Source organism: Lytechinus pictus, chromosome 5, assembly GCF_037042905.1.
Source record: "Lytechinus pictus isolate F3 Inbred chromosome 5, Lp3.0, whole genome shotgun sequence".
NCBI classification, from domain to species: Eukaryota; Metazoa; Echinodermata; class Echinoidea; order Temnopleuroida; family Toxopneustidae; genus Lytechinus; species Lytechinus pictus.
The window spans coordinates 44606048-44750226 of record NC_087249.1 but is presented as its reverse complement, the minus strand read 5'-3'; the positions used below and the strand labels follow the sequence as shown (position 1 = coordinate 44750226).

General features: G+C 36.7%; 6 protein-coding genes across 11 annotated transcripts; 4 read left to right on the top strand and 2 right to left on the bottom strand.

The window, feature by feature from the left end:
- Positions 1-13563: 13563 nt before the first annotated feature.
- On the top strand, positions 13564-39537 carry LOC129261374 (mucin-2-like). Of its 2 annotated transcripts, none has more exons than XM_064099071.1 (7): positions 13564-13877; positions 16757-17045; positions 21699-23150; positions 24604-24852; positions 26463-26583; positions 31621-31774; positions 35059-39537. In XM_064099071.1, the coding sequence occupies exons 2-7, from the start codon at positions 16988-16990 to the stop codon at positions 35326-35328; spliced, it is 2304 nt and encodes a 767-aa protein (XP_063955141.1). In that variant the 5' UTR covers positions 13564-13877; positions 16757-16987; the 3' UTR covers positions 35329-39537. The 2 variants fall into 2 exon arrangements, with proteins under 2 accessions (XP_063955141.1, XP_063955140.1); XM_064099070.1 differs by having other exon boundaries at positions 13700-13877; positions 35044-39101.
- A 7844-nt stretch (positions 39538-47381) lies between these two features.
- Positions 47382-64581, top strand: LOC129261555 (uncharacterized). 4 transcript variants are annotated; one of them, XM_064099066.1, is made up of 6 exons: positions 47382-47761; positions 56726-56858; positions 58637-58969; positions 59601-61372; positions 62210-62390; positions 62810-64581. In XM_064099066.1, the coding sequence occupies exons 2-6, from the start codon at positions 56792-56794 to the stop codon at positions 63202-63204; spliced, it is 2748 nt and encodes a 915-aa protein (XP_063955136.1). In that variant the 5' UTR covers positions 47382-47761; positions 56726-56791; the 3' UTR covers positions 63205-64581. The 4 variants fall into 4 exon arrangements, with proteins under 4 accessions (XP_063955136.1, XP_054755589.2, XP_063955137.1 ...); XM_054899614.2 differs by having other exon boundaries at positions 47432-47761; positions 56729-56858; XM_064099067.1 differs by lacking the exon at positions 47382-47761 and adding an exon at positions 53539-53901.
- LOC129261556 (acid-sensing ion channel 2-like) lies at positions 64218-84088 on the bottom strand. 2 transcript variants are annotated; one of them, XM_054899615.2, is made up of 11 exons: positions 83741-84088; positions 80142-80559; positions 79533-79700; positions 76305-76466; positions 74988-75112; positions 73481-73665; positions 71365-71509; positions 69993-70049; positions 68833-68998; positions 68001-68092; positions 64218-66676 (listed from the first exon to the last, which is right to left on the bottom strand). In XM_054899615.2, exons 2-11 carry the CDS (start codon positions 80513-80515, stop codon positions 66564-66566), a joined length of 1587 nt encoding a protein of 528 aa, XP_054755590.2. In that variant the 5' UTR covers positions 80516-80559; positions 83741-84088; the 3' UTR covers positions 64218-66563. The 2 variants fall into 2 exon arrangements, with proteins under 2 accessions (XP_054755590.2, XP_063955139.1); XM_064099069.1 differs by having other exon boundaries at positions 80142-80547; positions 83741-84015.
- Positions 84089-106271: 22183 nt separating this feature from the next.
- Positions 106272-108664, top strand: LOC129260184 (allatostatin-A receptor-like). The gene has a single exon (XM_054898212.2). It carries the CDS (start codon positions 107030-107032, stop codon positions 108272-108274), a length of 1245 nt encoding a protein of 414 aa, XP_054754187.1. The 5' UTR covers positions 106272-107029; the 3' UTR covers positions 108275-108664.
- Positions 108665-112727: 4063 nt separating this feature from the next.
- Positions 112728-114539, bottom strand: LOC135154199 (uncharacterized). Its single transcript, XM_064099521.1, has 2 exons — positions 114521-114539; positions 112728-113104 (listed from the first exon to the last, which is right to left on the bottom strand). The coding sequence occupies exons 1-2, from the start codon at positions 114537-114539 to the stop codon at positions 112728-112730; spliced, it is 396 nt and encodes a 131-aa protein (XP_063955591.1).
- A 20749-nt stretch (positions 114540-135288) lies between these two features.
- LOC135154198 (carbohydrate sulfotransferase 13-like) lies at positions 135289-142452 on the top strand. Its single transcript, XM_064099520.1, has 3 exons — positions 135289-135292; positions 136910-137559; positions 139983-142452. Exons 1-3 carry the CDS (start codon positions 135289-135291, stop codon positions 140868-140870), a joined length of 1542 nt encoding a protein of 513 aa, XP_063955590.1. The 3' UTR covers positions 140871-142452.
- Positions 142453-144179: the final 1727 nt, after the last annotated feature.

Here is a 144179-nt window from a genome sequence, read left to right as displayed (position 1 = left end):
AATTGAGACTTATGATAACATAAAGTACATTTAGTGTTAAGCTCTACATAAAGCAATATAAAAAAAATTATAAATTACTATTATTATTATGAAGAATTTTAGAACATGAAACAGCTTCTGTTTTTACAGAATGACTTGTTATGCCACTATTATGGAGAATTACTGAAAGTTGCAAACAAAGGACATTTTTTAGGTTCCTGGTTGTATTCTTGGAAAGGGGCTGAATTGGAAATTGCTGTAACAACTGAAGGTGGTAATGGTATCCCTGGACTTCCAAAGTTCCAAGGGTTCTCATATTATATTTACTAGGGCTGTTATCTGTTGTCTTTATCGCTAGTCCTTTCGATAATCGCTCGTTTTTTGCCACTCAGCGATATCAATAACCTTCCGCTTGTTGTCGATAATACCCGCTATTATGTAGGGACACAGTGATTTTCCGCGATTTCACAGAAACGGCCCTTTGAAAGTGGCTTTTCAAATGGAAAATCACGGAAAACATATTTTTCCTCAAACTGCACAGAACAGCAACAGAAATTACTCCAAAATCACAACAAAAAATGAATACAAAATACTAGCAACAAAACACGATCTCACCCCCACTTCGCTATTATTATAGCGAAGTGGGAGTGAGATTGTGATAATCCAAACATCGTGACTGCACTCGACTCCATTTGATCGAATCGAAAACATCACAAGCGCAAGCTCAATTTTAGCAAAGTACCAACTAACATAGAAGGCAGAGCTCTAGCACACAGCCTAGCCCTCTACATTCGAAGATGTACAGCACGATATCAAAATGGCGGATAGGCGAAAGAGGTTGACTGCTCCGAACGGATGTCCACAAAGCCCCAAAATTAATGATAAAACTTTATCCAACCCTAAAATAATGCTAATAACATGAAAGGTGAGGATGTATTTATGCTAAATATGTTTGTTGATAAAAGATGTTATGTAGTCATTTACATCCGATGAACGTGGATTTTAAATGTTCTTGGTACAGTGGCAGATAAAAATTTTGACCAACGCGAGTATGTGACATCGCTATAATGCATAAAAAAATGCGTATTGATTATGTTCTTTTGTCGATAGTTATCGATATCGGTAAGATATTTTTAGCATGATATTGACAGAGAATTTTCTCAACGATCACAGCCCTAATAATCACTGGAACTCCTCTTTTGGGCAAGATGAAAAAAAAGGAAGTGTGAAAATAGAACAAATAAAAACAAATACTTTTTTTAAAGATAAATAGAATAAAGAACAAAGCAAAAGATAATATATGTAGGTAGAATAGATAAAATGAAGTAATATAAATTGGGAATTTCCACTCCCCCGGGCTTGCCGCTGTCCGAGTGCCCCACCCCCCCAAAAAAAAGACTCAAGAACTTGGGATGGAGAGGTGAGAGGAGTAGCCAACATGTTTTTTATGGGATTTCAAATTGTAATGCGCATTTAGTTTTGAGTGATTAAATGCATTCAATAAAACCACTTATCTGGCTTGGATCTTGATTTAGAGTCGTTCGATTTTTATTCTGGAGTGGAAATAAAATCATCATCTTGAGTAGTAATTAACTTTCAGAAGAGATGATGTTTGTCAGGGGATGAGGCATTCACACAATCGGCTACAATCGTTCAAAGCCTACATGTACGTATCTTAGTTTTTATAAATCTCCCAATTTCCAAAAGTAAGTGCCACTATTCTTTTCCATTTACTAGTTTATGCAAGTGCCCCAAAACAGATGTGGTATACTTTATTGGATAGATCCACCAATTTTACATCTATATCAGATTTTGATTTGATTGGATGCCAAATCAAAATAGAATATTTGTATTTTTTTTTGTTTCCACAAAACCCCTTGTTGATGAAAATAGTTTCTAAAATGCTTTCCTCTATTTCATTTCAAACATTGAAATAAATCATAATTTTGCATTAAAAATATAAAATGATAGAATTTCTGCTTTCAATCCAGTATAAATGATTGCTTTGGCTTCTTTAAAAGTGCGAAGTTATGTGTGTCTGAAGAACATCCAAACTTTGTCCAGGCCATATGCACTACTTCAAAAGCTTCTTTTAGAGATTGGCTAAGGCTTGAACTGTAGGACGTTTTGTAAAATTACTGACAATTTTATAGGAAAGTGGAATCTGTTATAATAAGTCTACTAAAATTGCTCAGACTCTCACAGACTTTTATCCACTTCTGTTTCAACAAAAAATTGAAAGGATTTCCTTTTGAAACTCTACTTCTGACTATGGGATTGAGATTACTCATTGAGAAAGTGCATTTTAAAGTTGATATGACCGTCATTAGCCCCATATATATATAAATAGGTGTATATTCATGGATTGATCTTTAGAAAAGGAAATATAAAATCCTATTTTTGCTCATACGTGTACATGCAGATACTGCTTTAGTGTACATACATGAATGCTGAAATCAGGGAATTGTAGCACTTGACAAGTTAGAATTCCTTGTTGCACTAATGATTTTTCTTTGTACTGAAAAATGAGAAGAATACTGATCATTTCATGCAAAATACTGATTTTTGTCTCACCTGCAAAGCAGAGTGAGACTATACTCTAGGCGCCGCTTTTCCGACGGCGGAGGCGGCGGCGTCAACACCAAATCTTAACCGAAGTTTAAGTTTTTGAAATGACAGCAAAACTTAAAAAGTATATGGACTTAGTTCATGAAACTTGGCCATAAGGTTAATCAAGTATTACTGAACATCCTGCCTGAGTTTCAAGTCACATGACCAAGGTCAAAGGTCATTTAGGGTCAATGAACTTTGGCCAAGTTGGGGGTATCTGTTGAATTACCATCATAACTTTTAAAGTTTATGGATCTTATTCATGAAACTTGGACATAAGAGTAATCAAGTATCACTGAACATCCTGTGCGAGTTTCAAGTCAAATGACCAAGGTCATTTAGGGTCAATGAACTTTGGCCAAGTTGGGGGTATCTGTTGAATTACCTTCATAACTTTGATAGTTTATGGATCTGATTCATGAAACTTGGACATACATGTATGAGTGATCAAGTACACTGAACATCCTGTGCGAGTTTCAGGTCACATGACTAAGGTCAAAGGTCATTTAAGGTCATTGAACTTTGGCCATGTTAGGGGTACATGTATTTGTTGAATTACCATCATAACTCTGTAACTAAGTATATTGGTCTAGTTCATAAAACTTGGACATATAGTGTAATCAAGAATCACTGAACATCCTGTGCGAGTTTCAGGTCACATGACCAAGGTCAATGGACTTTGGCCATGTTGGGGATATTTGTTGAATAACCATCATAACTTTGAAATTGTATGGATCTAGTTCATAAAACTTGGACACAAGAGTAATCAAGTATTACTGAACATCTCATGCAAGTTTCAGGTCACATGACCAAAGTCAAAGGTCATTTCAGGTCATTGAACTTTGGTAATTTTGGAGGTAATTTTTAGATTGCTGTCATAACTTTCAAAGTTTATAGATACAGTTTATAAAATGTGGATATAGAGGTAATCAAGTATCACTGACAAGTCTTAGGCCGTGCATGATCAAGGTCAAATGTCATTTATTGTCAATGAACGTAGTACTTATTGTATCATTATATGAATGGTGTTTTTTGTGAATAATTATTTTATACAGGTAGTTTTCAAAGTCAGCACTGCTGCTATATTGAATCGCGCGATGCAGGTGAGACTGTCAGAGGCGCTCCACTTGTTTAAGTTTTAGTTTACCGGTATGTTTTCCTATGGAATTTCTTTGAAAATACAGATTTTCTTACCAATATACTGATTTTCAGCCTTTAAAATACTAAAATGCTCTTGTTCAGATATATGGTAAAATTCTAGATAATTGCATGTAATTCAAGTGAGAATCTTCTGATAAATCTATTCCTGCTGTACATCTACTGTATGTAACATTGGAATGTAGTGAATTTCTGCATATTGAATATTATTCCTTCTGCATTTTATCTCAGATTTTCAAGTGAGTTTGTATTTCTGTTGTCTTGGCATCACAAACTTGTGTAATATTCATTTGTACACATGGGCCAAGCGGGAATTGTGCACATACTACTGTATACCGTAATTAAAAACAAAGTATGATGGGCTTTCAGGTTTGCATTGCGTGCACTAAAAAACCTCTGATAACTGGGATACAGTTGTGCTAAAAAAGTTGGTTAACCCCACCACAAAATGCAGTCCTTGATGCTGAGTGTTGAATGTACAGACAACAGCACTAGTCCATGTCCGGCAAGCCCAGAGAAGCAAAGTTTATCACCTGACTTCACAAATTAAATATCTAAAACATGGCAGAACTTGATATGAACACTTTAAATATGTTCATTTTCTGATGGGGTTCACTAAAAAAAATTAAATGGGTTTTGGGGTTCCAGTTTAAATCACCCCCAAAATGCCCCAAGATCAATGGAAAACTACATGCAAAACAGAGCCCCTGAAATTTGTGTAGGGTCCAATACAACTGCAATACAATGCAGCAAATTTTGTCTGGAGAGCTCAAAAAGAAACACTGGAAAGTTTTTTTTTTTATTGTAGGCTTAAAGGGGGGGGGGAACAGTGGTATTGAAGCAAGGTTAATCAAATGCCCCCCCCTCGCGTAAACCAAGTTCTGTATGTATCTTTGGTTTACAATTGATATGTGATTCATGTAGATGAATGCTCCTTAGATGTATTTTGATCCTGACTGAATTGAGGCTTCCTGTTATTTTTTAACAGAAAGGTCATCAAAGTCATTACAGCTTGTCAGGTTTTGGCACAATATTAAACTTTCTGAATGAAAATGAATCATTGGCCTGTGTCTGGCATTGTTAGTCTAGCCTGCTGTGCACACACTCCACTCGATTTTAGAGGTCTGAATACTCAGCCCACTTTTGTACACTCTCTCAAACACCAAGTTTTATATACATGTATGCTAGTCTTGAGTAAAGACCCACTTGTTGATTAAAGTTTCGATCAGGGTCTGTACCTGTAGACTAGTTTTTAATAGACCTTCTGCACAGAAAAATGTGTGACTGCAATTTAAAGTCATGTGTGAACACATTCAAAATGTACATGAGACACTTCAGGAAAATAGACAAGGGCGTCGGATGTCTTACCCCTGCTTCCTCACCCCCATGTTAAAAATGAGAACCCCCCCCCCCCGATAATCTTTCAGGTGTTTTATTACATGTAGGTTCATTACAATACATGTATGTATACCGTATAGGCCTACATGAGTATATGTACATGTAATTTGGAATGAACAGAAGTGGGGGGAAAAGAACTTTCTATGAGAAAATCTTGATTTCATCCTAATGACGTGAAAAAGGTCTTTAAGGGTCTCATGCCCAGAAGAGATCAATGTCAAGTGCCAAGTGTGAACGCGCCCACCCTGACTCCATCCCTCCTAATGCAATCTCTAATCATGGACCTACTACTCTAATGAACTCTTGAGAGCTTGAGAGTTTTAATGTATATATCCAGTCCCCCCCCCCCTCCCCCCTTGATGCATGCGTTCATTACAGATGGGCGAGTCGTTAATGCAAGTGGCTCTGTGAGAGGATGACTTGATTGTCGTCTTTGAGAAAGTGGATGTGAAAGGCGGATGTTGTGCGGCCTGTATCAAGTCCCAGATCTGAATCCTCCTTCAGCAGGTTGTCCTTTTGGACGTGAGTAAGCAGAAAGTGCTGCTTGTTTGTTGAAGTCAACGCAGAGGAGCCTGCCAACGTCAAAGAATGACTCGGACCTAGCCGCTGTGAATCCCCAGTTGTCCAGTAAACTATCTTCTTGGTTTCCAAACTCGAAGCAAATTCTATTTTTGTCGGTGGAAAGGTCTATTCTAGAACCTACCTGGATGCGAGGAGAGGAAAGAGTTTATTTTTGTTGCATTGCAGGATTAATAACTGATGTGATCTTGGAGCAGGATGTACCTTTGAAGGACGTCTTGACATGCAAACTTGAGGCACTTGAGCAAGTGGGGAGTGTTTGCTGTATTTATTTGGGTATGAGAGCCTACATGTACAATCTTCATTTCAGTGCAGTTTTAATTTCATCAAATATTAAGCTGTCTTTATTTGGTGATGTGTCTGCATTTTTGATGAATGGACTATAAAAGCAACATTTTTCTCTTTTGGTGTGTGACTAAATGATTAAAAAGACTTATAATTCCTGAAGTTTATTGGTAAGTATAATGATTTTGGTAGCATTTGTTCCACAGTCCACACTAACTTTCATGATATAATTTTTTTGTATTTTGTGTTTACAATTTATGTTTTGATTTTTAGAAATATAATTGTTAGGTGTGATGATTCTTTGAAAAGTGGACATTATTATATTTTATGTTAATGCACAACATGAACATTGCTTATTTGTTAATAATTAACATTTGGTTCAAAATTTTAATTACAGAAGCAATGGCAATTGTGTCTTTTTTCCCAAAGTTCCAGTTAAAACAAGTTTTTCGAGATGTAGTTTTTTTTCTTCAAATTTCTTTTGATAAGGTTCTATACATGTATTCAGATTAAAAAAAATTATATTACAGTCCAGTCAATTACTAAGAATATTTTGTAGCACTTTATACTGAATGCACATAAATGACAAAATTTACATGTAGCCTTCATACCAAGAAACTCTTTATTAGCTTCATGAATAATGCATGGTAGGATAGCCTTTTTAATGGGCTGATGTATTTAAATGATGGAAGGATTTTCATCAAGAATAATTTTTTTGTAAAAGAAGATGTTATAAAAGATTTTACGGATCTTCCTACTGTATAAGAGACTTCAAATACAGACTGAGTGTGATGAGATGATGACAGCTCAGAGCCTCAGACCCCGTTCTCATTGACTTTCTTAAACCGGGAATAGTGGAAGTTTAGTAGAATAAATCATTTTGATGTAAAGGGGCTTTCACAATCGCTCTTGCGATCATTTGGTCACAATATTATGTTGCACACGATCGCAATGGTTGTAAGTACACTGTGGTTGCACCACCAATTGTGAAAGGGGCTTAAAAAGTACACAGTAAAAATGCTGTTTAAGATTTTTATACAATTCTGTTTACTATATGAACCTTACAGTGGTTGCTTAAACAATTTGAACAAGTCTTTAAAATCTTAAAGGACAAGTCCACCCCAACAAAAAGTTTATTTGAATAGAAAGAAAAAAATCCAACAAACATAATGTCACTGAAAATTTCATCAAAATCGGATGTAATTATAAAATAAGAAAGTTATGACATTTTAAAGTTTTGCTTAATTTCACGAAACAGTTATATGCACATCCTGGTTGGTATGCAAATGAGGGGACTAATGATGTCATCCACTCACTATTTCTTTTGTATTTTATCATGTGAAATATTCTAATTTTCTCCTCATTGTCAAGTGAAACAATGATTAATCATTAATTCCTCCCTGAACATGTGGAATAACATGTAGCATCCTTTAATACTATATGCTATATGGTTCAGTCAACTTGGTCCTTATTGTCAAATCTGTAAAAAATGAAATATTATGTAATTCAAACAAAAAAACAAAAGAAATAGTTAGTGATGGACATCATCGACTGGCTCATTTGCATGACACTGAATTGTGCATATCACCATTTTGTGAAAAATAAGCGAAACTTTAAAATGCCAGAACTGTCTTATTTTACATCCGATTTTGATGAAATTTTCAGCGTTATGCTAGTTTGATTTTTCTCTATTTATTCAAATCAACATTTTTCTGGGGTGGACTTGACCTTTGATTCTCAATTAATGCATGGTTGTTTATTTAACTACTGTATTAAAGGTTTTTATAGTAAACACTGGGCGTTGTATAAAATTTTAAACAGCGTGTTTACTGTGTTGAAAAGGGGATATTAAAATCAATCATTCTTGCCTGGTAAGACAGGTACACATGTAGATGAATCATTGTCCATAATGTGGTATTAAACAAAAGGTCATTGCATGCATAATAGATATATATAGTAGTGTCCAATCAATTTTGATGCACGTTCTCTGTCCATAATGATCAATCAACTGTTAACGCAAGCGAGAGGGGTCGGTACGCATACAAACTGAAGAAACGACCCGTCTAGGTTTGAATGATTCAGCTTTAGATCATAATATTGGAGGGGATGAAGGGGGGGGGGATTGGGTGACAATAAATGTGTCTGTCATTGACTTGTGAATCATCTTTTAATGATATTGGTACTAATTAAAGGCCAGTTGATAATATGATATGTGTTTACATCATATAGCTGAATTTGAATTGCTATGATTGTGTTATTTTTCTCTTTTTGTTCATTTTAACCTGCTATCAGAATGGAGTTGTCCTATCTTGAATTAATTTTGTATTACCACTTCTGCCTCAGTACTCTTCTGGATAAGTAATCTCGTTCTTTGTATATTTAAAAAAGAAATTGCTTTGAAGTTTTGAACTCCGTGCCATTGATACTGATTTGTAGATTGTGTTTAATGAAGAGCTATTGCTTGATACTAATAAAGCTTCACTGGTATACATGTAAATATGAAGGAGAAAACTAATATAACAATAGTTGAATTTAAAGTTTGTGTCGGTGTAAAAAGGAAGTTTCTATTTCACATGTTCTGAAAACATTGTCACAAATGACCAATTTCTTTTCAACATATCAAGAGGAGAAAAGGAGAGATTAAGAGAAAGAAAAATGAAAGAGAGAGAGAGAAATTAAAGGAAATAATAGATGAATCGATACATGTATACTTGGAAAATGAAATTCTCTAGTGGTTTCCGATTATTATTTTAAGACCTATTAAACGTTTGTTATAGAAACGCACTTAGCAATAGCATGTTGCAGCCAGTGACGACTTCCTTCTTTGCTTCTCAATAACACACCTAGGCTGTATCCTGTTTTTCCTCTGTGCCATTGCCAACCAATTGTACATGTGCAGTTTGATCATTTTTGTATTTATACATGTATGTATCTGTATGTCTGCTATGGATTTAAACCATCTTTCCAGCTGTTCAATATCGCAGCCATGATACTTAATGCCGAAACCCAGTATAGGAAATTTAATTGAGGTATCGTAAATGCTATATGCAGGGCTACCTGAGAACTTTGTAGGGTTGAACAGTTTCAAACTTGATATAAGGATTATTGCTAGAATGTAAATATGAAGGGTTGCAGCTTGGAAATTACTTGGAATCAGATTACAAACGTGAATTTCATATTTCATTGCGCAAGATAACATATTGAGATAAAAGGTATTTTGAAAATTCTCTTATCTTTGCGTAGGCCCCTTTTGACTCTCTAATTTACTCCATTGGCTCTCTTTTATTAGATAAGCAGTTTTCAGCAGCTTCTTTCTGCCATTCATCTTTGCGTTCTGTTAACTTCCTTGCAAAATACAAGAAAATTTACAAGAGGTAGGGGGCTATTGTAACTTTTTGTTGCATGCGATATTTGTCAGTCTGCAATAATTATTTCTTGCTGCATCCCGCAAGAACATCATGTTTTACAAAAGGAGACATTCCACAGACATAACGACTGAAAGACTTTTCAGCAATTTAATATTGGTGTTCAAGACGATGTATCTTTTCAGAGAAAATATGTTTTTGAGACGAGCCACATGTATTTTTAGCACAGAAGCGCACAAGCATAAGCGTCGGGGGCGCAAGGAAATTACGCCTCAAAGTCATATCAACAATGCGCTTCATCATTTCTCAGAAGAGATGCTTCTATTGGTTGACCTAAGCATTTAACAACCTTAATGATTGGTTGATGATGAGATATTGGGCATGTCAGAGATAAAATAGGGGACGTCCTAATATAGAGATAAGACAATTTTCAGAATACCAATTTAAGAGAATTTTAGCGAGCGGTTATCTTGCTGACTTACAAGAAAAGTTACAAGAAAAGTTAAGACAATTTTCAGAATACCGCCCCTGGTTTTCCTGGGATTACACTTGTACACAGAAACAACTTCTTGGGAAATTTAAGCATGTCGGACGGAAAATTATGAGTTACCTAAAAAATTGCAGGAAATATTGAATTCTCCTTTCCAGCCTATGCCTAAAAGCAATAGATGATATCTATGTTTATATATTTTTTGTCAACATATAATTTCACAACAAAGATATTAAGTGGTATATTAGACCATTTCATTTCAAAGGAGGAATTCCTCCCGACATGCCCTGTACATTTGTATTTAAAAAATTGATTGGAAACTAATATTTCACGAAACAGTAGATAGGAATCTTCTAGAAAATATAAATAAATATCTTTCAAAGCCAAGTTTAAAAATTGAGCTTGATGGTTACCAATTTTGAAACAGGCCAAGGTCTACTGATTTGTGTGCTTGGGAATATTTCTGTAATTTTCAACTTTCATTTGCAGTATGTGCTATAGAGGCCTGTAGGGATAAGTTGATGTCAGTCAGTCTTCCCACAAGACCTCAAATTAGTCTGCAGGCCTGCACAGACCCTGATTGACACTATGATCAACAAGAAGGTGTCCACGCAAAGACTAGCACATTACAGAGGGCCTTCAGTACACTTGTAGGGCATTACACATGTAGGCTGCACATTCAGAACCTTAAACTCAAGTGAAGGGTTTGCACAGAAGACTATAATTAAACCTCAAGTGATAATCAACATTGGTGACACATGTGTCATGAAACACAGTAAACTGCAATCGATTACAAGTTTCTTGTAACACTGGACCTTCGATACACTTCATATCCAACATATTATTCACGTTGTGTCAGTTGAAGCTTCATGTAAGGAGTACAATGACAGGAAGTGACATCAGCAAAAGGTTCCTGGCAGGTGACCTCTGGATACTTTCTCTCGTCTTGTCCAACTCCACTTTCTAAAATTCAGATGGTTCTTGGGGAATTTCTCTGGCAATTTATTCATCAATTTTATGCTATATATGTATCCCATTCTTTTGAGATTTCTTCGTATTTTAAAGTCGGGTGGACTTCCCAATAATAGACACGAAAGAATTACAGTTAATCTCACAGGTCAATTTGAAGAAAAAAAAGAAGAATATTGTGGAAGAATGAACTTGAAGCTTTAGTCCTCCTTGTGAGTTTAAATGGGTTTGGAAAGGGGGGGATTCACGTCAAGGGTCAATATCGTTCCATCGATATGTCATCTCTGTGATTCGCGCAGGCGAGATAAAAGCACATAACATGTACGTGTATTGTAGATGCAGATAAAGTTGTCTAAAATTATTAGTAATTAAAATCATGCTGATATTATTGTATCTGCACTTTCACACGCAAACAAATGGGGTTCTCATGTCTCAGCAAAATTTAATGATGCCTGTTGGCGTTGCTATGGAGGGCAACCAGGGGGCAAACTGCCCTGTGCCCTTGGTAATCGCCTTCGTTTGTTTTGCAGGCATGTTGAAATCATGGAGCTACTAAGGAATGGAGATCCATCTTCCAATTCCTCTATTAATCATCTGTTATCGCTCCCTTTGATGCACCACCGTTAATTACATGTACATTCTCCAACATAACTTCCCTTCGAGCTCTAGTTTTTTTCAAATGATGATGTATGGTGAACTTTGCAAACATACCAAATACGTTACAATCTGATTCGACCCAGCCACAGTATGTACAGAGAAATTTGAAGATTGGTTTATGTCTTGTCTTTCTTGCTTAAGTTAAACCTTTTCCTGTCTTAAAAATTATACTGAGGCGAAAAGCATACTTCGAACTTGATTTTGATGCCAAGATTGTTTGTTCGGTTTTATTCGCCTTGATAATATAACAATGAATCTACAGGGCATTTCTACGGCGATAGTCGCATCGTGGAGTATCCTCCGGTGCCCCACCTACTCATATTTGTGTAAGTTGAAGGTGAATGTGATGACAGGAACTCTGATTAACGAGCGGCCTTTGCAATGTGCCATGATGGACCCTGCTGTAAGGGGATTAGCGGTGCCGCTCATGGGGCAAAGTGTTTGAGAGAGCCAAATCTCCATTCCTTAGTAGCCCCCCCCCCCCCGGGGGGGAGGGGGCACTCACATTGGTACGGGGACATGCCGCTTTGATGACCCCTTTTTCGGACCTAACATTCAGTTCTCTTGAAACTCCGAATGACCCAAATTCTGTTCAGAAGCCGCCCCGCTCGCAAGACCCCCGTTACGAAACATAATAGTTCCCTTGCCCTGCCAAAATTGTCCAGCGCGAGCACTGCATGTAGGAACTCCACACATGGCTTCACAATTCCCTCTGCTAGCAGCTCCATGCACCGCTAGCGCCCAAATACCATGATCCTGTTCCGTAGACCCTGTTTTTATACTGCCCAGTATATATTTCATTCCCAAGACCCTGTATTTTACCCTTATGTTCAGTTCCTTTAGACCACCATTTCAGGATTTTGTGAGGCACACCCCCATCAAACAATAATTTGAGTGCCCCCTCGGGGTAGCTCCATGGTCAAATACAAGTTCCATTTTTTACCAATCATAGGAAATGATTACTTGACATTTTTAAAGACGTTTATAATTGAAAGAACTTCCCATGGCTGGATATATATTGTTATGAATTCATTTTGAATTGATATTTTGTAATCAAAGTACTTCATTGACCTCCCACAAGACAGTTCTACATGTAGATGTATGCAGTGGGTGATTCCAAGTTCAGTGTGCGATGTTGGCGTTGGTGTTGAGAGCGTGAAAAGGCTGCTGAACCGAGCTCAACACCCAGCTGGGTTCAGAGGCATGATACCGATCGGGTAATATCGACGTCACGCCTCTGTGCTCAACCTTACGCAAGAACTTCTTGACGAAAGTGAAATCAGGGAGATATTACAGTAAAATCTTATCATACAGAATGCAAAGGCTAAAATCTCTTTAAGAATCTGAAAGAGTAAAACATTATTGTCCATTAAATTGTTTAAGGCTTTAATGATTTGCACTCATCTTAACTGTAAATATCTAATTTTACAGGGATGTTTCATCCTGTTCACTGCCTGTTGGTGGGCTTCAAATCACCAACACCAACACCAAACTTGAAATCAGGAAGTTTTCCAATTTTTGGGGTTTGGTGTTGGTGAATGGGGAAATTACACGTGGATCGCCAACACCAGCTGTGAATCTGATGCTCGGTTCGGCAGAGAACATTCAACGCCAGCGCCCAACAGGAACTGCCGGAATTATGTCATATTTTCCGAGGTCAATCCTAACACCAGCATCATTTCAAGTACAGTGTTATTATTGCTGGTGTTGGAGTTGTCACAACACAACACCAGATTTCAACACCGTAGTTGAAATCACCCAGTGTGAATGGCCATATTAAGACCAAAACTATTATACATAGAATGCATAATGTTGGCCTCCCTTGTACTTTACAATCAGTCTACTTCATTCAAGTTCATTCAGGTTCTACATGTATGAAAAAAAAAACGTGGTTATGAATAACAGCAATGTTTTATTGGTCGTTTGGGAAGATGTCAAAGGGACAAACACTTCCCAAAACTAGACAGATCTGTCACGCAATATTTAGTCTAACAAAATCCTCTCTGAAGTTTCCTATGGAGTCCCTGAAATTTTTTTTTTCATTTGTTATCGTAGATAAGTTATGTCATGCTTGTACTTGATTGTTTTGACAGTAAGTGTTTTGATGGTGGTACTGTTGTTTTGGTCGGGGATTTCATTTTTTTTTTTCAAAGGACCTTTCTCGGAGGTGTTTTTTCCTGTCAAGCCTGGTAAAACCCAGTTAGATATCATATCGCTTTGCCGTTTTGAAATAGAAACAACCACTTTGGAAGGCTCTGTGCACTTTATTCCAAGCAGGATTTTAGAAGTTTGTTATGTTACATGTACATGTAGGTGGTTGCAACTGATTTGCAAACTGGAGAAATGTTGTCCAGATATGGCATTTTAACAGAGGTGTACACGTACATGTAAGTACAGTTTATCCATCATAGTACCATTTAGATTTCAGTTTGGGAAGCTGACTTGCAATTTACCGGAGTGTACAGTACATGTAGATTTCTAATTGAATACCAGTTTCATATTTCTCCTTTGAATAATATGTATTCATGAAGTATATTCCGATGATCTTGGGATTCATTTAAACTATGTTGTTAAGTTGTGTTTTAACCCTTGATCGGAAGTTGTGACACTAATCTCTATATTCTGTAGAGGTTAAATATGTCAGCACATTTGGTGATCAATAGTAAATAAGTTTTCTTTAGCAATTGAAAGAGGTTGCAGGAAACCAGCGCTGATTTCAAGAGAAAGTCTGTAAATTCAAGGTTAATATACACTATATTTCATTGTAAAGTGTACAGTGTAGATCTATAGAACTTTACATTAAACTGAACTTTGTTTAAATCATGCAGCTGAAAGACCACCATCACAGATAAGCACATGATTTGGGACAGTATTTTTTTTTTTTTTTTGGGGGGGGGGGATTGACCGAACATGCTAAAATTTCATGCTTGTTTTTGCTTATTTCTTAGCAATTACACAACTATTTCCAGGATCCTTTGGCTCCCTTTTTAATTTTTTTTAAATAGGCCGTACATACAGACACCTACAGGTCGTCATTTGATAGGATTATGTACAAACTTATTTTGAAATCGCTACCATCCACAACTGGCATTCACATTTCGGAAAAGCACACACAAAAGAAAGATTGTGAATATTAAAGGACAAGTCACCCCCAACAAAAAGTTGATTTGAATAAAAAGAGAAAAATCCAACAAGCATAACACTGAAAATTTCGTCAAAATCGGATGTAAAATAAGAAAGTTATGACATTTTAAAGTTTCGCTTAATTTCACAAAACAGTTATATGCACATCCTGGTCGGTATGCAAATGAGGAGATTGATGACGTCATCCACTCACTATTTCTTTTGTATTTTATTACATGAAATAGCGAATATTCTATTTTTCTCCTCATTGTCAAGTGATACAACGATTAATTCCTCCCTGAACGTGTGGAATTAGCATTGTTTAAAACTATATGGTTCAGTCAAGTTAGTCCTTATTGTCAAATCTATGAAAAGTGAAATATTGTATAATTCAAACAATAAAAAACAAAAGAAATAGTGAGTGATGGACATCATCGACTGACTCACCTAGTTGTGCATATCACTGTTTTGTGAAAAATAAGCAAAACTTTAAAATGTCAGAACTTTCTTATTTAACATCCGATTTTGATGAAATTTTCAGCACTATGCTTGTTTGATTTTCTCTATTTATTCAAGTCAGCATTTTCCTGGGGTGGACTTGACCTTAAACATTTTCGTCTTCCCATCATTTTTGCACAGAGTTGGACCATCGCAACTTGGACTTGAGGAGAATTCAGGCCTTTAATATTGTATCGTCAAAATTTTGTAATCACTCTCTTTACTCTAGGGGATTGCTTTCTGCTGCGTAATGCCTGCTTTATATCAAAATGTAGTGCAAGATCTAATGTTGCAGGTACATGCACATGTACGAGTGTGAATCCATCCAGGCCTTGCCAGTTATTTTGCAGGATGCCATGACGTTGGCATATCGCTGATTCTCGCTCTCAAATCAAGATTTTACATGGGCCAACTCTTTATTTTGTACAAATTAGGGAAGTGAGACATTAGTTTTCAAAGGCTTGTGGTTGTAACACCGACTGGTACGAGTGGGTACACGGAATTACTATTTCGGATATGGATGTGAATGCAATGTTTTTGTATGTTTTGGTAATTGAATACCAGGAAAAGATTGTGTATCTGTGTTTCTCTAAATAAATAATTCTCTTGCTTCCATGTTTGCCATTTGCTGATAAGCTCAAGATGTACATACATGTACACCTGTAGGCCGACAGTATGAAGAAAAGTTCTGAGAATTATAAAGGACATAGAAGGGCTTGCTAGTTGTTCTTCTTTGTCTGTTTTTCTACTGTATAAAAAAAAAATCTACACAGCATTATAGGATCTACATTAGTTTTGCTGTGTTGCTGACTACTGACCATAAATACAAGAATTCATCTGTACATGTACATAGATAATGAACCATGTTTTATATATTTCCAGAAATAGATTTGGGCTTCATCTCTTACTTCAGATAGTTAAACTGAATGGAATATAACATCAATCACATGCAACAGAACTGACAAGCATACTTTTAACAGATAACAAAAAAGCTACTGAAACTACATGTAGCTACATAGAATCATTTCTTCACCAATAAATCATCCACAGTGAAGATTGAACCAGTGGTGGTGGTGGTGGTGGTGATGATCATCATCATCAACATCGTCATCATGAAGATGTTGGTGATGGTCATGATGATGATGATGGTGGTGGTGGTGATGAAGGTGATGATGGTAATGATTTGGATCAATGATCATCATCATTTTGATGATGGTGATGATGATGATGATGATGGTGATGATGATGATGATCGTCATCATTATCATGATGATGAAGATGTTGGTGATGGTCATGATGATGATGATGGTCTTGATAATGATGATGATCGTCATTATCATCATAATGATGAAGATGTTGGTGATGGTCATGATGATGATGATGATGGTGGTGATGATGATGATGATGTTAATGATTTTGATCAATTATGATAATGATGATTGTGATGATGATCGTCATCATTTTGACATGAAGGTGGTGGTGATGATGATGCTGATGATGATGATGGTGATAATGATGATGATGATGGTGATGTCGACATCGAGGCTCTCTAGCTGAAGAAGTCCTAATACATATAAAGTCTAACTGTCCTCACTGTAGAATAATACATAACGTTTTCATGAAACCCTCTCTTCTCCTCGTGCAGAGATGGTGCAAACGTTTCTTCCAGCTGTGCGACACCGAAGGTGAAATCTTCCTCCAGTACTTCAAAGACAATACCTGCACCAAGCTGAAGGGCACCATCAACCTCCGGGAGTGTGAACAGGTGGACCAGGGCCTGTCCTTTGAGACCAAGAGCAAACTCAAAGATGCCCACATCTTTGACATCGTGACCCAGCGTCGCAAGTACTTCCTGGTGACAGAGACGGAGGAGGAGATGTTGCGGTGGGTCCACAGTATCTGCTCTGCGTGTGGCTTCCAGTCTGAGGACTCTAGTGAGTACTTTTTGATGATCCTTTTAAAGGAGAAATATATTGATTATGAATACGGTCTTATTATATATCATTGGAAAGGTAATGATGTGGGGATTAGCATTAGGTCATTTGAAAATAACGAAAATAATACATAAGGTCGAAATCGCCAGTTAAAAAGCGCTAAAATGCCTTTCCGAAATATCCCTCGCATCTGTCTCTGAATTGACGTGTATGATGGTACCAGAGACGTGACTGGCTCTCCTACATCAAGCTCCACTCGCGTGCAAAACCTATTGCGAATGCTAGTGAACATGCGATTTCTCCACACTGCCACTGAATGGTTCATGAAATGGAAGAAAACCCAGAAGTTCTAGATTTGGATTTTGAATAGATGTTGTTGGAGAAGAAGATATTGATGATGAAGATTCTAGCTCTAGTGAACAACAAAGCAACATGGAAGAAGGAAAATTAGGGGAATTGCGCCGGTACGGGGATTGTGAATGGAACGAACCCCTGTCGTATCATTACTCAACTCACATTCATTTGCACCTGCACGGTGCACCACCCAAAGGCCAAACAATTCGAAAATATATAGTGTATATATATTTCATACACTTGAGACTTCTAGGATCTGCATTTACTTGCTGATCTCCGAGAAGTCTTTTAATTTGTGATTTCCACCTTATATATTATTTTCAAATGACCTAATGATAATCTCCAAATCATTACCTTTCCATTGTTATATAATAAGACCATATATTCATAATCAATATATTTCCCCTTTAACACTTTGCTCTGTTCATCATGAAAGCTAGGGCTGCTGGATCTATTTTCAGAGATGATGTGGCCAACCATAAAAGGCCCTATCACTGCGGGCAACCCGTGGGTAGCAAAAATATTCACTCGCAAGTTACAGGCAAGGCTTGCTTGGAGTGATGTGACAGGGCCTTTAAACAATTATCTTTTAATACTCTAATACTGAATAATGTAGGAGCGCCTTGAGCACCTAGCAATGTGGATACGCGCTCTATACAAATCCTATATTATTATTATTATTAATTAAAAAAAATCAAAATAAAAAATCTGTGTGAATCAAAATGCTCATTAAATCATACATTAAAATATGTTTACACCACTAATAACTGTATGTGCACAAAATGCAGACAGGAGGACTTGCATCAAAATTTTGGACACCGTTCTCATTACGCTTTCTAAAGCTAGTTTACTGGAAACCGGTTCAGGAAACCAGTTTGGAAGATCGCTTTGCTAGCGTTCCCATTTGATCACACGAAAGTGGTTATCAAAATCACTTCACATAAAGCGATCTTGTTGCTATGGAAACTCTCTTTAATAGTCAGTGGGGTGACACGTTTCGTGCGAAATTCGAAACTGAGCGCCTGCAGCGTAGGCATTCTACACTTGTTGTGTGGAGTAGCACGCTCAAAATGTGCGGAGATCGCTTCCCGAAGAACGGTTGTGTCTTCACTTATGCTAAAACCAGTTTAATGAGGCAAAGCGATCTTGAAAACTACATCGGGAGGTGGTTTTATGAATCGGTTTGGAAGATCGCTTCCAAGATCGCTTTGACCGTTCTCATTACACGTTAAAATAGTTTCCAGTAAACTAGTTTTAGGAAGGTAGTGAGAACGGTGTCTGAGATTCACTAGGGTTTTTTGCACTTTCCTTTTCACCTCACTGTCTAGTCTCCTTGCAGCCACTGCAATGAACCAAGTCAAAGTTTCAAAGCCTTGTCAGTAGGCTATCAACATAACATTGGACCTGAACCTTAGATAAGGTCACTAATAAAAAGATAAATATTTAAATTACATGTAGAGTCTTTACCTTGAACTTGATCTTTTGATGATCAGCAAAGCTGGTCAGTCCCAAGTCCTAACAAAATCATTTTAAGTTCAATACACTTTGTCTTTGGTATATATATTGGATGATTATTGATAAGAACCCAAAAGTGAAATCCACCTCTGGGAGGTTACCACCACCCACCCCCTCCCCGCCCCATAGAAATAGGAGATCGAGGCGAAAAAGGGAATAATGTAGGAAAGGGCGGAGGGGATCGAATTATTAATTATAATGTACAGTAACTTGGTTCTCTCCCCAATCTGGCCATTTATCACTGATTGGTTAATCTGCATAAATTTGTCAACATTGAAACAAGTCTGTAAAGACACTCATTCATGATTTGGTGACCTTTATTTGACTGAATTGATTATTTTAACTCAACATGTTTTGAGTGTAGACTTGGGCCTTTAACCTTAACTTTAATAGCCAAGGTATTTCTACATGTAGTAGTTGTGCTGTAAAATTTAGAAGGAAGTCTTGTAACTTGACAAGGAAGTTTAGCTATCATGAATGCTCCTTATCTATTCTTGCCGGTTATAAAATAAACGTGACTATCTATGCATGCTTGAAATCCCACTATTGCTGTTCTACAAATCTAAATGTGCATGAATAAATTGTATTATCATTATTGATTGGTGGTGATTTGCGGTAGTTTCCTTGTACTTCTCTGTCTTTTGTATGACTTGTTTGCTGGATAATGTAGGTTTCATACTTTTATGTTGTCAACAAATTTAAGTGAATCAAGTATCCCAAATTAGAATAAAACCTCCATGTACATGAAATTGAAATTGAAACTTTATTTACCACAATCTTCATAAAAACCATACAAATCAAGAAATGTAAATATTTCAATAAAATACATTATAACAAAAGTGAGTATATTCAAGAATAGTGGAAGGATCACTGAAAAGTTAAAAGGAACTTATAAATTAGCGATCCTGAAATTAACACAAAAAACACAATTAAATAACAAATGCAGTTAGGAAATACAGAACAAACAAACATAACAAGAGTATACAATTGTATCTATATCAGTATTACTATTAGTATTAGACTTTCTGCATGAAATGTATTTTTCAATGTCTTTTAAAGCTCTGAAGGGTTTTGCACTGCTTAATATTTTGAGGGATCTTATTCCAAATAATGGGACCCCTACATAAAAATATGTTGTTTGAGAAAGAATAATGGCCATATAGTGCACGAGTATCAGCTGAGTTTCTAGTATTATATGTATGTATATCTCTATTGGTTTGAAAAATGTTGTCAAAATTATTAGGCAAAAGGTTGTTATAATAGGAATACATAAAAACAGATAATTGAAAATCATGTAGTAAAGAAATTGGGAGTATATTTGATTAAAAAAAGAGGTTTACTATGACAATAATAGAAAGGTTTTATGGCATAATATATGAACTGCTCTCTTTGAAGAAGGAAGATGCAGTTCAGTAAGTGTTGCTTGCAGGATCCCCAAACAATATTGCAATAAGATATGTAAGGTAAAATCAATGAATTATACAATGTAAGAAGAATATTTTGTGGTAAAATGTCTTTAAGTTTACTCATTATTCCTATTGTTTTGGAAACTTTCCTTAAAACCTCATAAACGTGTGTCTTCTATTTTAAATCCTTGTCTATACTAATTCCTAAAAATTGTGTAGTATTTACATGTTGAATTAAGTTGCCATTAATATACTTCTTTTGCACTATTTTTCGGAGAATTGAACAGCATTACATGGGTCTTTTCATAATTAAGTTGTAATTTATTCGCTTCAACCCATTTGCTAACCTTTGAAAGTTCAGAGTTATGGTTTTGAGTAAGACATTCCACATCACTGTGTTTATAAAATATAATATATAATAACATGCATGTTCATCTTTTCCCCTACATCTTTTTTTCAACAAATTGATGTGAATCAAGTATCCCATATAAGAATAAAAACTGTATAAAGTATTTTAATCCCCTCTATGGTTTGTCAATGCCACTAGTTCTGTCTCGACTCTTTCAGTGCTGGTGGGTATTTCAGCTGTTTGTTATAAAGTTAGGAATGAATTTACACTCGAGTTTGTGACCATTTCTTGTGCTACATGTACATGTATGATCCCTGTGTAGCTGACATAGCTTCTAAGACCATATTCCTGTTGTGCGTAAAGTCGTTCATAACTTCATATACAGCTTTATGGCAAACCCAGGGGGGGGGGTGTTTCATAAAGATTTAAGTATGACTTAAGTTGCACTTAAATGCCGACGCGTAAATGAAATGCAACTGGCAGTCTTATTGATCAATATGCAGTAGTGCGCGTCCTTTTGGCATGGTCAGACCAATATGGTCATGTCTTTTATACTGCGTGCAACTAGGCATTTACATGTTAGTGCGACTCTAAGGCATACTCAAACCTTTGTGAAACACCCCCCTGGTAACACTATTACAAATGATACAGCTTTCATACCATTCATCATGTAAATCATGGAGATATCATATCATATGCAGTTTGCATATTTTGTTTTCTTGTTGTCTACATTAGATTCTTTTAGTAAATTACTGATAGGTTAAATAGCCAAACCAACTTTTGAAAATTATTCATCAGCCCTACATGTGGGTACACACAGCAAAGAGTTGATACACACAGTTTTTCTTAATTTGTTCAGAGTAAAGGCATATAGGGTGAGGGGGCGTGTACTTTTATATTCAATTAAATCCTTTTTTATAGATTAACCAGGTAGAATATTGTGAGCCAGTTCTTTTCTGTTTTGTGTGATGCCTGTTGTTATCTTTTTTGAAAGAGCTAATTTTTTCCTATTATATTGTTATTTTGCAGTTTCTACAGTCTCGGACCAAACAGATGGCCCAGGCTCTCCTGCAAGGTTTGCCGAAACACCCCTGAATGTGGGGTCTCCTCCTATAACTACCACCAGACCTCCCACTACAAATGGCAATGAATCGTACATCGATATTGCCGAGTGTGAGACCGGTAACCCTCTTGCTTCAAGCAACGGTTTGCCACCAAAGCTGAACGCCAAGGAATCCCTTCCGCAGCATGTTCCACAAGCCAGACAACCAAAGACTTATAATGACACCATGAGCAGCACATCCAGCAGTGCTCCTAGTGACTCCGCGCCTTCCCCACCTAACTCCAGACCGACGTCACAGGTTGAAGGAGCAGTCACTGATGATATCTACGATGTTCCTCCGGTTAGGCAATCTGATGATGCTCCTCCGGTTCCATTACGGCCTGCAGCAACGCTTGAAGAATCTATTTATAAGGTAGTGCCACCGAGCAAGGATCCAACTAGCTATCGCTGTGAGAGTCAGCTGTCGTCAGCATCCAGCAACAGGGGATCGTTTTCGAACTCCGATGACTTGGGATCAGGACAGACTTATGACTTAGTACCCAGTTTTAATGATAGAAGATCCAGCGGATTTGAGTCGGCGGAGAGCAACGGTCCTCAGTCAAACTATGAGACACCTCCACCAAGGCCACCTCCACCTGTCACCGAGGACATCTATCAGGTTCCCCCTTCCAGACAAAGTTTGGACGCTGAAACAGACTGTTTGTATGATGTTCCTCCTATGTCACCACAAATTGACAATACATATGATATGTTACCTAGTCCCATGCAGAAGACACCTCTGCAGAACATACCCTCACATCTAAAATCTCCTTCACAAATCAGTACATCCACCGACAACTTGGCTAGGTCCTTTGAGGAGATATCCCAACAAAATGCCAATCAGTCCCTCTTAAACGGGGATCTAGAACACTCGACATATGATCCAGTACCGGCAATGGACCTGAATGCATCCATTGGGTCGAACTGTTCTTTCGGTAGTGTCTTCAAGGACGTGGGTCCTTCCTCCACGGCTATGGAAGCACCTCCTCGTCCTGCAAAGCCTCAGAGTATGTGCCCCTCCACGCCGCCACCCAGTATCGATGAAAAGTATGTTGCGCCCGCCCAACCCAACCATCGCTTCTCACCCAGTGAAATGAGAAGGCGGTTGACAAGCATCGAGACCAAGAGTCCTCCCAGCATGGCCAACCATCATCAACATAAATGGATGGATCAGGTGATACAGCCACCTGGGTATATCAATACCAAACGCTCCGGTACAGCGAATCCTGGAATGGCAAGACCGAACTCTTCTTTCAATCCCAGAGGCTATATTCCCATGAGGTCAAATACTGTGTCTGGCGGCTCCAGGTCAACCTTCCCAGCCAATGGTTTCCAGAATGGCCAGCAGCCGCTACCGGGGAGTTATATGGCTATGCAAGGTAAATTTATAAACATGCAATCCTATAATCCTTGTTTAACTCATTATCTTTCTGTCTGTCTGAATATTTAAAGATCTGGGTTGATTTCTGGGGGGGGGGGGGGGAGGCATGAAGACTCCACTGTAATATCAAATAGAATGCTCTCTTTATAATGCATGTGCTGAAATTGAATACAGTCCAATTATCATTTCGTTTCAATTTTAATTTTATTGTCACAAACAGAATTGTAGTAATCATAAAAGGTTTCTTTCACTTTCACTGCTTAGTGTTTGTAATAAAGTAAGCCAGCGAAACTGATCATCTGCCTGTCTATCTGTAATATCTTTATTTGTCCTTATGGAGAGTAAATCTCATATGGCATGGAATCTTCCAGAATTTTCAAAAGCCTAGGTGTTGACTTGTACAATATGATCTGTCCATCATGCGAGCCTGTCGGGCTAATGTGATAACATTTCGGACAGTACGAAATCGACTGAACTTAGGGTTGTCATTTACTTTGGGGTCTCAAAGGTTTCAATAACTCCTATAGACTTTAATACCAGAGCTCCGTAACACAAAGATAAGTGATCAATCGCTTAATGAACTGAACAATCAAGACCAATTGCGCATCTGGTGCAAAATACTGATAAATTGTCAATTCATCTATTGCAAACTTGCCCACTCATCACATGGTCCAATTTCATTAAGTCTAATGCCATTACATCCATCAACATTTCGTCAAACAACCATTTGGTCCAGTCGTCAATTTGTCTAATCACCAGTTCGTCTATGACCATTTCGTCTCGTAACCAGTTGGTCTAAGATCCATTTTATTTTCATTCATTTCACCCAATTAACACTTAGTTCAATTAGATGAAATGGTATATGGACTAAACGGCTATTGGACCAACTGGTTATTAGACAAAATGATGAGTGGACGAAATGGCAATTAGACCATGTGGATAGTGGACGAACTGACAGACTAAAATGATAGTAGACGAGTTGTTAATTGGACGAATTGGCAATGGAACAAATGAAAATGAACCAAAATACTGACCAGGAACCAATCAGAAGTGTTCTTTCATATTTGCTATTCATTACTAAACTTTGTGTTATGGGGCCCAGGTCTGATAATTGTTCTCCCAAAATGACACCCTCTATCATTATGATATATTTCAAAGTAAATCCTGGTATATCAGTCTACACCAATTTCCCTCACTATTCTTCTGTGGCAGCGATTACGTTACGGGCTCCAGTCCTGGTCTGCTATCGTCCCTCATAATTATAGATTTTCCATATGATTAGCTGCTCGATCGATTTCGGAACATGCAAACAGTATTAGATTAGGCAATAAATCATGGCAATTTGCGTAGTTTATCAAACCTTAGCCAAGAAAGTTCTGAAATATGCCTATTTTGCCCCATTGACTACTCAGTTTAATACTTCTTTAATTCTCTCCTGATAAAATCTTCAGGAAGCAGCGAGAGTCCCAAAAGTGGACTTGGGGCACCTATATCGGAGGAGAGCTACATGCACATGCAGAGCCAGAATGAAGGAAACCTGGACATGTATACCCTGATGATGAATAACTCGGCCCCAGCGGTACCCCGAAGGCCACCCCGTCCAAGTACCAGCTCCATCATCAGTGTCTCGTCTACAGCCAGTGGAGATAGTCTGCCGCCCCCTATTGACAGGAGGAATAAGCCGAGAAGTACCGACTCAGGTAAGATTTCTGCCCTCCACCTCTATGCCTATAAAATAAGATATTCCCTTGTTTTAAATGATGTTGGAAGAATTCTATGTGTCAGGTAGAGCATGTTGTACCGAATCATGCCAGAAGGTTGTCAAGTAACGTGTGAATCCCCTTCAAAGTGTGGTGCGTTGTGGCCCAGTGGATTAGTCTCCAGACTTGGAAACAGAGGGCCGTGGATTCAAATCCCAGCCATGGCCTGATGTCTTAGTTTCAGCATGGACCTATAAGAAATGGATGATTAACGCGAGCATTCTTTTGATGCAATCATAGTCGCCTTATCCTGATTATGTGCATATTAATGAGAACATACAGGTGTTTTGACAATAGCGGCTACCGAGGCGAATCTGATCTTTACAAAGGAATCTTTTTCCTCTTCTTGGCGTTTGTTGGCTGATGTCCTGTAACAGATTATACCTTTCAATTAAGATGGTTCAGTTTTGGAGCAGCAAATTGAGAAGCAGACGATTTTTGTGATATCAAATATATTATTATCGATTTGCACACTTCTGCACACTCATAATGACCTTACTAACAACGAGAGGGGGACGACCTCTACAAGAAACGCACCATGTTTCTCTGGAATGTCATGAGGAAATCTTTAAAATGTGATTATAAATTACAATCAATCAATTTCATTTCAGCCTCTATCTCGAAATATTCATACATTTTCCCAAATAAAAACAACGGAACTAAGATATTTATTTATAAACCAGAACTGCACATTAATTTCAGATAATTTAGGTAATTTATTACCTTCTGCGCGTACAATTTGTCTAATGTTAAATGTCTAATCACCGAAAGCTTCTGTAACTCATGGTTTAGTTGACGGCGACCATGATGGTATCACAGTAGATAAAATATGAAGAGAATGTTATTCACATGACAATAACAGTCAGATGTTAGTGAATTCATTAACTAACCGATGAATGTCCAGCTTTCATAGGTCCATGGTTTCAGCAAGAAATTTACCCACGTCATGCTGCACTCAACCCTGGTGATGTGAATGGTCACCTGGTAGAATTAGTTCCTTGAATGCACAGTGGTAGAACAGCAGCTCAAGCTAATGCTTGGGTAATTAATGATAATGGGTCTCAGGATGGATTATTTCCAGATAAATGGCGATGTATGTTTAGTGACTCACTGTTATTACCATTACTGCTGCTACTCCTACTACTACTAATGGGCAATTCCATAAAATGATCAACCTTTTTGCACGTCCGAACCCCATTCTTCTCAAGTCTTACTTCACTTCATAAACTGACAAAGTCACGGTCCTTTGAGAACATTACAGACTGTCATAAGAAGCAGAAATCAGAGACAGAAAGTTTCATAAAGGTCCCACACAAAGGGGGTCGGACGTACATATTTTATGGAATTGCCCTACTACTGCTGATGATAATGTTTCTTCTTGTTAACTTCTTTTCTTCTCCTATTCCTCCTCTCCCACCCCATCTCCTCTTCCTTTCCCATTTCCTTTCTTCTTGTCCTTCTTCTTTCATTACCACCTCCACTACGAATGCTGCTATGTTATAATGAATTGTCATGATTGCCATGTTTGCCGATGTCTTTATATTCTCTAGCTATTCTTAACCCTGAGATGCTTGGCATGGAAGGATCATTCTACGCCACAGGTACAGAGCTTCCTGCTGACTTCCCGGTCCAGAATCCCAGGACGAAGAGCTTCAGTAAAAGACCATCAAGGTATTTATTTATCCATCTCTTTATTCTATGACATATACTCCAGTCAAATTTCATGTCTCATAATACGTTGGTCTTCAATGCATGGGGGGGGGGACTGTATTAGAAGGTGGACACTATGCTCATACACATACTATCAAAATGGCCCTAACAAGTAATCACCCTCCCCCCGAAATATCACATTTATGTAAATGAACAAGATTTTTAAATAATTTTTCATGAAATCATTGTGATATGATATTTTAAATGTCGCACATTTTGAAGATGATCAGACTTTAGGTTGATTGAATTGAAAATGAAAATGATTAAGCTACCCATAGACCAGAGATAGATGCCAGCTATAGTTTTGAGTTGCAAGGAGTAGAGTTATTTTGCTTTATTAAAACCCTGCTACATGTATAAGTTGTATTAGTAATATCTATGAGTTAGGTTATGTTTTCAATGTGTATTGATACTTGGCACTAATCCCAATCGAGATCCCCGACACTGAAATCTGGTATTCTTCTCAAATGTAAACACGGCCTCTCTATCGGATTTGTTTGAGGTCAAAGGCTTCACAATAACTGGTACAAGCCAGTCTAAAGAGACTGAATGTTTGCTCAGTTTGCCTTTTAAAGAGAAGGATTTTATAGTTTTAAGTATCTAATTCAGGGCAAATTAGAAGTGATATTGTACATACAATGAGCTATGTATACACACTTCTTACCAGTTGAGAATTGTTTCTTTCACTGTCCCAATAAAATTGATTCCTTTCTGGCCATTGTCTGATTTTATGCTTCTTACAACCCCAATTTATTTATATTTGATGCATAATGAGTGGTTTTGCTCATTTAAGTACTCTTTGTGTCTGTTTGTTGTATTTTGTGGTTTTTGTGTGCTGGAGTTTTTGTTTCAGATATATATATCAAAGCTGTTGTTTTGTATAAATTCTGAAATTAAGTAGGTAGTAGTGTATGAAATATTGATTTATATATATTTATTTATTCATATATTTATTTGTTTATTGATTGATTGATTTTTTATTTATTTATTTATATATTCATTCATTCATTGTTTTGTATATTGTTGTGGGGGGTTAATGGCTAAATTATATGCCCTAATCGTGTCCTGCTTTTGTTCATCCTAAACAACACTTGTATAGAAATCAGTATATAGGGTATTAACTGGGCCTCTCTTTCTTGTCAAAAGACGTGTGTATTCAGACCAACTCGAAGTTCAAGGTATTTTTTTATCAGAAATACCGGTTATTTTTTCTAGTGTGAAATCAAATTACTCATTTTCCCAAAAGAAAATGCCTGCTAAATGGTAGGTAGTTGTTAAATTTACAAGAAATTTCGCAGTGATTTATACAGGTCGTGGGTTTTCTCAGTGTGGGACAGCAAATTACAAGACAACTTTCTCAATTCAGCGAGTTGTAGGGCATGGGTGCCAAGGGCCGCTTAGCTAGCGATTTTGAATCACAAACTTCTCCTGCTATTAAATCAGATCTTACTGCACATGCTTTTAACTTCAAGTTCCTACCCCCAAAGTATCATGTTCGGGTTGATGTGAATGCATGAAATAATTATTGAGTGTTTTGAGGTTTGAACAAGTTCTCATAAATTTATGGGTATTCTGGAGACAGAGTCAATCTGGATACACACCCAAGGGCCATACTAATATCAGATTTTTTGTTGAAGATATACATGTACACCCCTTGTACTATTTTCTGGCCTGTTACCAATCCTGTACTCGGATCTCGTGCACAGTTTTTTAGTACAATTTTTTTTTAAATCTTGTTTTGCTGAGTGCTTGTAATTAAGAAGTGAAAGTATCATGTTTGAAGGTCTTCCGTACTATACGTTTCTATTCAAAAGAAATGATCAGACAATCCTTGCAAAGAAAGACTCTCAGTTTCAAATATGGAGCCTGGAGGATCCCGGATATTGCATCCACTATATTGTTTCATACATAGCAAGCTGTCCAGTTAGTTGTGATAGAAATGCTTGTTTTACCACTCTTTATAATTATAATAGTTTTCATATCAAGTCCCTTATTGCTTTCCTTATTTTATGTATTGTTTTATGATTAATTCTCATGTTCTTTGATTGATATTAATCAGGGTTGTTTGATTTAAATCATGTCGATTTAAATCATGATTTAAATCGCGATTTAAATCACTTGATTTTTTTCAAAAAAATCACTGATTTAAATCAACTTTTATGAAAAAAATTAGTTTTCTCTATTTTCTCTTCTTCTTAACAGATACTTTCAATGTAATCATTTCAATTTCTGTTCCACATGCTTTAGAGATACTTTAAAAGAATGATACACCCTCATGGAGTCTGATTTAACACCACTGTTTTATTTTCAAATTGTAAAACAAGCAAAACTGATGAAAACAACAAGTTTCTAACGAAGTAATGATAAGTAACTCTCTGTATGTACACCAAACTGTTAAATCTTCAATAAAATAATATATAAAATCTACAAAGGTGCTCAAAGTCCACAACTTGGATACTTTTACAAAACAGCTGAACTACTTGTATGTACCTCCTTCTTGTTACTACTGTATTAATACCCATTCTTTCAATTACTTAAGTTGAAGGCATATGTGTACATTTGATAAGAATTACATGTATATTTGCATGCTTGTGTATTTTCTTATCAATACCCATACATTCAATTACACAATTTTAAAGTACACATGTATACTTAATAAGTAAGAATTTAAAAATAGGAAAGTTGCTGGGCAAGTGTTACTGTATGCAGCAATACAACTGCTGTGCTTGCTTGTTCATGTAATAGTTTGAAAAAAAAAACAGCACATCAATGATGTGGTGGACAGTGGTGCTTATCCTGCATCTTGCAACGAAATTTATTTGAAGTTTTATTTGGAACTGAGGTTACACTGTAATGAAAACATAAAATGTGTATTTTGTTACAAGCATATCAGGAAGTGCCTATTGCAAATCTGGTTAAATATTACATTCAAATTAGATGTTAACGTACAGTTGTGACTTGCGAATGCTTTGTATACCAGATGTAGCTCTAGAGTTTGCAAACCCTATTTCTGTGGAAACAAGTCTTAATATGATAAAGCTTTACAATGGCTTAAAGGCATTGGTTAACATTGTGTTCAGTTTAAAAAATCTGAGTTGCATGTTCTCACGTGTATGCTAACATGTCTATGGGAATATAGAAATGAAACAGAGCAAAAAATGCTTTAAAGTGTTATCATTTAGAGAAGCACTCCAAAAAAGTAAAAAATAAATAAAAAAAATTACCTGTATATAAGTGGATTATTGTGTCAAATAGTACAATACACAATGTTCAAAAGACTACTTGACCACTATTATTGGTGTAAAACAGTTTTAATATAGTTTAAAACTTGTTAAGTGTGACCATTATTTTTCGTTGGAAAAAAAAAAAAAAAATCTGATTTAAATCATAAAAATCTGATTTAAATAAAAAAAATCTGATTTTTTTTATTTTAAAAAAAAAATCAAAAAAATCAACAATTGGTCAGTGGCAAAATCCAAGTGAAAAAAAAAATGATAAGAGAAGTGAAATGAACCAGAAAAGCTGATTTTAGACAAATGAAAATGAGAGGAAACTTCCTCTTTGAGGGATTAATTCAAGGCCCTTGAAATGACAAATTATAGCATGCACGATTTCAATATTATGTTCTCAGTTTTTCTTCTTATTTATCAGGGTTAGAACAGTAGATAACCCAACTAATGCCTTCTAATTCCTGTAGAACATGTCTTCTAGATTTATTTTGACAGTGACGTTCTTGACAAGGTGATGTGCTGTCCCAGCAGTGGGGATTTCCCTCAGAGTCAAAGTGCTTCCCAAAGCAAAACTTGACAATTTGGAATAACCCTGTATAATCATGAATGTTAAAAAGAGGAAGTAATATATAGAAAAGCAAACCATTTACCATGGGAAATTGATATACAAATATATATACTGTACACACTGCATTTGTCAAATTATTTTTTCTTATTTAATTTGAAAATGTTTCACGTGGAAATAAGTCAAGCATTGCTGCCATTGTGTTTCTCTATTCACGCATCTGATTTTCTATTGATGTTTATAGTAACCAGCGTGAATATAAATGAGGCATAATAATGCCATGAAATATATCAAACTTTTGACACAATAGTACCTGGGACACAGCAATTCAAGCATGCTCTCAACTCTCAAGCAGAACTGGTTAACCGCAAACCAGAAAAATATATTAGCTCTGAGCCCTGTCTTACAAAGAGTTGCGATTGATCCGATCAACCACAACTATGGAAAGCCAGCAGTGTCAACATATAAAATGCATGTTCATTCCATTTATTTTCTAGATATGATGTATTATTCTACATTCATCGTTTTCTTGGAAACTCATGTGCTACTCGTTGTTTACAAAGGACATGGTGCAGATTTCCTGGATAAAAAATTATGACATTTTTGGATTTCCATAGAGTTAAAGTTGATTGGACCAATTGTAACTCTTTATTAGATTGGTCCCTGATCAGGGGTCCTACATATCCTGCCAGCAATGTCATCAAACCTGAAAGGCCTAGTACATATACATGTTTGTATATGCTTAAAAGTGTATTATGCACTTGTTAACCCCCCCTCACTAGTTCAGAATGCTCAGAGTTCATAACAATTTTTGGTTCTCTATACAAACAGTAAAATCATACATTAACTTGCCTTTTTGTTTCTTTCTCAGATAATTTAATTTGTGATGAAATAATCTTTCCAAAGTTTTCTTCAATGTGGTTTTACACTGTCATTGTCATTTCTTATTAAAATTTTCCATTGTTACAATGCTTTCTTTCTCATAAAAAAAACAACAACAAAAGTTGAATAAAATATGAACTGACCAACTGTTGGCTAAAAAAAACCCTCCCCATTCATTTTGCATGCAATTTTGTTTTTAACACACAGTTCTTCGGTCCATATTTGAACCAGTTTAAATATATAGGTTGGTTAAAAAATTTCTGATAGTGTACTATCCTCTCTCTCACTGATTCTGTTTGAAACCACCATTGTCTCCCTCAGGCACAGAGAGTCCGGAGGTTTCCCGAGCACCCCGCCCCGCCCTCACAGGAGCGTGCACTCTTCTAGTAGCTCTCACACAGACTCCATCGCACCACCGATGGACGAATCCTATGTCTTCTCCGAACCCACCCCTATTACTAAACCAAGGATAGAGGTGAGTAAGGGATGAAGATACCGATGACGATGGCGATGACATTGACGATGACATCGACTACATATGACAGAGATAATGTCGATGACAATGACAATGCCATTGTATTTGAAGGGCAGTGGGGACGATGATGATGACAATGTTGATGACGATGACTTTGTATTTGAAGGGGAAGGGGCGACGACGATGTCTATTACAATGACGACTATGTTGATGACAATGATTATTATGATAATGGCATTGTTTTGGGGGTTTTTTGAGGGGAGGTGGATGGCTTGTAAACAAGAAATTTCTTCCTCAATCATTGAGATTTTTTACCCAGATTTCATCTCAGATACATCTCTTTACATCAAGGCGATGATGATGACAGTGATAAAAACCAGGCGAATTAAAAAATATATACTTTTGTAAAGGGGCTATTGTCATATTTTATAACATTCCTAATATCCTTTATATGTAAATGATTAGTAATCTCCATGAGGATGGGCAATTGTTTAATTAAATAACTTAATTTCAACAAAAGGTTTTTAATGCATTTAAACAGTATTAAGAATCTAGATATACATTCAATCATTCAATAATAAATGGCGATTCATTTACAAAAAAAAAGAATACACTTTACTTAGAGTTTAGAATTTGGGAATCATATTTAGCATACAATGAAATGATTGAATAATAAAGCATTTTTTTTTTTTGGGGGGGGGGATTAAATCTCAGTACTGAGTCTTTGAGCAGTAGCATTGAAAAGTTGAATAGAGTTTGGTTTAAAGATTGTCTTGTTCTCACGTTGCCAAATTGTAATGGATGTAATTATAAAGATTTTGACTACTTATCATGATGTGCTGTACACATATAAACCTTCACTGTTTAAAGGATTCCTTCACTTTTGGTTCAATTGGCATCGCTTAGCACCAAAGCACTGAGTACAACAAAACATGTACTATTCACTGCTAGAGTATAAAGTTTATCACATTTTCCTTATTTCTACATTGAATTATGAAACTTCCTGATTTTATTGTAATGATTAAATCAGGTGGAAAATTCAGATTTTATTGATTTTTTTTCATAGGGGCAGTGGGGGAGTTCTATAAATGTCTGAATAGTTATTGTATCAAAAGCCATTGATGTAGGGAAATGGGGTGAAAGAGCAGCACTTGTCTGTTTTGCAGAAGCTGCCATGAAACGCAAAATGGTTATCAGTTTCTTTGGATCAGATTGCAGTACAAATCTGTTTAGTGATGATTAGTTATGAAGATATTTACTTGTAAATCACTTCCTTATTACAAAGTGATTCCTTGTCTGGTCTGCTTTATTTTACAATAGTTCAATATTATAGCTTACATGTATACATACAGTGTAAATTTAAATGCACTTGTGTCCTAATTTGCATTTTGTTTAATTTTATAAAGTTTAATCACTAGTTTCTCCCTTTGTACAAGTATTTGAGTTTTTATATACATACAGTGCATGTAAGGTACCTTGTAGGAAGTCAGTGCTGCTTTTTTGTGTGCGGCCTTTCATTTCCAATTCTCCCACGTCGTCATTGACCAAACAATTTGGAATGCAGAAAGCCGCTATGAACAGACGCATAGAGACTTTATAGTGGAATTCCTGCTAAAAAAAACATGGCAAAGACTTTTTGACAAGTTACCTAAAATTTTATGTGTGATATTGTTTTGCCCTGTGAACCTTTCGCCACCTTGCACTTTCCATTTCATCTATTTTTTTCTTTTCATTCTCGTTGTTGTTTTTGTTTGAGTTGTACCACTGCTAGATTCACTGCCTAGCCCTGCCCACCTTCGTTGTAAGTATCGAGTCTATCTTGTTGATCATGTTTACTATTTGGCCAAACCCTAGAGTATAGTTACATCCCCTTTCTCAGATTTTGTAGAAAGATTTGTTTGCCCCATCCCTTTAAAAAAGAATTTTTGCACTTCACTCACTCACTCACTCATATGATTTGCAAAAATGAAATTTGTCAGTGGAATTTGCCATTTTAGCCCTTTCAGTTTAGATCATTAGAAATCACCAAAATCTTAAAAATTACAATGATTTGATGGCTACAATTGGGCTGTGGGATGTGCCAAGACATTGCCCAATGTTTAATGTAGCAGTTTAGAGGTCAGACACGAAAAAAGAAGTACAGTGATTGGAATAAAAAATTACAAGAACAAATGTGAAAAAAAACACTGCATTTTTAGTTAAGATTGCACATTACTTGATTTTGAGCTATTTTTGTTGCAGACAAAAAGAATACAAGCTAATAAGATGCTATCTGATATGAAGCATTGTAAGAATTTTTTACTTGTGCCTGCAAAAGGAATTGCAATATGACACAGCTGTCTTCTGGTCATTTGAAGACCATGTCCTTGAACCTTTGAGAAGATAGGCCCTTGCAATTCTTCAAGAATGAAGTAGCAGGTGGATTAGGCACCTTGATAAAAAGGTTACACTTCGTAATTCCGAAGGTTCTTTATTCCAAAGGTTCGTAATTCCGAAACACGTAAATTGCCTATACCTCGATGTTTGTTAATCCGAAAATGTAAAAGGGTTCGTTAATCCGAACATTTGTGGCGTTATTCCGAAGGTTTGATAATCCGAAAACGAAATAAGGTTCGATGTTCCGAAGGTTCGTTAATCCAAAAACGAAATAAGGTTCATTGTTCCGAAGGTTTGTTAATCCGAAAATGATATAAGGTTCGTTGTTCCGAAGGTTTGTTAGTCCGAAAACGAAATAAGGTTTGTTAATCATTTCGTTTTCGGACTAACGAACCTTCGGAATTACGAACCTCATTTCGTTTTCGGATTAACGAACCTTCGGAATTATGAATTTTTCGGACTAACGAACCTTCGGGATTACGACCCTCATTTCATTTTCGGACTAACGAACCTTCGGAAATACGAACCTTCGAATAACGAAGTTTCGGAATTACGAATGTATGCGGATAAAAATTGAGTAAATCAGATTTGCTACATGCACGATTTTGCAACACCTTAGCTGTACCTTATATTTTTTGTCTGTGCACAAACAGGAAAAAAAAAAAAACTTGTACATGTATGAAGATGGTAAATTTTCAGATAAAAGCCATGGTTAAAACATGGCTTTGGGTACCTACTGTTCCTAAAGGGTGATGCGGCAGCTACAGTGGCTCTCATATTGCATTGGTACACTCAAACTGACAATATCTCCATCTTCTCTTTCTTTCCTCCTCCTCCTTCCTCATCCCCCAATAACAACCTAATCGCCGCTTGGCCACAATATGACATACCAGTCTCATCAATTTCAGACCCGTCATGCCAGCATCGACTCGGCCATCCACCCGCACCCCTCGCCGACCCTCCCGCCGCAGAGCCACACGGTGGAGTACCTGGAGCTGGCCCACGACAGCGACAGCCCCTCCACGTTGCCCCGCCCGCCCAAGCCGACCTCGCCCAAAGACCAGGTGGAGTATATCCACCTGGACATGGAGAAGACAAAGGCGTTGCAGGAGGTGACCCAGAACAGGGAGGAGAGCTACAGGCCGAAGAACAATGATGGCGGAACCCTCAAGAGATGAGATGGTCTACCCCCCTCTATAGTTGAAAAGCAAGACAGGCATTACTAGTCATACCTTGTCTATCCATAAAGGAGGGCTGCTATGTTGAGGAAAATCTGACCAGCATTGACCATGCTTTGATGATTGAGGTGCTCCATAGCTGTCAGCATCGCTCGACTTTGTCAAGAGCCTTGGGACAGCTAAAACTGTGGACCTTTGTGGAAAGCTGTTCTTTTCTATGGGCATCTCACAATGGATTTATTACATTTTTATTACATTTTATATTAAAGCAGTGAGTGAGTCATATTGCAACACAGATGTACACTGTATACATTAATATTACAACTCTTTCAGATCTTAAGTACACATGGATATTATATTGAGATGATATTGGAAGATCAACTTTAAAATTCACCGTGATGACATTTGTAGATTAATTGCTTCATTTCGTGTTCCTCGTGTGGTTGTATTTATTGAATTGGCTTGCAGTTGAATTGCACTTGACAGAATGATGCAGTATGGAAGTGAATATGCATTTTTTTTCTTCAAACTAAAGTGATCGTGGATATGTAACTGCTCCTGTGTTTGTGTTGTTTTGTGTACTTCCAAAGTACAGTTTGAATTTTTAGCTCAAAGTTACGCTTGAGGAACTGCTATGAGCATCTTGTTTGGATCATGAAATCACATTCAAATGCTACACAATTTTTATAAAGATGATCAGATTACAATTAATGCCCCAATTATACTTCACTGGAAGGATGTATATTTCAATTTCATATGAATATAAATGATTAGAAAACCCATTATATAGCTTCCGTATTCCAGTTGTAAAGATATTTTATACTCAACAGTTTTGTGAAAAACCACCCCCCACCTCACCCCTGATGTGAATGTACACTGTACATGTAATGCAGACCAAACAGTACCTCACAACACCAAAATGGCAACAGTATTAGCATACACATCCATGTAATCATGAATCATGAAAACGAGTCTTCCCTTTTGCACAATAGTGTACCATCTCCACTCCCTGGGTAGCATTCCAATGTGATAGGCTTCCATATTATAAAGCTAAAGTTCTGCAGTAGACTCATTTTGTTGCAAATCAACATGTATTATAACCATTGTGGCTCTGAATGCCAATTTAAAGATTGGATATGCATTGGCAACAACTTGTCAGTGCAGAGTAAGGAAGTAAAAACAAGAGTGATCTCTTACATGATACCATCTTCTTAGATGATTTTCTTTCTCAAATCTTAAAAAAAAAATAACATAGCTTGCAATATCTATTTTCATATTTTCCCACATCTCTGTTCATTGTTTTGCTCAAAGGCATCTATTAATATCAAAGTCATATGTGTGTTAGTTTATATGGGGAATTTGAAACCATTTAGATGCCGAATCAAATTTCGAGTGAAACTTGTCACCCCACTGAGAGCGTTCCCGTGGCAACAAGATCGCTTTACGTGAAGTGATTTTGAAAACCACTTTTGGGTGATCAAATGGGAACGCTAGCAAAGCGATCTTCCACACTGGTTTCCTGAACCGGTTTCCAGTATTAGTTTTAGAAAGTGTAATGAGAACAGGGTCTAAAAACGTGACCAGAGCTTGAACCTCTGCATCAATATGTAGCTTCCCCCAACTCACAGAGGATTATTGATTTATTAATTTATTCCTTTTGTCAAACATTCATTTATTTTATTACTGGTAACTTCAAGTGAGTTTTGAATAAAGAACACATTTTAGTTCACATAGACTCAAAGTGAACAGCGACATCTAGCGCGATCTAGGACAATATTGCTTATGAAATTGTGTGATGCATAAAGTAATTGAAAGAAAAAATACAATTGTGGTGATGCATTATTATATATTCATACAAAATTATGTCTCACCGCGGTTTCTGCGACATCCATCTTTATTTTTCTTGGCAGAAATGGGTGATTTGGCCAGAAAAGTTGCTGAGGTGTTGGTGCTGAAAAGCTAAGCCAAAATTTCTCATACTTTAATAAGATGCTTCAAGGACTTTGCTCTCATTACCTTGTAAATAGAAACATTTATTTCACGTTACATCCCTTATTCTGACTTATACATGTTATACAGGGGAAGTTACATGGGGGCATAGGGCTAATTTGCCCCCAAAATTCTCTGAAAAATGAAATAAATGAGCTATAATAAAATGTAGCAAATTTTTGCCTGTACAAATCAATGTGATCGGGGTATTGCTTGTGACAATCTCACACATATTTGTTGTGTATTTGCTTTGATATATTTGTTATCAATTTGTGTGGCATTAACGCTTTATGCAAACCCTAATTTATTTTGAAACCCTTTGGCATTGACAAGAAGAGGCAAATCTTAAAGTATGCAAAACAACTTATCTGACAAATATCACTGTTGTAATATCACATTTTTTTTACCATTACTCCATGTTGTCATGGCAACCCTCTCGTTGCAAGAGATATGTAAAATGAGCAAATTCATAGGGAATAAACTTCCTCATGGTGTCATCAAGTTTGGATGAATACTTATAGATCATTACCTTAAGATCCCCTTCTTTGAAATTCATAAAAGAGCACTTTAGAGCACTTTAGACCATGAATATGTACCTTGGTGCTCAAAAGTTAGTGAACCCCACCAGAAAATGAACATCTTTAAAGTGTTCAACTTCTGCCATATTTAATTGTCAGGTGATCAAATATTACATTCAATAAAGTTTGTTTCTCTTGACTCGCTGAACATTGTAGTATTGTCTGCATTCAATGCTCAGCTATGAGCACAACTGTATGGGAAGTGTCTCTGCATGGACTAACATGTCTGAAAAAAAATACAGAAAAAGAAGAAGTATTCTTTAATTATTATTATTTGTTTGGCGTCACCTGTGCCTGGGAGGCGAAAAGTGAACTGAATCACTGTGACCCGCAGGTGTCTCCTCCCGATATAAGTGATTAGGGGAGTGCAGGTGGACCACTACACCGGGGCTTCCCCCTATCCCCCTATTCTTATGCGACCCTCCTCTACACGTTGCTTTCATTTAACGTCCTATCCGAGGGATGGAGTGTTTTCCACATAGCCTGCATCTATGGAGAATGGGAGAGGGGTTTCATAATGCACAATTAAAGTTTTTAATCCTTGAGTGGAATATGTATAGGTTCTTGTGTATGGAATCCACTGTAGAAAAAGTAGCAATCAATTGCAATACATTAATCAATCGCGACTTAATTTGCAACCAATCTGAAGTACACATTTGGGTTTGAATTTTTTCTGCAGTGGGCCCCTCATCACATAAAAATGAAAGTGAATGTGAATTGAATTTGAATTATAATTTATAAGACTTTCCTGATTTTTTTTCATGTTTGCCTTTGCTACATATTTCTTTTTCATGGTAAAAAGTAAATTTTTGTTCTTACTGTCATTAAACTCACCCTATCCAAGAAATATACAAACATTTACTGCAGTTTTATAAAGTATACATTAATATTTCACCCTCTTCTACTGAACGTGGGTATTAAAACAAAGTTGACCACTTTGTACAAAAAAAATGAAGAGAAAAAAAGATAAATTATATATTTTATCTACAGAAGGTTAAAAAGAATATATTTATTCAGTACTTCGAATTAGTGGCAATATTTGTGATAGAATATCGATTACACATTTTTTATGCAGCTTGTTATTATCAAATTTAGGGAAAAATCATGTCTCCTTCAATGTTAATTTTTTTCCAACATGGAGAGACAAAATAATATACTGGTATGTATTTAAAACAGATTTGAGAATAATATGAATGTGATATAATTATTTTTAAAAAATGAAATTTTAGATTTACTCGTAGAATCTTTGATGATGTTTTTAATGATCAGTTCATCAAATCAATACATTAATGAAAGGAGATTCATAAAGCTGCTCATAGAGTTGAACAGGGCCCCATCTTACAAAGAATTACGATTGATCCAATCAATCTCAAGTATATGGAAATCCATCAATGTCATCATTGTTTCTTAAGGAAATTTGCTTAATGTCCTTTGAAAACAAAGAGAAGCGTACTGAATCTTCAAGAAATAATGAATGTATGAATATAGGTCATATCTAGAAAATACTTTGAAAGAACTTGCATCTTACATGTTGACGTTGCTGGCCTTCCATAGTTGTGATAGATTGGATCAATCGTTACGCAACGAACATAAACTTTACACATGCACCACATAGACAGATATTCATTAAAAAATCTCACTCAAAATGATGGAAAAAATAATGAATTTTGGGCATTTCATGTGACGGCCTCAAAATGCAGCCTTTCTCATCAAAATACTTGAATCGTGTGCAAAGTAAATTGGTGCGCAGACACGGGGTACCAATTTTTTCAATCTGAAAATGACTGCCCGAGGTTTTTTCCAAGAAAATCCTATATTTCTTTCAAATTTTAATGAGATATTTGGTACACTTACTCATGATAATATAAGGAACATTATTAACAGAAAGATTTTGTGAAATAAAAAAGAAGTTAATGTCATCTTAACTCAAATCGTTAGGTGCGCAGACTTGGGGACCACCATCATACATTGTAGTCAATGCAATCAATCGTAGAAAAAAGTTCTGTGATCATTGCTAAGCTTTGTGTTAAGGGCCCCTGGGGAGCGTTTCGTCAACATTTTCGTTGTCAGGTCTGACAACTTTCCTTGATTATGATTGGCTGAGAGGCACTGTTACCATAGGAACTGTTGGATAAAATATCTGACAAGTCCTTTCATGAAACGCTCCCCAGATGGGTGGGTGGTTTAAAAAAAAAACCTGGGGAGTGTTTCATCAACATTTTTGTCCGACAAGTTGTCAGATCTGACATCTTTCATTGATGTTGATTGGCTAAGAAGCACTGTTACTATGGCAACTGTCGGATAAAATGGGACTTGTCGGATAAAACGTCTGACAAGTCCTTTCATGAAACGCTCCCCAGTTTGTAAAGTTACGCTAGGTATGCACAACTGGAACATGTTCTTAGGTGCTATGATTGTCATCTACAAAGGGATGGTGTAGTACAAGATAGGATCACCACCTGTTGTGCGTGAAATCATCTGTAACTTTACCGAAAGCTTTTATGAAACCCCCACCAGGGAAGGGTTTCACAACAGTGTAAGCTACTGAAAACCTTTCATCTAATTGGCTGAGAGCAGTGAAAACCACAGACAAGGTGCTTCATGATATGCCTTTCAGACACTTCTGCAATTAGTTTGGTAGCACCCACACTGCAAAAACTCCGGTGTTGATTTAACACCAGCCCGGAATCTATATATGTCCACGCCAGAGAAGTATTTAAACAACACCAGTTTGGAATCAAACCAATGCTGTTTTAATACTAATTGGTGTTGTATAGACACCTTTCTGGTGTTAGACCAAAATGAAACTGGTTTGTTTAACACTTCTCTGGTGTAGACATATATAGATTCCGGGCTGGTGTTAAATCAACACCGGAGTTTTTGCAGTGCACTCTGGTACCCTCTGTTTTAAGATAGAGAAAAATTGTTAGTTTCCATTTATTAGTGTTATGCTGCATAAATTCATTTTTGTTTTTAGTGTAATAGGGTCTTTTATTTCGCTTTTTATGATGATTTTCGCTTCGTTATTTGGGTGTATTTATCTTCCTAATTCAGTGCTTATTCTTTCTCAAGATTGTGATTTTGCTGAATTTACTGGTTTGCATGGCTGGCGTAGACCCTGATTGAAATTTTGATCAATAAGTGGGTCTTCACACAAGACTAGCACATTTAAAACTTGCTGTTGAGAAGGCCTTCTTCACACGACTCATTGTAGGCTTCGCATTAAGACCACTTCGAGTGAAGGGTTTGCACAGCAGACTGTGTCCTCACAGTATTGAATACGCTGCACTTTGCAGATAGGAAGACCTCGCTGTTAAATATTAGTTGGTCTATTTTATGTTGTGTCTATGCCTATCGGAATGAATGCATCCCTCGCATTTGCCTATGAATGGAATTCGATTTGCATATGATTGATATCAATTTTCATATTATTGGAGAGGATTTTGTTTAGGCCTCTTTTGTAAATCCTGGGCCATCCACAGAAAGAGTTTTGCTTGTGCTTTTATTTACGGAATATTATAAAGTATATAAGTGTAATTTATGAACACCATTTGCATTTTGGATACAAATATAATTTATCAGAAGTAAAAATTGAACTACTGAATGAAAATGTGTACATTTCTGCTCTGCATTTACAACATGATTTGTATATATAAGCGTTACAGTGAAACTGGGTGGAGTTCTTGTGCTGGTTCAGGCAAGATTTTCCTTGTTTTATTCCCGTCCTGGAAAGGAAATAAAAACGAGCATTTTGGCCTGTCAAAGGTCAAATGTCATCACCAGTTCAGCTTCATCTCTCATGGAGAAGTTGATAACTGAAGTTCTTGCCAATTATCTGTTGGTCTCGGTTAATGTCTCATGTAGAGTGGATTAGAATCCAATACGCAATAGACATTATGTACAGTCGCTTTCAGCATTATTCAACCCCCTTAGGTATGAGTTTTGTTTTTCTATGGAATGAATTATAAGCGTAACCAAATTATAAATCAAGTTCAAGATAAGGCAAATAACCTTTTACATAATGTCTATTGCATATTTGATTCAACGTGAGGTATTGTGTTTATTTATCCATCAACAACGTGGAGCGTTGTGGCCCAGTGGATTAGTCTTCTGACTTTGAAACAGAGGGTCGTGGGTTCAAATCCCAGCCATGGCGTAATTTCCTTTGGCAAGAAATTTATCCACATTCTGCTGCACTCAACCTAGGTGAATGGGTACCTGGCAGAAATTTATTCCTTAAAATGCCACCTTGCTTTAAAAGGCTGTCGGGCAAAAGCCAGTGTAATAATATCCAATTGAGCACATAAGGACGCATATTTGGCAGTGATATGCGCTATATACATGTAAGCATGTTGGTATTATTATTAACAAATATGATAGATTGATAGATCAAGCAAATTAATGTTATTTTCATATCTTTTTGGCCTCACTGAGGCATAATTTGTACACATTCTAAGATCATGAGTTATCATTCAAATTTTGAAAGATGAAATTTTTTTTTTCAAATTTCAATCGATTATGTTCATTTCCACAAAAATTGAAATTAAATTTTGGGGACAGCCTGTGTGCAATTTTAATGGAAGAAATTTTACATGAATTTGATTTGTAAAAACAGTTTCCAAAATGAATAAATTCAATTGAATGGTATTTCAAATTAAGACATTATATCCTCAATTAAAAAATTTCTAATTCGGAAGAAAGACCCTGGAATCTAGTCAATGTTTTGAAAGTTTTCTTTTTGGAATAGATATGGCAATAGTTTGATGAAATCAGTACAAGTTGAACCACTTTAAAGAATATCTTGTGAGAATGCATGATAATGCGATTATTTTTTTAATATATTCATAGCCTGTAACTCTTCCTCCTGTAAAATATTTTATATGTCAGCTAGAAGTTATTTTCAAAACTAGTAGGAATTTATTACGAATTTACAGTATCTAAGTTTGCCAAATGTTGCTAGTACTAGTCTAATGATTCTTCGTTATTTTTCCATACTAGAAATGACTCACTTCAAACATATCAACACTCCTATTCAAGTATGTAATTGCTTTATTTGTTGGGGGGGGGGGGCTGGTGTGTGAATGTCATATTGAAAACTTGTAAAATGAGGCAGTGACATATTATGTGAATATAATAGTGTTATACTGGACATCTACATATAATTTTCATATGCCATACATTTGAGATACATCGTCATATTTATCTCAATCATATTTTCACCAGTTTGATGTTTACTTAATAAAATATACTGTGTTGTTTCAAATGTCTTAATACATTTTTGGTATTGCAGTTTTGTGTGTAATATTTTCAATATCGAGAGAGTAATTTATTTAATAAAATTTGAGTGAGAGGTTCAATTTAATCACTTTTATCCCTTTTAAACACAGACAAGCAAGTGATATTTGTAAATGAACGATAGACATAATCATAAAGCAATACTTGTTCATTTGTGTTGTATGGCTTAAACAGATGTTCGGAATTATATTTAGTGTAAGGCATAAATACTGGTAGGCCTTTACATTTTTCTATCAAAATAATGGCCCGAATTCACAAAGGTGGACTAAAGTTATATACCGGGGTTAAATTTAGCCCGGGGTTAACTAACACCCGGGTATAAAGTTAGTCCACCGCGCTATTCACAAACGGTGGACTAAATAATCAATGGACTAACTTTAGCACCCGGAGTTAAATTTAACCCACGGTTGAGTTATACCCCGGTGCTAACTTTAGTCCATGGATTAAAATGACGTCAAATGACGCGTTTTATACCCCGGTATAACTTTAGTCGACCTTTGTGAATTTGGGCCAAAAACTTTATGGGAAGAGCCTTACAGTGTGATTATCATGGAAAATAAAATTGAGTTTGTGGTGATTATGGTAATTTTTTTTAATGTGATGTAGTTTTTGATAAAATGTTTGATAACTTGTTGAAATAATAAATGGTATTTTGACATTTAAGAGAGTATATATTAAATCTGTACATAGTACCCTGATATTATTAGTTTTTATCTTGTTTTTGTTTGTGTCTACTTTACTCTGGTCAGATAGAGAGAGAGAGAGAGAGAGAGGGGGGGGGGTAGGGGCCGTTAAAACTCCCTACCAAATGGTTTGGAGTTACAAACCAATACTGTATTCTAGGGGGGGGGGACTCTATTGGCAATTGAAGGGGTGAATCGTATCACCTCGTATGGTGTGCGGTGTGTATGTGTGTCCGATTGTGTTTTGTTTGTGCTGGTGCTTTAGATGACGGGGAGGGGGTGTTTTGAAGACAGATTAAACATCTCTCAGACCTTCAGTTAGATTATGTTGCATGTTCGTTATGTTTAAACAATTATCAATGATGTATTTCTTTTTATATGAAAAATAAAATGTTTTGTTCATTGTACTATAATATATGGGGTTTTTTGGGTGGGGGAGAGAAATTAAAAAAAAAATCCTCCCTTTAAACCGTGAGAGGACGGCAGACAGATTCTTCAGAGAAAAGCATTTATTCGTCTGGAATGATCGAACACCTGAGAAACTCGGGGAAATATATTTTCGATTATATTTTGCGGAAACATACATCTTGCTAGAACTGGGTCCCGTTTCATAATGACAAAATTTGCATTACAGATTAAAAGCTACTGAAATCTTTCAATTCGATTTGCGAACAGTAAACTTCTTATAAAGATTTGTACATTTGTTATTGAAACAAGTCTATGAAATTGGACCTGAACATGTCCTGATATTCAATACAGCGTGTCCCTATAAATAGAATTCTCCTCTCAAAGACCACGTGATAATAAACAAATCAAGATTTGTGTGAAAATAAATCAATGTAATAAAAGAAATATTAATTTCATTTTGTGGTTTCTTTAAATATTTCACTGGGGTCACTGGAAGGGAAGATATTTTGTAGTCTTTTTAAATGACACCACTTTAAAAGCAGGGGCGGATCCAGCCTTCGCAAATAGGGGGCCCGGAACTTTTTTCAACCATATATTTTCCCCGATCGGCCGCTTGAAGATGATTTTTGTTAGTTTCTTTGAAGATGTAGTCCTAATAGTCACTTTATTCTTATAAATCAACATAAATATATGATATCATATTCCTTAATGCGAGCGCGAAGCGCGAGCAAATCTTTCTTGAAATTTTATGTGTTTTTTCCTAAATTTTGAACATTCTGGACAATGTTATCATGAAAAAGATGTGTATGCAACTACTAACGCGAAGCGCGAGCAGAAATTTTTATTACACGTTTTGAACTGATTGAAAAAGTACCTCTTAAGGACTGCTTGCAGTTAGCCATGAACATATGAAGAAGTTACATATTTTAACAATCAAATAATGCGAGCGCGAAGCGCGAGCTGAATTTTTTTGACATTTCTACCCAAAGAATGGAAATTCTCAGCACTTTTTGTAACTTAAACACGATACGGGTATATAACTAAACAATTGATGCGAAGCGCGAGCGGAAACTTTCGAGATCAAGACCTAAAAACGAGATACTTTATTCATGTTTTGTAAATCATGAAAAGGATGAGTAATTGGGGATCTTCCTTACATTAATAATGCGAGCGCAAAGCGCGAGAAGAAAATTTTCGATATGCGTTTTGAACTGATCGAAAAGGTACCTGTTAAGGACTACTTGCAGTTAGCCATGAGGAAGTTACATATATTAACAATCAAATAATGCGAGTGCAAAGCGCGAGCAGAAATTTTGTGACATTTCTACCCAAAGAGTGGAAATTCTTAGCACTTTTTGTAACTTAAACAGGATACGGGTATATAACTATATTGATGCGAGCGCGAGCGGAAAATTTCGAGATTAAGACCTAAAAACGAGATACTCTATTCATGTTTTGTAATTAATCATGTAAACGATGAGTAATTGGGGATCTTCCTTACACTAATAATGCGTGAAAAATAAGCGAAACTTAAAAATGTCATAAGTTTCTTATTTTACATCTGATTTTGATGAAATTGTCATTGTTATGCTAGTTTGATTTTTCTCTATTTATTCAAAGCAACATTTTTCTGGGGTGGACTTGACCTTTAAATTTTGACAAAGGACCGAGACATCCTTAGGACATGTCATCATATGAAAATGATGATCTTCTTATTCCTCTTGCTAAGCGTGAGATGAAACAAAAGGGACAATTTAATTATTAAATTATTATATTATTCATTAAACTAATATGCCTAATAAGGGCACAAAATCTGATGATATTATGGCCTGAAAACTGGACATTTCAAGAACTTTGGTAATTATGAATAAGATGCATGAGTTAATATATTTCTAACAATTAATGCAAGCGCTAATCGCGAGCCGAAACGTTTGATAGACTGACATGAAATGTAAATTTTAAGAAGTTTGTTGTATAATCAATATTGAGACATACATTACTCGACAATCAAAATGCGAGCGTGCAGCGCTAGCTGATACGTTCTGACAATCAGACCTGAAAAGGGATATTTTGAAAACTTTATGAAATACACGAAAATAATATAGGTACCTGATAAATAAAAATTTGCAAGCGCGCAGCACGAGCAGAAAATATTAATATTCAGACCGTAACACTGACATTTTTACAAATCACTTTTAAAAAACCAATTTGTAAATCAAACAAAATAATGAAAGTTCGATTTCCGCGGTGAAATATATTTTGTATACTAACTTCCAACTTGATATTTAAGCTCCATATTGAACACGATATGTAAATCACCTAACAGGCAATGCGAGCGCGAAGCGCGAGCGAAATTTTTATGTATTGACATATCTTATATAGTGACATACAAAAGATTCTTTTTATTTTTTTCTTTTGCTCCGCCAATAGGGGGGGGGGGGCGGGCCCCTCGCCCCCTGGATCCGCCTATGTAAAACTAATCCGGTTTTGATGTGAGATCTAAGATTATTTTAAGTGTAAGTATGGACACTCCGTATAGGGTACACTGTAAAAACTGTGGTGGTAAAACTGACACCATGCAGTTGGTGTTACTATAGAGGACCACACCCTGAGGTGTTAAAATTACACCCTAGAGATTGAACATGGCACCAAAGAGTGTAAATGTGACAACCAAAGGTGTTGTAATAACACCTATAGGTGTTAAACTCACAATGTAAATTTAACGGTGTAAAATAACTGGTGTGGTCCTCTATGTTCACTGGTTAACACCACAGTTTTTGCTGTGTATGAAGATTCCGACGCTACTCGGGTCGTTGACAGGGTTTATGGGGGCGGACCTAACTCAAGAAAATTTCATTGTTTTTTTCTTAATTGGAACAAGTATCGCGCGATCCCGCACTCTTTTGTTAATAATCATCAATCTTCTTTCTTTTTCTAATACCAGTTTTTCCTTCTCTTCCCTTTCTTTTAAATTGCTAGTTACTACCTCCCCCCCCCCCCCCGGTCAGTGTCATGTTATCATTACGTAATTCCTGAAGGAGAAAAACGCGCGCACTACCGGGATGCCGGTTTTGCTAACAAAAACATCTACATTGTACACGCCTGCCTTGCAGAAAAAGCCCAAAAGCAAGTTTCAGCAACCATCTAGCTAGATGCAAATGCGCAAAGAATTATTTTCCTCCGATGTTCTCCGGTCAAAGTGGCGATGTAGCGTTACACTATCCACACGCAGTTTAACGCGTGCGTTTAATAGGACTAAACTATATGTTACAAAATATCGATTGGATAATTGAAGCTGCTGTATATGGGAACGAGTAACTCTCTCGGCTTAAACGATGATTATAATTAAATTAAAGCAGTTCAAGGGCTTGTCATCGTGTTGGTGGAAAATATCGTCAGTTCTTCTCTGTAACAGCCTTTAGCCAGTCATCACCTCTACTGCTCAAGCTTTCGGAATAAACAAATTGATAATAAATTTGGGTAAGTGCAAAGCATATTTTAAAAAAAATGCCGTTTTATTGACAGCAAATCATTTCTTTCTCTTTTCCATGTATGTGGAGACCCGCGGGGTGGAGACTTTTGATCTTACTTTTTGTTTAACGTCTGTGCTTTTTAAAAATATTTATAGTGAGTCTATATCATTTCGCCAACACTTTACGATAAAAGGTTTGGTGTTGAGTTAGTGATTATTTCATTAATAGCCCTAAGGTATGTTTGATTAAACGAACCAATCACCATTGTGTATATTCATTTTGATTGTTTATTCAATTTTACTTCACTATGCATCGTTTCTAATTCTATATTTATTTATCATTGATGCTGTCAGATAATTTTTTCTTTTTATATTATTCAAACTAAGTATTGGTTTTTGAAAGTTCTCATTTTGTACAGCATTGTGTTATTCCAATATTCTACACACAGACCAAGAGCAAAATGTATTTACACAAGTAATAACAATCTATATAATATGGCGCACGCTCTCACGCAATGCGACTTGAGTAACACTGCATCTATTATTAGTCTTATTGTAAAGATATAAGACGTTCCACCAAGGATGCTGGATGGATGCAGTTGCCATGGGAACATCATCTAAGAGGGTTTCATAATACAGTCGTCACAATTGGAGCGATTTATTAAAGCAACGCATTATGCGCTGTGATGTGTATAAAATTACTTCAGTTGGCAGTTGTTTGTTTTTCACCATCAGATTTTTTTTTTTGGGGGGGGGGCATCTTCATGAGAAATGTATCCATGATATTTAGAATTAAATGGTCTCATACACAGACTGAAAATATTATCTTTTTTAATAGAGTACAAAAAGTAAAGCACTGAATATTTTTCACCATAATTAGGTGCTTCTTGACAGACAACCATTTACATGATTTATGTATTCGTATTTCAGACCAGCCCCGACCAACGTTTTGAGATTTCACTTTGAAATGCCATTTCTTTTGCTTATGCATGAACCAAGGTGCTTAATGCGGGGCTTAATGCAGCTCTTTGTTCTACTTTGAAAAGATACCGGAGTCCGGAGATATTGTTAAGAAGAATATTAAAAAACCCCCATGCAAAAAACATTATACCGTGGCCAACATTGGTGTATTATCTATTAACGACTACAAATTTAAACACCCTTAGCAGAAGTGAACAAATGACTTATGTATAAATTGTGCAAAGATTAAACTGTTAACATGATTAACAATATAATGTTACCACGACTAAATCCAACCTATTAACAACTTTGAATATTGATAGAGAATTAACATGTACTTGACGCGATAGGGGATAGGGCAGGGGTGGATCCAGGGGAGCGTTTCGTGAAAGGACTTGTCAGACGTTTTATCCGACAGTTACTATGGTAACAGTGCCTCTCAGCCAATCATAATCAAGAAAAGTTGTCAGACCGCACAACTTGTCGGACGAAAATGTTGATGAAAAGCTCCCCAGGTTTTTCCAATAGGGGGGGGGGGCACATTTTCCCTAGGAAAATTTGACAAGCAAAAGGAAAAAAAGGGTCTTGACTTGTGGCTGAACGACATATTCCCATTAGAAATATTAGCTGTGACTGTCAAAGGCGCGGGGGCACACTTGTTTATGAACGACATATTTACATTAAATATATTGACTAGGACTCTCAAAAAAGGGCACGGGCCGGATGTGACCCCCCCCCCTGGATCCGTCATTGAGGTAGGGAGATGTTTTATCTCAAAGGGCTATATGTGCCGTCAATGCCGATTATAGTATTATTATGTATTTTATACCGAGAAACGTTTTACCAAGTGCTGACTTTTAAAAAGTTATCTTGCTAATGACAAGATTTAACTGTTTATAAGTCTACTAAACGTGTCTCACCATTTCGACATAACAACATTTTACCCATAATTATTGCTCGACTGGTACTTTAAAGCTGCCGTAAATGCATGTAGCCAGTAGCGTTTTTATCACAACATCGTGAATATCTTTATGCTTCTTTAGAAACCTCATCATGGCGCATAATATTGACTAAGTCCATTGTAAGGGTGTTTTTTATGACCTTTGTGGAACTACTTAACTTAGACTGATGCAAAAATCAAACTTGAGTCTCTAACATGGTGGTTCTTAATCGTGACATTTTGTTAACATGATTGATCACCAGTTTGTTTAATGGACATTTTTTAATCCTGCCTTTTTTAATCAACGGGGTCAGAACGAAAGTCAATAAGCAAAATGAATAAATAAAAAATAAATAAATAGATAGATAAAGAATTGAAAATGAAATAAAAAAATTAATTAATGAATGAATGAATAAATAACTAAATATATAAATAAATAGATAGATAAAAAATAAAAATGAAATGAAAAAAAAAATGAATAAATAAATATGTTAATAAATAAATGAATGAATAAATAAACAAAGCTATTACGTTATTTCCAATGACATACCGTCGGTCGGTTTGGAGTCGGTTTCGGTTACAGTCACACCAACGAAACCGACTCTAGAACGAACAAAGCTATTAATACCAATGACATACCATCAGTCGGTTTGGAGTCGGTTTTGTTGATGTGACTGTAACACTATACCCTGCACATACCGTACACCTGTTTGGTGGAAGGAATTCCTTTTGTGATGGTAACATACATATTCACCCTTCGGTGCCTCATTCAGAATTGACCACACCTATATATTGTACCTCTGGCCCCATACTACGTGTGGAGTGGAAGAGATATTAAAATATTGATCTTTTGATATCATTTTATCATTGAAAGTCTAGTTTTGCTATACATTCTAAAATTGATGTAATTTTAACTCTTTCCCCTTTCATTTGCTGTCACCTCTGGTTTATCTTTTTTTTCTTGGTCGTGAAACGTTTTGGGGTCCAGTGCCCCCAATCCCCAGCCTATGCGCCCGTGGTAACAACTTGTTTAAAAATAAAAACAGATGCGTGATAGAAAAATGGTTATAATCACGTTTACAATGTACCTCACACTGTCTCTATACTGCATTGACCACACCCACAGTTTGCACCCCAAGTTTGCACCCCTCGCTGATTCTTGCTGGGATCTATAGAGGAAATTTAACCTATTTCTAAAAAAAGGAGAGATTTGAAGCAAATAGACTGGACGCCAAACTGTGTGTCCGACCAGGTAGCTGCAAGCAACACGGGGGGGGGGGGGGGGTAGCTAGCGCCCCATCCTGACCAAAAGCTGGTCCCAATTACTCCCCCTGAAAAATATTGCCCCCACACTTTGCCCCCTTGTTGGGAGTGAGGATCGGATTACATGTAGATTTGTTTAGTAAAGACCCGTTTGACCTCAATCTTTTAATAAGATTTTACCAAACGAAATGGAATATTTTTTTTCTGTGCCCCCATTGTGGAATCTTGGATACGTCGCTGCTAAGTGTAAATATACTGCATCTTTGTTCTCTTTCGATTATCTAGAACTCTTTTTTTTAAATAGAAATTGTCGATTTCATAAACGAATATTGATGCATCCTTTAATTTACCAATACCGTATAATATTTTGAGTAATCGCACTGAATACAATGTAATGGCAATAATGACTACACTTATAATTAATTCCCGGTAGGATATAGATTCTCGAATGACCTTTCCGTATTGTGTGTAGAATATGATTACCAAAAGCGCTATAATCACTTCAATGTAATTCCTTCTTAACTATCTATTATAATTTATAATTCCTTTTTTAACTAATCATTCTCTTTTCTACGCCTCCTCCATTGTTATGATGGCTATCCAGACATAATAACCTCTTGCATTTTATACAGCGCGGCCTATTTCCATTTTGCGCGTTTAAATTAATCTAATAGATATAAAACTGAATCATTGTCAATACCTCAACTTTCTACAGATATTGATAAACTGACATTCCCAATGATGATTGCGTCTTGTAATAAAGTCGTTGCATTCCGCAGTATTTTGTTTATCAATGCATCATGTTAATTTTTCATACTTACTCAGCTCACCGTGTGAGTATCCACGCTCCCGTGCATCCAATTAAATTAAGCCACTAATTGGACTCGTATATGGTTCCAATTAACCACGAGAATTACGTCGTAAAGCTTAAGCCTTTTAGACAATAGAATGAATTCCCTTCCACCCATTACTGCACTGGTCATTGATGTATCCCTTTAAAAAAATTAAGCGTTGCATGTTATTAGTAATGATGATCAGGGGCATACAGATGCCCCCCTAAAAAAACACGACCAAGAAAAAAAAGGAAAGAAGGAAGGGAGAAATATGATATTATTATTTGAATTTTACGTCAAAATCTATCACAAAATTTGATTTTAGTATAAAAATGTCGCAATTTTTTCTTTCTTACTTCGCTCGCTCGCAACTTTTTAAATATAAATATTGCCAGATACGCAATATCCCGCCCCCTCGAAATTGTTGGCTCATTACGCTACTGATAACGATTCTAATGATATCGTTCACTGATATATATAATCCCCTTCTTAAAATTAAATTCATTTCTTTTATTCAATTTCCCTTCAAAATAATATAAATCAGATACAGATCCACATATTGACGTCTTAAGGAAGAGGATGTATGTTACAATGTGTAATCTATCTGGGTGAGCTACTGTTGTCATGATCATAGGCTATATAAAGCATTCGAGACATGAATTCTGCGGGGTACCCATTTATTTCACCTGGGTTGGGTGCAGCACAGTTTGGTCGAATTACCTGTCGAATGAATTGAAGCCCGCATGGTGTGGAGTGCGAACCCACGACCCTCTGTCCCAATGGAAGATGAGAGTTGCAACCACTACACCACGTCGCTTCCACGCAGGATTTTGATGATAAAAATAAAGAAAATATTTAATGTTTTAATAATGAGTTTCTGAGAGTGCAGGTATATCTTGCGGACCTCTTTTGAGAAATCCAACCATCCTTTAACAAATGTTTGACCTTTTCACGATGTGGAGCCGCCGCTTGATGGTGATAATATTCACCATGGCAACCATTTTTCGATTGGTAGGACGTCGCATTCCACCGTCTACTTTTGACCGATGAAAAGTCATCAGCGTGGAATTCGTGACCTCTTGCCACTTTTGTGGGGGTGCAGTTTGTGCACCCTTTTCGGGCGGAGTCAGAGACGAGGGGCAATAGGAGTTTGAAAAGAGGGGTAACGCCCTTGTGGTATGGTCCTGTTTTTTTAATGTTTTCCTGAGCTGCTCTTATCGCCTAATGGTCTTTCGGGGTTTTTTTTCTTACGGATGTCTTTCTCTGATGATCTTCTGTTGGGGTTTATTGGTCGTAATATTATTTCCAGTTTCCAGAGCCGTTGTGTTCCAGACAATTCGACATAGAGATGAACTGTTCACAAAACGTATTTTACTCTAGACATGTTGTCAACGAGTATATCTTATGAGAGCGATTGCATTAGATTCACATTCATATTATAAATGGGTACGATTTAGTTAGTCCTGGCTACTTTGACGAAAATTAATTAGATTCCGATGGACGATTACTCAGGTAAAATCTTAGCATGGCAACATGGCAAACAATTATTTATACCGTACATTTTTTTTCTAAATGATCATGTAAACGCTTCATTGTGCAGCTAGTGATCTTTGCATGTAAATCACAAATGATTCTAACTCAACTTCTGTGATGTATATCCATCAAGGGGCACCTTTTCCATCAAAATACTTATTAAATAGGGAGGCCCACTTTCAAACCTCTCATTCCCGAGTCCTCCTCCATCTTCTAAGCCCGGATCACTGCCACTGAACCGGTTGTCATTCCATTCATCATTATTTTGGTGAAAATCTGCCACGGATAGTACACGCACACTACCACCAGGACAGCTCACATTCGAAATATACTTTTACTTAACATCGTCTTAATTCTGTCTGCTTATTCATGTTTATTTGTCGTAATCAATCGCTGTCGAAATTGTTTTGTCATTCTTTCATAGTGGTAATCTGGAAGATGTTGATAAACATTTTCACGTGATGTGATTGTCACTGCTTATCGGTGCTTTGTGGGTCCTCCTGGTTCTCGATTTATAGCGAAAGTTCAAGGCGCGGGGAACAGCTGTAACTCTGGAGACTGGAATATATATGTCATTTTTGTATTGTTACTTTGCACTACCTTCACTTATTGTTTTCAGGTAAATCATATTTTTTCTTGCGTCTGCTATTCAAATAATATTTTTGGATGAGACTGGAAAGGTTCGTATTATATAATTAAGCATGACGTTATTTAGATATTCGTAGATATTTTATCAACTCTGTCGAGTGCAATGGTATAACATAATTACAAAACATGAGATATAATACTTAAAAAGAAACTAACAAAACTATTTTTATCCGGGGATATGTATCCAAGATATTCTTGTTGAATGATTTGCTGGTTGGGTTCACGACGACAAGCCGGCATCAGCTTATCAGAGATGATACATAAGAAGATTATATATATATATATTTTTTTAATTCGGGGGGGGGGGGTGAGTGGGGTCCTTTTGCTTTGCTTTGCTTGTCAAATATTCCGATGATATTGACAAACTTTCTGCGCCCCTGCATTTATGAAATCTTGTATCCGCCCTATATTCTAGATGTTTTTATTTCATTTTTTTAATGCCAATTATTTTTGTTCAAATTATTCGCTTGATGACGCCTCATCTCTTGTTTCTGATTCTACCGTTCGGTAAACAAATTGAAGGACATTTTAAAATCCATTTCAGCCTCTTTGCCGATTTGTGTTTGTTTGTTTTTTGTTTTTGCATATACTATAGCGCGAAGAAGAGCCATACTTAATAAGCTTTTCGTTGTGCACTCTTCAGAGAGTATGACGCACAACGTTTCTTCGCGCTATTTTCAAATTTTGTACCACCAATAATATTGACTGTCGTCTGTTCACTATAATTATATTTCCCCCTTTTCATTTTTACATTTCCATAACACACACAAAACACACAGCAAGTTCAACATTCCAAATGCAGTCATACACAATAATACTACCAACCATCGCTGAAGTAAATGCACAAGATGAATTCTAATCTACAAAATGTCAAAGGTCATGCACACAAGTACATAAGTTTGGGTCGAGCTGGATGACATTCTTAGTGAGCGACCAAGGGCGACGGCTAGAAGGAGGCGGGTGAGGGGGTCATATTACGCATATGACATAATTCATTAGTATAATGAGTTTGATCAAGGATTGAACCCACGTGATCTCGGGAATGTTATCGTAAAGATGATCGTTAAATTACGTACGAGTACGACTGTACTGTATTTGGCCGGTGCATTTGAATTCCTTTGTTTTAAGAGACTCCTTTTAATCATGAGTCTATGTCGGATAACTCAGATACGGATCAGATTCCTATTTATTGCTCCATACTCTTGATTTCGGTGTAGTAGGACTCTGTTTTATTTCAAAATGAAATAATCAATGATCGTTAAAGGACAAGTCTACCCCCAACAAAAAGTTAATTCGAATAAAAAGAGAAAAAACCAACGAGCATAACACTGAAAGTTTCATCAAAATCGGATGTAAGATAAGAAAGTTACGACATTTTAAAGTTTCGCTTAATTTCACAAAACAGTTATATTCACATCCTTGTCGGTATGCAAATGAGGAGAGTGATGGCATCACTCACTCAATATTTCTTTTGTATTTTGTTATATGAAATGTGAAATATTCAAATTTTCCATCTGGTGTCCTGTGAAACAACGATTAATTCCTCCCTGAACATGTGGAATTAGCATTGTTTAATACTATATGGTTCAATCAAGTTGGTCCTTATTGTCAAATCTGTAAAAAATGAAATATTGTATAATTCAAAAAATAAAAAGAAATAGTGAGTGAGGGACGTCATCGACTGTGACATTTGCATGTCACTGTGTTGTGCATATCACTGTTTTGTGGAAAATAAGCGAAACTTTAAAATGTCATAAGTTTGTTATTTTACATCCGAATTTGATGAAATTTTCAGCATAATGCTTGTTTGATTTTTCTCTATTTATTAAAATCAACATTTTTCTGGGGTGGACTTGACCTTTAATATGCATATTGATCTTCACGATGTTCTCATTTCAATCCCACCCCTCCACATATCCATGCCCATTTATGCATTAGCACCCTCCCGCACACCAAAAAAAAAATATGGTGTTGATTTGTAATAGTATAAATGTAGAGAACTCCAACCTCGGTGTTATTTGTTAATTTGTGTGTGTTAGTTCAACACAACCATACAGGCATTTGGGCGTTATTATAACACCCCTTTTACACTTTTTGCTGTTATGTTTAATATCCAGGGTGTGATTTTAACACCTCAGGGTGTCTGTGGCCCTCCAGGGACATCGAGTGGTGTCAGTCGTAACACCCTAGTTTGACTGTACACCTTGCGACCCTTCCCAATCCATCTCTGTGCCAGTATAGGATACAGTAGAATATATCAGTTTTTTGAGTGGGCAGACAAGTAGCGTACGCAGGGGGGGGGGGGGGGTTACAGGGGTTCACCCCCCTTAATTTTGTTGGCAACCATTTTTATTTTGCTTGCTTGTCTAATTTTTGTGAGTATTTTTTTTGCTTGTCATTTTTTTTGGTACGAAACGGCATCAACTTTTTGATGAAGACCTTTTTTTTTTTTGCTTGTCAACTTTCATTCAGCACAACCCGACCCCCCGCGTACGCTACTGGGGCAGACCTCCATACAGCAAAACACATTTACCCCGAAAATAACGACACATGATGATAAATGAATTCTAGGGAAATGATGAAAAATTCAGTGACATGACACGATGTTTATGGGTTGAAATGCATTTTTATTCAATTACATTAATCATGAATTCAATCATTCATCAATTCATTATCCCCCTCATTCAATCAATATTATTTATCCATCCGGCCATTGTCTAAATTGCTGAGGCGTTTGTTATATCCAGCCCATGATTTTCACTTTTACAGTAATTTCGTGTACTTTCTCTTTCCAGTAGATTTGACGTCTAATCAAGTCTCCGTTGGACCTAGATGTTGCTTGGCAATCCTTGTACTTTCAAATGTGGATCACCATGGCAACCGTGTATTCTCTGATATCTCTCCTTGTCTGCATTCACCAGACGTCAGGTATATCATATTAGTTATTTTAAAAAGATGGTAACAAGTATAAAATATTTGTTCAACGGCCTCTTGGGGAAAGAGGTTCGTTGAACGCAACTAAAATTATAATCATAATCATTTTCCTGAATGTGGGCTTCTGATTGGTTCAAAATCGAGATGTGTTTGATTCTTTGGAGTTGCGATCGATTGTAACTCTTTCTGCAACAGGCTCCAATTTTATACTTACCATTTCGCTCTCGGAGATAATTTTTTTTTAATACAGTACCAATTGTGTTTCTTTGCATTTTTTTCTCTGTCATCCCTCTCTTCCCCTTTCTCTCCCCCTCGCCCTTCATTTATTTGTTTATTCATTTATTTATTTATTTATTTATTTATTTATTTATTTATTTATTTATTTATTTATTTATTTATTTATTTATTTATTTATTTATTTATTTATTTATTTATTTATTTATTTATTTATTTATTTATTTATTTATTTATTTATTTATTTATTTATTCATTTATTTATTTATTTATTTATTCATTTATTTATTCATTTATTTATTCATTTATTTATTTGTTTGTTTAAAAACAGGGAGGCCCATTCAACAATGTGTTGGTCTCCCATGGGGCCCTGTGACAATGTACATAGCATAGCATAACATAACAATTATAACAATTCATTTATATAATAACATCATAATAAGAGAGGCATAAATAAATTAATAAGTATAATATGTGAAGGAATCTTAAAGCTAAAGTGGCAAGTAAAAACATACAATTAACAATAAAAGTACAATGATGCAAAAAGCAGATGACGTGAAATCATTAAGACAATTTTTATAACAATTTTTATATTTAGCCCAAATCTGTAAAAACTAAAGGACAAGTCCACCCCAACAAAAAGTGGATTCGAATAAAAAGAGAAAAATCCAACAAGCACAACACTGAAAATTTCATCAAAATCGGATGTAAAATAAAAAAGTTCTGACATTTTTAAGTTTCGCTTAATTTCACAAAATAGTGATATTCACATCCTGGTAGGTATGCAAATGCAAATTGTCCTGTGAAACAAACTTTTATTTCGTCCTGAACATGTGGAATTACCATTGTTTAACATTTTATGTTTCAGTCAAGTTGGTCCTTATTGTCAAATCTGTAAAAATTGAAATATTGTATAATTCCAACAATAAAAAAACAAAAGAAATAGTTAGTGAGGGACATCATTGATTATCTCATTTGCATGTGACTAAATTGTGCATATAACTATTTTGTGTAAAATAAGCGAAACTTTAAAATGTCATCATTTTCTTATTTTACATCCGATTTTGATGAAATTTTCAGCATTATGTTTGTCTGATTTTTCTCTATTGATTCAAATCAACATTTTTTTAGGTGGACTTGACCTTTAAGAAAGTAAGCTGGAGTTGTGAGTCGAACAAAAATACAGATTAGAGGGCCGAATGTTAATTATGAAAGTGATTGAGGTACAATTTCAATAGAGGAACGCTTATGGGTCATCAGTATCTAATCCAGACCTCTGGATTGGTTTGAAACTTCCTCAGCCACCGCCAGCGTCGCGACGTCGTCGGAAAAGCGGCGCCTGTGTCTCGCTTGTGCTATGCACATGATGCAGGCGGGACAAAAATCAACCCTGCATACAATCAAATCAAGCCGATGTATTCATATCAAAGATAGATAACACACGCGGAGTTTGAGCTAAAATACCTATTTCGTGATACACTCTAGGGCTAAAATTTTCTCAGTGTTACATAATATCTTGTTATTGTTTTACCTTTCAGCATCTTCTTCAAGTCAGATAAAAAGGGCACATCCGCATGCTCCATCATCGTCCACATCACTCCTTTATTCTTCATCGTCGCCATCGTCTATGTCATCATCGTCGATGTCATCAGCATCGCCTCAGCTATCAACCATGCTAAATACTACATCACCTACATCAATGATATCAACCATGATATGGGCATCGAGTATTAATGATATGCAGCCATCGACAAGGGGGCAGACGAGTAGGTCGTGGTCGGTATATCCGTCACCGAAGGCGACGTCGAAGACGATCAATGCACCATCGTCAACGGATCCATTGTTTGTGATGACTTCATCATTTTATGAAGGTAAAGAAACATGAATATTATAGTCTAATGAGATTCATTGGTAATCTGTTGGGTGTCATTTTTTTTAAATAAAGGATTTGTATAGCGCACGTGAGGCACTTCTATATTACCCCGGCTAAGCTAGTCGACCGATTCCAGTCCTCGCAGCTTTTTTTTAAGGAATTACTTCCTGCCAGTACCCATTTAACTCACCTGGGTTGAGTGCAGCACAATGTGGGCCAATTTCTTACTGAAGGAAAACACGCCATGGCTGAGAATCGAAGCCACGTCCCTCAGATTGAAAGACGATAATTTTAACCACTAGACCACCATGCCCCACCATTTTTTTGTCGTTCCTTTTCCTCAGTTGTAATTTGATAGTCTACTAATAATTAAGTTGTTAATAACATATTATTTTTGTCACATATTTACTTAAAATCATCTTCCTCATCTAAAAGCAAATTTTTGAACTCTACGAATTAAATGAAACAAACCAAATCATGACTAGATCGGTATATTATTGTTGTGATATGTGAATGACTTTTCTAAAACCTCTGTCTAAGACGAACAATCTATTATTGTATGTTTATAATCACATATATTAAGTTAATGTTAGATCTTGAATTAAGATCGGTAATTTCTTCCTTTACAGGAAATCTGAACTCCTCTACCATGTCTACGAACTTTTGGGACGGCGACATGTACACCATGACGACGGAAGAGATCTGGCTATCAACATTAGACCAAGATGCTGAGATCACCACAGCTACGCCAGTATCACAAATACCAATAACATTGACATCACAACCACCAGCATCACAGATGTCATCATTGTTGTCACCATCAACAATGTCATCAGCAGCGTCACCATCAACCCGAGTAACCATATCATCACAACAACCGTCAACGTTGATACCGTCTTCACCGCCATCAACGCCAATACCATCATTTTCATCATCACCGTCATTATCATCATCATCACAATCAACACCATCAACACCAATACTATCATCATCAGCAACACCAATGCCATCATCATCATCATCATCAACATCATCATCATCAACATCATCACCAATATCAAAACCATTAACACCAATTCCATCATCATCTATCGGTAACCATAGCATTAATCAAAGCCCATTCTCGACACCTCCTCCACCATCCGCCATTCCCTCCCCTTCTCCTTCGGGTGCTATGTCGGATGCTGCAGAGACAAGAACATCCACGTATACTCACTCGATTACCATGTTTCCACCTTCAACGTACGAGTCCGACCGGGTCACCTCTTCAGTGGTGGGTAGTAGCACCGGTGTTTCCGCCAGCGTGTCAATGACCTCAAGCACGACACATAACTTCAATGGATCAGTGCCGATATCAGCTACACAATCAATGTCCCCTTCGTTTGAAATCATCTCGTCTTTCTTTGATTTAAATGTAACATCCTTCGTGGAATCATACACGATTCTAATGACAGCATCGGCTGATGTCAACGTGTCTGTAGAGTCTCCTCAACCAACGATGCAATTATTCACTCAGTTGATTTCTTCAGAAACTCCGGAAATACAATCAACTCCGATTTCCTCAGATTATCACATGCCGATGCCTTCATCAGCTTCACCCATTGCATCATCGTCAAACGTTCTCCTGAACGCATCCATGAGTGACATCCCCTCTGCAATGCCATCCACGTCGAGCATTACTGCCAGTACTGCCAATCCGGCATCGCATATCCCACCAACAGAATCAGCATCAACAGAAGCAACCACTGATGGAAACAAAACCACACCGGGAGTGTACTACCCAGTGAAATGCACCATCAAATTAGATGGAGACTGTCATCAAGTCAAGGCGAAAGAGGACGCCTTCAAAAGCAATTTTATTGAGTCAATATCCTCTTTGATGTCTCTAGACCGTTCCAGGATATCAGTCAACAGTGTGAAATGTGGCTCTGTCGTTGTGGACTTCACGCTGCAGGACACCGCGGATTTTGCCTTCGCAGAGGATCTCTACGGCTATATGGACTCGACTGGCATCACTGTGCGTTTCGACAATCAGACCCTGACAGCAGAGACAATCGATTTTCACGACGGTCCGTACGCTCCGACCACACTGAAGCCATCGGAAGCCCCACCGGTATCAGACGACGATGAGGGCGGGCTGACTTTCGAACAGCAGCAGAGACTGATATACATCCTCATCGGCGTCGTGGTTGGCTTCGTGATTTTACTGGCCATCATCCTTGTTGTCCATCACGTGGTTAGGAGGACCTGCAGTAAGAGTCAACAGTCCTTCGATCTTCAGGACGAACCCTGCATCAAGCTGACTGACTTCAACATGGCGCACACCTGCATTCCTAGACCTCGAAGTATCTACAGCTCCATTGGGGCAGATGGAAGGTTCTTCCGGTACGACAATCGAGAGGTAAATAGATACGAATATTAAAGGCCATACATCTGTCAAATTTATAGGGATACAGTACTCTATGTTGCAGAATGCAGTCACACCAACAAACTCATCGTATTAATTGCGCTATATTGGACACAGCATAAGTGGCATGAAGCCGATGCCTTCGTGTAGCATATTTCCTTTTTATTAGACTTGTTATATTAACATATGGTTTGGTTGATAATATTCACAGATCACAAAAGCGAAACAGAATCAGTACGTGTTGTTTGAAGGTTTGCATGATGGTATTTATTCATTAATTCAAGCGAAATTTAATTCCTCCCATGTTCAAGGTATGGTATGAATAATCGCGGAAGAGTTTTACGGTACACCATGTGGGAGTCCTAGAAGGACTAAAAAAAGTGGAAGTGAAACAGGAGAAAGAAGAAGGTTTGAGGAAAGTTTGAGGGCAAAGTATTCTTTATCTTATCCTGAAGATGGATATCCAACCTGTCCGAAACGTCGAGTCTTCTCACCTGCTCTACAACTCAACTCGCCGACTCAAGCCAGCCATCTCTCGAATCTTCAACTACTCAAGGCAATTAAGCCCCTCACCTTTGGATTTACGTCCTTTAAAGAGCTACATCCATCCCAGAAAAGAATACTCTACCGTCACGGTCTAATGTTCCAACGTTCTTGCTTCTCCTTTTCAATTCTACGCCTCTAAGCTCTTTTACTCTACCTAGGAGACTATTTCCATATGGACTTACCACCAGATGTACCGTAAACCTCTTCCACAAGAACCCGTGTTATTTCTTATCAATATTAATGAGTTGTTCCACCAATATACGATCTCCCTGTCTATTTCTACAGGACAATAGTTATCCACCTGCCAGTCCGACGTCATTCATTTACGCCGACTCACGGGACATCAAAGAACATTATCACGAGGTCATTGACCCGGATGACCACGACCCTTCGACTGCTGACATGCAGAATCAAAAGGACTTTGGACGGAGTGGTCTTCCGGAATGGAACCTTCCAGTCGTAGATGGTGAGATATGAAATAATCATATTGTATCCCGGTTTATTAAGTTACATGCCAGCGTTTTATCTCCCCCATAATAAAATAAAACTTAAACTGAGATGCGGTTGGTTGAATTGCAGTTGATCTTTAGTTAGATTTTGTCGGCGATCTGAACTGTGGCCTAGTGGTTTTCATTCTCAAAGACATATGAGCAGGGGATTGGACAACAACAGTTGTATCCGAGTAGTATCTATCAGTAATGCATTATCTGATTCGTTGAGATTCAAATGGGGGAGAGTGCATAGGGATGCCATTCAACTTTTCAAAGTTTATTTAAATATATAATGTATAAAACAATAATCATAATTGTTTTGTTGTATTGTCTTGTGTCATCGGAAATAAATATAGGCTATTAAACTTGAAATTTGTTTTTCCCCTCCTTGTAGGTGCTTCTGCTGTGTCCCCAGATCTCCTGAATACTATCGATTCCCACCATTCAAGTCACCCGTCGACATCGTCTGATACATTCCGACCGCCGTCCGCCGCCTCGTCAACCATCAATAACCCGCCGGTTTTTTCACCACCCGCTCCCCCTCCTCCACCGCCTCCACCGCTGCCCACCCCTATCATACAGAGTGGAACGCTCCGGTCTCGACACAGCTGCGATGCAGGCTCAGAGATGACGGACTCGTCAGGCGATACCAACACGCTGACAAAGGGGAGTTCAGACGTTGGCGCGTCGATGATGGGTATAGATAATCCACTGATGACCCCGGAAGAATATTATGATATCCCGGGTCCAAGTACATCCGGTAGAATGTCAAGATATATCGTACGCTAGTTAATTAAGTTATATATCTTTTACACGAGAAAAATTACTTAATGTTCAATTCGCATTTATTTTCGTGTCATAATCATAGTTGCAAGATGTTTGACCCCTTCGTTCGCTGGCATCAGTCATTTGTCATTTAGTTCTCTAGAGAAAGGAGATGCGTCCATTCCACTTTTGACTTATTCCATCTTAAGGACACCACTTTAAAAATCACCGCCTTGTTTTTTAATCTGTGATCACAAAGCACCCGTAATGCTGTATTGTTTAAAAAATGTTATAGGCCTCTTATCTTCACGATCTTGGGAGTTTTTATATTTTTGTAGTATTTTTATATTTCTTGATATTTGTATAAACGAGATAATTTGTGTTTCCAAGAAGACTGTGAAAGGAATATTTTGTCGAGAAAAGAAAATATTCGTCTTTGATAAAGTCCGTGTTTCATGTCTTGAGAAGCGTGCCTTTGTAACCCTTCTGGTGACTTTATTTTCTAACCGTCATCGTGTCTTATATAGCAATTTATGTCAGTGCACTGCACCGTATTCTGTTAGGGCAATGTCTCGATGTTACATCTTGTACATGTTGTGTGTGTGAGTGAGGAGGCATTTTATGTGTGTGTGCAACAGATAATTACTGTGTGTTTTTATATATAATGACTTTTTGCTCTACACAGTTTAAAATTACTGATTAGTAAGTTGTTTTCAAAGAAGAGCACTATAGCTAGCAACAAGTGATGGTGGATCCAGGATTATATTCGTCAGTTTGTCATCAAAATCCAGTACTCTTGTTTATATCAAAATGTAATAGATAGATTTTTTTTTTATGAAGAAATAAAAAAGAGAGCGGTTTTTAAAATCTATACCGTTATAGAGACGTCTAATTAAATTGTGTAGTTAAGATATTATCTTGACAAGTTTGTGGAATTAAATGGAATTAAAGCTCATAGGCCTTGAACTATTTTAGACATACAGTGTGTTTCCATTTCGAATGTTACATCAGAAATACAAGCATGTGACACAGTGATATATATAATTATGTAAAGTATAAACATTTATTAATTTCTTTTATGATTTTCTGCTGCATTATTGCTCTCAAAATACATACAGTATATATTTACATATAATTTCACACTGCACATGATAATACATCGATAAATATTCCAATTACTGTACCTGAGAAGTAGAACAAAACGAGCAAATCAATGGTTCAAGTTCAGATATAATGATTCTAAAATGAAGCGAGAGGGCTAATTATGATAAGCAATCCAGATCCCTTGTCCTTTACCATGTTTATCCGAACCAAAAGCAATCTATCGTCACAATCACCTGTGCTCATTTTCTCAAAATGTTACTCTATAATCTTAAATATTATCATCTTTCACCAACTTAATCTCATATTCTCGTTATTACTTTGTGTCACAACTGTACTACTTCAGACTGTCACACACACACACACGGCAAGACAAGACGACATTGAAAGACGTGACCCCGTGGGCGCCGATCCCGGTGGAAGGGTGGACATGCCCCCTCCCCTCCTTTCGAATTTTGTACCCGGGGGGGGGGGGACAAAAATCTCATGATATCGCCACGCATGCGTAGCGCAAACACTTTTCGATAATTCACTTTAATGTCGATATTTTGATATTGGCGAATAGATTTTATCTAAAGATGAAACAGAAAATAGGCAATTTTCTCTTCATTGTAACTTTGTTTGGCAGGCAGGCAAACTAACTAAAACACAAGAAAGCATCCACGTAATAAATCATAAGATTTTCATTTACAAAATTAAAGAGGGGGGTAATTTTCTGGAAAAGGGGAAGGCATATGCACAATTTTATGGAAAAGGGGAAGGCATAATGCACAATTTTGAACAAGAGGGGGTACCTCTCCCCCCACCCACAACTGTGAATAATATCAAGCTACTGTAGTTTTGAAAGGAGACGATGACTTCATTTTATTTTGAGGAAGGGGGGGTCCAAAGTACTGCGCATGTTATCGTATAAGCCTACACTAGATACTCTCTGAATTACATAGGTCGTAGATTTCTAGGCATTTTTACATTTGTTGTTGACCGGTTCCTTTATGAAATAAAAATTTATCGTAAGTTTTACAAGCGAAACGGCCCAAACTGCATTGTTATATTGTCCTCACAAGGATTTCCCGAAGGTGCCGATCACCTGTTCGGTGAATCGTCATCTATTCACCCCAAATAATACTTTAACGGTTACAAAGTTGGACATCCTGTATAATCGCAGATATCAAATTTAAACAATATTTCGATTACCAAAAAATGGCGATGATTAATTCCGTAACTTTTTCAAAATGTAACCATTCTACGTATTTGATTTAATCTTATCATCACACATGCATTGGTGTTTCCTTTCATGTGGTTTGGTTATTCCAGTCCTATTTTTCTTTTTTATTCTGAGTTTGACAAACTTCCGATGAAAACTTCTTCACCTATAGAAAGTCAACTTTCATTTCAAATGTTTGCATAACACGTGGGAAAAAACACATAAAAATATCAATGAGGATATTGCATTGGCTCTCTTTCAAGAATTCGCCATATCGGATACGCATCAAACCTGAATAAGAATTTTCAAGCCAGAGCAATACCCGTTATTTTTTAAATGGGGGAGAGATTGAATTCCATAATGATAATCTTTGCAATTGGGTTACTCAGCACTGTGTCAAGACCTTAAAGCACGCCCTCTATATCAATTTGGAGGTTTCATGAATTTTGTTCAAGGCACTCTGACGCTATCCTCAGATGTAGAATGAACGATCATGGCGAACTCCATCAACTATTATCGCATGATTTGCATCAAGGTATATTCATCGATCATTTTAGATATGTGATCACTCTTTATAAAATGTTTTGGGGAATGTGGATTGATTAAAAAAAAAACTTGATTGAGGCGAATTATGAAAATGACAAGGGCCTCGTTATCAAGTCTAGACTTTGCGATTAACTGCAAATTTGAAAAAAAAAAATAATGATTGTTTTGGCTGGACGGTCTTTTAAACAGAATCCACAGTAGTAATAGTGGTACTCTTGTTTTAACATTGCCGAATCATAAAAAAAACATCTGGGTTATCTTCTCAAAATAGAATTACACGAATATTCCATTGCATTGTCCATGTTTTATTCCAGCGTTGGTGCAGTGGTTGGGCGCAAAGTGTGTCGGTCGGCCTCCTATTTCTTCTAAGAATTGCCCATTGAAACGCACATATCAGTTTAGGTAACGCTGAGAAAATTGTCACGTGCGCCCCCATATTTTCAAATTTGGTATTTGCGCCTCCTCTATTTCAAAATACTTAATCCGCGACTGGTATCCAGGAATGTATAGGAGCTGAAATTGATGCAGGGTTTCAGCGGGCCTTTCTGGAGTAGACGTAAATGGAGTGACCGAAGAGATCGAAGAATTCAAAGATGGTCAAGATACTCCCGCCGAGCCACAGGCCTAATGATCCACCAATATCACCTAGAATGGGCAGAGAAACAAATATATATAGCAAGGTTATTCTAGTTTTAAAGGTTATGTGATTATTTTTGTATAAATGTGTGTTTGTCGGAGAAGTCCACATTCTTACTACGTGCGATGTGGCTTCATTGTTGCGAATGGTTTTACATTTGTCAATCAACTATTTAAGTACTGTAGATAAATAGATAAATAAATAAATGAATAAGTAAGTAAATAAATAAATAGATAAATAAATTTAAAAAAATAACGACGAAGAAACACCTGCGTTAAAAATGAAATATCTATACACCACTGGAATATGATGCCATGCATAGAAAGTCGATGGATGCATTATTTTGACAAATTAGACAATATATGACGAAAAATTACTATTATGATAACTGACTTTTATAGTGTTATCAACTCTCTGGAGTGCCTGGGAAGCAATGTGAGAACGGAAAATGGAAAGTAGACTTTCTCCAATATTGGAGAAAAGCAAATATTTAAAGTGGGTGATTGGACTTTCAGACTGCGAATTAGGATGCAACCAACCGTGCTGACGAAATAAGAATTTCACACCATTTTTTTTTTGTTATATCGTGCACCTAAGTTGCTACTCTGTAGCTGGTCCTCTGCAATTTTATTTTATTTAATCATTGTACAACTATAACCAATTCGTCTCTTGATATACACCATTAGGTCTAATGAAAGTCAGCCCATGTACTATTTTATCTCATTTCCGATTGGGATACACCCATTTCGTCTAACATCCATTTGGTCTATCAAAGCTTAATTTATAGGCTCTATGGTATAAAAATGAACTTTTTTTTTCGAATTGTCATTTGACAAAGTAAAATAATTATAGTTAGTATACGAAATGGAAATTAGACCTACTGGGTATTATTCTCAGGGGCGGATCCAGGATTTTCCAAAGGGGGGGGGGGCACACTTGGGTAAAAAAGGTATATTTACATTACAAATTTTGATTGTGGCTCTCAAAGGGGAGGGGGGAGGGCAAGGGCCGGTAGTGCCCCCTGGATGGATCCGATCCCCACTAATTATACCAATGAGAATGAATTAAGTTGGTATTAGACAAAGTGGGACGTAGACCAAATGGCACACATGGCAATTAGACCAAATGGGTTTAAGCCCATGTGGTATTAGGCGATGTGAGAAGTAGACCGACTGATAGTAGACCAAATGGGTTTAGCCCATGTGGTATTAGGCGATGTGAGAAGTAGACCAACTGATAGTAGACCAAATGGGTTTAGCCCATGTGGTATTAGACTATGTAAGAAGTAGACCAACTGATAGTAGACCATGTGATAACCACACATATACTCACACATAAGACTAAAGAACTCATATGCTTTGATCTGATCGACGTTTTGAATCGTCAGATCTTTGAAGAAGACGTTGAAATGAGCGATGTTTTGTCTGTAAGGTAATATAAAAGAAAATAAAAGGAATGAGGAAAATATATATATATATTTTTTCTAATTAAATTGACTTTTGTATGATTATTAAAAAACACGATCCAATCATGCAGATTTTAGCGATAATTAGTGAGATGATAATGGTTAATGTTTATCATGAATATTGGATATAATGAGTGACAGTTTTTATGAATAACGATTAGTATATGAATACTAATTATTACGAATAATGGTTATTATGAATAGTAGTTGTTATGAATAACGGTATCATGAATTACGGTTATATGTATTATGAATAAGGGCTGTTGTGAGTAATGACAGTTACTAAAAATAACGGTTTTATATGAATAATGGTAATTTTGGGGAAAACCCCGGATATTATGAATAATGTATAAAAACAGTAATATTGGATTTATTTCGTGATATACATGTATCAGAAATTATCGCATTCATCAGCATCAATATTGCACTCGTCTTCGAATCGTACAATGTCCACACTTAAGAATGCAATATATCTGATATACCACTCAAGTACAGCCAAATTATGAATACCTGTTATCATGAATAACGGTTACGAATATTAGTAATAATGAATAACAGATATTATGGATAACGGCCATCATAAACAGCAATTTTTCTGAATAACGGGCATGATCATTAATTTTATGAATAATTATTTTGAACAACAGTTATTATGACTCACAGTCGCACAGACCTCACAAATCATAGGGGGAGACTCACGTGAAATATTCGCCAGTTACGTTCTGATCTGCAAAGAACGTCGTAGCAAGAAGATTGGCCCAGTAGTTAGAGGGAAAACTGCTGTACGACATTTCACGGTCGTACGTTCGCTGAAAACAAGGCGTGGGGCAGTCGCATGCACCGCTCCTCTGTTCTAAGAATTGACCTGTTAGTAATTTTTAATAAAAACAATGGGAGAAAATTGATATCACGTATGCAAACTATTCATGACTAAAATAAAGTAAAAAATTATACACGTAATAATAATGATAATAATACCCAATATTTATAACGCGCTTTTCCCAAAATGGCCGAAAGTGCTCGCAATTTCAATTTACCTAACACATGCAAAGACAAATACACAATAACAAACATATCAAATGAAGGCAGTTGCCTGAAACAAAACAGTTTTTAGGGACTTTTTAATGATTCAATTTTGGGATTGTCTTAATATGAGAGGGAGTAAGTTCCATGTCAGATGATTATTTCATTTAAAGATATGCCAGATTAATATGCATACCTGATGATTAACATTATCGGAAAACAACTCTGTTAAAAATGAATATTCCTGGTCCCAATCTTGGTGATAATTTAGTCAATCTGGATAAATTGTGATTATTCACTCTTAGAAATTTTAGAACACACCCCCCCGTTTTTTAAAACTTTTAGGTTCTTCAAAGAAACACCATCAAGAACGCCATAGGTTAACTACATAACCTCAAGGGATTCCATGTATACCACAAAACGGTTCTACAAGACTGTCTGGAAACATATTCTGCTTCTTTACTTCTTTGAAGAACCTTAAAAAGTTCCAAATACGGGAGAAATAAAGGTTTTAATCACTGGCGGATCCAGGGAGGGAGGACATCCGGCCCGTGACCCCCCTTTGAGAGATATAATCAAAATTTGAAATGTAAATATACAATATTTACCGAAGTTTGCCCCCCCCCCTTTGAAAGTGAGGACCTTTTCTTCCTTTTTTTTTGCTTGTCAAATTTTCCGCGGACGAAATGACCTTCAATTTTAGGTGAAAACTTTTTTTGGGATGCTTTTTTTGCTTTTTATCGGGAAAATGTGCCCCCCTTAGGAAAATCTTAGGTCCGCCCCTAGTTCTAATCACCACATTTTTTTCTAAGAGTGTTGCATGGAACTGAACGTACCGTAAGAACTAGCTCCACAACCGAAATATTGTATAGGATCACAGTCTGGTGCGTCTCCTGTTGGAATATTGAAAGAAATAAAATCATCATTTTTCTTTTGTTAGTCATAAAAAACAATATAAATTTAAGGTTTTGGTTATAAATTGATTAAGCCACGAAAAATAACATGCGTGATTTGTCTAAGAATATTCACGATCACCCACCCTCTAAAAACACTGAGTGAAATTTTACCCAATATTGGGTAGAAAGGGAACATGCATGTTTGCTGAGTATTTTTTTAAACCCCATTTTGGGCTATTTCTACGCAACATCGCATAAAATTTACGAAATATTGGGTATCATTTTACCCAACCAACATGCATGTTTCCATTTTACCCATATTGGGTAAACCTTTTTTAGAGTGCATGCACTATCAACTGGACTTTCTTTCTTTAGAGCTGCGACGAAGGTAGAGCTATGCTCCCTAAATTTACATATTTCTACCTATAATGCATACTTGCAGAATAATATATGAATAAATGTATCACTACATGACTTGAGATTTTTTTTAAATATTTGAAACTGAAAATGAAGTAAAATTAATATCAAAATACTTATTCTGCTACTAGCAGGGGCGGTGGAACCAGGGGGGTACTTGCCCCAAAAAATTCCTCGTAGGAAAAAAATCACTTTTTTCAAAATGGAAAGTGCCCTTTTTCAAAATGAAATACCGTTTTTGAAGTAAAACATAATATGTTTTAGGTTACAAAATCACAAGAAAAATTGGTAGATTATCGTTATAGAGGGGGCAAGAAGTGACAGCTTTTATTAAAAAAAATAATGAAAGTGCTTTTACTCATTGGCCTTTCAACCTTTTCACCCTAAAATCAAAATAATAACGATATTACAGGTTGGCCAATATTTCAACTATTCGGAGTCTCTTATCATTCTAATTGCTGTCCTACTAAGGGACTTTATCCCAAACACAAGGCTTAGCGATTCTTTATAAGGGAGGGAAGGGGGGGGGGGTAGCTAGAACACACACAGAGGCGTCAATGAGCTACCAATTTGAGGGGGCCGAACATGGTGTATGGAACAAAATTAAAAAAAATATATATATAGTCACCATGCAGCGAACAAATATTTTGACCCTTTTAATACAAAATTCTATTGTTGTGAAAGATTTTGACGATACATGTAAAATAAAATAAAATCATGTTTCGATTATATTCCGTTCCTTTTCTCATTTTGGTGGTGGAACCTTTTTGGGCGGTTTAGTGGGAATGGGGCGGGAAGCCGGGGGGGGGGGGGAGGGGGTGGGGCGCTTCGGACCATGCCCCCATCTATACGCGATTGGACCCACAGATCCTACTGGAATGATTGTCTAACATACCTGGTAGTGCTGCTGGTTTACAGCCACATCTACTCACGATGTAATCTGACATACATTCGTTGTAACATTCAGGGAGGGCGTAGTAGTCATAATTGACGAGCTCCTTATCCTCGCATTCACCGTGGGGATGGGCTAGGTTATTGATCTGACAAAGAGGAAAGGGAAATATTAAGAAAGGCGAAGATTCGAAAGTTGACAAACATAGCGTATTCACTTTCTTCCAGCATTTAGACTCTAATTACAGGGGTTGAAAATAAATTCAGATGGACTGTCGCAAAATGAACCAATCGAATTATGGATTTAGTTTTAATCCTGTAGAATCGTTTTTTAAATCTCAAAAGATTTAAATTCAAATCTCTCTAGATTTAAAACCTATTTTCAGGTTTCCTGCAAATGAATCCTACACATTCATTTTAGATATCATAGGATTTAAATTCAAATACCTCGAGATTTAAAACTGATATTTAGAATTCGAACTAATTTTTTAATGCTATTTTTTTCTCACTCTTTTCACTTTTTCACCTGTGCGCCTTGAGCATTATATTTTTAATGGATTTGGCGCCTTATAAATTGCATCTATTATTATCATTATTAAATCAAAAATTCGATTGGTCCCTCCTACAGTCAATTTGGATTTATTTTGAATCCCTATAGTTTAGAGTGCATATCGGCCAAGCTGTTCTACGAGGTTATTTGATTGCTTGTCTGGCAATATTTTTCCACAGGCCCACAATCTCCTTAAATATCATCAATCACAAAAACTGTCAGCATCCTTTACTATTAACACAACCAAAACAACTACCACCTGCAACCAATACCATATAGCCGCAGCTATACACTCTAAAAAAAAAACAGGTTTACCCAATATTGGGTAAAATGGGAACATGCATGTTGGTTAGGGAAGAAGATACCAAATACTTTGTAAATTTGACGCAATGTTTCGTTGAAATTAACCCTTAATACATGCATTTTTGCTCAAGATGGGGTAAACAAAAAATACCCAGCAAACACGCATGTTCCCTTTCTACCCAATATTGGGTAAAATTTTACTCATTGTTTTTAGAGTGTACTTTCACCGCAACCACCACCGCAGCCGCTACCAACCACTACTATCACCACCATGACAGTGGTGCAACGTCACCACAACCATCACCCACAAACATCACCCACTATACTCAGTCACCGTCATCACCACCACCACCCATGGGCGGAAATCTGTCCCCAAAGGTAGGGGGACAAGGACCTGGAAAATTTGACAAGCAAAACAAAAAAAGGGGGGGGGGGTTTATTACCAAAAATGTAAGGTAATTTTAATCCAAAAAAATTGACAAGCAAAAAAAAAAACGTTTTCACCCAAAATGTAAGGTCATTTATTCCAAAATACATATATTATTTCGATTGTGAAGTGATGTATTTTGCTCCATCTAAGATACCAAAAATAGTAGGGAGACATTTGATATTATGTCCCCACTACTATTTTGGTAGGGGGCCACGTCCCCCCTGTCACCCCTGGGATTTCCGCCCATGCCACCGCACAACCACCACCACCACTGCACCCACCATCATCAGCAACAGGAGCACCATCATCGATGTTAGAATCAACACCATCATGCCAGCACTACTAAGTAGCATCATCACCAACATCATCTTCGATAATATCTACAGGGGCCCGTTTCATAAAGGACTTGCAACTGTTGTAACTTTGCCATTATGGCAACTACCATGGTAACAGGGCTCAGCAGCCAATCAAAATCAAGGTTGCCATGGTAGTTTCCATGATGGCAAAGTTACAACAGTTGTAACTCTTTATGAAACATGCCCCTAATCAACATCGTCACCACCGCCAACGCCATCATGATGATCATCTTCATCACCAACATCATGATCACCAAGATCGCAACTACCAATACGACTACCCTCATCACCGTCCTCATCTCAACCACCATATCAACACAACAACAACCACTATCAGGCGATGTTGACGATGTCAGTAATCGTTACCATTTCATTATCAACTCATTTTATCATAATCGCCGCAACTCCCACATTTCCAACACGATCATGACAATACTAGTCCCGCATCGTCATTATCTTATAGACATTCATAATTATATACCTCTTTAATGTTCAGTGCCACCTGTGTTCCGGTACCCGGTTTGATTGAGAATCCGAGGTCTTCAACCGGTTCGGTCCCCCGGTCATACAGTATAACGTGGAATCCGGCTGAGAATCGGTCTCTTTCTTCTAAGTAGTACCATTCCTGTTTGGTGTGCAGAATGACTGATAGACCAAATGTAGGACCTGGAATAGAGTTGATGTCGAGAATTTTGTGTAAAGATCTCACAGATTGAGAAAGTTTAGCGAGAGATAGATATTATTCTCATTTGTTTGCTTGTCATTTGATCTTATATTTTTTTTTTCATTTGGTTGTAGTCGGGGTCTTTCATTCATTTTGTAAGATCGAGTCATCACAGACTATCCTATCTTATTTTCTGATTTGAGGTGGCAGCGGCTCATGTGATTGTTAAGTCCTTGTAATCAATTGGTCCTGTATTCATTGCACCTCGTTGATGTTGCTATGACAGTTGCACGATTTTGGGGCCCGAATAGTTAACGACTACTTCACGAATCATATCGTGCCATATCGTTCCATGTCGTGAAGAGTGGGGGCCTGTGCGGAACAATGCTTGAAGTGTCGTGCCAAACTTTTACAATGTCGGGAATCATTGGCGTGAAGTAGTCGTAAACTGTGCGCAACCTCGTCGGGCCAAGTCGTGCCATGGCACGAGTGTTGCGCACTTCACGACAAGCCAAGGGCGTGGCTTGGGTGCCCTGGGTGCATGCGCGTGCATCCTCTAGCTGAGGCAGAGGAGTTCCGACACGGGCAAACAAACGAAATTTGTACCCCTTCTTCTGCTTTCAACAGCTGATTTTTCAAACTTTAGTTCCACCTCCCCAAGATTTGCACCCCCATACCACTTTAGTTCCACCTCCCCATGCTCAAACCTGCCTACGCCCTTGCTAGTACTAGTACACGACTGGTTCACTACTAGCTCACGGCTATTCACGACTAGTTCACGAGTAGCTCACGAATAATTTACGCATACTTCCCGCAAATCTAAGAATTGCTCGGCGAAAAGGCATACGCATGCGCAGTTTGGCCATAACGATCGGCAATTCATAGAGTCCGATTTAATGCTCCCATGAATGATGATGAATTGATGGCATGACAGTGCGTGAACTATTCATGCCATGCCTATGCGTAAACCTGTCGGGAATATGGCGTGAACAAGTCGGAACTATGGCACGAACCATGGATGCGCTTTCTGTCCCACATTTGCACGAATGGGCACGATTTTAAATGAAGGGCTTTTGACAATAGATTCCCTACGTTCAAGAAAGCGTTTGCGTATTGGTCGCTGAAACTTCCTAATGTTAGGAGAGGACGCAGATGCGTCTTTCATCTTGTCCTCAAACACCAATGGTGGTGTTATGATGAAATTTCTACAACTTCGTTTGGGAGTTGGTTCCAGGCAAACGACGTATTCATACATTGGGGCAGTGTCATATATAGCAAAAACAATTGTACTTTTCACTCTCTGCTTAATAACTGAACGACCTACCTGAGGCTTTTACGTAAATTGGGGGTTGGCCATCTTCACCTGAATTAAACGTGTAACATATTCCATATGTAGTGAACCTTGTTGAAAATGATGAAATAGGTAATTGCTCATGCCCAAGTTTAACTCTGAAAGAGATGAAACATGAAGAAAGGTATTTAATTGCTTTTGAAACATGTAAAACTGTAGAAGTGTTGTGGACTGCACCGGACGCATCAATAATTGCACAGCGAATACTTCTAAATTCAAGGCAGCCATTCCTCAAAGGTAACCCCCCTCCTGCCATATTCGGGAATATTTTTTGAGGAAATCGAACGAGCGCCAAGGATTCCGCCTTACTGTTCAACATTTTTTAATTTACATAATCAGATGCTGCTAAAAAAATGTTATATAATTATAATAATAATAGTGGCTACTTGTTAAGCGCAAAGGTCCACTATCAGTGCTCATCATGCTCACGGCACTTCAAGAATATATACCTACATGAACAATAATCGAAATTAAAAAAAAATATGATAGAAATTTGAATTCTCCCGAACACAATCAATAATTATCGTTAATTAAATCCAAGTAATAGTGTACCAGGTATCCATTTACAAACCTGTATGAAGAGCGGAAAGTGCATGGAATAGCTATATAGACTATTAAATAGGGAGACAAATATTAGCCTCCTTCATAAGCAATATCGAGATGAATCCAATTGTTATTGTTTTATTGTGAACAGGGCCGCGGGTGTAAACTCAAGCGGTGAACAAACTGTTCATGGGGGATGATCTATTGTTTAACACCCCCCCCACTTGAATAGTATGACGTCATGCACGGATTTACGCCAATAAACAGCTAGGCCTCATGGAAGACCAGCATCACTTGTGATGTTGAGTCACCCTGTCTTGATACCAGAAATGAATGAATGAATGAATAAATGAATAGCAAAGTGAATAAATGAGTAAATAACAATAGATAAATAGATAGATAGATAGATAGATAGATAGATAGACAGATAGATAGATAAATAAATTAATGAATAAAATGAATGAATGAAAAATGAATAAACCAATGAATGAATGAATAGATAGATAAATAAATTAAAGAAAATGAATAAATAAATAAATTAATTAATAAATAAATGAATAAATGAATAAATGAATAAATGAATAAATGAATAAATGAATAAATGAATAAATGAATAAATTAATAAATGAATAAATGAATAAATGAATAAATAAATAAATAGATAAATAAAAATAAATAAATAAATAAATAAATACATAGTGTATGGGTGAGCTCGCGAGGAGATGAGACGAAACAATGCTGCCTTACTGTAACACGGTGTCATTCAAAGGATGTTTGAGATCAAGTAGTAGCTGGGTCATGTTGGTCCCGTTCAAGGTAGCTTCGTAAGGCGTCACGTCGAATGTGGTTTTGTCCCAAACGTAGTGGGTCACCATGTTTCCGAACGGTGTGCCTTCGATGAGATCTCTTCTGTTGAAACCAACGGTAAATGAATTCAAATCAAACAGTTTGAACAATATCAATGAAAACACGTTTCTTTTACATTTAAATATAAGGAGCCTGAACAAGAATTTTGATCAGCTTGATCTACTTCTAGAACATTTCAATTCACATAATAGCCCTATTATTGGTCTGACTGAAACATGGCTCCAACACTCTAGTAACTCTCTTTTGAATATTGATGATTATTATTTACTCGCAAACAACAGACATAATAGACCAGGAGGTGGTGTTGGTATGTATATACCGAGCCGCCTAGATTACTCTTGTTTAAAAGATCTTACCCACATGACTGAAAGTCTTGAATCACTTTTTATAGAGGTTAAAAATAAACACAGAAGGAATGTTATAATAGGGGTGATTTACCGCCCTCCACAATGTCACCATGATGATTTCTTAAGAGATATCCAAACCATTTTACAAAGCCCAATAATTCAAAATAAACACTGCTTCTTAATGGGCGATTTTAACGCCAATCTGTTGCAGTCCAATGTTAAAGGATTTCCTCACGATTTTCTCGAAATCGTTCTTTCGGCTTCTATTTTACCTACCATAACTAAACCTACGAGAGTAACAGACCGATCTTCCACCTTAATTGATAATATTTTTACTAATATGCAAGATATGCCTTTAGAACCAGGAATCGTTATTTTTGATATATCTGACCATTACCCTATATTTTGTAGAACTTCTCTTTTAAACACACTAGATGATAGCCGTACTTCTAAAATAAAAACTCGCAGTTTAAATGTCAGAAATTTAGAACGCCTCAATGAAAATTTAAGTACAGTTGACTGGCAACAAATTTATAATTCTGAAGATGTGAATGAGGCTTACGATAATTTCATTGGTATTTTAAAGGATAAATTTGATATTTGTATACCATTTAGAGAACGAGTGAGTAACTATAAAAAATACCCTAGATCTCCATGGGTAACTAAATCTATCCTAAGATCGATAAACCGAAAAAATAATCTGTTTTATAAATACAAAACTAATCCAAATAATAAGACTCGTGAAAAATACACTCGATATAAAAATATTTTGACCAATTTACTACGACAAGCGAAAAAAAATTATTATGCTTTGCAATTTGAGCTTAATAAAAATAATATGAGAAACACATGGAAAATAATTAACAGAACATTAAACAGAAACAGTAAAACGCAAAAAATTATTAAAATTAAATCAGAGACTAACGATTTTATTGAAGAACCTCAAGCAATTGCTGATACTTTTAACGCGGAGACATCCTTTTGGACAACACACCTCTCAATAGGGTCACATCAACCAAATTCTTAGGCCTCACAATTGACGATAAATTAAAATGGAACATTCATATTCAAAATATTTCCAAAACTGTATCGCGGAATGTTGGTATAATGAACAAACTTCGAAATTTCTTTCCAAAATCAACACTATTTACACTTTATTTCTCACTCATACTTCCGTATTTTAATTATGGAATACTGGCTTGGGGTAACGCCTACAAGAGTCTCACCGACAAAATGCTTATTCTACAAAAGAAAGTTATAAGGATTATACACAATGCTCCTTTTCGATGTCATACTGATGATTTGTTCTTCAAGTCGAATCTCCTCAAATTTCCGGATTTATTTCTTTTTCATACAGGACAATTCATGTACAAACTGAACACAAATAAATTACCAAACATTTTGATGATCATGTTTACAAAAAACAACACTATTCACAATTATCCAACCCGACAATCCCGTCGCTACCACCTTCCCCGTACTCTCTTCGCACAAAAAACAATTACCTTCTATGGCCCTAAATACTGGAACTCACTCATCAATGACATCGTAAATGCTGCCAGTTTGAACAGTTTTAAGATTAAACTGAAGAAACAAATTCTTGAATCATATAAAGCAAATTCCAATTGAACAGTCGATAACCATTCCCTTTTACCCTCATCTTTCCACCCCCCCCTCCCTGACCGTCTCTCTACCTCGCTCTCTTCCGCTCATTCTCCTTCATCGGTCTTATGTCCTTCACTCTTTTGCTTTTTTTCTCCTCTTCTTCTTTCAACCACACATGTGCACCACCCTATCCCTTTCATATAATTATTTATCCATTATCTCGATATTTCTTCATCGACCATCACATCAACCTTATTCTTTTTTTCTCTCTCTCATTCTCCTTTTCGTTTTATACCTGTACTTTACAAATCTTTAATTCTCTGAGGGGTCCACACCCAACAAGCCCTGCTTTTTAGTGGATCCCTCCATTTACTCAACCTTACTTATTGAAAAAAAGAGTTATAAAGGTAGCCTTGCATTTTTTAAATATTTTTTTTTACCGAGAATGGCATACATTTTGTTCTATTTCCATTGTATATATTGTTATTGGTTAATATGATTATCACGTTATTTAGTGTTTACCATAAACATTTATTTACTTTTCTTGTATAGTCATATTGCTTGCAATGTATATTTATTTGTATTGATTTGTACGGTTATCATTTTATATCTGTGTAATTATTCCTTATCTTGTACTGAGTTGAGAAATGAAATAAAACTTGAACTTGAACTTGAACTTGAACAAGGAACAATGAATCAATGGGTTGATGTAACAGAAATTGGTATGGGTTGATCTAATAGCGATATCTTGGGATGGAAACTGGGGGTGTTTCATGACAGTTGTCGGCACTGACTAAATTGTCGGTGCCGACAATTTCAGTGAAATCCTTGGTTTTGATTGGCTGTGAGGCACTTGACTCTGACTGTTACTATGGTAACTGTCGGAGAAAGCCAACTTGTCAGTGCTGACAACTTTCATGAAACGCTCCCCTGGTCTTTGTAGTCAAAGGCGATGCTTATATTTGTTGGGTAGTTAAGAAAATGCGTTTATTTTTTTTACAAGAATGGGGGTGGGCCACTTAGCCCCCTCGATCCGTGCCTGGTGACGGGGGGGAGGGGTGGGCAATCGTTGGAATTAAATACATAATATACAAAGACGATGATTCAGAAAGCATGCACGAAAGAAGGGTGGGGGTGGGCAAAATAAAATTCTTACCTGTATGGGTTGATATTACAAATGGCGATAGCTGGCAATGGAAGCTGGTCTTCGAAGTCAAAGGCGACGTTGATATTTGTTGGATATTTCAGAAAATACGTGATTCTGTCCACAATCTGATAACATGTTAGACCAAAGCCAGCCATGATCAAGAGAATCCAGAATAATCTGAAATAAGGGTGAAAATCATCCCGAAAACCATGTTCATATCTTGTTTAGACGACAGAAGTGATATTGTGTACTTGACGCATATCGTCTCCGTTCTTTGTAACAGCGGGTCTCCGGTTCAAATCTCAGCCATGGCGTTATTTCCTCTGTTAAAAATTGGTCCAAATTGCTCTGCACTCAACCATTATCATTATTTTCATAATTATTGTTACTATTGTTTTTATTATTACACTGTTACTATAATTATTGTTATAATCATCATCATCATCATCATTATTTTCTTGATTGTTACTATTGTTATTATTATTATTATTTTACTGTTACTATAATTATTGTTATAATTATCGTCATCATCATCATCATTATTTTCATCATCATTGATATCATTATATCATTATTTTAATTATTTTTATTAGTAAAAATATAATAAGTATAGTTTACCTTCTTATTTTGTTCTCACCAACATTGATGGCGTATTTGATGCCGGAAAGTCCGATTGTGTCAGGAATCGACGTGTATAGAACAGCGATCCATGACATACGATCACGATACATAAAAGGATGAAATGGTCTCGGCGACGACATCGCCTCGTCGTTGCCGTTCTCTTTAATCGCACCGTTGACCTTCGCATTCCTATTCAATTTCCCGTTGACCAGTTTGACCACCTTGTCCTTTCCTTTCTCGATGTCGTTACCGAAGCCAGGTTCTGTTGGTGGTTGTGAGATGGCAAATATCTTGCTCTTTCGCGTTGCCAACGGTGGTTTTCCTGGCGTGCCATTCTCGGCGGGTTTTACATTTACTTTCTGCGTTGGCATGGTGCGCGTAGGGTACTCCTCAGGCAAACCAACTGTTAAGACGTCTCGAATGAAAAAAATGAGGCTTTCACAAATTAACCAGTCACTTAACACACATAAATCTTGTAGGAAAAAAACAAAAACCCTGGCAAATTGTATTCCATAATCACTATACAGCAGCTACAGATTTGTTGCATCATTTACTGCTGTAATTTCAGAGTGAGAGTATTAAGAACAAAACGTGTTCATTAATATGCGACGTGAATACTTGAGCCAAGTGACGTAACAATAGAAAGCTCCATTAAACAATCAACGTCAACGTCAGAAAACAAGCACAGTGTCCGTTTTATTTGTTGCTAGCTACGGGACAATAATATGCTTATTAACCTAGCATAGATTCTTCGAATCATAATTGCATGTATGCATAGAGACTAATGAAATACCATCGAAGGCCACGATTGTGCATTGACAATGATTCAGCTCATATTAATTCCCGCCCATTTTCCAACAATTAGTGATAGTTGTGCGAACGGATAACCACAATTAATTACCGGATGAAGTAACGAAATTGCAATGATAGATATGGTGGATATGACCTGATAGAGATATATTACGCTATAGAATTGTCAAATGCCCGTAAAAAGGTTATTTCATGCGTCGATATACCATGTATAATGGTATGTGTGTGTGTGTGTGTGTGTGTGTGTGTGTGTGTTGGAGGGGGGGGGGGTATGTGATTGTCGTAATGGGCGGTGATCACTAGGGTGCCCCTCGAAATCCGAAATTGTATGCAACGGCCTATGGGAGGGGGTCGTCTTGTCTCCCCCTGTGTGTTGGGTTTGATTGATTTATTTATTTCACTTCAAGTTCAACAATAAAATCACAAAATGACACGAAATATAATATATTATAATGAAATGGAATGGGAACCTTCTCGAAAGCCTAGTTTGTTTCTGTTTATGGTAACTCCTGTAGGAACTCGGCTGGACAGCATTTTGCTGGTAAACGCCAAGCTGGTATGTAACCAATTACCTAGGAAACACTTTACGTCTAGGTTAATCAGTCATAATGGCTGACCTTATAGACGACAGTCAATATGTATGTCATTATTTTTTGGAACATCTATATAAAAAGGATTTAAAAATTTGCTTTACTTCAACTTCATTTCATTGTCCGTTTATCTATTTCCAGTAGAGGACGAAACAAAATAGGCCCATTACTGAATGTATGAAACAATTAATTCTATTTTTTGTATCATTTTTTCTTCCCTCGGGCGCAATAACTTCAACCCACTTTCAATTTTGATGGCTATTTTCATTGATAGATATCGCAAACTCAATAAGGGGAAAAATATACAACTTTATGTCCGTCCAGTCATCCATCCTTATTGTATAGGCCTACTAACAACAAGTCATTAAACCCTGATCTCTTTATCTACACACCCATAGATCATTTAATTTTATATTCTCCCTTCCTACATAATAATCATTTATTCATTTATTTATATATTTATTGATTTCATCTCCACATCGTCTTCCATAGTTATTATTGCTGTTGGTAGTTTATAATGCTATTATTGTGTTTCATTCAGTATCGTTATGTTGACTACAGTTTTTTAAACTGGAGGGCATTTTTCAAATCGAGTTGGGTTTGTCTGGGGTAAAAAATGGGAGATATTTCAGAATCAAGTTTTACATACATGTACCTGATTTGACGCAGAATGTTCTCCTGGTCGATATGGCACTATTTTAAGAAAATCGGTTGAAAAATGGGACAGTGCGGGCCAAAAAGAAACTATTTTGAGGGGCGTGGCCTAAAAATGCTGAATCATCGTCTCTTGAGAATGAAAAAAAGTCCTCATTTTCTTATTTGAATGCCTATTAAGCTGATTCTGGGGTCTGTTTCATAAAGAGTTGCAACTGTTATAAATTTGCCATTATGGCAACTACCATGGTAACCTTGGTTTTGATTGGCTGCTGAGCCCTGTTGCCATGGTAGTTTTTTGGCCCGCACTGTCCCATTTTCAATCGATTTTCTTAAAAATGGTATATACCATATCGACCAGGACAACATTCTGCTTCAAATGAGATATGGCATTGTCAAAATTGCTTAAAGGTCAAGTCCACCCCAGAAAATGTTGATTCAAATAAATAGAGAAAATCAAACTAGCGTAACACTGAAAATTGTATTTAAATCGGATGTAAAATAAGGAAGTTATGGCATTTTAAAGTTTCGCTTATTTTTCACAAAACAGTGATATGCACAACTCAGTGACATGCAAATGAGTCAGTCGATGATGTCCATCACTCACTATTTCTTTTGTTTTTTATTGTTTGAATTAAACAATATTACATTTTTTACAGATTTGACAATGACAACTTGACTGAACCATATAGTATTAAACAACTCTAATTCCACATGTTCAGGGAGGAATTAATCGTTGTTTCACTTGACACTAGAAGAAAATCAGAATATTTCATATTTCGTATAATAAAATACAAAAGAAAAAGTGAGTGGATGACGTCATCAGTCTCCTCATTTGCATACCAACCAGGATGTGCGTATAACTCTTTTGTGAAATTAAGCGAAACTTTAAAATGTCATAACTTTCTTACTTTACATCCGATTTTGGTGAAATTTTCAGTGTTATGCTTGTTGAATTTTTGTCACTTTATTCAAATCAACTTTTTGTTGGGAAGGACTTGTCCTTTAAGAAAGATACATGGTGTAACGTGAAACCTATTTATATAACGCTATTTACTATATGAAGCTTCTAGTTCTTAAACAGTTTAAGCAACCATGCTTAATTCATTGAAAATTAAGGATTAAACTAAACTTTGGTGTTTCAGATTTTTTCACACCTGTTCAAACTGTTTAAACAACTACTGTAAGGTAAATATAGTAAACAGATTTTTCAACATTTTTTAACAGCGTTAGTATATGAAAACGAAAATTTAAGAGTGATTTTCAATTGTTGAGTAAATCTCACCCCTTTTAGAGTGAAGTTTGTGTGATGTAGTCGGATGTTCAATCTAAATTTACTCCAAATTGTGTGATTTTTTACTTCAATGCCAAGAGAAATAAAAAGGGAGAGAAAAAAAATCACCCTTTTGAGAGAGTGTGTGTGTGTGTTTGTGAGGGTGTGTGTGTGTGTGTGTGTGTAATGACTCATTAACAGTAAATGAAATAAGGGGTAGACGACCAAAAGTATGGAAGAAGAAAATATAAATTGTCGAATATACTCACCAAATCAATTCAGTGATACTCCCTCCGTATAGTGAGGTGCGCTCGCTCCCTTCAGTGTGTCATGACAGAACAAACTCAATCTCTTCCGACTCTCAAGAAAGCATGAAACGCTTGTCATGTTTTGTTTGAATTCCAATCAAATGACGACCTTGAAACATTTTATCAATAAAACATACAATTCATCCCTGGTGCGCCTGCAAAAAAGACCCAATGCTATTAACTCGGACACTGCATGGGATGATAATAGGAGGGGAATGTGACGAACCCACACAGGTGAACGATTAGTATCGATAAATTGATTGAGGTCTCTCTAAAAAAGTACAATAGCTTTAACAAAGTAACAGGTTTAAAAGCGCATACGGAGTTTCGTTGGAAACCTTTTTTTTTTTTGGTGGGGGGGGGGTTGTCAAAATTTTCCTTCGAAAAATTTGCCCCCCCCCCTTTGAAAAATCCTCGATCCGCCCCTGGTCATCTCTAAGAATACACGTCAATTATAAACGCCGGATGCTGATTCATATAATGAAGTATTATTATTATTCAAGTCAATTAAATTTGATGAATTATTTTATGACCTGCATAAACAACAACAACACAATGTAAGAAGATGTGACAATCATTGAATTTATTTAGAGGAAATCAGAAAGTAAAAATCCAAACATAAATATATGGTATGGGATATCAAAAGTGCATTTATAAATCTCAATCCACCCAAGATATCAACGAATCTGAATGTCTTTCACTTTAAGCCATATTGTGTCTATTTTTTGTTGTTTATTATAGACACAAATTAACTTTATAGGGAGTTTAACATCATGATGACAGGTGCAAGATGGGTTGATATATCGACTCCTCGTCAATCTAACAAAATTTACACGCCCTTTGAAAGAGAATTTGAAATGAAAAGTTTACATTGTACAGTTTGTAACCAACGTTTATATGTTTTAAACTGAAGAAAACGAATAGCTTAGAAATTTCGTTTTCTCTTTAAAAAATTCTAAGTACATAGTTTTCGTGTTGTTCTTTCTTCAAGTGCATTTGTTGTTGCGCAATGCAAACTCTGACGCAAGTCGCTAATGTCAATACTTGTCTTCTATTATACCTTCACCTGAACATTGTATGTGAGAAAGTATATCTAGGCATACGTAACCCACTTTCTTCCCTTAAAGAGGCTACCCCGTCGCTATTGTGGCGATTTATAGGTACACATGTTACAATCTACTCTTCGGATTTATTCCATTCACAGAAATCGATCTCTCACGCCCCATTCTCTCGCTAAATTGTTGACTTTTATCTCGCTGGGCTCTTCTCGACATTTAAGGCTGGGAATGATGTCATAGCTATCTTGTAGGATTTGTCTATGGTGAATCAATGTAAACTAGTTGTTCTGGCCAGCGGAAGGCCTGCCATGTGGATGTGGTCTTTAAGAGCAGGGCGCCGGTAATTGCATGGGAGTGTGTTGGATGGGGTGATGTGGGGGGGGGGGGGGGGAGGGGCCGTCCCCAATGGTCCTCAGGTTTCAAGTCCACTTACCAAAAAGTCATTTGAAGGAATGCGGAGCAATCACAACGATAACGTCGCTTATATCGGAATTAAATTAATGGTTAATGATTTAGAGACGAAAGGGGAAAATTTAATCAGCAATTTTAGATAAAATCTGTAGGCCTAAGTATTTTGGATAAATATAAATTTAATCATAAATATAAGCATAATCCAGAATGGATGTGATCATCACTAAAATATGCGTATGAGTGAATGAATAATTGAATTAAATTGAATTAGAATTGTCGAGTTGTTTGAAGGCTTGAAATTTGAATATTAGTATAATTAAGTAATTTTGTGAATATGCTAAACCGTTTCATGGGGTCGATGGCTTCATTGTCTCAATTAATATTAAAACAAAAGGACTCGATTATATTAAGAGCGAGGGAGAAAAGTATCGACTTCTTCGAACGGGTCGTTCATTAGTTGCCATGGCAACACCGACTGCAACATAAAATCGTGGAGACAAGCAGCAGACAAGCGTGTGTAGCAATTTAGATTTAAAACACCATGAAATAATTATGCATGAAAACAATTGAATTGTCACTCTACTCAACGGACCTATAGAAGTTGCTTTCCCTTCTATTCCGCTTTCTTTCTTTCCCTTTTCATGTTCCCTTCTACTCCCCCCCCCCAATAATTTCATTCATTGTTCATTTTTTGTCAATTTTACTCTCTTTTTAACTCCTCATCATATAGTTTCTCTTTCTAAATACCTTTTCTCGTTTGTATTCTTCGCCATATTTTCCTATGTGTCTTTGTCTTACCTTTGTATCGTCTTTCTTGATACAGACTACGTTATTTCTTATTACGTTATATTTTGGTTGTGGTTTCCCCTTTCTTCTTATTTTCCCCTTCTTCTTCTTCTTCTTCTTCGTCTTCTTCTTCTTCTCCTCCTCCTCCTTCTTCTTCTTCTTCTCCTCTTCCTCCTCCTCCTCCTTCTTCTGCTTCTTAATCCTTCTCTCCCCCTTCTTCTTCTTCTTCTTCTTCTCCTTCTTCTTCTTCGTCGTCGTCATGGTCATCTTCTCCTTTTTCTTCTTTTTCTTCTTCTTCATAACCATTCTCTCCACTTTCTCAACCTTCTTTCTTTTTCTTCTTCTTCTTCTCCTTCTTCTTCTTCCTTTTCTCCTTCTTCTAATTCATATTTCCCTTCTCACGATCCACCTCCTTCCTATTTCCCCTTTTCATCCCTCTTTCTTAATCTATATTTTTTCTCGATGGATGCGCGAATTTCCTCAAACAAATAAAAATGAGAAGTACAATACAAGGTGACACTCGAATTCAAAAGTAATCCTGCAAAAATAATGGATAACAACACCTGAAGTGCAATGCTCCGTTAATAACACATTCGCAAAGATCTCGGGGCACAAGCAAGGAAGAATGATTAGGGAGAAGCTTACTGAACATAATATAATCTCAATTCTTAAAATAGGCACCAAACTGAACGCACATTTACACAAGTAGATATAAAAAAATCTTTTAAGAAACCTGGCATTGGAGGACTATGAATACATTTTTTTTAAAGTAGAAATTTCAAAATTGCGATAGGCCTATGTATATGAATTAACATAATATAACAAACACAGCATTCATTATGCGCCATCTATCTAGTAAACTATTCCGAGGCGCAGATATGGGTCTATACTTTCCATGAGGTACCTTGATGTGAGTTCCACTTTCCACGCTATAATCTAGATTAGACGTTAATTCAGATTATATTAAAATTGAATAAAATAACCAACTTTGCAAAACATCATTCGCTACGTCACTCTTGACACTAAATGGAATATCAGTGGCGTACCTAGGATTTTCCACAGGGGGGGGGGGGGCAAAATCGGCCGCCAAAAAATTTGACAAGCCAAAAAAAAAAAAAAAAAAAAAAAAAAGGTCTTCAATAAAAAAATTTAGGTTTTCGTACCAGAAAATTATTTGAAAAGCAAAAAAAAAAAAAAAAAAAAAAAAAAAAAAAAAAAAAAAAAAGGTCTTCAGGCTCTTCAGGGGGGGCATTAAAGGTCTTCAAGTTCGTCAGGGGGGGGGGGCAGGTATATGTCTTTTGTATGGGTTGTGGCTCGTCAGGGGGGGCAGAGTGCCCCCTCTGCCCCCCCCCCCGTAGGTACGCTAGTGTCCCTGCATGACACCTTAATAATCATCCTTAGGCCTTAAATGCTACAACAATGTAGTGGCACAGTTTTCGCATGGAAGAGGAAGGGAGTGGGAGCGGGCGCGGGCGCGGGTAGGGGTGACCCTTTCTTCGAATTCATCATTGCTAGAAATAGAGCCATTTAATAACGGAAACTTAAATGTTCGTTTGAAAACATGGAATCACTTTAAGCATCCGATAAAAAGGACGAATGCCAGTTCAAACAACTAACAGCCATCGCTCACTAGCAAACACATTAATGTGTCATGAAGGAGTAGAAAGTCGACTTATTCAAGAAGATCGTATTCTTTTCTCCTCTTCTCCCATCTTTATCAACTTATCCCCTCTCTTTACACTAAAAAAGCTTGGGTGTTAAAGCTGACATCAGTTGGTGTTCCTATATAGACGACCATATCCTACAGTGTTAATATTACATCAACTTGAAAATAACATCATAGAGTGTTGAAGTAACAACTAAAGGTGTTGTAATAATACCCATATGTGTTGAACTTACACTGTAAATGTAACACCGGATTAGAATATTTGGTGTAGTCCTCTATGTACACCGGTTAGCACCATATATTTTGTTGTACGCCTCTATTTACTTCCTTTCTCTCGGTCATCTGTATTTCTACCAAGTTATTTTAGAAATCTTCTACTTTTTCTGCAACTTGTCCTTTACTGTACTCTCTCAACACCAAATAAACACCTTTATTTTTTATTCCTATTTTCATAACATTTTTTTTTATTTATTGAGGGGGGGGGTCCATGCTTGAAGGGCAAAGTGTCCTACTGTGTGGAACACATGGTAACATTTATCTTCACACTTTTTTAATTTGACCATTTTAACAATGTGAATCACATTTTCACACAGTCCAGTCCACTGTCTGAACACACTGTGGAAATCATTCACACTGTCGAGGTATCCACAGTGTGAAAATATCCTCAAATTGTTACAGTTCAGTAGTTTGATACTGTGACTTATACATGTTAACATGTCCACTATGTGAACATACTGTGAACACACTGTAAACACACTGTGATCATAGTGTGATCATACTGTGAAATGTGAAAACACTGATTATACTGTGAACATACTGCGAACGCACTGAGCACACTGTGAATACATTGTGAACATACTGTGATAATACTGTGAACATTCTGTGTACATACTGTGATCATGATGTGATATTAAATACTGACAACACGCTGTGATCACATCATTAACACACTGTGAACATACATTCATCATACTGGGAACACACTGTGAACACACTGTGAATGTATTGTGAACATACTGTGAAAATACTGTCACCATTCTGTGAACATACTGCGAACACTATACGAACACACTGTGAACACACTGTGATCATAGTGTGATCGTACTGTGAAAACACCTTGAACACTGTTAACATACTGTGAACACACCGTGAATATACTGTAAACAACATACTGTCATCATACTGTGAACACGCTGTGTGACGCTGTTAGCATCGATACTGCCATGACCGTCGAGGTATCCACGGTGTGAAATGTCTTCACTGTTAAAGCTGAACATTTTAATACCTTGGATCACCATGTGAACACATCGTGAAATTTCTGTGAGCACATTGTGATCACACTGTGAACACATTGTGAACATACACTGTGCACGATCGAGGAGAGTTAATAATGCTAGACTTTTATATGTCCCGTGTACAGTGGGACTTTAAGCCCTTCGATTAATACACTCTATTATCTGTTTCCTAGAAGGCAACATGTCAAGTATAATGATAACCTTTCCATCAAACACAATATACTTCCGAGACCAATTTAAGCTGGAAAACCTAACAAGGACAAGCAAGATTTTAAAAAGATCTAAAACTCGACAACGTTTTATTGTTTCAATTTGTTTGCACTTTCTTGCTACAGCATCAGAAATATAAGAAGTCAGATTGCATTTTGAGCCATTTTTGTGATTTGAGTATCCTTTTCTCTCACGTAAACCTGATAGGTTTGACATTTCAAATGCTCAAATCTACTTAAGATAGAATGACTAGGGCATTTACATGATTCACGGGGCAATGCAACGACTAATTTAGGATCTTCCATAGATACACGTGCTTGATGTTATTCAACAATCGTTCCAGTCTTTCAGCATCTTTTTGTTTTTATTGTTCTCTCCCGCTCTCTGATTTATGTCTCCCCTCCCATCCCACTCCCTTCTCTCACTCCCCCTTCCATCCCTCTCTATCAAGCCTCTCTCCCATAATTTCCCCCCTCTAATTCCTTTTCTCCCCCTCTCTCCACCTCCTTTCCTAACCTGCCATTCCCCCTTTCCATGACCGTGCATATCATCAGTAGTGATGCTACAGTCGTATTAACCGACCCCAAGACGACCAATAGTATCATTGGCGTACAGAATGGGGGGGGGGGGGGGCGCTAGGGTCCATGCCCCCTAAAAAAAACATTAATAATACAATAAAATTTAAAAATCCAGGACCAAGTAAATAAAAGAGAATATTTTTTTCTGGATAATATGTCAAAATATATAGCAAAATTTGATTTTCATCTTGAAAAGGTTACTTTTTTTCGCTCGCTCGGGACTTTTGATAAATTTCGTTGTGCCCCCTCCAATTTTCCTACTCTGGTAAGAGATTAAAAGCAGCTTTGGATGGTCTGGAGTCGGTTCCGCCAATGTTACTGCGGCATCACACATGCCCGCCCACCCGCCCGCCTCGGACATGCAATATTTTACCCGTTTCTCCTTTATTAGAAGTATATTGACAATATCCGGCATCACTTGACTACCATTTTGATTCATGTCTCAGTGACAGTCATTGGATCTCGATATCAGTTGATTTCTTGATTGCTTTGTTATGAGGATACGTCTATGTGATAATCCATTCAGTTACAGCCTCCCGGTCTTTATGAAGTAGTTCTGATATCAAAGCAGCTGTTTTGGCGGGAAAACAGAATGCCTACAAAGTAAAACCGCTTTATCATGTTTATGCAACCTAGTTTATTATTCTATCTGATCAAGGTATTGTTCAAACTTTAAACATTGTGTTGAAATTTTTACCACCAATGTTAATTTTATAATATCTAATTCTCAAACGTTGAACACCGGTGTTCATTTCGTAAACCTTTGTTTAAACTCGCATTAAAATCGAGAGAACAACCCTAAGCTCATAGTAAAGCAAGCTGTATATAAAAATGTTTTGTTTAATTTTTATTGCCAGCGTGTGTGCTACTGTTCCTGCAAGCCCATCATCTCATTATCATTTTTTCTTTTACAAAAGAAATATGTGTTCAATGATGAATATTCAAATTTGGCATCTCCTCAAGAATAGAGAAAAGGTGACTTCTAGGTCGACGGCCTGACTCCTTTATTAGAGGTACAAAAGCAAATGCAATTTAATTCATTCAGAAGTTTGATTATGATTACATGTTTACATATGTTTATATTTTACGTTATTCTATGTAGGCACCAGCCAATGTGGAGAACCTCTCGACAGAATTTAAAAATTCTTTTAGGTGATCCCCAGGCATTGGCTGTTGCTCAATTTTATATTTCTCTTGTAATGTTTATATTAAATCTGTCATGTTCTGTTATTATCTTGCCTGGAAATAAAATGAAATAAATAAATAAATTCCGAAATCATACAATGACGTCACATTGTAGTCTTTAATCGTCTGCATTATGAAGTCTACGAACGGAGAAAAAAAAATTCTAGTAGGCCTATTCCTTCCTATTTTGTTTCAAAACGCGAATGGAAAGTGCTCGTTAACTTTCACAACTGAAAGATATATCAGTTGATTCGCAGTCTGATTAAGCAGTTTGGTTCCGTGGTAATGAACCGGTCTCATGAACGGTTAGGTTGGTTCGATTTGCGACTAAGTCATAATAATGAATACTGAAAATGTATATTGCTTTCTACCTTTTGGCTATCCAGTGCTCGATTGTTATTGGTCAAGAGCACTTCATTTGACTGATGGATATGTATGTATGTATTTCATTATTATTGTTTTAAAACCATATTCCAGTACTTGTCGTAGTTTATACTTTTTGTTAAAATATGTTAATGTTTTATACTTACTATAGGACCCCATTGGAAATAAGCCTTTTGGCTTTCATGGGCTATCCTGTCAAGGTATTCTTCAATTTTATTGTATTCTCCTGTGATATTCTTGACGAATAAAATCAATCAATCAATCAATCAACAAAGTTTGAGTAATATTGAATGGTCATTCTAAAAAATGAACAAAAAGTAACTCTGATAATTCCACCAAATTGAATAGATATGTTGGCATTCAGGGGGAGAGGGGGCTTGGGAGCCATGGACCCCCCCCCCAAAAAAAAAAAAGTAAAGAAAAAAGACAGAAATGTAAAGGTGAAAGAGTGAGATGGGATATTTTCTTCTGAATATTTTGTCAAAATCTGTCACAAAATCAGATTTTATAGTTAAAAAAGCTAAAAAGCTTTAGGTCACTCGTTTCGCTTACTCGCAGATTTTTTTTAAATTGTGGCACATATGCAATGTCCCTCCCAGTGTTTTTTTACTCATTTCGCCACTGTTGGCATCATATTCTACGTCGATCTCCGTATTAACCACGGTCACTGATAACGGCCTTGCCAAGGTCATCGTTGATATCAGAGCGACCACGGACGAGCTCGCAAGCGACGACGATGATCGCTGAAATTACCCCCTCGACTAAAACCATTACGCGTCATTACAAGCAAGTCGGAACTCATTAACGCGAATGGCGCTCTCAACGCCTGAAGGCGAGCGTGATCAGACGGAAAAGGGTGACGGTTTAATAAGTTTAACGCCTAATCTGTCAGTTTTGATTTCAGACCTCTTGGTAAAAAGAGACAACTATAATAATTTCGTGTCTGAAGCGTTGTTTGCCTTTTACTAAAATTAAAATTACCTGGGATCTGATGTTATGGTTCGCAAGCACTAATGTGGTAAGGTCAATGACTTTTAAGGTCGGCGTTAAACAAATGGGAGCTCTTTCCTTTTTTCTCCTCGTTATGGTGGATCGGCCCGGTGTATTTACACTGTAAAAACGCTGTTTACATCATTTTAGTCATGCTGTTTAATTAAACCCGTCACTCTAACAACCAGTTGAAGAAAAAAAATTAAGATTTTAAACAGGTTGTAAAAACAAATTTAACAATAAAAATCAATCAAACAATATTTTTATGGTTTGAAAGTTTGGACAACTTGTTTTTAGAGTGACGGGCTAAACTATTTTTTCCATTTGATATTCGACCCAAATACACGCATTCATATACGATATGTTTAAAGTCGTTCTATAAATGCTGCTGTAATAATATGATTTTCTTTTTCAAAAATGTTAAGTCATATAAGCTGAAAGTTCTCGTTCGTATGGCATTTATTGATATCAGTAACATTATTTTATGGACAAACTGAAGTTACCATGCAGTGCATGCGTGGTCAGTTAGCATTGGAATATTACACTGTAAAAACTGTGGTGTTAAAACTGACACCATTTGGTGTTAATAGAGGACCACACCCTGAGGTGTTAAAATTACACCCTAGAGATTGAACATAACACCAAAGAGTGTAAATGTAACAACCAAATGTGGTGTAATAACACTAATACTGTCAATTTAACACCGGTGTAAAATAACTGGTGTGGGCCTCTATGTACACCGGTTAACACCACACTTTTTGTTGTGCAATTATGGAGACAAGAGCTTAGGTGCCATTGACCCCCACAAATTAACGACCAATAAAAAGAGAAACAAGAAAGAAAATGATAGGAAAAGGGTGACATTTGGGTTCTATTGTATTTGCTCCGGCGACAATTTGTTCCGCTGTAAATTCCACACACTAATGGATGACCAACTTCATCCTTTGATTTAACGCTATATAAACCGAACCCTAAACCTAACATAAAACCCTATTGCAACCCTAATTCCATATCTTATAGAGGTAATAAAGCCCGGAGCAAGTGTCGTGTCACCGAAATTCGATATCATTTTCTAAATATTGAGTCTAAACTACCAAGTTATAAGAAATCAAATCTGTCTAACAAAAATTGAATAATTACAAAAATGATTTTTTTTACACTTAGTATTATCGTTATTATATTCATTATCATTATTATCAATTCTTTTTCCCTCTTTATCTTGGACGAGGATGACCTTTTATTCTTTGCGAAGTGAGGCGTAGGTGTTAAAATCACTCCTTGTGCTTTTAAAATACTTATAACAAGGAGGAGGTAATGATGAAGAGAAAACCATCTCAATATATCAACTAATTTTACACCCCTTGGATCGTTTGGCGGTCAGGCGCGCTAAATCATGAACTACAGAGTATCTCAGCAGAAATACTTTGAGAATATTAAATGATGGCCCTCAGCAGGGGAACGATTTTATCTACAAAATATATAGAGAAAAAAGGGAGATGATGAAGGGTATAATGCTGAAATAAACCCTTTAGAAATCTTATTTCAAATCATTGACATAATTCTAATTGCTGCCGTATTTCAGGTTTTTATGTGGTCATCAAAAAATCAAAGTTGAAAAAGAGGTTAAGATTTACAACATTTATGAACAAAACAACCCTATAACCTTCATATATTTATTGAGTATACATCGGCTTACTGCTTGTGTCTTACATCGTATAAAATAATCCGAAGAACGATATTTGGATTTACCGCATTATGGGGTTTGATAGACAGCCCTTGCTTGACGTCGAATAGTTTATTTCCACCGGCTTTTATGCACTTTATACATGATAAGATCTGTTGACATCAATCAGATTAGATAATTAACAATAAGTACACTTGCTTATATAGCGCTTAAAACTTAATTTATCAGAAGTCTCTAAGCAGTAAGGTTCTTGCATGTAAATATCGTATTAATTATATCTGTTTATAATTAATTTAAGTCAATGCTTGATTTGTACTTCGTTCTTTTTTGTCTATTTCGCTAATACGTTTTGAGGCCGCTACCCTAGTCAAGCACTGCTTATGGTAGCGGTCTCCAGCATTTTTTTTTTGGTCTACTCAACATAGTACAACTTATAATGTTGCAAACTAATACTATCTATATACTTTTTGCAAATGAATGATTATTTGTATTTTTTTTTTGTAAAAAGAAATGTATCACTATTTTTTTCTTTATGTTGTACATTATGTTTGTTAATTATTTCTGTTGGAAAAATGCTGAAATTAAATCAAATCAAATCAATCAAATCAAAGTAAGGTACCCTGGCTTTAGCAGAACAGCAGCTGTTACGCGCACTGCGTTTCAAGAAATAAATTCCTATACCAGGTACCCACTCACCTCACCTGGGTTGAGTGCAGCACAATGGTACATCCGGGACTGACCTTGATCATCACCATCCGAAAGATGTGACCAAGGCCCGGACCTCGAATCTCTGCATCACTTCATAACTTCACTCACGTATTTATTTTTTTTGTATATACAGGCGCACGCCACAACACTGAGTTCAGTGCACATGCATGATTTTATAAAATGACAGAGCAAGCTATTAAGTTGACTGAATATGAACAATATTTTTGGACCACCCTGTATAGGTGGGTGATATGCCGTCTTTTATAGGTTGTGATACGGATGGCTAGTGACGTAATGAGTCGGGACGTTAGATCTTTTAGTCTCTTGGTTCATCATTAAATCCGATGTGATTGATAAGTAATTACCTGTTGAAGGTAGCTGTTAATTTTTCACCTTCGCGCTATTCCTTTGATGATATTAGTCTTATGACAGTTGAAAATGTCGGCCTACTTTCTTCATTTTGGCGGTTTGATTGTAACATGGCGTCTGACTGAAGTTATTTTGTCGATTTTTGGTTTTCACATTCGCTCTATTCCTTTGATGATACAGTATTATAATGGCAGTTTAAATATCGGCATACTTTCCCATTTTTAAACTATTTGTTATATTATGTATTGTATTTATTAATTATTATTATTATTATTATCATTATCAATATCATTATCATTAAACGTAAGCTGAAAAAACACATTATATCATCATTAAACGTAAGCTAAAAAAACACATTATATCCTCATATGACTCATAAATCTTCTTAAAGTGTATTTTGATAATTTATATATTGTTACACTGGCTTCCAGTTCCCGATGGGGGAGGGGGGGGGGGTTAGGACATTCGTATTTATATTTTGTTCATCCTGTTCATGTCATCATTTTAATCTATGCCATCTATGATGGCACTCGGGGTCTGCCTCGTCAAGACCTTTCGGTCTTTTGCAGTCTCCCAAATTTCATTTTATATTTATGTATGTTTAATTGTTTTGTTACTATGTATTTCTCTTATATTGTATCTTGTATGTTTATTGAATGGAATTTAAATCAATTGAATTTGAATAAATTGAATTATTATTTGGGGGTAGCTTAATTGTAATCTGGGCATCTTACTGAAGGCATATTGACAATTTAAAAATAAAAAATTAGTAAAAATCATTGAATTAAAGCTGTGATTTATCCCATCTCATTTTTTCGACCTCTTTCGGAACCCAACACGAGAATCAGCCTTTACACTGTAAAAAACTGAGGTGTTAACTGAAACCAATTTATGTTCTTTGAGGATCACACACTGAGGAGTTTAAATCGCACCCTAGAGATTGAACACATTAACACCAAAGAGTGTTAAAGCAACAACCAAAGTGTTATTATAACACCAATACGCTTTGACTGTAAATTTAACACCGGAGTATATGACTGATGGGATGCACACCCGCGTTTCCACTTCAGTGCTAACACCCCCAGTTTTTGCCGTGTAGCTAACAAGTGTGTAAAAGTCACGAGCGACGAATGAGTAAATGAAATAAAGAAAAATGATATATAAACATAGTTGTTGATTCCATTTTCCTGATAATGCCATAATGATCTATTTTTATATATTTACCCAAACTCACTCGGTGGTATAATTAAACCCGGGTTTCAGTCCATGAACAATAATATATATTACTACTTTTATGAAACCATAGTTGCATCTATATCTTATTCAATGATCATTACAAAGATACGTACGAAAGATTTTATCGAAATCTATTCTGCACTCAGTCGTTACATTTTTATTCTAATTCCAATGCAAATTCCATTTTTGAGGGGCTTTCCACTAGACAGTCAAATATTCATTTAAGGAGTGAGATGACAGCTGGCCGGCATTTAATAAAAAGGTGTTATCGAAGGCCTTGTTTATGCTTCCAGTTTTCAGGCCAGAATCAGCGTTTCCATACGTGATTAGTCCAAACACGGTTGCGTCCACGCACGATTGGCGTTTTGAAACGTCGTTTAAATGAAAGTAAGCATGGACGCAACCGTGTTTTGGACTAATTACGTATGGAAACGCTGATTCTGGCCTGAAAAGTGGAAGCATAAACACGGCCAAAGTTGACCTGAGAGTCAATTTGGCAACGGAACCAGTACTATGAGAATGACGATACCCGTAAAACAAACACAACACTAATAACTCTCATTCGCATTATTAACATAGTCAATAATAACACATTAACGGCAAATAGATTATCAAATGCTGCTATCTAAAGTTGATGTGTAATCATTATCATAAAGTATTCTGTGGAATACGTCTTTAAGTTGTAGAGAGCGAGAGAGAGAGGGGGGGGGGGGCAACCAAAAGACAATAAACAGTGTAATAACGGCATATGTGATTCAAACTGAATTCAGGACCGTCCATGGTATTATATACATGTACATATCATTTTTTTTTTTGGGGGGGGGTATACGGCTTTACATGCAATAGGCCTATGGCAAAAATTATCAAGCTGTTCCAAAATATATGCTTCGTTCCGTTATCATTTTGATGTTACCTTTTGAAAAACTAAATTCCAATTGGGGGGAGAGGAGTGGAATGAGGGGAAGAGGGGTAAAGAAATGGGGTGACGGGGGAGAAGGAGGCGGAGAAGGAAGAAAGAGAGAGAGAGGGGAGGAAGAGAGAGAGAGTAAAAAAAATGGAGAAACGGATACTATTTCCATTCATTTAAAAAAAAATCCCAGCTTACTATAATAATGATTGAAGGAAAAAAAACCTTTCTCTTTCAATTTGCCAAACAAGCATTACTATATCACCTTTTTAAAGAAAAAAAAAACGTTCGCATTGTCAGATAATATTTCGGCAAAAATGCGTGACTTCCAAAATTGACTTGTCCGACCACGCATCATTACTGATAGTGCACAAAATGATGAAATGCAGTTTTCATTAGTCTAAAAGCGCCGGACCTTTTGAATGAAGGATGCGTGGTATATGCAACCATCATCACCTTCTCTTGAAGGTAACGAAATATACATCAGATGGTCAACTGTCTGAATTTGATAACCCTTTTCCATTTTCTGTATTTTCCACCATTTCCTTTCATAAATACCGCCAATTCGTGGAGAGGATGATGATTTATGTTTCATATTTTTCTTATTACATTTTTATTTCCATGTATTGTATATTTTGAGGAAAGGCGGTATAGGAACTAGTTTTACTTTAATCATTATTCATTGATTCATCCATTCATTCAGTTATTTAGTCAGTCAGTCAGTCATTCAGTCAGACAGTCATTTATTGTATTCACTCACTCATTCATTCATTCATTCATTCTTTCTTTCACTCATTCATTTACAATCATTTATTTTCTTCCATTTTAACAAAATATCATTTTCAACCTATAATATACATAGTCATTTGTCATAAAAGAATATGAATATAATATAGAAGATCCGTTTAGAAAAATGCGCGATTCCCTAAAACTATAGCTTGTCCTGATACACCTGTAACAATGCATTTCAAAATTGTCAATGATCAATTCATCTAGCCAATGGGTTTTTAGCTCTTTTGTATTTTATATCCAATTGTCAACAAAATGAGCATGAGGAGAGGGGAAATTATGCATTGATATTTGACAGGTAAAGTTCACCCTGACAAAAAGTTTATTGTAAAAATTGCAGAAAAAATAATGATAAATATTGCCGAAGGTTTGAGAAAAATCCATAAAATAACATAAAAAGGTGATTAGAAGTTTAATTATTTGATTCGTGGCGTCACATGCGAGCAGCATTCTTATATATTGTTATTTTATGTTAAAAGGAACATGCTGAAAAACAGTCAATCTGCGCTTGTTATCCTGTATAAAGATATTTTAATAAATAAATAAATATCGTATGGTAAAAAAATCAAAGAAATGATGAAATGCCATTTTCTCAGAAAATTTTACATGGTTTTTACTGTACCTTCAGTATATCAATAGACAAATCACTCACACCTGTCCTACAGAGAAAACAAAAATAAGTCATCACGAACCATTAAACAAGTGAAAGTTATGCATTTTGTATTACATAATATATGGGGCAGCTGCTCGTTTGTGACGTCACAAATCCTAAACTTAAAATTATAATAATTTCCTTAATCTTAAAAGAATTTTCTTCAAACTTTAACCAATATTTTTATTTCATTTTTACTGCTTTTTTTTACAACAAACTTTTATTCAGGGTAAACTTCCCCTTTACCCCTTTAAATCATATGGTGTTCCCCATAAATTTCATAAGAATTGTGAAAAGAAAGAGAATGTCATAAAATAATGATCGTTGATTTTTTTTTTATAAATTAATAATTAGCCCGTAGGAAATCATTGTCAATGTTTCTGGTATCTCAGGTTCTCCCCAAATAGAAAGCGTTTTATTTATTTTAGGGGCGTTGTTATTCACAATAGAATGGGGGGACGGGTGATTATGATTCGTCGAATACACTCCAAATAAACTGTAAAATGAAATGAAATTAAAATAAACCACACAATATTGTCCAATTTTTATTGCACACCTGGGTCGAGAATATACACCTGCCATGAAAAAATACCACTAATTTTCTAAAGTACTTCGGGTCAGGATAGAATATGAATAACGCATTCATAGTTTTTGCTCATTTTGGTTGGTGGAATTATGATTATAATTGAGGTCAGGGAACGAGCATCGCTTTCAGAGTGAACAAAATACAAAACAAAACTGGTTATGACTGGCGTCAAGGTGCTTTTTAAAGGGGTGCTCCGGGCTGAAAAAGAGTTTTATCCAAATAAATAGAGGAAAATCAATCGGGTGAAATGCTGCAAATTTCATCAAAAATCTGATAGCAAATACTGACGTTCTTGAATTTTTAAGTTTAGCAATATTTTGTGAAAACCGTTATATGCACGTCATCATTAATATTCATTAAGTGGGCTGATGGTGTCACATCCCTACTTTCCCTTCTCTAATGTTATTACATGAAATCATAATCCTTTAATTTTTTCATATTATACGTATGTGAATGATGTGTCTCTCTTTTGCTATATTAAAATAAGTTGCAGTAATTAATATTTAATGCATTAAGCCAGTTGTCAGTCCCATTGTTTTAGTTCGTGGAGAAAAACAAATGAACAAACATATTTTCATGTAATAAAATACAAAAGAGCAAAATTAGTGGGGATATGAAATCATCGGTGCATTGTGGTCACTAAATATTCATGAAGACATGCATAGATAGAACTGTTTCACACAAAATGATGCAAAATCTTTAAACTGTCATATAAACTTTGTTATTCTTTGTCCGATTTTGATAAAAAAGTTTTTTGTTTGTCTGATTTTTTCTTTATCTGTTCAACATTATTTTCAACCAAGAGTATCCCTTTAAAGGGCAAGTTTACCCATTTGGAATAAAAAGATAATAATACAGTTAATCAAAATGTAATGATACAATTTTCCTCAAAAGTGGATGTAAAATAAGAAAGTTTTGACACATTAAAGTTTTCGTTTTATTCTTCAGGACAGTATATATGCACATCCTGGTCGGTAAGCGAAAATGAGGGGACTGATGCCATCATCCACTCACTATGTCTTTCTGATATGTATTACATATAACATATTTTAATTTTTCTTATTATGAAGTGAACAAGGTTTGATTCCTCTCTTAAAATGTGGATTTGTCATTGTTTTAATCAATTGCAATTGCAATTAATATTGTCAAATCTGCATTTTTTTTGTCATACAACATGTACAATAACAAACAAACAAGTGAGTGTAATGTCATGAAAATCATCTTCTTGGGGTGGACATCAAAATGATAATAAAGGGGGGAGAGATTCAAAGAGAGATAGAGAAATAGAAAGAGAGAGAGAGATAGAAGGAAATAGAAAAAAGAAACCACAATGTTCTTCTCCTGCAAGCAATGCTTTTCTTCTTCAAAGAATACCGCTCATTTACTAAACAGCATATTTTCGACATCTTATTCAACCCGGCCTATAAGTATATACTTGCCTACGTGCTGAAAATACATACCACAAAGCAAAGTACCTCGTTTTCCGACCTCTTCACCGTTTCATCATCAGTCACCCTTATTTCACGAGAGTCTGTATTGCGATAGCACGATTTCAACAGAGTTCCATGACTGAAAATAAAATCGTTAATTTACTTGAAACATCTACATCGCATTTTCAATGTATTATCCAAGGAAATGCGAATGAACAGAGTTGGTCATGAGAGGGGCCGTATTCGGTTTGGGTGAATTATTTTGGAATATTACTAATGAGCGAAGTGGGCAAGCTGGAAAACTTGTATTTTTCCATTACTGATTAAGTTGTGATTATTAAGGCGTGTAAAATCCAACTTAGTGAGGAAGATTTATTGAAGAAAAGTCGATATACATTACCCGGCATGGAAGTCCATGAACGTTAGGTCGTGGGTTCGATCCTCGGCCGAGTCATACCAGACCTGGTACCTTTTGTCCTTTTGCTAGGCGCTCAGCATGAGAAGGGTAAATGGTAACATTATTGTGTTATGCAGGGCCGGCTTATAGAGCAGTTTACTAACTGAAGTGGCTACCCTGGGTAAATAAGATATTATCATTATTATTACTTTTATTATTATCATTATTATTATCATTATTAGTATTATTATAGTTATTATTATTAGTACTATAATCATTATCATTATAATTATCATTATTACATCATCATTATTATTATTGTTATTATTATCATTATTACTATTATTATTATTATGATAAATGATCCAATAAGATTATAAAAAAAACATACCTTTTTTTAGGTTTGGGGAAGGGCGGGGGAAGCAGCCCACCGCCCATGGGTACATCCCTTTAGTGCGACTGCAACTTCTTACGGAAAATCAAACCTTGACCTTTCGTATGAGAGTTAAGTGCCTCCATTGTAAACTATAATCATGAAAATGCTTACGTCATTCAATAAAAATAATCAGTGCGATATTGATTTTATCATTCTTTTTTTTTTTTTTTGGGGGGGGGGGGTTCAACATTATAAATGAGAAACAAAAAACAATGAACTTACAGGTGCAATTGGGTAGTATCGATACAAATATGTATCACACAAGTTTGATTAATTGAGTATATATGTTTTGAAAAAAAAAATAACCACGTTACAGAATCCAAATGCAGAAGTAAATTATATGGGGAAACTCTCATAATGATTTGAATCATCGTGTCTTATTTACGAGGTCGTCTGATGATTCTCCCCTTTTGCGTTTTAATATAAAGCGGTGTACCTGAAACATTACCTCATTTAGAATACTATTAATAAAGTATTGCAGAGGCAATAAAAAATGAGTGACCATGGTGGAGTCCTTTCAAACGGCACGATTTATCGTGATTTATTGTGACGTAATCTGGACCGTGGCCCATTTTCGCATTATTTCGTAATGAGATTCTTATGCATTGCTTATGAGAGATGGTGCTTTAGAACACTCATGGCTGGAGATTGACAACACGATCTCGTTTAAAGAGGAATTCCATTCCACCCTCTTTTAAATTCGGTCGATTTAAAATAAACAAGCATCAAATCGAATGAAAAGCAAAACAGCTATTTGAAGTATTACATATTCGTTTATGACTATGAATTATGATTATCATAATCATAATTGAAATTATAGTTATTTTAATCATCTTTATATTTCTCATTATCATAATTATTATAATAATTATTTATGTCATAATAATATATATCAACACTTAAAAGTGACCGGTAAAAGTCAACCAAATCATTTTGTTCGAATGTACCAGATTTTGGTCGATTTTGACCACTTTTTGTTTATTTGGGGAGGGAAGGGGGGATACATTTGTTATTGTGTCCAATAATAAATTATGCTCATCTTACGTCTGTGCCAAAGTAAGGAGTTACCAGCACTCCTTGGTCGAAGAACCTTTCCCCATCCATGGTGGAACTATTCTTCCGACTATGAACTTCTGAAACGCCCACCATCCTTGACATTGCGGCATCTCCATTTCAAGGTGTTCATGACTGCATCTTTTATTCTCTCCGTTGCCTCCCCTGCTCTTCTTCATTATTCAGCATCGGGTGTCGACATGCGAGCTCTTTCTGCTGGCATTTGTAATAATACAGTGCGTCCCAAAAAACACTATACACTTTTGAAATGGCTGCCAAATAAAAAAAAATAACACTTTGGGGGGAAAGACTTATAGATATGGAAAGCCAATAAAGTCAACTTTCAAATGACACCAAAAAGTTGGAAAACTATTCATGCTTGAGCGAGCACTGCCCACTGAAACAAAGGGTATGAGAATTAGGGTGGGCTGGAATTAGCCATCCAATTTATGTCAGTTTTTGAGAGGCGAATCCTTTCGAACTTGCAAAGTTAAGGGCGTTGTGATGAACTAATGATCAACCGTGACCAGTTTTGGTTGCTTAGCAAATTTTATGAATTATTAAATTGAACTTTAATGCATGAGTGAACACAAATTACACTTTTTTGGCAGCATTTCAACTTTATCATTTGGATCTCTTTTGGGGCAGCATTTCAACTTTATCATGTGGATCTCAGCAATGTGTTCATGGGAGTCGGGAGAATAGGGGGTGAGATAGGACTTAAATGGGAGAAGTAGGTTGATGGAATAAGGGTCAACAGAACATTCAGCCCCCGCCCCCTCCCTCTTTCCCGCCCTCCCCTCCTGTTGAGAGACTGATGGCTATTGTCATGTACGCAAAGTCCAGAGCAGAATGTTGATTTAATGATTAATTCTGAATTGGGGCATCAACTTTTTCCTATCATTTAATCAACAATTTATCAGTAAATCAACTCATTCAATGTGCAATGTGATCAATCAAACATTCATTTTTTTTTTCAATAAATTATTTCATTAATCATCATAATCATTAAATTTCTTGGTAATTATTCAATAAAAAAACTGACCATCAGCCACCGGTCACTTGGCAGTTAAGTGTTGAATAGGCTAAAATCCAGGAAGTGAGACAGAGAGAGGGGGAGGCCGGGGCTGGAAAATGGAGGTGGAGAGGGGAGGGTACATATGACTTTTAATTTGTAAAAGGACAAAAAGAAGAGGAACGCCCCTTTAACCAAGTCTTAGCATATCTCGCCCTCTTGCTTGTAACAGGTACCATCACATTAATCTGACTCTCACGAACACACTTCTGAGGTCCACAAGATGAATATGCTACACTAAAATTACAAGTCCTGTTCACTCATGCATTAAATTTCAATTTAGTAACTCATGAAATTTGCCTAGGAAACAAAACTTATCTCACTCATTAATTTAGCTTAGCAAGTTCCAAAGGACTAACCACTAACAAAAACCTGTAAGGCTAATTCCTGCCCAGCCTAGCCGAGCTTAGTCTCTCAGGAGAAGAGAAGCGGGGGGGGGGTTGAGATGGAGAGAGGGGTTGCTAGGTTGCTAAATGTTCTGTTGACCTTTATCCCATCAACGTACTTCACCTACCTAAGTCATATTACCGCCTCTTCTCCTGACTGTCATGAACACATTGTTGAGATCCACATGATAAAGATAAAATGCTGCACTAAAAATTGATGATCACTCATGCATTAAATTTCAATTTAATAACGCATTAAATTTTCACAAACAACAAACTGATCACAACTGATCTTTAATTCACCAAATAACCCTCAACTTTGCAAGTACCAAACAAACAAACCTGAACGAAATTGGAAGGCTAATTCCGGCCCACCCTAATTTTCATACCATTTGTTTCAGTGGGCAGTGCTCGCTCAAGCATGAATAGTTTTCCAACTTTTTGGTGTCATTTGAAAGTATGACTTTATTGGCTTTCCATATCTATAAGTGTCTTCCCCCAAAGTGCTACATTTTTTATTTGGCAGCCATTTCAAAAGTGTATAGTTTTTTTTGGGACGCACTGTATATAGAGAAGGGATGGGCGCAGTATAAAAAAACGAGAAAGGGTTTGAGAAAAGGAGAGGGGAGCATGCGCGAGAGAAAGTAAGGAGGAGGGAAAGAGAGGGATGAAGAGAGAGAGAGAGAGAAGGGAGAGATGGAGAGAGAGTGGGGGTGGGAGAAGGGGGGGGGAGATGGATTGCAAGGTATATGGAGACAGGGGAGAGAGCGCATGCGTGGAGATCGAGGGGAAAAAACAGAAATCGTATATCGGCGAGAGTGAGCTATAAAGTTAGGAAGGGCATTGACTGGAAGTGTCATTCTGGAGCAAACCTCGAAGCATAGAACATTGGAACGTTCCCACTGGGTTTGGGGTGCTCAAAATTCAAACTCTACAACTCTATATAACAAATGTCGAGTGTCTCTGACTATGGATGATCGAGTGGAACGGCAGTTGTCTTTTGTAGAGCAGACAGCATGCTGTGTACCCGAGCGTCATAACCAGCGTTTACGCTGATCTTAAAAAAACATTGAATAATCTTCGATTTTGTTTGAGTGATAATTCAACAATAACTATTTACCATCGCAAGGTTTTTTTTCGAATAAAAAAGAGACACCCACCTAGTCCGCTGGGCAAACCCTTCACTCGAGTAAAGGGTCTGAATTGCAGCCTACTCATGCCTTGTGTACTCGCTCGGGCCAGCAAGTTTTGTATGTGCTAGTCTTTGCGTGGAGGCACACTTGTTGATCAAATTTCCAATCAGGGTCTGTGCCTGCAGACTAACACCAACCTGCCAGTGACGTTGTTATAGGGAAACCCGTCCGTACTACATGGATCAGCCCCAAATTGAGGTCAATAACCAATATCAATCGCAGATGGAATTCGAGCAATACTGAATATTGACGAGTCTCCGGTGCTACAAACATTATGCGAGGAGAAAGGCTACTTTAATTTGATTCTGTCATGAGGAAAGACCATCAACCCGATTCATGGTTTAGGTTGATTTGATGGTTTTCGCATCAAGAGCACCGGAATCGTCGCCAGCATATACCATTCAAGATTAATTATAAAGGTGCGTAAAGGTATAGCGATTAGAACCAAGATCAAAGACCCTTCACCCACTTTTAATAACCTACAGAGAGAGGGGAAAGATTGGGCATCTTGCAGTAAAAGCGCCACTTCATCCATCGTAGCCTCTAGGGCTACAAATTAGTCAAATCTTTTACAAACTCTTTGGGTTTCCACCATCGAGGGACGAGGGATGTGCTTGACATTAAGCATTAAAGGAAGGTTCTAAGACCCGACGGTTAAACCACCACCTATTCGAAAAGCACATAAGTCTCGAGACTCTTGTGTCAGGGAGTTGCTAGCACGCAGGAACACGCGAATAATTGAGTCTGATGAGACTCCGATGCTTTATTATTTTGGACAGCCATCGAGTCAGCCTGTTAACACGATTAAGTTGCATTATGTTGGTAGAATATCAAAAGCCATGAAACCTATTTAAAACCAAACTCTGAAGTTTGAAGCGTAAACTTGACTCAGTGGATCTGCAACAATACAGGAATGATCTATTAAGAAGGTACTTGCAGACGATTGTCCAAATTGTGAGAGAACGTTGGAAGACAAGAAGAGAATGCTGATGAAGCAACTTGAAACCCATGAAAATCAATATCTTTTCTCAAAGGTTTGATCAGTTGCGCTTCACAATATAGCGAATATATCTCACCTCATCGCGCTTTTCAGTTATGGAAATTAAGATAAAAGAGATAATAAATCGATTATGAGATTAACGAACAGACCTTGGAGTCACAATGTATTTCACCTCAAAGTCAATGCATAACACATTCTAAAAATCAATTGCTAGCAGCATCGACCTCTGACGCTATGGCCGCATGGATTTTTAATTAACCAACTACGTTTTCGATAGCTGGGTTTACAGGATTATGAGGTTACATTTGGACGGGTTGATCTTTATCCACGTGAGTATATGGTTCACATCTTAAAACAAAACAAACCTCAAGTGATATCGGTGACATATTTGAGTACATCTGCAGTTAATCAATTAACAATTTAATGGACTTTAATGAAACTTTCATCTGGCAAATTTCGTAATAAACAACTCCTAATTGACATCAATTATTCCTATATACACCGCCTATTAAAACAAGTTATCCTCCTCTCACAAACACGGCTTAGCTAGTAATTAATGGCAACGAACAATCATTATTATGCCTTATCTCCATTATTGATGGAAGTGGTTTGCCATTTTCAGCTAAGCCAGTCTATAATCTTTTATTAAGAATTGATATTCCAATCAATTTTTTGATGGTGGTTTATTTCATCGGATTGACTGCTGACTAAGGAAAACACAATTCAAGCATTAGTGTGTGTTTGCAACTGTGATCGGAGAAGAGAGAGAAGTCAACGGATATCGACATGGAGTACAATCATCTTGACGACGTCTACGACGTCGAAATCTCAAATATTACCACAAATTCGTCGTCCTATTCTAGTAGTGCTTATTCATATTCAATCGACTACGTGTATTGTCCGACGCTGACTGTTGAACGCGCCAAGGATTTGATAAAGACATCAGCCCCCATGTACACAAGTGGAGACAAGATATTCATGGAGTTCGTGTTGCCGTTGTTGCTCTGCGTGGGGTTGGTTGGGAACCTCTTGTTCATTTATGTGGTATGCAGCATGTCTACAATGCGCACAGCAACAAACTGGTGCCTGGCCAACTTAGCTGTTGCAGATCTAGTGTTCCTGACCTTTGGCATCGGTGAGAAGCTATGGATGTACCACCACTCTCCGTTTGTTAACGATCGCTACTCGTTCGGTGAGTTCGGCTGCCCGGTCGTGTTCGCCATCATCGACGCGTCCTACTTCGCCGCGCTTTGTATGGTGACGCTCGTGTCCATGGAGCGGTACTACGCGGTATGTCGTACTCAGAGCGCGCGTACTAATACGCGCAAGTCCATGTTCATTGTTCTGGTGGTGCTGTCTTGGGTGATAAGCATCGGGATAGCTGCGTCCTTCGTTCCTGCCTCGAACTTCATCTGGATCGGCTGTCGCGTATGGCCGGACGTGGAACCGTATAAAAACCTTCCCATATACAAGGGATTCTGTATAGCCTCCGAAGGATTCGAGAAGTTTCCACTTTATCTCAACATCATCAAAACCATCCCGTTCTTTCTTCTGATCTCCTTCAATCTATTCCTGTATGTCTGCATAGTGAGAAGTATGAGTCGAGCCGTTCGTGAGACGCGCTTTGCAGGACGCGAAGACACGAATCTTAAGCAACGCAACCAGGTAGCAGGCATGCTCATGGTCAACGGCCTGATATTCTTCATCTGTTTAGTGCCCTTCGAGATATTCGGTATCCTCAAGGCCATCAACATGATTCGACCAGAGGATTCACCCCTTGTTACTGAGAGCGTAACAGTTCCACTAAGGTATACCTCCCAAACCATGTCGTACATCAACAATGTGGTCAATCCGGTGGTCTACATAGGATTGAGCAAGCGATATCGCGATGCCTTCAAGAAGGCCATCATGTGCCGGAAACGTCCAGGCTATTCCTCTCGGGTCAAGAGTAGAACCAGGTCGTCTACCACAACCAGTACGGCATTGAGCGTACATGTCAGCAGACCCGTTAATGTACAAGGTACTGTATAGGTATATCATGCCGCATAGAATCATTACCTCATTGCACTCTCAGAAACTTTTCAATCTTTCATTTGCATCGTATTTGGAACCTTTTAAACATGTTTAAGGTTCTTTCAAGAGCAGAAAAGGGTTTTGAGTGGTACATTATGGTGTTAAGAACCCAATAGCCTAGTTTGTATAAAAGCTATAGAGATTTGGTAAGGTTATTTGCACCACCAAACCCCTATAGATTGTATAAAGAACCTTAATTTGTTCTAAAATACGCTTCTAAAGGACTGTTTAGAAGGTTTTTTTTCTGCTTATTTGAAACCTTGAAAGGTTCCAAACACGGGACGAAGAAAGGTTGTAATAAGTACGTTTTTTTTCGAAGAGTGTACACGAAGTGAAATTGTTATTTAATTTTGAACGGGAAACAGTTACAAATATATATATAAATATATATATATATATATAAATATATATATATATAAGTGTGATAAATATATATATATATATATACATATATATATATATATAGATACATATGTATATATATATATATATATATATATATATATATATATATATATATATATATATATATATATCATGAGCACACCCTCTGAAATTGTTTACCCAATATAAGGCTAAAAGGGGAGAAAAGGTATATTTTAAGGTAAAATGATGGCTAATGCTTACGCAATGCTGTGTTACAATTACCAATGAAACCTTGTGTTACCCCCAAAACATGCACGCCCCCTTAAACCAAACTATTTTACAACTTTGTACTCAATGTTCTTTAAAGTGTATGCAACTGTTTAGATATGAAATTATCTTTGCCAGTATCAAAGAAACACCATCCTTATCATTTTCTTATTTGTATTAGTTTCCATAGTAGCATAGAAATGGGTATAATAACTGAAATGTATAATTTGCATTTTTGGTACTCAAGTGCACAAAGCAATTAACGATTGTTCTGTACACACTTTTATATGTGATAAAACAGTCAATGCGACCAAATCAACAAGAGTGTTCCACGACCGAGAAGCTTACTTCGGGTATACTCTCAAAATATTTTAGACGTGACCATATATTAGAAACATTGGGGTAAAGAATAACATTAGAAAAAAAATATTACACAACACTCGACGTATAAACCAAAAATGAGCGTTCGCTCTGAACACCAAAGATGGATAAACTCTTTTGGAGTGAAGAATTTTTGCATTGTGTATTACGGCACATCAAGGGTCCAATGGTCGAGGAATATTATTTTTGACAATCATTTTAGTACGATTGAAGCATTGTTGTCGATTGTGAAATAAGAGATCCTAAAGTGTTTGAATTGTAGCTAGAATGATCTGCCTGAGAAATAAATTTTCGACACATGAACGGAAGAATGTACCAGATTCACGCATCTCTGAAAAGAGCATGAACTGCAATCGAGGGCCGGGGGGGGGGGGGGGGCGGTAGCATCCTATGGGAGAAGATCACCTCGTCACACCTGCCCTGACAGAAAACCTCATGAAAGCGCCCCGCATTAAAAGAAGTAACACCTTTCACCCAGTAAGTAACTGTATAATATATTAATCTGTTTGTCAAAAATAATGTACTGTTCGTTGTATCAGAGAACAATACACAGTTTAAGGTTCGCGTGGACTATGTCTAGCACGCTATCACTGTATTTTTAGTTTTTTAATGATTGCTTCATTATATACCTGAATTCAAATCTTCGTGGATAATTGTGCTCATTATTTAAGTTGAAGGAATTTTATTCGTCCAAGTGAGTCAAAAGGATAAAACCAATTATACACATTTATAAGCGTATACATTTATGTTACACGTCTTGCCTTTCATAGAGAAAAATACATTAATGGTTTGCCTTTAACTGTTTATTTTATGACTGACTGTCTTTTCATGTTATTGAGCTCTTGAATCGTATTTGAGATGACTGTTAATCATTGCTTTTTTATTGAAACGGATTTTCTATATAGATATGGGCAGAAGTGAAGGCGTAAAAGCCAGCATATGATATATACTTGTTATATACAATTATGTCGAAGCAATATCACTTTCTCATTTTCTCATTCCAACTAAATGGGCTGCTTACAGGACAGTAAGCACTTGCTTTGAGTATTTCTAGAATATATATATATGTATCTAGGATATGAACATTGAAATAGGGCATTTTTTTGGTTATTATACGGAAATATATTACTGTTCATGACCTCAGTTTGAAAATATTACTAAATTAGTAATATTGGTAATATTTGTTATTTGAAATATGTGTACTCCAGATAATAGTGTTTTTCTCATTTCTCTGCCAAAATCGGGGAAATGTTGGCGTAATTATGATATTCTGGTTTAAAATTAAATATAAATATATAATTCAATCCATTTTCCCTGTGAAAAGTATTCGAATAATAAAGAGTATTTCCGATTTCTGATTCAAAGAGTATTATCCCTTCTGGAAAGAACCACAGTGCCATACAGTGTGATCACAGTGTGTTCACATAGTGGACTATGTGAAAATAGTCACACTGTTAAAATGCTTAAATTCAACAGTGTCAATATATTTCCACACTGTGGACACCTCGACAGTGTGATTGTTCACAGTGTGTTCACATTGTCGACTATGTGAATATGTGATTCGCCCTTTTGAAATGATCAAATTTAACAATGTGAAGGTTATTTCACAGTGTGTTCAACACTGTGAAAAACACTGTGGCACACACTGTGGGACACTGCGTTCTATCCAGTAGGGATATTAATACACTGTATAAATGTGTGTGCGAATGTATGGTGAGTGTACGTGTGTGTGAGTTCAGATTTACAGTGTGTCTGCGATATATAATAATAATAATGATAATATATAGCATTTGTAAGGCGCCGATTTATCTAGTTTCCTATTCAATGGCGCACTATATATTACCCCGGCTGTAGCTCCCGCTGCTTAAGGCGCTTGGTGCATTCAAGGAATTAATCCTGCCGGGTACCCATTCACCTCACCTGGGTTGAGTGCAGCACAATGTGGATAAATTTCTTGCTGAAGGAAAACACGCCGTGGCTGAGATTCGAACCCAAGCCCCTTTCATTGAAAGACGAGATTCGTAACCGCTAGACCACGACGCCCCCATATATGATGTCTTTGTGGTATATGTGTGTGCGTGAGGGAGTGTAGGTGTGTGTTAGTGTGGGGGAATGGGAGGGAAATAGAAGATGGGTATGTACGTTTCAATAACATGCAGAAAACACGTATGCCTATAATAGTTATTCTGTTGATGGCGGCTGCATTCGTCGGCGAATAGAACAGAAAGCACACCCAGCTTTCTACGACTGCCCAGTTGGACTTAAATTTAATTTTTAAAGCTCTAAATTGCTCGCTGCATCAATCAGTGTTTTCTTTTGTCTTTTAATTTTAATAAATGAATGAACGGATAGATGGATGGATGAATGAATGAATTGATTAATGAATGAATGAATTAATGAATAAATGGGTGAATGGAAGAATGAATGAATTAATAAATGACTGGATTGGTGGATGAATGAACGAAAGGACGAATGAATGAAAGAATAAATGAAATAAAAAAGGAAGAAAGAAAGAAAAAGGAAGAAAGAAAGAAATAAAGAAAGAAAAAGGAAAGAAAGATAGATAGATAGATAGATAGGGAAGATAGATGGATAGATGAATGAATGAAAGAATTATGAATGAACGTGAAGCGAATAGATATATGAAGTATAAGTTTTCAATACATTGAAAAATGGCAATATCTATTAATTTTCTTCTCAGAAAAATAAAGTTTAATATCTTTACATTTTTGAAATCCATTGAATTCATTTTCCATTATAAACTTTCCACTTTACTACCGATCAGTGGCGTACCTGAAATACCTCTTCATTGGGATTAACAAATTTCTGACAAGTTAAAAGGAAAATTTACTATAAAAAAAGTCAGCGAAGAGACCCGTGCTCCCCCATCCCCATTGGTACGCTAGCTAGTGCTCCCGAGTGCTTTTCAAAAGATTGTTATTTTATCACCCAAGCTTTAATTGATATCAGAAGCTCACTTATTGTCAAACCCTCAAATCAAGAAATCGAAAACACTCTATGTAATTGACATTTTATCGATTTGGTTTCGATCGCCTGAAGCCCTCCACTCATTCATGAAAAGATTTTAACATTTACTTGTCAATTTTTTGTCATGTTCTTCTGAAATCTTCCGAACAGAGACAGAAATTCAATCATGAACACGAGATCTCATTGAAATCCTTATCAAAATATGTTGGTTCACCATTCTCGTTTGTTGAGACTCAACCAGTACTCTTTTCCATTTAGGCAGATGATTATTGGCACACAGTTATATTTTTTTAAGTACCATAAATTATGATAGGGCTTGCATTCTTTAGGCGTCCCATCATTGTCCTCTTCTGTGAGGTTCACTTTATTTCTCAATTCAGTGTTATACCTGTGACATTTTTGTGGATCGTCACCATCCCCCTTTCCCCTCCTCTCTCCCATCATCATCATTATCGTCATCACCACTACCGCAACCACCAGTAACATCTCCACCACAACCACCATCACCAACACCACCATCCCCACCAAAACCATTACCACCACCACCACCACCACCATCATCACCATCATCACCACCATCATCACCACCACTACCATCATCACCAAAACCGCCATCCCCACCAAAACCATTACCACCACCACCACCACCACCACCATCATCACCACCATCATCATCATCACCATCATCATCGTCATCAACCACCACCACCACATCACCACTATCTTCATCACCTCCACCATCATCACCACTATCATCATCACCACCACCACCATCATTATAATCATCTAAGCAAGATGTGAATGTATTACTCCATCTCTTTCAGGGTCATTTTGAACACCACCACCACCACTATCAACACCACCAGTGGCGTAACTACGGGGGTACATGCCTGCCCCCCCCCCCCCCATTGGCTGGCGAAAAAAGAGGGAAAAGAAAAAAAGGAGTGGGGGAAGAAAAATGATTGTATACCATATTATGTTATATATTATGTTATATCACATAAAGAATTATTTTTCATAAATTTAAAAAACATAATATGCGTAGGGGCTATGTGTTCGTTATTCCTGATGCTTGCATTGTCTGTTTAATCCTTGCTGTACTAAAAAAATCCTGTTTCCAAGTCAATATACACCAAATAGGCCTATATTTCCTCGCACTTCGTAATATTATTGTTTTATGTAGTGACATAACATTATGCTTCTTTTTCGTGCATACTTAAAGTAATAGCCCCCTTTTAAGGTCTGAATATGAAACATTTCTAGTCCGTACTTACATTCGCATTAGTGGACTGATGAGATATGATTGCTCTTCATGAATTCCTAAAAACAGTTTTTAAAATATCTCTTTTTCTAGTCTGAATATCCAAAATTTTCAGCTCGCGACTTGCGCTTGCATCATTTGGTTAGTGATATACGTATGGTCTTAGTGAATTCCTACAATCATTCATTAGAATGCCCGTCTTCAGGTCTGATTTTCGAAAAAAATTTACGCGCTCGCAGTATTTGATTAGTGATATACGTATCATGTTCATGATTACAATGAAAACAAAAAGTGCTTTAGGTGTAATTCTAACAAAATATGCAAGCGCTTGGCGCTAACCTTTGATGAATATGGTAAGATATGAATGCTCTTCTTGAATTCCTCAAAAATAGTCCTTAAAATATACACAAAATTTCAGCTCGCATTGTTTCTTTAGTGAGACAGATACGAATCATGATTACGAAAATTTGCTTATAATGTCCCTATATATTTTAGTTCTGAAAATAAAAAAAAATCAGCTCGAGCTTCGCGCTCACATTATTTGATCAGTGAGATACATAGTCGTTTAATGGCACATTCCTTAACATGTTTCTATTACGTCAGTATACCTGGCAATTGAGCGCGCTTCGCGCGCCGTGACTCAAATTTTTGCAGGTGCCCCCCCCCCATTGCCGTGAACCAAGGTACGCCACTGATCACCACCTCAACTCTCATGATTTGTTTTAATTTGATATATTATTGCAACAAAGACATTAAAAAATTGATAAAATGGGTGACGAATACGAAAGTGGGAGGCATCTATTGAAGGGCTGTAATATAGGCTTGTGTGATGTATAGATCCACTACTTTCAAGCATTGTAGTGTTTGTAGATACTTGTAAACATTATTTCGTTGTGAATGTGCATATATCAAATCAATTCAATTGATGGTAAAAACTTTACAAACATTTATGGCTGCCATGGTATCCTTCAATATCAGGAGGCAAAATGAGACTCATTATAATACCCATGACCTTTGAAGTTGCCACCCCTTTCACTCTGAGACGATAGCCTTAATTCCATTGTCGAGATGTTACTACACTTGCTGTTACCAACGTACTTAATCAACATCCTCATTATGTTCAACTTGGGTACAAGAGTGAGCAACAGTTTCAAAAACATCTAGGTAATTGATAAGGACACCAAGAGCAAGATACTCCGTCAATCGGACAGAGAACATAGCTAAGATGTCTCTCTCAATTTGTTTTCTGACCAGGTTGGTTTGGGTTGATTATTCCAGCTCGGGTTATTAAGCGTGTGCATCAATACGCGGGAGTTCATAACGATACAGTAGCCTATACCCTGGAATTTGAACAGCTGTATGTCATGTCGAATTCTACCCCCGCACGTTCAATGTATATCAGCACACACGCAGAGAATATATGGAGGCACTGGTGGATCCAGGGGGGGGGGGGCACAGCCAGCCCGTACCCCCCCCCTTATAGCCATAATCAAAATTTGTAATGTAAATATATCGTTTTTATCCCTTTTGAAAGTGATGACCCTTTTCGGGGTCAAAATTTCATCGGAAAAATGAGCCCCCCCCCTTGGAAAATCCTGGATCCGCCCCTGATGTGAGGAGTAAATGATCTTTATGATGGAGATATCTTTGGCGGGAAAACCTCTTTTGGGGTTTAGGTTTTCTTTTAATCCCGGATTTAAAAATCTATCTTGTTTCGCAGTAGTGCTTTTTCGATACTGTAGACTAATGGTTACTATACCCATGGAAAATTCGTTATAGGTCCATGCTATACCCACCTTCGCTAAAGCACATTGACAAAACTATTCAAAGTTCCTAACTTTGGTAAAGAAATCCCCTCTCCAAACCAATATCTCTTTCTTTGTAGGTCTAAAGCTACCCCTCCCCGTCCCTGGCTATAAGCCCCCTTTCCCTTCACCCCCCCCATGATCCCAGTGATTTCAGTTAAATATGTGCAAACCCTTCACTCGAATTAATGGGTCTGAATGCGCAACCTATTCAATGACTTGTGTACAGAAGGCCCTCTGAGCAAGTTTTTATAAATTACCTGCATGCTAGTCTTTTGTGAAGACCCACTCGTTGATCAAATCAGAGTCTGTGTCTCCAGACTACATGTAGTGCGCTAGCATCCTCTGGTAAAGTAATTTGTCCCCTTTACCGAGTCCTTCGGAGAGGACCTTAATATGTCTTAGGTTCTCTGGTTGATTGCTGACAATGATTCATGCTTCCTCATCAGGTAAAACAATCACCACTGACGTCCAACGGACATCATGATGACCCCCCCCCCCTGGGCCTAGGAACGACTGATATGCACAGCAAGAAAAAAAATGATTTTGAAGGAAATTTTAGAAAGAAAATAATCACAAGCAAACCAAAAACTAAAGGATATTTTGGTAGAATCTTGGCGTTGTGGCTCAGTGGATAAGCCTCCGGACGTTGAACCACAAGGTCCGGGGTTCAAATCCCACCGCAGCACTCGCGTCCTTTGACAATGCGTTTATCTAATATGCCACTCTCCACCCCGGGTTAGTAAATGGGTACACGGTAGGAAGAAATTCCTTGAATGTTCGATGCGCCCGATAAAGATTCGCCGTGCTAAAGGTAATAGTATGTAGCGCTTAGAAACATGATTGTATTAAGCGCTATATAAATGTTGCATAATTATATGTCTTCTTCTTTTTTTTGTGTGTTATCTCTACATTTTAGCACACCAATCTGATTTGGGTGCTGGCTATGGTGTAACACCATACGTACTAACCCCATATTTTTTTTTTGTGTGTGTGCTTCCACGGGTCATGATACCTCTCCCCCATGACTGCTTAAGTGTTATTTTAATTTGCATCCTCTAGAGGGCGTACTTGGCACTTGCTCAATCAGATCGATTGAGCGGACTATAAAAATACACTAAATTTGATGTTTCCATCGATTTAGGCCTACATTTGCACGTGACAATATACATGTATAGTGGTTACGGTTCAGGAGCTTTAAAGTACCAACTGGCCTCGAAGTATTTTATCTTGACATGTCAACTTAATATCCTCATAAAAAGAATATTCATGACGATGTGCATATAACTGTTTTCACAAAATATGGATAAACTTTAAAATTCAATAACTTTGTTATTTGTTATCCGATTTTGATGAAATTTTCAGCATTTTGCTTTGTGAATTTTACTCTATTTATTTATATATAAATATTTTCAAACCTGACCATCCCAGTCGGGAGCCAGTAAAGATTTGGCAATTTTTATTTTAAAGATCTAATTTTGTGATAGATTTTGACATAATATCCCGAAAATAATTTTATATTTCACTCTCTTTCCCTTTCTCTATTATTTTTCCTTGGTCGTGAAAAATTTGGGCTCGCCGTGCCAACATAATATATCTTTTTATAAGTCGACTTGACAACACAACGTATCTCAGAGCATTTTTGGTAATGGTGATCAAGATGGGTATCTAAGTACAATTAATGTGGGCGCGAAGCGCGAGAGATTCGTATATAGTATACTGACCTGAAAACAAGAAAAGTGACCTGTTTAGGCCTGTTGCGGTAACTCATGGAGAAGGTACAAACACCAACCAAATAATTCGAAAATAACGAAAAAAATTATATTCTGACTTGGAAACTTAACATTCTAAGCAATTTTTGTACCAATGATCAGGGTGTAATCTGAAGAAACAATTGATGCGAGCGGGAAGCGCGAGCTGAAATCTTTAATATACTTTGATTTGATATATTGTTTTCTTCTGCATTCATACATTCGCATACAATACATTTTTCATGACATAACAAACATAATATATTGGTAATTGCTTTTGGTATGAATCATAAAGAAAAAATACGAAATAAAAAACTTATTCTAAACAAAATATAATCTACTACCAACAAGAAAATTATAAAATTTAGAGTTTGCAGGAGAAGGATTGTCATTATAGGCAGATTGCTTGAAAAAAATGACAACCCCGGAATAAAACTCAATAAGTTAATAAATACATATATAAAGCAGAATGGAAATGTTATTTTGTTCATAATTTTTATAATGATGAAGATGGAGATGATAAGAATGAGGATGATGGTGATAATGGTGAAAATGAAGGCCATGATGGAGATGGAGATGATGATGATGATGGTCATGGGAGAGTATTGGTGATGATTAAATCACAGGAATAGTGATTTAATGATTAACTCATTCTGACACAGAAAACTTACTTTAAATATTCTGATAATAACATGGATTTAACATTTGCCTTAAAAGAGTAAAGAGATGAACATTTTTTTGATCGACTGGTAGAGAGTTCCATAAATCGGGACCGTTCTGTCTTATGGATCTCTGTGCAAAATTTGAAGAGTTCCGTGTAAGGTATGAATGGATAGATGTGTTCTTTGTATACAAATTGTGCAGGGTGACCAGATTTCACAAAACGAAATACGGGACAATCGACAAAAAAAATCAACAAAGAAGGCTACACGATGTTAGACTTGTGAAAAAATATAAAGAATTGGAAGGGAGTGTGAACGGAAGAATGAAGAAGAGAAAGAAAAGAGATCAGAATTGAGAAGATAGAAAAAATGAAGGAGAAAAATAAGGAAAAGATAAAAAATAAATTAAAGAAAGTAAGAATAAAAGAAGGATAAAAGAAATAATAAAAGCGAGAAAAAAGGTTTCCGTCATTCTTTGAATTGAATGTAGAAAGAAAGAAAAAGAAAGGAAGGGAAGATGAACAAATGTGTGAAAGACAAAATAAAGGAGAGAAAGAAAAAAAAGTAAGAAAAAAGGAGGAGGAAAGAAAAAATGAAGGAAAGAAAAATGTTTCCTTCATTCTTTGAAAGAAATAAACAAAGAAAGAAGAAAATCAGGAAGGAAGGAGGGAAGGAAGGAAGGGAAAGAAAGAAGAGAGGAGAGAATGAAAAAAAACGAAATAATGGAAGGAAAGAAAGAACGAAAAGAAAAAGAAGAGGAATAAGGGAGAAGGAAGCAAAGAAAAGTTTAAGGAAAGGCGGAATGAAGGAAATAGAAAAGGAAAGAAGGTAAGAGAAAGAAGGAAATAAAGAAAATGACCACAGAGAGAAAAGATCAGGAAAGAAAAATAGGAAATAGGATAGGATGAAGAAAGAAGTAGCCTGCCACTCAGAGGCAGCTAGAGGCCAGTTCGTTTGCAATGTATTTGGGTTAGCAAGAAAATCACCGCAGAACTTGCAAAAGTATATAGTTATCGATTTTATTGTTGTCTCTGCTTCGTCATTTGTTGGTTATTTTATGAAAATTTGTCATTTTTAAATGTATTAGAGTCTAACTACATTTTGTTCAATATTCTAAAATACGGGACAAATAGGCGTCTCGGGAAGGGTTTGTCGGGACGCCGCGCCGGGAGAAAGGAGCAAAATACGGGACGATCCCGGGAAATACGGGACGTCTGGTCACCCTGAAATTGTGGAAAAGAGATGGAAACAATTTACTTACGTACTTGAACATCAGCAGTAAACTCTGAAGTGAATTTATGTCAAATATACTGGTAGGGTCTTTAGGTTATGGAATAATGGGTTTGTGTGTGCCAAATACTGCGAATCAGTACAAATTCGAATAGCTTTTTTTCTGTAATAAATGTATTGTATTTATTTTAGTTTTTGCACAGGTTGCCCAAACTATATTGGAGTACGATATATAGGGTAAAATTAATGACAAGGGTAGTTTGTGGAATAATACTGACCCGAAAACTTGAAAAGGGACATGTCTCAGACTTTTTGCAGTGACTCATGCGGAGGATACACATCTCACAAACCAAATACTGCGATCGCTAATCGTGAGTTGATTTTTTTATATTCTGACCTGAAAGCCTAAAAAAACACCTTTTGTATGGGTATCTAAATTAACAATTGATGCAAGCGCGAAGCGCGAGCTGAAATTCTTGATATCTCGATCTAAAAAAAATGACACTTTTATAATAGTGGGGAGAAAAAATATTATTGTTGGATAGAAAAATCTAATTTAGTGATAAATTTGGGAATAATATTCTGAAAATTAAGTCATTTTTTGTTTTTTTCCTTTCCTTTACTCTTCTTGTTTTCTTCATTTGGGTCATGTCCCCCACAGCCCCCCCCATCTGTATGCAAGTGTTAGCTGATGGAAGGCTTGCACTACGAGTGTTCTAAACTCCTGCATCAGAAAATATTATCTCAAAAAACGATTCGTTGTTGTTCATTTAGGTATATTGTGCTTAACGAGCAAATCCAAGCATCATAAGGTTACTATTTTCAATTTAAAAAATCCACAAAACACTTGGGGTTAGGGGGTGTTGCAAGAAAATTTTTGCAATCAATTGCAAATTTTATGTTGCAATTTTACAACTAAAAGATCAGATATAACTGTAGCATACCATACCGTGACTGCTTTGTTTCAAGAAGCAGATTAGCAATCAATAGCAAATGTGCGATTTATTTCTAAACTTATGATTGATTTACGGACTGAAAATAGACTTGCAATTGATCGCAAGTTTCTTGCAACGCCCCATTAGAATCATAATTATTTATCATGACGGGATATCAAAATGAGCACAAATTGTCGGAACATACTCAATTATTGTTGATATTAGTTGTTGTAAGGATCAAATTTTCCTCTGATTGACCATGGACCTATGAAAAGATGGACGATTAACGCGAGCATTTCTTTGATCCAATGATAGCTAGTCACCGTCACCTGGTTATGCGCATATCTTAATGAGAACATGCAGGACGGTGTTGTAACAATAGCAATTACCATCTGATCACTCAAAGACGGATCAGTTTGATTTTTGTTGGCTGATACCATGTTTCAGTATGTGCATTTCAGTCAACATGCTTCACATATGGAGCAGCAAACTTGAGAAGCAGACGATTTTATGATATAAAATGTGATATTTTTCGATCCGCTAACTACCGCTCACACATAAGGACATCAATAACATTGAAAGATACACGATCTATAAATGTTATGTGCCACGTATATCTGGAATATTATGGAGAAACGTGGGAAAATTTTAAATGGTAAACAATCAATCACAACATTGCCTCTATATAAAAATATGCAGACATTTCCCCAAATAAAACACATGGAACTAAGATTACCAAAGGTAAACAAAAACTGCACATCGATTTTCCATTATTTCATTGATTTGTTATCAACTCCGCGTATAATTTGTGAAATCACGAACTGCTTCAGTCCCTTCTCACGGTGACGGCGAAGAGAATGTTATTCAGATAACAATTACAGTCACCTGTTAGTGAATTCATTATCTAAGCGATGAATGTCCATCTCTTCATAGGTCCATGGATTGACTCTGGCCGTGCTGGTACTCCTGGTAGGCCTACATGGTGAGATATTTGAAGTGATTCGGTGCCCTATTCCCATCACATACCATTCAATCATGATTCAATTGTATACTACTGGTACTGGGTTTGCAAAACTAACTGTGTATACCGGCCATACCGGCTTGCCGCGTAGAACTTCAAAGCAAAGCGGACTGTCATAAATCCCATTGTTGCGCTTTGGAAGTCATGAATACGCTTTGCACAATTAAAAAAGAGTCACAGTTCCTTCTGATACCTTCCTGGTCAATCCGAGGGCCCTAGTGCACAATATCTATCTGCCAATTCTCTTGGGGCGGAAGTTCCGGCTATCATCGATCACACCCCGAATTAAATACAATTAAAGGAAATAGAGGTGTAAAAAAGATGCACTTAATCAAAAGCTCGACACATGCATGCATCATGCATATAGGCCCCGCGATATAGGCCTACACTTTGAACTCATCAGCCGGGAATGAATGTCATGAGCACTGCTCGCTCTTCTGTGATAAATTCTTGAAATAGTTTGAATAGTTTTGTCGTCAGAAGATGAAGTTGGCAAGAGTATGTCCACCGTGGTTTATTTTTACCACGCTCTCCGTGTCTCTTGTTATAAACACCCTTTTCTTCAAGCACCTCAGACTGAAACCGGGTAAGTTAATTTTCGCATATTGGTGTTTATCCAATATTGGGGTAAAAAGGGAACATGCTTGTTTGGTAAAATTTCACCAAATACTGTTTTAAGTTTACCCAACTACCCAATTTGCACATAAAACATGCATTTCGTCTCATATGGGACAAAGTCTTCCCAAGAAACGTGTATGTTCCTTTTTTGAGGTAAACTTTTTGAAGATACATGTACACTGAGAAGACGACTTTCAAATGTTTTCATTTCTGGTCTTAATTGAATAAAAGGTGCACTGGTGTACAGATGGGGGGGGGGGGATTGGGGCTCTTGCTCCACCCCCCCCCCCTCCCCAGGAAAGAGAGAAGGGCGAAATATGATATTATTTTGTAAATATTATGTCAAAGTCTATCACAAAATTTGATTTTTGTATATATATAGGTTTTCCAGGTCAAATATCCGCAGATTGGAACCAATCGTCCATATAGGTATTTCAAATGTCCGTGTACATGAACAAATGTCCGCATACGAATATGGATGTCCGATTAGGGGTTTCAAATGTCCATGGAGGTTCAAAGTGTCCACATAGCTAAATCAAATATCCGATTAGGGAGTTCAAATGTCCACGTAGGTTCAAAGTGTCCATTAGCTATATCAAATATCCGATTAGGGAAACCAAAAGTCACATAGGGAACTCAATGTCCAATTAGAGAGTGTAATATCCCACTTGGGAAAACAAATGTCGTATAGGGATCTCAATTGTCCACGGTTTGAAATAATGATTACTCGAACATGATAACTTCATTTTTTCATCTTTCGCTTTTTCATTTTCTGTCACTCAGCTTTCCCTTTCCCTTCCTGCTCGATCTATTCATTTGTCAGGCAAGGGATTCCCCCCCTCATTTCACAAATTTGCTGACCTTGATTTTTATCCTCATTTTTATTTATTGATTTATTCATTTTTTTGTCTATTTTTTTTTTTTTTTGGGGGGGTGGGGGTCTTGGCCCTGTACGTTGTATTCATCTTATTTATTTATTTGTGTACACATTCATATATATCTTCCCTTTTCATTCTACCCCGCCCCTGTTTTGGAGCCGTTTATGTCTTGGTGGAGTTGGAGCGCCTTTTTGTATCAGGCTCTTTTCTCTTCCTTCCATTCATTCCACCTTTTCAACTTTTCCTTCTCTCCTCATTTGTTATAGGCAAACAAACAAATGTCATATAGTGATTTCAATAGTCTCTTTGGGTGTAAAATGTTATGTTTCTTACATATTCTGTTGTTTATTTACCAAATTATTATATTCCTTCCACTACATATCGAACGCCACACAACATGATCTACGGACAAACTACGGATATTATTTACAATATTTTTTTTACTCAAACCCAGAGTATATAAATCTTAACATGGCATTTAATTTCATAATTCATATATGAAAAACTAATTATTTGTAAAAATGTTTGTTCCTTACAGTTATGAAACCTATTTAAGTCATAAAAATAATTATTGTTTAATTCTTCTTAAGTATCAGTTTATATATAGATAAATTTCCTCAGTCTCTCACCCATCCCAAACATGTAATTTATCTTCTTGCAGGCACAAATGAAAATTATTTCTATTTATATGTCTGTATTTTTATCATGAATACATCTACAACCTTATTTTTTGTGCCATATGCTAAACCATCTCTTCATGAAAATGCATGTTAATTCATAACGGTTACATTTTATACACTCATTTGCATTACATGAGGCATAACGTGCAATGTTGTCAGAAATCCACTTAATTATATTTTGGTAATTCAGATAAACGTCTTAGACGATATAATTTTCAATGCTAGGATTGATTTTAATTATATACTTTAAGTCGATTTGATTAGACGGGGTGGGTAGGATGTATCTAGCTCGATAAGAAGTAATCATTTTGATAAAGGCTCACTCAGGCAGGGTAGTATTTCGAATTCTTGTACTTAAAAAAAATCATTATGCAACTAACCTTGATTTATTAAAAGTACCTCTTATTCCTTAATTAATTCAAACAATAGTTCTGTCATCTTTATTAACAATTATTAATTTTTTTCATATCTTTTTCATCATTGGTTAATTACCTTGTTTTGGACCCTATATGGAAGACGAGCAGAGTGATGCATACATTGTCAATGTTCGATGAGAACAAATATTTAGACATAACAATCAATTTCAACGCATTTTACTTTAAATAAATATGTTATTTATGTTACACTCTCGGTATGAAGCATGTTTGTTTCTGTTATGCTTTCAATAAATGTTCAAGTATTTTTTCCCCTTTTTATTCCAATAAACCAAATTGTAATTGATTTTACCCTATTGTTTAAATAATCTCTACTACTGAACAGAATTTCGATACTTAATGTGTACATTCGTCATACATTATAAGAAAATGTCAATCTCTTTTCAGCATCATTAGCAAATTGACATTTGAATTACCTAAACGACATTTGATTTACCTATGTACGACTTGATGCCTTAATTCATGCATGATTATGTAACAATTGCTATTGAACGGATATTTGAATTCCCTATGGACATCTTATTTACCTATTAGGACATTTGATTTGCAAGATGGACATTTGATTTACCTATTGAAAATAAATTCTATTGTGCGGACATTTGACTTCTCTAAGGACATTTTATTCATCTATTGGGATACAATTCTGGCTAATGGGACATTTGATTTCCCTATTGACATTTGAATTACTTAATCGGACACTTGCTCTGACACGGCGGACATTTGACCTGGAAAACCTATATATATATATATAATAACAATATCGCAACTTTTTATAAATTTTACGCGATATTCCATATATCTTGCCCCTCAAATGTTTTGGCTCATTATGCCACTGAATAGGTGTATAGCAGAATTACACCACCCAGACCTATGTTTTATACTCTCTACTATTTTTAAAAAAATATTCATATGGGCGGGTGTTCGCCCCTACTCCCAATTAAGAGCCGCCTCTGTTTACCATCAAACGAACCTGGTTTAGAGTTTATTTTGTAACTCATGTATTATTAATGATGAAATCGGGTGATTATATGACATAATGAATCAAATCCTCCAACTCGTATCTCTAACATCTTTGCCTTCGTTAAGAGATTTTCCTTTGTTTATGTTTCATGTTTTAGGCGGAGGATTCCGTAGAACTGTACTTTTGGGGTTTCTTTTACTATTAGGCGTATAGCTTTTACTGTCAATGTTTTGTATTTGATTAAATCAAAGCTCTCATGCGAATAAGCACTCATTGGTGCATACAAGTTGTTCTCTCCTTGTTATGATTGAATCTTCAAAATATTAACATTTTGTTTTTAGTCAGTGCGAAGGAAATATACAAGAACAAGCAGACATGTCGGAGGACAAATAATGAAAACAATTGGGCATCAAACATTGATAAATCATAAATCATCTGAAACTACTCTATTAGTTGGATTCTGGAACTTATGGATTTGTAATTTGAAATTTAAAATACAAAAGAATACGAGGGGATATGTCACCATAAGCATGCTCATTGCTTAGGATAAAGACGTCCCGTTTTAATGGAAACATTTAAAATATCATAACTTTGTTTTATCTTCGTCAAAGTTTGATGAAACACTTAGTGTTGTATTAGTCTGACTTAACGTTACTATTCAGATCAGGTTATTTTCAATGAATAATTAACAGCTTCTACTTATTAGGATTTCACACTTTCAATGTAGGTAGAATACGTTTTTTCTGGATGGGCATTGTTCTATAGACCAGTTCCTAGTTACTCATGGACAATATTTTCGGTCGAATGACCTTTCATTTCTTTCATTATGATAGGCAGATTTCAAAGCAAAATATTACGTAAGCTTGCCTTACATAGCAGGATGAAGAAATTGAATAGACCAGGTGACTAGAATAGCACACCAATGAACACTTTATGAAGGTATTTGTTGCATTCCTACTTTGAATGCATATCATGCACAATGTACTTGGCAAACTGTGAAAACCAGTCGTTCGTGGACGCGTTGTTGTTTTTTGTGGATGTAAATGAAAACCACAATTCAAAAGAATATATGAATAATCAAGACATCAAAGTTGGTGCTTATCTCATTAGATTTTAAACCACCATAGTACAAATGACCTTCCTCTGATCATGCGTAGAATCTTTTGATCATGCGCAGAAAGGAACTACGAACTGGCTTATTGGAATACACATCAGTCATGAATGAACTGGATTTCATTATTGATTTATACTGATTGAGCATTGCTCATGGCCGTACGCAGGAACCTTTATCTGGGGGCGGATGGGGGGCACATTCAAATTTTCGAAGAAACTTTAATGCGTGGGAGCGAAGCGACTGAGCTTTTGGGGCGCTTTTGTATTTTCTTAAGACAAATTAAGGATTTCGAGTACAGTCGTGGAAAACTTAATTTCCAGTCAAAGAATGAAAGTTTTCAAAATTTCAGGTGGGGGCAACTGCCCCTACCCCCCCCTCCCTGCGTGAATTGATATGGAACCTGCAGTAGAGATACGAAAAGCAGGTGGTAGCTACAATAATGTTTTCTATCAGACTCTCAGGTCCGTATTCTGAACTCAGGGACCCGTAACCATGGTAACATGAAGCCTAGCAATAATCGCATAACATTTGCGATTGATTGCATTGACTACAATGAACAATCAATCGTGAAAATCAATCGCTAACCTTAGTGTTATGGAATTACCCGTGCCAATATCATATAAGTTTGCTTGTTTTCTTGTGTTACCGGAAACATATTAGGTAGGTGTTTCCTATATAAAGTTGCTCATAAGTTACGAGCGACTTAAATCACGACTGGTGATCCTTCCCCAGGCGCTAGATCAACGTCAATCAATGTCGACATGGCGAGATACGTTATCTTGCCAAGTTGACTTATAAAAAGTTATATGTCAACTTGGCGAGATATTTGGACTCTCGCCGGGCCTTGGACACTTCATATCTTGCCATGTTGATATATGTTTTATAAGTCGACTTGGCAAGATAAAATATCTCGCTATGTTGACATATAACGTTCTATAAGTCAACTTGGCAAGATACCGGATCGCCATGTTGACATATAACTTTTTATCATTCGAATTGGCGAGATCAATTATCTCGCCATGTCGACATAATAATGTTATTATGTCGACATGGCAAGATAAAGTATCTCGCCAAGTCGTCAAGTCGATGGCACTTTAAAGGCTCCGTAGAGCTACTGTATGTTCGTAACAAACAAACAGCTTGAATACCACGGTCACATTTGCTCTACGGCGGCCGTACGGCGAGTCGAAAACAGCCGTTTTATTCATTTTTACTAAAACCACCTATATGTAGCTAGTACAAACAAATGTTAAAACGGCTGTTTTCGACTCGCCGTACGGCCGCCGTAGAACAATTGTGACCAGGGTATAGACCAGTTCGTAGTTACTTCATGGACAAATTACCTTTCATTTCTTTCATTAAGATAGGCAGATTTGAAAGCAAGATATTACGTATGCATGCCTTACATAGCGGGATGAAGAAATTGAATAGACCAGGTGACTAGAATAGCACATCAATGAACACTCTATGAAGGTATTTGTTGCATTTCTACTTTGAATGCATATGTTGTACAATAATGTGCAAACTGTGAAATATACCAGTCATTCGTGGACGCATTGTTTTTTGTGGATGTGAATGAAAAACACAATCCAAAAGAATATATGAATAATCAAGATATCGAAGTTGGTGCTTATCTCATTAAATTTTAAACCACCATGTCACTTTAGTACAAATGACCTTCCTCTGATCATGCGCAAAATCTTCTGATCATGCGCAGAGTGGAACTACGAACTGGCTTATTATGCAGCACACACCCGCATATCTAATCGTCTTTCAATTCAATTCAATTCAATTCAATTCAATTCAATTCAATTCATTTTATTGTCATGTATAAACAACACAAAAATTGTCCTCGGACTCCTTTCTTAACAAAAAGTGCATTAAAAAATGATAATCATTCACAAACTATAAATACAATACATCAAAATAATACATACATGTAGTATAAATTATCAATAAAATAAATATACATAAATATACCCTGTCTGCATGCTTGAGCACCCACGACACGACACCAACCACTGACCCACTGTATGAAACAAAGTGTCACCACAGTGGAACAATGCGATCTAAGGTGGGTACTCAAGCATGCAGACAGGTACCAGGAGCTATTAAGTGGATACATGATTACATTAAGTGAATAAATTAGATTAGAATAGTATTGTCTATTATCTCACAAATTTTGCATTATAGCACTTTGATGCCCAAGGTATAAAGGACGTTCTGAACATTTCTGTTCTCACCCTTGTGAGTCTAATAGACTAGAGCCATTCTGGAAAAAAGAGGCCTGTATAAACTCTAAGAAGCATTTTGGGGTAAAAGTTGGGAACCGGACTATTTCACACAATTCGAATATGCTGAATCTGATAGGATCGGTTCCCAAGCTAATTTCTCATGTTTTGACCACCTAATTTGCATTAAAAAAATGGCTGCCAAATTGACAATTCAGAATATTATTTCGACAATGTTCTTTAATTATATTCGCTTTCACAGACATGAATACTGCAAAATTCTGCATACATACGTGTACCTTTCGGGAAAATTTGTTATTTTTGTTTCCGGCTAATTAATTATGCAAATTTATGCATATTTTGGATCATTATGCTTTAATTTGATAATTTCAGCTCAAATGTTTATATTTTTTGGTACAAATAGCATTTGCATCATTATGAATAATTGTACGGCCCTTAGAATATAATATCACAGTGAATGTTAATGTATTTTATTGTTTTTGAATTTCTTATGTATTTTGTACCTTTTGTTTCGTGCATGTTTTGTTATGGGATCTGTCAAAGTATTGATTATCAATGGCAGACAATAATTAGTTTCAATGATTTTTACAGGTTTGTATTCGTATATATCCATGGGCATTAACAGATGCACCGACTCCCACACTCACTTCAAAGGTAAATTCCTGCAGGGAGGGCCTTCGCATTTAAAAGCACACTGGTGGTGATCCAACGAATTTCATGAACCTATTTGTATTCAAGCGAATGTCACTATTAATTGCTTAAATTTTCATTATAAAATGTTTTTTTGAATTATGATATCAATCAATTCATTCATATTTACAATTTTAGATGATGGATTATTAAATTTGAATCATGACAGTACTGTAAATCTCAACTCCTAATAGTCAATCAGTTGCATTTAATATCCTTTGGAGTAGTTATGTTCCCCGACCAACAGAATCTGATCACACATACATGTATATAATATATATATATATCTAGTGCGTTTTTCTTTAGCAAAATGAAGAGAAAACAGTCTGCTGAAAATGAGATGTCTTGTGTGTTCTCCATTATGCTTGTCAAATTGTCCCAATTTTGAAAACAAAATTCTCAGAACTGAACCCACATATTAATAAACCATCTAATGTATCATTTTGCCTATCAATTAGACCGTTTTCCATGTTTTAAAAGCCAGACTCTGGTGTTCTAAAGTTCCACAACGAATAAGTCACTGCATGTCCTTTTAATAACAAATTTTGATTGTTGGACTTCATTAACTGATTACATGTGCATCTCCATAATATATCTTTTCCAATGCAGTACTGCACCTGTCCTATCAAGGATTGCCGCTTCATCCAACTTATAGATGCATCCAGCTTCCCCCCAGCTTGATATACACTTTTACCTTCGGGGTGTTGAATGATCAATGTCAGTTATCATCGTGCTGGTGTTCCATTGGATGTCTTGATTGATAGGGCAGCCTCATATTATAAAAGTGATCTCTAATTGTTGAAATCAAATCAATTTAGTACAAGTATTCTGCGGAGGCAGTTCGGATCGAAGTCATCGTGTTTGTGTTCTTGAGATATGACCGGTTCTCATGTCACAGATCCATAGAGAAAACCTAAACTTTTGTCTTTAGAGAGAATCTGCTGTCTGACCAGATCTTGTTTCAGGTGTTAAAATGCTCGGAGTGCACCTTTCAATACCGCAGTGAACTGTGTAATGTCCCCTTGGCCATTTATCGAACTTCTAATATTCACACATCTTCATATCTTCATAAGATAGACTATTTATAATTGATAACGAAGATATCTTTCAGAGGATGGTGGGTTCCTGACATTTTTGGTGTTCCTGTAGGTTATTATTAATCCACTTCTTTTGATCGGTATTAAACCCAACAGCATCCAATAGCTTACCCAGCTGAGGCCAGCTCTGATAGGCTGCATGCGAGTCTGAGATATCACCATCAAAGTCTAGGTCGAGAATTTCTTCGATTGTAGAGCCAGGAGATCTCTTTCTATGAAGAAAGCAGTTGCCTAAGTTATGTTTGACTTGTCAACCGGTTTTGATACCACTGAACATGTCATTCTTCTTGGGAGACTGACAGTCTGTTTTGGAATTGATGATTCTGCACTCCAATGGCTTTCCCTTTATCTTTCCAACAGAGGACAAGCTGTATTCATCACTGGCATGCAGTCTCCTGTGACTACCCTTTGCTATGGAGTTCATTGGGAGTCTGTCCTTGGTCCCGTGTTTTTCAAACTGTACATCTCTCCTCTTGGCTCTATAATGTGGCAACATGGTCTTGGTATACACTTCTATGCTGATGATATCCAGCTGTATACCTCACTTTTGATCCAAAAGTTAAAGATACAGAGGTTGGTGCAGCTGCTGTTGTTGGTGCTGCCATTGAGGATTCGATGTTGGATGATGGTCAACTTCCTGGAGCTTAACGATTAAAAGCGAAGTATCTTGTTCTGTCATCTCCATATGCGTAATTATTATGACTACAACTCCAGTCTTAATAGGTGAAGAAGCTATATATCTCCAGTATGCAAGGCTAGATATATTGGCGTAGTCTTTTGATAGAACAATGAGCATGAAGAAACACACATCACATGTCTGCCAATCTGCATATTACCAGCTTCACAGAATTGCTGAGATCAGACATTGTCTTACATGAGGTGGTGCGGAAAATATCATCCATGACCAGATAACCTCTAGACTGGACTTCTGCAAACTGTCTCCATGCTGGATTACCTTCCTCAGGCATCCCTAGCACTTTTCAACCATAGGACGCAGTGTGAAAATTTGTTCTGCATTGGGCAGTGACTGGGCTAGAAACCTTCTTGTTTTGCCCATGTTTTTTACCATGGATCTAATCTATGTTTAGCCCCCTATTTTTATCATTTCCTCTTCTGTATTCAGTATCGTTCGGCAAAGAATTTTCAATGGCAAGGATTGGATAGAAGCTGTGGTATTTAGTTATTACTTTGATGGTTGACTCAGGGGAAAAAAATAAATCGGTAATGACCAGAAAATGAGTAAGTGATCCGGTAGTACAGACCCTTTGCCTTTATTACAAATTGTTCTTTTGTTAACTGTCATGATTGCCGTTCTGATGGAGCCGAATCAAAGATATAATTTTGCTACAAGGATGTTAACAATGTACTGATACTTATATCCGATTGATAAACTACACTGCATAAATCATACGTTTAATTGATTATTGGGTCTGTTATCTAATTATAAAGGATATATAAGATATTTCAACATAAATATTTCAAGAAATTTAATTCCAACATGATTACAGATTTTCTAACTTCTAAATCCTTCTTTTCTTACGGGTTCATTGAATTTGGTAATTGTCATGATTATAGGATCAGCATCAATTTGTTTTATATTGGGCATGTATAATATACCTTGCAAGTATATTACTTTCTATATACAGGTGTGGGTGTGGGAGCATGTGTGTGTGTTTTTTTCCAGAGTACAATTAACAGTTGTGGCAAAAGAAGTTTATCAAATGATTCAATGATTAAAGCTTACTATTTGTCTGCCATTGATATTATTTTTTTTAAAGGTCATATCAAACATATACAAAGAAGATGGTTAAAAATACAAGAACATAAAAAAATATCAAAGAATAATGAAATACATATAAAAATTGACTTAAATATTACATTTAAGGGCCAAACATTTATCATAATGATACAAATGCTATTTGTACCCAGAATGATAATTTTTTTAGGAGTAATTATCAAATTATAGCACATTTTTGCAAAATATGCATAAATTTGCATAATTAATTAGCCGCAAACAGAGATAACAAATTTTCCTGAATGGTACATGTTATGTATGCAGGATTTTGCAGTATCCATATCGGTGAAAGCGAATATTATAAAAGAATATTGTAGAAATATGATTATAAACAGTCAATTTGGCAGCCATTTTGTTTATGCAAATTAGGTGGTAAAAACATGAATAATTGGCTTGGGAACCGGTCTTATCAGATTCAGCACATTCAAATTAGGTGGAAAAGACCGGTTCCCAACTTTTACCCCAAAATGCTTCTTGAATTCAAATTTTCCCCATATTGGTATTGTCTATAATGCGACCAGATCTGTTAAAGACTAGCTCCCCATGGAGCGGGTGAGTTTCATCTTTAACAATGGCATTGAATTTGGAACATATCGCCGATTGTACAATTTCTTCCAGCTTTGTTAAAGAAATCCCAGTGATCTTGCTTGATTGTGAAACTATCCTTGCCAATTTGGTATTGTTTTTCTCTGTTAGACCACTGAACCAGACAATCGAGCAAAAACATAGCACAGATTGGATCACACTCTGATAGAAGAGTACTAGGGTCTGACTTCTCATGTGAAAAGATCTAAGCTTCCTAAGGAAATATAGGCGTTGGTTGCCCTTAGCATAAATTTGTCTTGTGTTTTCGTCCCACTTGAGTTTGTTGTCTACAACCGTTCCAAGATACTTATACTCGGACACCTGTTCAATACCATCATCATGAACATATACAGGTGAATGTGGATATTCTCCCCTAGTCTTACGAAAATCAAAAATCATTTCTTTTGTTTTTTGGGGTATTAAGTTCCAATGATGTCTATTCTGTCCAGGACACAAACTCTTCGATACAGAGTCTATATATACCGTTTCATCATTATCTCTGATCAGTCCTATGATACATGTATCATCTGCATATTTAATAATATGGCAAGATGGGGCATATGAGGGCGGGTTACACAGACACTGGGTGCCGGTCAAAAGGGTAAAGAGATACGGAGACAACACGCACCCTTGCGGAGCCCCTACATTCAAGCTTCTCTCGCCTGACACGATATCACCAACACGAACAGTTTGTGATCTGTTTGCCATAAAGTCACCTATCCAACAAGATAAATGAGGATTCACATGCATGGTATTGTGTAATACCTCAACCAGATACTGTGGTACAATTGTATTGAATGCTGACGAGAAGTCAATGAACAATACTCTGACATAGGTCTTAGCCTCTTCCAAGTGCTTACAAACTGTGTGTGTTAAGAATGCAAGAGCATCTTCCACACTTCTGTTTCTTCTATATGCGAACTGGAGAGGGTCCTGATAGTCTACAGTCTCTTTCATCAAGACTTCTTTCACTATTTTTTCAAAGCACTTCATGATTATGGGAGTCAGTGCAACCGGTCTGAAGTCATTGAGCACACATGGTTTTGACTTTTTAGGGATTGGAATGATTATAGCTTTTTTCCAGAGGTCTGGAACATGTGAAGTGTCAAGAGACCATTGAAACAAAAGACAGAATATTTGGGCCAATTGTTGTGAACATGTTTTAAGAAGTCTGCCAGAGATACTATCAGGACCCATAGACTTGTTCATTTTGACTGTCTCCATAACTCTTCTAACCTTTCCAACATCAACAAGTATTATTTCACTCAGTGGTAGACACCCTTGTACACCTTCCACCAAATCCCGAGAATGAAAAATCCTCTCAAAACGACAATATAATTCATTCAGATTCTGTACAAACTCAAAAACATCATCACCTATGATATTACATTTCTTGCTTCTTACATCAAACCCTGTAATCACCTTCAGTCCCTTCCAAGCATCTCTTGAGTTTCCTACTTGAAATTTTCTATCTACTTTTTTACCAAACTGTCTTTTCCTATTCTTGATATATTTCTTAAAGTCTCTCTCAATAGACTTCACTGAATCACCATTCTGAAAGGCCTGAACTTTCTTGTGTATGTAGTCTTTGCATTTCTTGTCTACCCATGGTTTGTTATTAGGGTATATTTTTGTTGTTACCTCAGGGATTAACATATTCTCGCAAAACTTGATGTAGCCTGTGACAGTCAGGGTCCTCCTTTTTGAGACAATTATCTTGCCTATCAGAGGAAACGGAATAGTAGTTACGTGACGAGAGTTCACGATGATATAAGTGATAACGTTTGCACAATTCAATCTGAAAAGTATTTCACCTGGCTATTGATTGAGGAACATGCTTTCAAAATTACAGCTGAAGACTGGAGCATGTTGAATAAAAAAGATAGAGTCCAGGTGGGTGTTTCATAAAGCTGTTCGTAAGTTAAGAGAGACTTTAAGAACGAGTGGTGAACCTTTCTTACGCGCCAAGTAATCCCCAATGAATATTTAATGGTGAATATCATTTACCACAAGAAATGATGACCAGTCGTTCTTGAAGTCGCTCTTAACTTACGAACAGGTTTATAAAACGCCCCCTTAAATGGTGGAAAATGTAGCATATCAGTCCATGTAGAAGTACCCCTTCATAGGTAACTAACAAGAATTGAAAGTTTTGGAGGTCACTATTATAATTATTATTACTATTAATGTTATCATTGTTATTATCATCATTATTATTATTGTTGTTATTGTTATCATTATAATTATCATCATTATCAGTATTATTATTGTTGTTATTATCATTGTCACCATCATCATCATCGTCATCATTTATTATTATTATTTATTTCTTTTTTATATATATTTTTTTAATTTTGTTGTTGTTATCATAATTATGTCGTAATATTGACGCATATCGCGTTATAAATTTATTATTTATTATCAATTTATATAGTGTTGTAATATATACTGTATACAGATACTGTATATACGATCATTTTGATCAAATATCTTTTTTACACGCATATATCAAATGAAAATAAATTAATTTATAAAACTTTATTCGCCCCTCAAAGTTTTTGCATAATTACTACACCACTAATGAACTTGGATACGGAGTGAAGGAAGTATTTGTATTTTCATACGCTTACTACTCGACAATGAGTGTGCTGGGTAAAACACACAATGCATCGTTCAACGGGGATTGAATAATAAAGGGCTAATAATAATAGGATTTCGTTATCTGGTTGAATCAATCAATGTGCAGTGTTAAATAAAATAGGTCTAATGGGAAAATGGAAATTGGTCCTATAAAAGTACAGGAAACTTCAGGCATGATAAGAACTAAAAACACTGTATTGAGTTGACTCAAGACTATATAAATATCGGCTCTGTCTATCATGAGAAATTCATGATATGCATTGCTTCCTTTACTTCTTATCAGTGGCATAATAAGGCGAGTGAATTGTGTGTGGTCTCTCATTGACTGCGTGTTATAAATACATAGTCTTAAAATGTACGTTTTCAGATCTCTGCTAATACAACCATGGACCTATTAAACTGACCTGTAATTGTATTTGTAAAGAGAAACTAAAATGTTTTGAGAGGAAAAGTAATTATTTTGCTACTTGGTAACATAATCATTGCGGTATAAATGTAATGAGTAGTTAATTATCATGTTATCATTCAAGTGGGTCTATATTACTAGACTACACTAGCATTATGGGTAATAATAATTATAACATTTGTAGGGCGCTTAATACAGGTGTTTCTAAGCGCTCAGTTTTCTGCCTATCAACTAAATTACCGGAAAAAAAAAAAAAAAAAAAAAAAAAAAAAAAAAAAACCTTGATATATTCAAAGCAAAATTTTAAACAAACAAATGCAACTAAGATGTGCACCTCAATATAGACCAACCCACAACTGATACCTATACATTAAAAAGGTGGGTCTTTAGCAAGGTCTTAAATTGATCAAGGGAGTTGGCATTATGGATGTAAGATGGTAATGGCAGGAAACCTGCCAGATATGAGAAGTTGAGGACTCGAGATGGCGCTATTGGTTCGCATCTACTTTAAGCTTTCGGGTCCGAATTATGTTTTATACTACATGTAATTTGATTTAATATAATGAGTGTAAGAAGAAAAATGGGCCGTTTAATATAAGCGCACAAGCTGCACAAACGCCGGTGTTAATTTATATTGATCCACACCAGAGAGGTGTTGAAACACCGGTTTGGCGTTAGGCGAACACCAATTTGGCACTTAAGCAACATCAATGAGTGTTAAACCAATATCGGTTTGATATTCTTAACTGGTGTTGTTTCAACACCTTTCTGGTGTGGACCGATATAGATACCAGGCTGGTGTTGAATTAATACCAGCGTTCTTGCAGTGTATTATCATTATTTCAATACAAATGTCCGAGTTGGGTGTGTTAGGTAGAAGTGTTGGGTAACAAAGTACAAACAATCGAACACACTCCTTGATTGTATTCGACGTCTTGGGCAACATAAACTGTAAGTATTGGGCAACTGTAAAACGCCGTTTAAAATTTTAAGCACGTTGTTTAAGCCAATCACTCTAACAACTATTGTTTAAACTTTTTAAACAACTGCTTAAACTTTTCAAACAAGTTTTTTAAAACAATTTAAACAATGTGTTATTTTTTTATTTACTGCGTACGGTAATTTATGACGTTCTGTTTCATAAAATGGTAATGAGGGGCAAGACAAATGGATCCAAGTTTCTAAAAAGCTACGAGCGAGTGAAGCGAACAAGCAAGAAATATGATACTTTTGATACAAAAATATTTCATTTTTCATTATTACTTGTTTCCCTACGCCTACCTAAGCATGGTTTCAAAGAAAAAGAAGAGAATTCAAGCTTATTTCAAGTGGTTCACGGTTATATTCAATACACGTATACATCGCGATGGTCTAGGGGGGGGGGGGAGCAGTGCATGAGGCTTCTGAGAATGTGTTGGGTAAGGAGAAAAGTTACAAAAAGGAAAAAAATACATGTATCTTCAAATCTATATTCTTCTTTGGTAGCATTCAACTTTTTTTCCAGTTTTTGCGCAATTTAATACTCGGACTAAAAGTAATTGGTACTCTCCCAAGTGGAAACTTTTGTCCACATTCATATCGTCATTCGCTTGAAGATAATTCTACTAATTCATAGATGTGAAAAATGCTTCAGGATATCACAAATATTTTTACAGATTTTTTTTTGTAAAGTGTTAACTTTTTTATTCAATGTATATTGATTATTGGTTGTGCAATTCTAAACATTAATTTTGATCGATGTAATATTTAACTTGACTTTATTTTTTTTTCTGACAGCATCTTACAGTATCCTGCATCGGGATTATAAACGGGATACGAACCTCTTAATAAAAAATGATTCATCTTTTCGCCCAGTCATCATAAAGGATCTCCCAGGCATTCATGAAGATCGTCCAACCGTCGTAGAAGATCGCCCAGGTGTTGAGGAAAATCGCCCAACCGTCACAAATGATCGCCCAGGCAGTGAGGGAGATCGCCCATTCGTCGGAAATGATCGTCCAGGCGTTGATGAAGATCGTCCAGCCACCGTAAAAGATCATCCAGGTGTTGATGAAGATCGTCCAGTCGCCGTCAAAAATCGCACAGGCATTGAGGTAGATCGTCCAACCCTCGTAAATGATCGCCCAGGAGTTGATGAAGATCGTCCAGCCATCGTCAAAGATCGCCCAGGAGATATTGAAGATCGTCCAGCAGTCGATAAAGATCGCCCGGGCGTTGATGTAAATCGTCCAGCCGTCGTAGGAGAAAACTCAGACGTTGGTAAAAACCTTTCAGCAGCCGTAGGAAATCGTCCAGCCGTTCTTAAAAACCACCAAGAAGGGCAGGTCGTCGTAAAAGACCGCCTACCCGTCGCCAACGATCGATCAGCTGAGGGGTTAAATCGCTCAACCACCGTCATTGAACTAACAGAAAGCACCAAACTAGAGGTAAAAACAAATATATAATTCAAACACACTCGTGATGATGATTATTTGCATTCTCTTTTTACAGCTCTAGAATTAAATATCTATTGTGAATGAATGAGAAAGATGTAAATTCGAAATCATAAACAAATGTTAAATCAATAACTGGTCAGACATCCGAGTCCAATTTTTAATTTTGACACGCTCTTGCTCAACCAATGTTTTGTTAAGTATTGATATAGAGATCAATCTTTCCCTTTCCCATCACCCCTTCTTTCTTCTTTATTGTCCCTTTATTTCAAGGACTCCAGGTTAGAACAAAATTCAAAAGCAGTTAGAACTTATGATCAGTGGTTTTTGAGTAGCCCTGTCTGTATCGAAAGTTTTTCAATAATAAAGATGATCATCGGTCTGTCGGTATAAATCGGCAGTGTAATCGGGCCAATATTCCTTGAACAGGATGGTAGACGCCCCCTCTCTAAATTCCATAGATTTGAAAGTCAATCCAATAGATTATGATCAGGGACCAATCAAAAATTGGATCAAATGTTTCAATAGGGCCATCTGCACCATCCCGAGTTTTCAAATTAGCGCGCTATTTCTGATCCGGCAAATTATCCCGATCTGAACAATCTCGAGATTATTTGCAATGGAGACGCAATTATCGCGCTAGTTCGTAGGATTAATCTCGAGATTGCAATCCCAAGTCAACTTGGGTTATTTGCAAAATAGCGCGCTATTTTACGAATTATCGCGCTAATTCATAGGTGCAGACGCACTCGGGATTATTTATTCACGGCGTCAGACCATAATGCATCGATGCCTCGCTCGAGCAAGAATCGCTCTTGCGATGGTGGATCCGCCAGTAAATGTCGTTTAATGTATACTGACACCGAACACCTGAACACGTTGCACTAACTGGGGTTTTAAAGCCGACACCATTTGATACCCGAGAACACCTCAGAGGACCCAAAGGATGTGCATAATTACACTCTTAGAAAAGAGGTTGTTACCGGGGTTCTAAACTTGTCCCGTATTTGGAACCTTTAAAGATTCCCTTAAAGGTTCTAAATTACTTAAAACAGCAACTTTATAAACATTTTCAGATACTTTACAAAAACATTCAAGGTTCTTCAGCACGTAAAGGACATTTTAGTTACCCGTTTCTCAAGGTTTCCAACTACAGGACAACAGTGTTCCAATTTTCACCTTTTTTCTAAGAGTGTATATGCCCAGACCTGCAAGATCGACCAGGATTTTGTTTCATAAAACTGTTCAAAATAATACGCACAACTGGAACCAGTTTAAAGTGCAAAATCAGTTACATATAGATATCATTAAAGGACGAATTCCGCCCCAACTAAAAGTTGAGTTGAATAAAAAGAGAAAAGGCCAACAAGACCATCACTGAAATTTTCTTTTTAAAATCGGATGTAAAATAAGGAAGTTTTTTTGGGGTGGTGGACTTGACCCCTAAACACATGAAAGGGTCTCCAGTGACAGCCGTTCGTGAAGTCATTCCGTTACTTTACGACAAAGAATGAAATATTTTCAAATTAAAAATTCAAAGACGTCACTGGCACGTACAATTTATCTTGAAAGGGCATGTATGGTGGAATTGGCAGATCGGTAGTGGGGATCGATCGGGGGAGTATTTCATCAACATTTTCATCCGACAAGTTGTCAGATCTGACAACTTTCCTTGATTTTGATTGGCTGAGAGGCATGGTTCCTATGGTAACTGTCGGATAAAATGGGACTTGTCGGATAAAACTTCTGACAAGTCCTTTCATGAAACGCTTCCCTGGTGTGACCTTTTAATTTTTTTGGAAAATAGGCCTACCGGAAAAATACAGCCCAATCGGGGTCAGTCTTGAACGGCATTGCTTTGGCTTCCTATAAACGCATCTCACAATGAAGGAAGTCAGCAAGGGCAAACAACATCAGGGAGTTTTAACTTCGCCACATTCGGAGGTTTCAAGAACACAGTAAATGTATCGAAACTGTCGTCAAATGACAAAAAACAGCTGGCAGGTCTTTTGCGAAAATTGGTGAACCGGAACAGCAGTTTCGTCCTAAGTTTCGGAGCTGACGAAAAATAGCAAATAATTATGTCGTTTGTCCAGAGTCAAGGACGAAGCCGCCAGTTCTCATCCCCAAGCTTTCGACAAAGACTTGTTGGTTCCAATTTTTCTGAGTTATGATTTTCATTACAGAACGAGCATGCGATCTTAAACACATAGGAGTAATGCCGAAAATTTGTTTACAAATTATAATTTCCTACTATTAAAGCCTCTTTATTTACTGCTTTATTGTTCTTGAACTGCCCATACGTCGCGGAGCAAAACCAAGCAAGAAGTAAAATCGGCTTGATATCTGGTCTGGCCGATCGGCAATGGAAATTTAAAAAACTGAATTAATTTATGTTCACTTTTCTCTTTTCACAGTCGCTTGCTAATGCTACACATCGTCAGAAAGTACGCAAGGATGTCCTACGAAAGGCATGCTCCGAACTCAAACGGAAACCATCAAGAACGGGTAACCTGAGCCCAAAGGCTCTTGCCTCCTTCGACCATACAATGTTCTTTGATAAGCACCGAATGATGTACTGTTATGTGCCAAAGGTAGGATGCACTAGCTGGAAGCAGGCTTTTCTTGCATCCCACGGGATAATACTGCCCAGCAACGTAAGCATCCACAAGACATTCGAAGCTACTTTCAAGAACTTGAGTCAGGTGAAACCAGTATTAGCCAATCGGAAAATCAAGGAATACACTTATTTTGTGTTTGTCCGCAATCCTTTTACACGTTTACTGTCAGCGTTTCGCGAAAAGATTGAGAATAGAAACCCCAGAAACCCAACTGATTGCCACCTATGTTTCCTGATGACTCGCTGGTTCCGGGAAACAGACCCGCTATACTTGGACAGTAGGAACCGCTCTGAACCATATACCTTCGAACAGTTCGTCCGGTACGCCATTGGTACTAAAAAACCAAACGAGCATTGGACCAATCAGTATCAGTTGTGTCACCCGTGTCAGGTCGATTTCGATTTTATCGGGAAGTACGAAACCATACACGAAGATGTAGAGGATTTCTTGAGATCGATGACGAGCGGTTCTTCGCTAAGGTTCCCAGAATCTGATCCTTCAAAACCACGAACGCATAGTTCCAGTGATGAGAACATGGTTAAGTACTACAGTTCTCTCCCGGATCACGTCTTTGTTGCCCTTGTTCATAGCTTGTACCGTGATCTAAGAGTGTTCGGGTATTCTATACCGGAAGTTATCAGTAGGCCCAACCTGCGTCTTCCGGTAACCATAGAGACTGATTAAAAGAAGTATCTTTAGTATTCACTGCTGCGCAGCTGGATCGAAGGAAAAATCTTGGAAATTATGCGTACACCAAAGATCTAATATGAAAATCACATGCAGTGACATCAAATAGAACAATGGCCACTTGCGTGGATTTATGGACAAGTTGAATATGCTACGCCAACTGGGTATCTGATCGAAAGATAAGCTTAAATATCTATATAAAAATGACAAAGATTCCTAAAATTATCATGGTTAGGAAATTTGTTTGTTGTGTGTGGGAGGAAATTTGATGTGTCACAACAATAATGAATGAACAAAATATTAATTGAATATGATTTTTCATTAAACCATTTTGTGAAAATCAATATTATGTATTCTTTCAGCTCAAATTATGGCACTTCTGATATTCCGAATTTTTAGTAAGTTATTCATTATGGATATAACGATATGTGTTGGTATTCGAAGCAGAATGAAGGACACTAATTGCAGAGGAGACAATGGTCTGTATTCTGAAATCTATTTAAATAAGGTCAGGGTCTTACTCTGTGTTAAAAATTATGGGAAGCCCCAAAATTTCAAAATTTTCATTTATATCATATCTTTACTTGGCTCTTTGCTCGTGTTTTAATTTGAAGAGAACTACCCCGGTAATAATTGCTATACAGTGCGTCCCAGAAAAAACGAAACCGAAATTAAGCGATGATTTATCATAACTTAATTACAAATACAATAGACAAAGGACCTACCAATGTAAAGCTTAAAAGCTCCCCTTTCATCTGATATTACTTAGATTATTCCTTATTCACGCATGGGTGAGCAAAAACAATTTGAAGAAAGGATACCAAAAACTCATTTGGCTGGGGGTATCTGAATTTCAAAAAGAAAATCACATGCCTAAAAAGTTCAATATCTGCTCTTTTATTTGATACCTTAATCACAGAAAAATGTCAAGAAGTAAAAAAGTTATGTTCCCTCGAAACTGTGCTTGTATTTCCATAATTTCAATAAATAAACGTGTTTTCACCGGTTTCCCACAGAAGCTATCGCATGGTTAATGATGCATGGCTGATCGTCAACAAAACGTAGTGTCAAGTGAGTTTGAACGCTAGCCTGTCATGCATGTAGAGCCTCTTAATTTTACGAAATTATTGAAATTCACGCCTTATTTAAAATAACTAGAACTTTGTTATTTCATGACCATTTTCTGTAATTGGGTATCAAATTAAAGCGAAGATATTGAACTTTTTTAAAATGTGGTTTTCTTTTTGAAACCCAGATACAGCCCGCCAAATGACTTTTTGGTATCCCTCTTCACATTGTTTTTGCTCACTCATGCGTGAATGAGAAATAATCTAAGTAATTTCAGATGAAAGAGGAGATTCTAAGCGTTACAATGGTAGGTCATTTGTCTATTGTATTTGTGATTAAGTTAGATTAATCTCGGTTTCGTTTTTTGTGGGACGCACTGTATAGTAAATTATTAACGATTCAAGTGTCAAATCAAACGGCACTTAACAGTTCGATAAACCTGTCACAAATAGCTATCCATTGTTAATCACAACTTTAGACCAGAGTATGAATTAAACTCGAGTTCAGAAAATGGGCCCTTAATTGTTCTATATTATAAACTTAGATATGTATAATAAAGCAGTTAATGGGGAAAAAAGAAAGTCTGAGAAAAGAGACAGATGGGAGGTAAAGACAGACATAGATAAATACAGATCGAGACCGAGAGAGAGAGAGAGAGAGGGGGGGGGGACAAAAATGGAGTGGATAAGGCGAGTCGAACGATACAGAATTTTGGTGGTCGCGAAAGTGGCATATTTGTAGTTTCCAAAATATCAGTTTCACCACAAACCTTTAAGAGTAATGAGAAGAGTTAGTCAAAACTATATGCACTATTGGAAAGAGTAAAAAATAAATGTAACCCCTTCATATTGGTCATTTCCTTTATATCAACAGTTTTGATTAAAAAAAGGGTGAATTTCAGGATTAAAAACATGTTTCATAACAGAATTTTTCTCTAGTTACTGGGGAAAACTTTTTTTTCAGCCTTAGTAATATTTATATCATCATAACGCTAAAAGTATGTACTTCCTCAATGTCACTGCTAAAATGTGGCACCTTTTTTATCTGCTTAAGATCACACTTTTCTCATCGAGGTACAAGATTTCTTTTATTTTATTTTTTTAAATCCGGAGTTCTGATTGGCTGAATAATGTTTCAAAACAGGAAGACATTGGAATGGCCCTACCGTGTTAAACCGTTGAAATTTGGGTGCACGTGGTCTCTTTGACCAGATTGCAGTACTCGGATTTTCAAACTGTTGTGTGTTGCTGGACCCGCGGTGATTCTTTCAATATTGATTGAATATATATAAATCAACACTTACAGTTACAAAATAATTACAGATACATTGGCCCGTAAAAAAATTGATCCTGACCCCGCCGTAATCCACAATTTATTACAAATCCAGTACCGTTCTGAAGCATTGATCTGCAAATTCATTAAGATCTAAGAATCATTATTTTGTGTTCACAAAAGAATGAAGTCTACAAACGACATCTTTTTGTCAGATGTAACTGTTCATTCTTAGCATGTTTTAGATTCATCTACATTATAAAAGTTGAATCACGTGACATGTAGGAATGATTTGTTTTCTTTGCAAAGATGCCAGCAGCATGAAATGAGATCAATATTCTGAGCAGCTATGACCAAATCTAAAAGAGGTGTTCTTTGCGTACCCAGCTCATTCAATATGTAAAACCTTTAAAATTATACTCATGCAGATCACTTGGATGAAAAAAAGCTACTTTTAAAGGACCTGTCCAATGACTCTGACGAATTTCCCCGTTCCTGACTGCCAGTTTTGCCGGCCCCGCCCCCAATTGGGGCACGAAGTGCGTCAGTTGTCCGTACCATGATCCCGACTAGATTTACGAATAGGCACGACATGCTCACGCAGTATTTACGAATATTTCACGCACTGCCACCTTATTCATCACTATGGCATGGCGGATGAAATCAGACTCCGTGATGAATAGTGAATATACGTAATAAAATTCGCATGCGTATGCGTATGCTTGTTTAAGCAAACAATTTTGAGACCTGCAGGTAAGCTTTTCGCAAAGTAGTCGTAACCTATTCGTAGACTAGTTGTGCTCTAAAGTGTTAAAATGCGTGCCACTCGTGCCGTGGCACGATTTTGCCCGACGAAGTTGCTGACTGTTTACGGGTAGTTTGCGACAATTATTGATGGAATTTCGCGTCCCAAATTTTTGAACAATCCAAAAATTTGGGCACGAAACTTTAAGCATTGCTCCACAC

Coding starts and splice junctions, on each gene's coding strand:
- LOC129261374 (XM_064099070.1), top strand. CDS start 16,988: ATGTTGCGGTGGGTCCACAGTATCTGCTCTGCGTGTGGCTTCCAGTCT. Junction 17,046..21,698: donor CTTCCAGTCTGAGGACTCTA/GTGAGTACTTTT, acceptor GTTATTTTGCAG/TTTCTACAGTCTCGGACCAA. Junction 24,853..26,462: donor GCCGAGAAGTACCGACTCAG/GTAAGATTTCTG, acceptor TATATTCTCTAG/CTATTCTTAACCCTGAGATG.
- LOC129261555 (XM_064099066.1), top strand. CDS start 56,792: ATGTGGATCACCATGGCAACCGTGTATTCTCTGATATCTCTCCTTGTC. Junction 56,859..58,636: donor CTGCATTCACCAGACGTCAG/GTATATCATATT, acceptor TTTACCTTTCAG/CATCTTCTTCAAGTCAGATA. Junction 58,970..59,600: donor GACTTCATCATTTTATGAAG/GTAAAGAAACAT, acceptor CTTCCTTTACAG/GAAATCTGAACTCCTCTACC.
- LOC129261556 (XM_054899615.2), bottom strand. CDS start 80,515: ATGCCAACGCAGAAAGTAAATGTAAAACCCGCCGAGAATGGCACGCCA. Junction 76,467..79,532: donor TGTAATATCAACCCATACAG/GTAAGAATTTTA, acceptor TGGTTTCAACAG/AAGAGATCTCATCGAAGGCA. Junction 70,050..71,364: donor TAAACCAGCAGCACTACCAG/GTATGTTAGACA, acceptor ATATTCCAACAG/GAGACGCACCAGACTGTGAT.
- LOC129260184 (XM_054898212.2), top strand. CDS start 107,030: ATGGAGTACAATCATCTTGACGACGTCTACGACGTCGAAATCTCAAAT.
- LOC135154198 (XM_064099520.1), top strand. Junction 137,560..139,982: donor CAGAAAGCACCAAACTAGAG/GTAAAAACAAAT, acceptor CTCTTTTCACAG/TCGCTTGCTAATGCTACACA.